We start from the raw sequence: 109,674 nt of genomic DNA on the forward strand, positions 1-109,674 counted from the left end.
TTCAACTTGAGCAATGTTATAGATTTTATCAGAAAGCAGCAGTCCTTTTCAGATCTACTGTCCCCATATATATGTTCTGATATGAGGAATGGAGTGAGATATAGTCAGTTTCCTCCAGCTGACTTCGATAGAAGTTGAAATTTAGAACACACCGGATACTGATGTTCTTCTTTGCGGGGGGTATGACCTAGGCTTGTCCGGTTCCAATTTTGTTCCATCTCTTTGCCTGTAGCATATTTATGGTGGTTTTTATGGAAATACAGGCAAATAGGTAAGACTGAGATGCGCATGCTGAAAATCTTATTTGACTGAAGTGGTTCAACCATTCATCTTATTTGTTAGAATTTGATTTTGTCTTCATTATCATAGATGATGAAAAGTTGAACTTACCGATAGACCTGCATGTCGTCTGTGTAGGATTTATCTAATTATTTGCACTTATGTCTTGCCCCTAACACAAGTCTTTTAACCTGGATCGATCTTATTTTTCTGGTTTCTTCGAGCTTTCACGGGGAACTCGGAACGGTGCACACATCAAAGTTTTTTTAAAAAAAAACAAACCCGAACTTTCGTTACTCATTAGCTGAGATATCCTCAGCAACCAAGTCTGTAATACAAGATGACATAGAAACAGGCGAGTCTATGGGCTACCCTATTTCCTTCTCTTGGCTTAACCTGGAAAGACAAAATTTGAAGAAAACAGATGCTTCAGTTCCCATATCACAGTGTTGCAGTCGGAGAGATCATAATCAGCTGTTAAAATAGTTTTCTTGGCTTAAACAAAATTTGAAGAAAACAGATGCTTCAGTTCCCATATCACAGTGTTGCAGTCGAAGAGATCATAATCAGCTGTTAAAATAGCTTGCTTGACCATTGTTGCATCAGACTCCAAAATTAGCTTTCCAATGCCCAAAGATGCAGCTGCTCTGACTCTATGCACACAAGCTAAAAGTTCAGCCTGGAAGGAGCTAAGCAGATGATTAATTCTCCCTCTAGCAGCTTGTACAACATCCCCATCAGAATCCCGAATGACATAACCCCATCCTCATCCTCCAAGTTAAACAACGGTGTATTTACCCAAGCAAGATTCAACTGGAAATTACAGAAACCTGACCAACATAACGCTCTCACGGCATTATACTCCACTTCATATATCAAGAAAATGTTTGCTTTATTTCACTCGTGACCAGATGTAACTGTAAAGGGAGCCAAAACTGAGAAGAGCAGTAAAGAAAACAACAGTGCCATCACAGTATGGTTCAGTGGTCCCAGTATCAATGATAGTTCGTATAAATGATGTAGTTTCCGATCGAATAAATAAGCTTGGTCTCACGTCTTTTAGGAGTATACTATCGTTCTGAGATCTCTCATTTGGAACCATCAAAGCTGAACTATAGCTAAGTACACGCGGTGTCTGCAGGTTTCGAGGGTCATATTTATTAGTTTCATCAGGTTGTTATATTGGCAATCCTATTGAGTGCTGACATGTTAGTTAAGGTAAAACATTCACAGGCTCCCATACTACATCAAATTTTTAAAGTTTTTACCACCCTTTTCTAGAGTCTAAATTGAATGCATAAAATCCTAGCTTAATATGCCACTATATTATATGCATATTCTATTAAAGATGCGTCTATAATTATGCAAAAAAAATGTAGCTAGTCAAACTTTTATTTTTAGATATTTAATTAAGACACCTGAAACATGACATTTAAGATACTCCCCAGTCAGGAGGGCTATGAAGACAGAAACATCAATATATATCATGTTGGTGACATGAAAACAAACGGTGCGATGAAATGTCATTACCAAGAACACATCTTTCTCCTTACCGCATCAAATGCAAAGTTGAATGGCTCCAATCCAAGCCTTGTATTTGCCGACAAGTACATATCATCATTCACTCTGCATAGGCTACATCCAACACACACACACACTCAAAACACAGGGCTTTCTTCCCCTTTGAGTTTCTGACACAACAGTCCACTCTCACATGCACTTGCCTTCTGGCCAAAGTCCAACACCACCAGAGAAAGAGAGAGAGAGAGAGAGAGAGAGAGAGAGAGGAAGGAAGAAAGAGAGAGAGAAAGAAAAAAAAAACAGCTTTGGCAGAAGGCTAGAAGCAGCTCAAACAAAATTGCCCCCCAAAAAAGGCTGCAAAAGCCCTTAAGAAAGGGGGTTTAGCAGCAAGGGCAGTGGAGGTGTCCCCACCCTGCCAGGACAGAAGAAAAGCCCAGCACAGAAGCTTAGAAGCCATAAACAAACACTCCCTTTAATGACCCCCCTAATTGTACTTTTGCACACCAAATGACAAACCCCCATGCCTAAGTACCTCCAAAGGGACCCCCTCCACTCTCCCTCTCCCTCTCGCTCACCAAACCAAAGTACCAAACCCCAATGCATGCAGCAACAATGCACAAGCACAATACACACCCTCTGCCAAAAGGAATCCTACAAACCCGAAAGGCAAAGTCAAAAGCATGTGGTGCCCAAGGCCAAGATAGGCAGCAGAGAGCATTGCATTGCAAATGCCACTGCGAATTCTGCTACTACTCCAACACAATACTACATACAAGCACAGCCGCGCATGCACTACTGCTGCACTACCACTAGCACTAGCAAGAGAGAGAAGAAAGAAGCCCTAAAATGCACTTAGCATTTGGCTCTATCATGCTAAACCTAATCATGTTTATCCAAGGGAAGCAAAGCAATGCGTGCATGCATGTCCTAAGATCAGATTTAATTACCTCTCATGGCAACAATGCATCTACTCTCCTAAGTAACTGATGCTGCTGCATGAGTTAAACTTAACAACAGGGAGGGTTACTGCAGTCTTGGAAGAATTACACAGGAGAAGAAAAGCTAAAGGAGAGCTAATTAATAGCTAATGCTAATGCATCATCCTCTCTGCATTGTTCTACTCGCTCACTCTCTCATGCATCATGCTGCTGCTGCTGCTGCTGATGGTGTTGTGGTGGGTGGTGGTGGTGATGGTGGTGGTGGTGGTGGTGAGGAGGGGGAGGAGGAGAAGGATCGTGGTGGAGCGGCGGCGGCGGCGGCTGCGATGTCGGCGACGGGGGCGTCTTGGCGAGGTGTTTGTTGTTGTGCATCCACACCTTGAGGACGCGGCGGGAGACGCCGACCTGGGCGCAGAACGCGTCGACGGCGGCGGCGTCGGGCTTGTGGATGCGCCACCCGACGCGGTGCGCGAATTCACGCATCCGCTCCTTCTGCTCCGCCGTGAACTTGGTCCGGAAGCGCTTCTTGCTCGGCCCCGGCGGCGCGGAGGCCGACGCCGCCACCACGGCGGCCGCGTGCGCGTGGGGGTGGGAAGAGGGGAGCGGCGGCGGGCGCAGCTCCTCGCTTGACGACTCGGCCAGCGCGGCGGGCGCAGACGCCGGGGACACGGGGAGGACGGGCGGGCGCTTCTGCATGTGCGGCGGGGCGAGGAGGAGCGGCATGAGCCGGGAGGAGTTGGCGCCGGTGGGCGTCGCGGAGGGGGATAGGGACACCAGGCCGGCGGCGGCGGAGGCGGAGGCGGAGGCGGGGCAGAGCGAGAGCGAGGCCGGCGCGACGACCGCCGGCTCGCGGCGGTGGAAGCTACGGTGGCAGCCGCACGCGGCGCAGGCCAGCGCCGCGGCGCCGTCGCCAGGGGACGACATGAACTCGCCGCAGCCGTCGAGCACGTGCGCGCCCATCCGCGCCGCGTGGTTCTTGAGGCACTCCCTGTACCTCCACGTCGGCGCCTCGCCCGCCGCCCCCTCGCCGCCTCTCGGACCACCACCACCACCACCCACGAGGGCAAGCGTAGACGCCGCGTGAGCACCGGCGACGCCGCCAAGAACGCCATTTCTCGCCGGCTCATGATGGCGCTGGAGATGGTGCTGGCTCTCCCCACCAGGCGCCTCCACCCTTCTTCCCTGCCCATGGTGGTGAGCCGCATGCAGGTAGGATCCACCGGGCGCCGCCGCCGCCGCCGCCGACGGCGACACGAGCGACAGGTTGGGAGGCAGGAGGGGCCTCGAGAAAGCGGCGGAGTCCATCAACGACGACGGCGAGGAAGCCGACGAGCCAAGAACCTGCGGGTGCAGCTGCTGCTGCGCCGCCGCCGTCGTGTACTGATGGTGACCTTGCTCCTCCTCGTCTTCCTCCTCGTCGTCCTCCTCTTCTTCCTCCTCTTCCTCCTCCTCCACATGCGATGATCTCTTGTACTCCATGGCGTCTCTAGCTCTCTAGGGTAAGAGAGCTAGCTTAGCTAGTAGCCTAATATTAGGATGATTCCTCCTTCCTTTGCTAGTTTGGAGGAAGGGTTTGAGTTGGTGATGGTGTTGAGCTCTTATAACTTACAAGTTGTAGGTTTGTGTTGGTAGTGGAATAGAAAGAGGAGTAGGGGGTGAAGGGTTTGGTGTTGGCCTCAAGGAGTCAAGAAGAGGAGGAAGCAAATGAAAAGAGGGGATTATATTGTTTCTTGGTTAGCTAGATAACAAAAGCATGGATTGTGGTGGTGGTAGTAGTAGTATGCATGGCTTGGTTAGTGATACTGCTACTACTAATAACAATATGGCTAACAACAACAATAGTATTAATTATTATGGCATAAAGTGGGGAATGTTTCCTTGAGAGAGAGCTACCTAGCTATCTTATCTATCTATCCATCCATGCATCCTGAGGAAAGAGAGAAGGCCAGGCCAAGCCAAGCAAGAGAAGAACAGAAGAGGAGATGGTGAGAGTGAGAGACCAACAGAGGAGAGAGGTGACAGGAGAGAGAAAGCAGCACGGCTAGATTGGCTTTGGCTTGGCTTGGCTTGGTGTGTGTTGAAGCAGTCTAAACTACTCCAGAGAATGGTGAGGATGATTTGGGGTGGGGGAGAGGTGGAAGAAGAAGCCCATGCCCACCGACAGGGCCATGTTTCACCCCCTCACACACCTGCACTATGGCCTACTTGCCACCATCTCCTCCACCACCACCATCTCCTCCTCCTCCTCAACCTCCACCTCCCTCCATTGGCATTCTCACTGTCACTGGCTTGTTGCCGTGGTTTGGTTCCCTTAATTGCACCACGCCAGCGAGTTTACTCTGCAGTGACCTACTCCCACACAGCAATAAGTGCGGCAGTATATGTTACTACTGCCATTGACTCCAAGTACATCAGTGTCTCCTCCCCACTCTCGTACAAGGCCTCACATCTCTGCTGCATTTAACCACCCCTCGTGTCATATGAACTGCTAACTCCGAATGTACACCAAAACTGTGATGACTAGGATCGATTGCTCAGGTACACTGTGTGGTGTTGTAAGTGGCCACGGTTCTTTTCTTTTTTAGCAACGTAATTTTAATAATTATCCGTTCTATCCGAAAATCAATCAACTTCTAGAGTTTAAACTATGTCCCAAAATAAACCAGCTCATATCTTTTGTCACCATCGATTCACGAATCGAGAAATTTTATCCATTCGATACCCCTTATCTACTCATTCACCTATATAACTTTCATGCTAATTAGGGGTATTTTGGTCTATTGCCTTTTTCCTTGACTTCACCTTAGGAAGCTAGGATTTTAAGGGCCCCTTTGAATCGCAGGAATGGAAAAACGGAGGAATAGGAAAAACGCAGGATTCTGACAAGAATGCAGGTGTAAAACAGAGGATTGGAAAATACATGAAAAACACAGGAATGACCGTTTGATTGGACCACAGGAAAAACGCAGGAATCGGATGAGAGAGATAGACTCAAAGGAACTTTTCCAAGAGGTTGGACCTCTTGCTAACTTTCCTCTAAAATCTCTATAGGATTATCCATTCCATAGGAATTTTAAAGGATAGTATAGGATTCAATCCTTTGTTTCAAAGGGTTTCATAGGAAATTTTTCCATATGATTGAGGGCCCCTTTGAATCGTAGGGTTGAAAAAACGGAGGAATAGGAAAAACACAGGATTTTGGTAGGAATGCAAGTGTAAAAACAGAGGATTGCAAAACACAGGAAAAATATAGGAATGACCGTTTGATTAGACCACAGGAAAAATGCAGGAATTAGATGAGAGAGATAGACTCTGGGAAAGTTTTCCAAGAGGTTAGAGTGGATGTTAAATTTCCTACGTTTTTGCTCTAGAATTGTAGGAATAGAAAAGTTTCCTACATTTTTCCTTTTCTCATTCCTACGAATCAAAGGCATGAATAGTGTAGGATTTCAATTCCTTTGTTTTTCCTCCATTTTCCCTCCAATTCAAAGGGGGCCTGAAATCCTTCAAATTTCCTATACTTTTCCTACAAATCAAAGGAGCCCTAAGTTTTTTTAGGGTGTGTGGAGTATGTGCTTAATGGTAGAGGACTAGAATCTATAATTTGTTTTCGTTAGAGTAATGAAATGCTTGATCGGTTCTTAAACTTGAACGAGGTGTCATCTAAATCCTTAAACTTATAGAATGTGCATTTGAATCTCACCAAAGGACTAAAGTACAGACGACGTAGCTCAGGCATTGACATGGCCATTCATGATTTTGAGATTTTTTTTTATTTAGTCCTCTCTATTACAGTGTGCCCTCAAATCGATTCTCACCACTCCTAAATCGACACCTACTAGGCTCGTCGAAGAGGATCCAAAAAGATGGCAATATGAGTGGTTGTGATAGTCGGTTAGTGAAGGTTCTCAAGTAGATAGATGGTGCCATAAGGATAGGTGATCACATGACTCCAACGTGACCATATCATCGCCCTGATCCTCCGACAATTTGAGTCCCGCCATCTACCTTTCATAGCAACAACAGTGTTGCACCGGGTTTGAGGGATCACTTTTTTCTTATCCGCCATCTATCATGGCTCTAGGAAAGCTGTTGTTCTAATCACGATCTCTTCTACGGGTGTCATGGGAATTGGTTATCGCATGTTCTCACTGCCAAGATAGATGATATCATAGGAAGAGGGTGATCCCGTAATTCTGGTTTGGTGTTATTACGTGATCCTCCAACAATATAAGATCCATCGTCCGTCTTCATTCCGACAATCATGTTACACCGGGCTCATGGGATCGCCCTCTCTCATCACACCATTTATTTTGACTCTAGGAAAGACTAGAAGCGGAATTTTCTCTTTTTCGTGTTCTATTTGTATGAAAGACGAGGGGTTTTCTAGATAAACCACGACGAGGTGTCAGTCGGTTTGAGGCCGTATGCGTTATTCCGTGCAAACACGAGGAGCTTTTTGCAAAAATAGCCAACCACGCTTAACCTCTCTGAGGAGCCAAAAAAATTCAAAAAACAAAGAAAATCACAACGGGTAGGGGTGTTAATAGCTAGTGATGTCATCCTAATCAATGTCTCTTTGCCTCCTCTCCCATGGGCGGGGTGGGAGTTGATTTGGGGGGCATACTTTAGCAAAGAACCCTAAATGCAATGTTCAAGCTATATCTTAAAATAAATCAACTTCTACCTTATCTACCCTCGTTTTGCAAATCGAAAAAAATTATTCATTCAATACATGTTACCTACTTACCTATGAATACTAGTTTATTATTAATGACAGGTATTTTGGTCTGCATTAGGATGTTGGGAGCTGTTTTTTTTAGACAAAGGGAGTAAGAGATAGTAATAGGTAATACAAGAATATTCACAATGTAGGCAGCATGAAGAGATATAGGATGTAATCCTCGTTTTCAATTCTCTTCGAGCTATACTCCGAAAGGTACCGTACGACACAGTTCGGGAAGTATAGGTATGCCATTTCCTTATCATCTAATAGGGTGAAATAATATGATTTTCCATTAGTATTACTGGAAAACTGTTACATATCATATTATTGAGAAGAACGCATAGATTATTTTTAAAATTTTGTTTTGGGAAGAGAAGTACTCCATATATACTACACCCTCGGTCCCAAAACATAATAACTTAAGACTCGTGGTACTCCTTCTGTCCCTTAATATAAGGAATTTTGACATTTTGCTTTTATTGTTTGACCTCAAAAAATTTATGCAAATATAAAAAATAAAAAGTTGTGATTAAAGTACTTTGAATAATAAAGCAAGTCACAAATAAAATAAAAAATAATTCCAACATTTTTTAAATAAGACGAATGATCAAACAGTACCAGCAAAATATCAAAATCTCTTATATTAGGGGATAGAGGGAGTACAATATATTTGAACAGGAAGTATGTCCAGATAATTACATTGTACTAAGAAACATACCATTCAATCCTAAATTTTTATATTTTGGGACGCGTCGGTACTGAAGAAAATAAATAAAGAACTAGTACTACTAATCCATTTTCGTTCGGCATGTAATTTTCGCAATTAAAACAGCTGCATCCGACGTGATGGGCACTACTAGCTCTTCTTCACCTAATAAAAACCTAAAGCCTTGTTTAGTTTCAAACTTTTTCTTCAAACTTCTAACTTTTTCATCACAACAAAACTTTTCTACACACATAAACTTTCAAGTTTTCTATCGTATCGTTTCAATTTCAACCAAACTTTTAATTAACACACGTAAACCTCGCTCGCTGAGCCAGTTTTGAGTTTGAGCCCCGTCCATTCCATGGCAGGAAGACGTTGGCTAGGTCCAGTCATCTAGTCCTCCATCCAGTCCAGCTAAACGTTGGTCTCACAGTGATCGAGTCTTTGGCATGATGCACCAACACATAGGGGTAAAACGGTCACCTGACGCTGGACAGCTTTGGGAATTGAGAACGATGGGACCCTTTTCACAAACACCATCGTCAGGCCACTCTAATTGGTGTGCCATGGTCTGCCACTACCATTGATGCCCTCCTCTCTCCATCCTCACTCACCTCTTCTTCACTTCACCCTGCAGCGGCAATGGCGAAAGGGAAACGCAGTGCAAAAATACTCAATGCAACTGTGCAGTGCAGAGAGTTCTTGTGCCAATGCAATGCACATCAACTGGAACAGCACGCTGCAGCAGAGAAGCCTTTTTCTTTTCTTTTTTTCTGTTTCAGAGATGGCATAGTAGGAGAGAGAGGTGGGGGAAGCGAAGTCTTTACTGCTAAACTGGCGTCACACGTTGGCACACGTACGCGTTGTGCACACCAGCTGTCTTGCAACGCCCCGGGTGGCTGCCAAAAGACGCTGCGCTGGTGTGCGCGCGTGTAGCCGTGTACTGACATGGTGACATGCTAGCTCTACCCTCCACTCCTCCAGCATTTGCTAGGGGATGCAAATGCAATGTCACACACGTACGGTGGATTCATTCAGCGTGCAAAACCAAAAACGGCTGCGAGGTGCTGTGGATCTTTAGTTTATTTGTTCCGCCTTAGGCTGTGTTTAGTTCTTGAAAAAAGTTAAAAGTTTGGAGAAAATTAAAAGTTTACATGTGTAGGAAAGTTTTGGATGTAATGTGATGTGATGAAAAGTTGAAAGTTTGGAGTAGTTAGGGGTAAATTAAACACGACCTTAGTAGAATTTAGAGAGTGATAATTTAGGATGCGCACAAATCCATGCTTACTCACCGCACTCCATTGGATCATAAATATTTCTACCTGTTTAAACCAAGATTGGATCAAAATTTTAAAATTTAGAAATAATTTTATATTAAAATAAATTTATAAAGAATGGGATAGTCCATTTCAAGGAAAATCTACATATATTGTTTTCTAACTAACCGTTTGAGAAATTAATGATGATTGAAATTTTAAATATTTGTTTAAATATTATACTAACTATCAAATATTTTAACTGGATGAAGTAACAATTTTTTAATTACTCTCTCCTTTCATAAATATAAGATACTTTATCACTATTGGTGAAAAATAAGGTAACAACGAAAAAGTACAACTGAGATTTTATATTTTTGGCACATTTACAGGTAAGGGTAAAAAAGAGAGGCACATTGAAGGATTGAGTGCACAATCGAGGTGATGTTTGTTGCGCATTCTTTTCTTGTCGGGATCTTAAATTCCTTTATATTTGTTTATGGATAAATGAAAGAATCAAGATCACTCTGTTATATTTATTGTCCGAGGGAGTAATTTGTATGACGATGTGAATCTATCTGCAACATTAATTAGGAATCGCGTCATACGAGCCACAATTGTTATAACGGAATAGCTAAGGTGGTTGTTGAAGCTACTTTAAAAGTCTTATGTTCCGTTCACCACTTGAATACGTATCGGTTATACATTAAGGATTCAAATGTGCAGCTTCCTACCTAGCTCAATGCCAAAATGCTTTGCTTAGTGATGACATACATGCGTCTAAATATCGCCAATATTTGTTAGGGATGCATACATCTCTAGAGTTCTAGCTACTTTATTATATTGTATATGAACTAGTAGTACAATGATCTCATGCATGAGTCATGTTCACTTGCATGCGTATAGAATCAAAATTAAGACAAAAAATGGTTGCCTATGCATATATCTATCTCCAATACTGTAAAGGTGCAAAATAATATTTTTCCTATATGACGACATGCACCTATCTTTAGCAGTTTTTTTTTTTGGGTTGCATCATATAGGAAAGATGCATGTGTAGAAACCATACTGTTCTAGCTATAGGGTAATTGTGAATTGGTATCACTGGTGGAGAAACCATCTTTGGTCGGTCGCCCGAAATCCACAATAGTCTCGGTTCCACTAAAAACCGGGACTAAAGATGATCTTTAGTCTCGGTTGGTGGCTACAGCGGGCATATTTGATCTTTAGTCTCGGTTGGTGTTACCAACCGGGACTAAAAATGATCTTTAGTCCCGGTTCTAAATCTGTCAGGCCTTGTCAGGCCCCCCGATATCTTTAGTCCCGGTTGGTAACACCAACCGGGACTAAAGATCCTATCTTTAGTCCCAGTTGATATTATCAACCGGGAGTAAAGATCCCTGGGATCTTTAGTCCCAGTTGGTAACACCAACCGGGACTAAAGATGATCTTTACTCCCGGTTGATAATATCAACCGGGAATAAAGCGTATGCACCAGCCCACGCACAAGCGCATGCGTAGCCCATCCTTATCTCTTTTTCTTCTCCTTCCTTATCTTCATCCTCTCCCCTTCCTCTTCTCTCACCCCCTCTCCTCCTCCCCTCCCCCTCTTCCTCTTGCAGAGGCAGCCGACGGCGGCGGGATGGGGGATGGGCGCGGGCTAGCAGCGGCCGGCCGGCGGTGGCGGGATGGAGGCGGCCGGGCGCGGGCTGGCGGCAGCCAGGTGCGGGCTGGGGCTGGCGGCGGCGGGATTGCGGCCGGGCGCGGGCCAGCGGGATGGAGGACGGGCGGCGGCGGCCCGGCGTGGGCCGGCGGGATGGAGGCCGGTCGCCGGCAGCCTCGCCCTCCCCTCCTCCAGATCCGGCCAGAGGGGAAGCGGCGGGATGGAGGACGGCCGGCGGCGGCCCGGCGCGGGCCGGCGGGATGGAGGCCGGTCGCCGGCGGCCTCGCCCTCCCCTCCCCCAGATCCGGCCGGAGGGGAAGCGGCGAGATGGGTGGCCGGCCGGCGGCGGGATGGGAGGCCGGCCGGTGAGTCGATTTTTTTTGATTTTTTTTAATTTGTGGTTTGGATGTTTTGATCTGTGAATGAATCTATGAATCGATATTGTGAATGAATCTGTGATGTTGTGAATGAGTATGTGACTCGATGTTGTCAATGAACCTTTGAATCAATATTGTGAATATATTTGTGATGTTGTGAATGAATATGTGAATGGATATTTGTGAATGAATTTGTGGTGAATCTGTGAATCGTGCTGTGGAGTTGTGATGTGGATTTGGGGTTTGATTTGATGATATGCATACCACTCGATTCGGGAGAAAATAAAAAAGAAAAAAGGACTAGCTGATGGACTGCCGCTACCCTCTCTTTAGTCCCGGTTGATGACACCAACCGGGACTAAATCTTTAGTCCCGGTTGGTGTCATCAACCGGGACTAAAGATCGATCTTTAGTCCCGGTTTTTTCACCCGGGACTAAAGATAGCGATCTTTAGTCCCGGATTGGTAGTCCCGGTTTGAAAACCGGGACTATAGGGGGGTTACGAACCGGGACTAAAAATCACTTCTCCACCAGTGTATGTATAACAGTTATTAATTGGGGTGGTTCTTAGTTTTGCTAATTATAAATATTTGGTGAAACGAAAGAGAGATGAGATAAAACATCGTTACTATGATTAACAAGAACTCAACAACGATGCTTAGCCTTTATAAAATAGAAACTTGGTTGCATGAGGGTTGGATAAAGAAAAGAATAGTAATAAAAACATTTTTTTTCTGAGGCTAATGGTTAGAACCTTTGTTCTCTTAAATGTTGTATGGCATAATCTCTAAATAATTTTGTATAGATCTCTTTTAAGAGCTCATGCAGGACTCTAACATAGAAGTGATAAAAAGGTGGTAAGGCAAACATCATTGCTACGATTAACAACGGCTCATTAACGATATTTGGTCTTTATAAATAGAAACTTTATTACATTTGGTGGATATAAGGAGAAATTCGTAATAACAAATATTTTTGTGGATTCGGTTAGAGTTTGTTGTTTTCATTGGTGTAAGGACATGGTCCTATATATTGACTCCCATCTCCCATGTGAAAAGGTTGTTGTTAACGGGTACGTTGTCTACCAGTAAAAGAATAATTAGTCGTAAATATGAGCACCCGTGTAAAATATAAGATTTGAATCCAAGTGGACTGGTTCCACCATAAGAAACCTATTCAATTAAGGTACACTTACTTCGTGTCCTGTTATTAGTTATATGCTAATTTTGTAGTTGTTGATAGCGTAAAAGGAATTAATCATCAAGAGTATAGCCTGCTACTCCTACTTCTATCTTCATAACCCCCACCCCCACCCACCCACCCACCCCTCCCACCCTCAAAAAAAATCCACTCCACAATAAATAGTCTTTCAAATATACCATCTCAAGACCATGGCAAGACGAGGCATTATTTAACACACCGTACCAGTAATATTTCAATTATACAATGGTCAAAAGTTAAAAAAAAAACAAACCGAAATCAAGCGAACCAGAAGTCAATTCACACGATCATGCTTGGCTTTGACCCCTGCCACATACACCCAATTATTGGCGTCATAATCGCGTTATGATTGAATTTAGCGCGACTTAACACGCATTAAACAAAAGCGTACAGTACGTACTCGCCGGGCTAACACTCGCCCCCAAAATGTGGCGCCTCCGCGGTCCACGTGGCAGGGAACCGCACGTTGGAATCCGTGGCACAGCAGCTGCTGGGGATCCCCTGTGCCGCCGCTGTTCTGCGCGTGTTGGTCAACACGACGCAGGCGTCAGCCAGCTTGTTGGGGGTGGACCGTGCACGTACACGGTACACTTGGACCAGCAAGGTAAGCACACGCCTCACATAATAAAAGTAGATGGAAAATTGAAGTGTACCTAGTAATTAATTATACGAGTACTTACATTTCTATTAATTACTAGGATGATTATCTATTTGATATGGTAGGGATATATTAAATGTTCTTTTAGCAATAAACTTGGTTGATAAACTACAACAAATGGTCTAAATAATGTGGCATACTAAAAGTTTTTCTAAGAAAACATATTTTTAAATACGTAAAGCAAACAATCTAGGTAATAATGCGATAAAGTACGTAGGAACGAATCTACCATATAATAGGGGATAAGGGGACTCGAGCCCCCACTACCGGTGCTAGAAAGATCGGAGCCCCCGCTGAACTCTCTCTAAAATTATTTGCTATACATATATAGGAAAGGGAGGTTTAAGTTTTTATAGTTTATTCAACCCCACCTGCTATTTCTTTCTAGATCCGTCAATAAAAGTAGGTAAAAATTGTTCATAAGTATCGTTACATTTTACATCTATTTTTAGTCATTGATGCTTTCAAAGAAGAAGAACATGACACTATGCGCAGTGAAGTTACACTCTTAGATTCGGTAAATATTAATCTTTTGTTTCATTTTAAATGGCTTAGTTCCTTAAAAAATATTTTTATAGATTCTACGTGCTTTAAATTATTTAGTTAGATATTCATAAGGAGTGACATATATAAGGGTTCGTCCTATAACCTCGAGTATTTTTATATATTTATTTTTAACTTATTCATCACATGTCAGTTAATAGAGACCGAAGATGTAAATTATTTTTATTATTAAAAAGTTTCATTTCAACCTCATAATTAAGCAGATAATGCACGTCATTGCACGTACGATAATATGTGCGCTACAGTTAAGTTAATTTCATAGTCTTCGCGTAGGCCCTAGCAAACCTACAATATGCACCCCAAGTGGGCTGCAAATTTTCCATATAATATTCTGTTGGCTGGGTTCAGGAGCGATAGGCACGTACTTTCCATTCATTCATGCCCCGACTAATTCACACAAAAGCTGGTAAAAAGAATATAGTGACATATTTTAATAATGCAAAACTAACTTGTTATGGTACCAAAACTTTCGTACTCATGCACCCTGATTAGCTGATAATTCGAGAAGAGAGGTCAGACCGTATTCCTGAGATACAGAGATAGCACTGGGAAGCAAGGAAGAAGAGATCATTTATACATTGGTCCTAAGCTTCTTCTTTTTTTTTTTTTTGAGAACATTGGTCCTAAGCTAGGTATAGGTTGGGGATGCACCCTCTTGGTGTCCATTTGCTCCTCATTTTTTTTTACCATGTCTGCTAGAGCTGATGCTAACCGTAGGTCCAAATAGTGGTCATACCGGGAAGGATGGACTGTGCAGTGATGAACTCATAAATGCATGGCTCTATCATTAGGATGTAAACCATGATGTACACAAATTTTATTACATGAGTGTGATTACCATAGAAGTTAAGCAGATCAACATTTATCTTTGGTCTTCACTTTATACACTTACAGTTTTACTCATTCTCTATTCCATAAAAATAGCGGCTCGCCGTTTCGTTAAAAAAAAAGGTGACACACTCTCAAGTGTGTGGTGTGCATCTACAGTAAGTTAACTGCATGTATGTTTATCGTGTAATTGAAAAATATACTACTCTCTCTGTCCCAAAATATAAGTATCTAGGATGGGATAAGACATTTTCTAGTGCTACGAATCTGGACAGACTACATGTCTAGATTCGTAGTACTAGAAAATATCCAATCCGATCCTACGTTCTTATATTTTGGGACGGAGAGAATACTATAAAAGATAATAGTGATGGTGGTGGTTCTGTCATCAGCCCATCACGATTTCTACATGTTTTATAAATTAGTCATGATATATTTTATGATATTATGAAATAGTTTAATATTTGTTTGAATCAAGTAAATAATATATATTCAAACAAGTATGGGTATTTTACCTATAATAAAGTATCAGTATTTTGTTAGTTGGAAAAAAGAAGATAATGAGGCCGGTGAACTTCAAAGTTATCTCGTTCTTTTTCTTCAATTGACCAATCACATCATGTGATCAACTCATCATGTAAAGCGACGGTGTATATCTCGGCCAGTACTCATTTGTCAAACATGCTTCTAGGAAAATTCTCTCCACGTCTAAATCCTTTTCCACTAGTTATTTATACTCCCTTATAAAAGGCAGCATGTCTTTGCATACGGATCCAAAGATGAATAGACGTGAGAGAATCCGATTCTATACGATAAGCAGCTGAGGTAGCCATAGCTCATCCACGAACTCACTTCTTCTTGTAGATCAAACACGTTGCTTTAGTAGTTGGCCCGGCTGAGGCAGCAGAGGAAAATATCACGGCCATCTGTGCACTGGATGCTCTACCCACGTACGCAAACAGAATGTTGATACGGCGGTATGTCTCTCTCTCTCTCTCTCTGTGTATCGACACTGTTGATATCTTCGTTTCTTTGTTTCGGAGGAATCCGGTGGAGATAATTCGTTGTGAAATGACATATATATTTTGAGAGGAAAGATATGCGTAGAAGAAATCATACATGTCATAAGCGAATTGAGAATATATCTTAACTAGTTGGAGTTCCAGCCAATAATAGAATCTAACTACTCGAGTTTAAATCTTAGACTCAACATGATTGTTTATATTTTTTTTCTTAGTATATGACTACACATGGTGTATGGTTTAATTGTATCGATAATTTGAGATTATGGTGTGTGGTTTTATAGTGAAAAAATAAAGAAGATGAACATGATCGAGACTCCTATAAAAATGATTAATACAGATATCATGCTATTTTTCACGTGCAGCTAAAATGTGCAGCCGCCTATGGTGAAACTTGGAGTCGCCTTAGGCTTACGAACTGTCTAGGAAAATTAAGGAATGCTCATGAGCAATTGTCTTTTCGTCGGTGTAAATATCTTATTTCCGTATGTTATAAACCGCGAACAACTGAGGAAACGCTGGTATAAATGAGTGATGTATTCTTATACAAAACTAACAAACAGTTTTCATTAAATGACACATAAGAAACTTAAATTGGGATGGTTTTGTGCATCTCACATGATTTTCGGGACGATATAGAGGCCGCCACCTAGCTACATAAGTTACAAGTGGTTGACTCATGTATAATTAACAGACACTGTTATTTTTATTTAAGATATCATTATCCCAAATACAATAATAGGAGAAACTTACCTTGGGTGAACCTCATTTGGTCTTCTTATTATGGTAACAGAGTACCACATTTGTTAAATCTGAAGGGATCCTTTTGGTGGAAGGATATATGTTTGCAGCCTGATGAACTTGTTTACTGGCATTGCTAGATGTAATGTGGGTGATGGAGTTTCTTGTTCTTTTTGGTATGATGTATGGCAAGATGGACCTCCTTTATCATTTATGATGCCTAGGCTCTTTTCCTTTGTCCTGAGTCCTAATTCTTTTGTCAAGCAATCACTCTCAGCTCCTTTGGAAGACAATTTCTATTTACCTTTATCTCAAGAAGCCTTGCAAGAGTTCCAGGTACTTCAGGCTCAGTTGCAACATTTTAATTTGGAGCAAGAAAAGGACATTTGGACTTTTATTTAGGGAACCTTGAAATATAGTTCTCAGAAATTCTATGCCTTAATTTTTTGCACTTTGCAACCTCCCCAACAATATATATGGCTTTGGAATAGTAAAGTTACTTCAAAAGTGAAAGTTTTTGGTTGGCTGCTCCTGATGAATAGGCTAAATACTAAATTTATGCTTCATCATAAACATTGTACACCTCCAAATTGTGATCTGTGTTGTGTGCTCTGTCCTTCCCAACTTGTAGAAGATTTGCAGCATATGTTCTTCCAATGCCCCTTTTCGATCAGCTACTGGAACTCCATGGGCATTTCATGGAATTCTACATTGTCTTTAAAAAAATATATTATACTCCAAGCTACAGCTTCTTGAGTACTACGTACTTCATGTTAAACCTATGAACGCACACCCTACCCCTCCAGAACACTGAGCCGGTATATTTTTAGATTGATGAAGTCACCATGGACGTCTCGCTGTCGACGGGTACGATGCCTATAACTGAAAGAATAATTAGCCATAAATACGAGCGCTCACGTCGAATCTAGGATTTGAATCCGAGTGAGCCGGTTCCACCACAAGGAACCTAACCAGTTCAACTATCGTTATATGTGTCATTCTGGATATTTATATTACCCATCGTTTCTTTGACCATTATCTTTTGTAATTACATATATATCAATTAAACATAAATTTTGAAGGTCCTACTTAATTAATCTTGACTAGTAATTATCTATTTACCCCCATATGTCGTCTAATAATCATCTTCGTCTCTTAACAATTTGGAAAGCGCCTTTTGTCGAAAAGACACCCTTGAAAAACCATTAGGATCATCACAGCCCAGTCTCATGTTGCATACATAGCCTGAGTGTCTCGCACCCTCACCAACCAACAACCTACTAGCCAGTACATCCTAAGTTTCTTCATCACATTACTAGTACAAGCAGGGTGAAATAATTGAGGCAGGAGAGGAATATTAAGGACAGGCAGCAATTGGCAACAGGGTCTCTCACCCGGCAGTAAAGAAGGTCACCACTTAAACCCCCTCTGGCCATGCTCATGTGTTGTGCATGGCACATGTAGCATTGCATTGCTGAACCTATTTTGGAAGGCAAGCTGCGCCATTGCACCCTCTCCTTTGTTGGAGTGTGGTGTGGTAGTTTAGCTTTCCCCTTTTCAACACTAGACGCGCAGACAAGTAATGCTTGGCTTTGAAGAATAGCTAGGTATCCTAGGTGATTAGTTTGGAAAGGAAGAAAGCAATGCTGATCTATCAGCACCTAAAGATCTTGATAATAAAGGTAATCCAAGTAAGCATGCTCTAGGGGTGCTTGCTAGCTGAAAGCGCTAGTTGTCCATCTTTTATATATGTTATAGCTACATGCTATGCACTTGGATTACTGATGTCAACAATCAAGCGTGTTTATCTCATGTCATGCCGTTTTGTTTGACTAATTAAAGGCATACTTAACTATATACAAGTGTTTTGCTAACTTAGCTAAGGAAACAAAACACTTACCGAATACAACACAATTCGTAGTTTACACTTACACCAATATAATTACTCTACCCATCTTAAAATATAAGGATTCCGTGTTTTGTTCTAAGTCAGACTATTTAAAATTTGATCAAATTTTATACATAAAAGTATTAATATCTATCACATCAAATAAGTAAGCTATAAAAATTATATTTCATAATGATCTAATGATGCTCATTTGATGTCATAAGTATATCATTTTATTTTATAAATTTGGTTAACTCGAGAATAGTTTAACTTAAAACAAACATAAAATCTCTTACATTTTAGAATATATGGTGTATTTTTGTAAGCGTTTGTTTGGCATGTTCGAGATCCTGATTCTAGGTGACAAAAACATGAGAGAACAGAGAAATGCAGTCTGTCTGCTCACTGAAAAGTACAGTACATGGCTACATACACAGGATACACATCTTGCATGCATGTGTACACACGTACTGATACGCTCCAATTAATAACGGTAGAGTTTCAAAAAAAATAACAATAACTGTAGCTCCAGCCTCCCACGACTGTCTGTGGACATGGAGCGTACGATACGAGTACCCCCGTCTCTCTCTCGTACAGCTAGAGTCTCACTTGAATTAATCCGACCAGCTTAACCCGCGCGCGAGCGGCCCAAATATGCCCCGGTCGCGTCGTGACGCGCTCTCCCCTGCAGCCTGCGCCTGCTGCTGTGCCACCGCCGCGCGCGCGGTCCCCCGCCCGGCCTCCTGCGCACCCGCGACGCGACGATCCCGCCGAAGCGTACCCCGCCCATGCCATGACCCACGAGGGCCAATACGCGGACGACGCCGGGCTCACGCAGCAGCGGGCCAGCGGCCTACATTAATCACGTCGCGCGCCGCGATCGCGTACGCGCGCACACATGGGGTCATCGGTCTTGGGGTAAGGGGGTCGGAAAGAGTTTGCGTCGTGTGCGACGAGGAGTGCTTATTTGGTGGTAGGGGCGTCGTATGATGCCATGAAGATATGAGTAGTACGCCTGCCTCCTCCGCCACCGGCCACCACCACCACCAGCGCGCGCCCGTGGTCCAGCCGCGGCGCCCGCGCCCCGACTGTGATGAGGCTGTCGCGTGCGCGTCATCCGTCGTGCGCGCGTTTGACTCGATCGGCCTGCGGGGACGGGAGGAGCGGGACGGACGCGCGTACTTGCTTTTTTCGCGGTACATCATCGAGGACGAACTGCTGGGTTTCCCTCCGGCACCACGCGGCCTTCGGCAATGCGGATCACGAGACGTGTCGGGCCGGCCCCCGGCCGGCCACACCACACTCCTCCTTACTACGATGCTCCGCGCGCGCGCGGCGGGGCGAAATGTGTGCCAAGTGCGCCTCACCAGGCCGGGCTCCGGGACGCGACGGGGACAGCTAGCGTACAAATGGTGATGTGGGTGGAAAACTTGCCCCGCGACCGGGCGCGGGTTCGGCTCTGGCTCTCTCGATCTAGGCCACCACCAACAACATCGGATGCCCCTAATCCTTCATGGCTCAGCGCTCCATCCATCCAACCGGGCGCCGCCGGCCTGTACGTGCTGCAAAAAACCGGAACTCTGAATTTTATTCGACAGCAACGTGGTACGGGATGTAGTACATTTTTTTTCCTTATGACGTGATGGCGGATTACAGGTGTTCGTATACGATAAATCTCACGGAGTTTGCAAAGAATCCAAACGAATGACTGAACGAACGAGACAACACGAGGCCTACTTACTTTTGTAGTACTAGTCCTACTCACTACCACCACATACAGCTAGGCCAACCCCAACACAACACCACTTGGCACTTGCTTTCAAGAAACAAACATCAAGAACAGCAGAAGCAGGAGTATTATACAACAAAAACCACCAATGTATAGCCCAGTAACGCCTTGGAACGGATCAAAGTTCAGTTGGCGCCACCACCGGCTGCCTCCTTCTCCTCCGAGTTGACGTACGAGAGGAACCTCTGGAGCTGGCGGTTGTACGCGCACGGCCGCTCGACGTGCAGCAGATGGCCGGCCTTGGGGATGCCGTGAAGGAAGCACCCGTCGCCCAGCTGCCTGCACACATGCACGCACGATTCGCACAGATATCGTCAGGTTTCAGACTTTCAGTCATCATGCGCCGTGTTGATCTCTGAAAAAAAAGGGAGAAACCGGTGCTGAATGAGAGAGAAGTGGTGCTTACTCTTTCATTTTCTTGGCGAGCTCTATGTCGAAGATCTTGTCCTCCTCGCCCCAGATCAGCATTATTTTCTGCAGCAGGAGTGGAGCAACTTGTCAAAGCAGGTGGCCCAAAATAGATCATTGTCAGCTAATCAACAACTCATGGGCCGTCCATAGTTGAGCTGGTTGTTATGGGCCGTCAAACTTAGGTTGAACTCATTTTTGGGCCCTAAGATGTGATGATGTTGTCATCTATATTTGCATTTCTGATGGTCTACTCTCACAGTCTCACTAGTCAACAGTTTTAGGTTCAGGCGTGCCAGTTTCATATCCGCATATCTACCATGACCAGTAGATATCAAAGGTTTGGTGAATAGATGTTTGCATTTGTCAGTCAACTCTTACTAGTCAATTGTTTTAGATTCAGGTGTGCTAATTTCGTATCTACTGCTATTAGTGTATCACAAGGTTGGTGAACAAAAAATGAGTAGATGTGGGTTGTTTGATTTAACAAAGGTTATTTTCTGTACCTGCTGGAAAGTAGGGATCTTGGCATCCATGTTGCTGGTTATGAGGCCTTGAAGCAGCTCCATCCTCTCCTTCCTGTTGTTGAACATCGCCTACTCATCACCAAACCAAGCCAAAAAAAAAAACATGTTATTAACCAACCAAATTTAAAACATACACAAACTAACACCTGAACACTAGTCCAATCATGAGTACTCCACTGTACTGCTCCATCCAGGCTCCATCCGTTCTAAAATACTTTTAAAATTCAAAATTTATAACATAATATAAATATTTTGTACACTCACTTTCTTATCTCAACCAATAATAACATCTCTAGTTTAATTTCTGCATATACTTAGTCATCTTAATCGAGTGTAACCATTTCTCTGCCAATCTTAATTAGTTCATGCTAAAACTCCCAGAAATCATTATATTTTGGAAGGGATGGAAAAAGGGATGAATACAATTTTAAGATAAGATTTTTTTTCTATCAAGCAAGTAAATTAGAAATATGGCAAATGATAGCAGGGGCATGCTTAAATTTACCTTGAGATAGTCCTTGTAGAACCTGTCCGGGAACCACATCTTCTTGTACATGGAGATGGAAAGCAGCTGCTTGAGGCCCTTGAGCGTCTCCGGCATGAGCAGCTCGGCGGACGAGGTGGCGCCGAGGCGTGTCATGGTGGCGCTGTTCACCGCGTCCGTCATGGCCACCACCGACCCGGACACGGCCAGCGACCGCACCAGGTCGGGCCGCGTCTCCGCCAGCTTGAACGCCACCATGCCGCCGTAGCTGAACCCGACCACGTCGCACCGCGCCACGCCGAGCCGCGCGAGCGCCGCCGCCACGCACCGCGCCTGGAGCTCCGGCGACCGGTCGGCGCTGGCCGTGGCCGACTTGCCGAAGAAGAGCAGGTCGGGGATGTAGAGGTTGTACCGCGACACGAGCACGCCGAAGTTGAACTGCCACGTGACGATTCCCTCGGCGGCGAAGCCGTGGACGAGCACCACGTTGGGCCTCGACTCGGCGGCGCTCTTCTTCCTCTTCGCCGCCCCGGCCTTCTCGCCGTCGCCATCGACGCCGCCGTGCTCGACGACCGGCCTGATCGTGCCGGTCTTCTTGCTGACATGGTGCTTGGGCACCCAGATGTGCATGGTGGTGCCCGGCTCGATCTCGACGTCCACCGGCCGGAGCCCCGCCATCCTCATCAGCCGCTTCAGCAGCGGCTTCTGCGCCTCCACGAAGTTCACCATCGTTTGCCTCTCGCTCGATTGCACAGCAGACAGCACACTACTGCACTTTTTTGTCACTCTCACTTGCACTTGTGCATGCAGCTGCTCCAAGACTTCGAGCTGGGCTTGTATTAATAGAGGAGCAAGGGTCACCGGAAGCTGAGGTGCCTACAGCTAGCTACAGGAGGTGTAACGGCCGGCGATGGAGACGGGCAGGTGGGGTTTGGGTGGCGGAGGGCCCCACCGGCAGCGAGAGAGGATTGCGCGGGAGCAGCAGGCGGGTTCAGCGATCTACCGGAATAAGTCGCGGTAGCTTGGATTGGTGCAACTAACCGACCAGCATACCCTGACCCCGGCCGGCTGCACGACAAAAGTCCATTCTTTCGCGGTTTCACACGCATCGCACGTAGTACGACCATGGCAAATCCTCAACTGGGAGCAGAAAGTACAACGAAACAATCATCTTTTACACTGAACAATAGTACAATCGATGCGTGGATTGATTTGGACAGATTTTGCGTTGGGTTTGAACAAGTTTCAGCGTTTCATGGTTGATAGTACATGGGAGGAAATTGTTTAGGTGGTACAGATTTTTCAGAAGTCTCGCTTGAGCACGTACGGCGCCTGCCAGCCGTACCAGCAGGCGAAGGCGGCGATGGACACGGCCGCGGCGACGCCCACCGTGGCGTGCCATGCGCAGGTGGGCTTGCCACCGCCGCCGGTGGCCTGGGTGGCGAACGCGAGGCCTCGCCTCTCGAGCTCCGCGACGTCGGCCACCGCGGCCCCGCGGCGGACGGCGGCCGCCACGGCCTCGTACTCCTGCCGGCTCCCGCCCTCGAGGAACGCGCCGGCGACGCGGCCGTCGCGGACCCAGTACGCGCCGAACTTGGGGGCGGCGCCGTCGCCGTCGCCGGGCGGCGCGAGGTCCCCGAAGTGCACGGCTTCCCCGGCGTTGTCGCCGTAGAACTGCCACGACAGCGAGAAGACCCTGGAGTAGAAGAATGGCAGGTAGTCGATGTGCCCCACCGATCCGGTGCCCTCCAGCATCGCCGCGACGGCGTGCCGCGCGGTCCGGCGCGCGCAGTCGACGTGCTCCAGCCGGCGGACGTCGCCGCCGAACAGCTTGACGGGGAACGCGGCCACGTCGCCCACGGCGTACACCGAGGCGTCGCTCGCCTGCATCCGTCCGTTCACCTTGATCCCGCCGTTCTCCATGACCAGCTGGCCGTCGAACAGCCCGGTGTTCGCGCGGGCGCCGACGCCGACGACGACCATGTCGGCAGGAAGCCGCCTACCGTTTCCCAAGTTCACTGCAGTCACCTGTTCAAAATCACTCATACATGTTCAGTTCAATACTGGTAGTAGCATTCTGAATTTCAAACAAACTTATATGAAACGGATACAAACCTTTCCAGCTGATATCTGCATGGAAGTAACCGCAGCTTCTTTGACGAAAGTAACTCCTCTTGAAGCGTAATAGCTCTCATAAAACTCAGCAATTTTCGGTGTAAAAAGACGACCCACTGCATTCAGAACACAAAACACACATCATTTATATTCATATCGAGATCCCCACAAAAATAAAATGTATACCGAATTCAATCAGATACTTACTGCAGTGTTTTTTAGGGAAGACCATGGTAACTTTTATGTTGTTTGTGACCAATGCCGCTGCACATTCCATTCCTATGTATCCACCACCGACGACAACGGCATTTCCACCGGGACATGATCTCATTACACCGACTAATTTGTCTGCATCCTCCACATTGCGCAGATAGCAGACGTTCCTCGCATCTGAACCGCTCACTCCAAATTCTTCCAGCTTCACGGCCTACGTCAACAGAGAACCAGATCAAATTTGTCAAGAAATATATCTATTAGATTGAGTGTTCCAGTAAAACTCAAGATACTGGAGAATCCAAGAATGATAAGTTCGTTCAGAAATCAGAACTGAAGATGGACAGGATGAACCAGATTTTTTTTTTATGTTTTTTTTTTTGGGTGCATACCCGAGCACCCGTGGCAACGATAAGAGTTTTATAGCTGATGGTTTCCCCACTGGATGTAAGCAATGTCTTCTGCCGCACATCAGCAGAAATCACCCTCGTTCCAAGAACAAGTACAATGCCTAGTCAAGTGAAAGATCATAGACAGGATTATCAGTGCTGAACATAAACTAGTGAATACGATTGACTTGATTGCTAGATCAAAGAAGAGGCAAAAATATCACATTTACCGATCCATCTATATTCTCAGTCGGTCGCTCGACTTAGTCTGATCGGTTTGATAGTATCAAATGATATGGCTCAATGTAAAATGTAAATCTAGACAGAAACGACATTCTGAACTAAACAATGCAGCATCAAACATTCAGAGGAGCCTACCGTGTTCGTTGTACCATTCTTCGGTAAGTAACTCATCCTTAGAACCAACGCAAGTATGAAATGCCGGTAGACGCGGCGCGTCTGAGGATAAAAGGAGTAAAATTATAAACAGTTTGAAGCAAATAAATGACAAACGACATGCAGAATTGCACATTCAAAGATCATGAAAATGTCGGTACCTTGTGGGAGCAAATAGCCTTTGCTTAATGCAGGACGCTCATAAGGAGCAAACTGTTAATAGTAGAGGGGGGGAAAGAAAGAAAAGTGGAACATGATTTTGATTAGGATTTTGCTGTACAATAAATTAAATCATACGGAGTAGTATGCAAATCAGGAGAAGAAAACGTACGTGCTCGTCGGAGATGATGCAGAGCTCCTGGCTGGATGCGCCGCCGTTGCGGCGGACGAACTCGAGCGCCGCGTAGCCGGCGGCCACGCCGCCGCCCAGGATCACGTACTCGAACGCGCGGCCCATCCGATGAACCGGTGATCACCGTCTCTACCTGCCTCTGCTTCCCTCGCTGCCGGCGGCGGCTCTCCTCCTCCATTGATGGGCTTAAGTATCCGACCAGATCGTGCCATGGTGGCCCCCGCCGATCCGGTTCTTGGCTTGCGCGGAGGAGAAAATGGCGGCAGCGGGAACGATGCCTTGCTCGCCTCCGCTGTTCACTCAGCGGGGCCCGGTCGTCCATGGCGATGCCATGTTATCTTCTTTCCCTCGCCATCAAGAAATGACTGCGCATGGATGGGCCGGCGCATTTGATTCGAGGGAGAAGGGAATCCTTCTCGATCAAGGTAAAGATCGCCATTTTGGTCTCGATGCTCTTGCAAATTGCAATTCTCTCTTAAATTTTGTTCTGGCTGCTGCTGACAGGAGCATCTGCTTGAACTCAGACCTGAAGGTAAAGATCGCCATAGTTGGTCTCCTCCTGCAAGTTGCAATACTCTCTTGTAATTTTTTTTTCTGGCTGCTGCTGACAGGAGCATCTGCTTGAACTCAGAGACCTGTTGATTAGAGATGCTAAGAATTGATTTGCATGAACCCTGAAGGTTTAGTAAACTTAGATGATCCAGAAAATAATACGTAGCAAACACTTGCTCGTTCTTTTCTGATTATGGCCACCAGATTACCGTGGGTGGTAGCAAGCTTTCCAAGTTCTAAACGGTGGGATTTTTGTCAAAGCTTTCTTCAACTTTTCTTATAGAACCTTTTGAAATATTGTCAACTTTCTAATATTTAATCCATTCATTTTTTTCTCTCTCTCGAATAATTGTCATAAACTCAATTTCATTTTTTTTTTGACTGAAAAAGGTAGAGAGGCCAACAGGCAGTAGGAAAAAGAAGAGGTCCTCCAGATTTCATAACAGCATACCATTTCATTAAACAATATATATTATGGGATCTGTGTATTTGTTTACATTTGGTACAAAGATGATACTTTCATACAGATTGTACATGATTTTTTTCTCTGATACAGGTTATACAGGACTTTTCTCTGAGTAACTTTAGTCCATCAGTTATGTAGGCACAGGAGACGATGAATTTGCAAAAGGAATGAGTCGCTCCCAGATTTTTCACCACCTACGGCGTTTCCTGCCGTACCAATAACCAAATGCAGCAATGGACGCAGCTGCAATGACACCAGCCGTTGCATGCCATACATATGTAGGCTTTTCACCAAGAGCAAGCCCACCATCAGGCAAGTCCTTCTGGCTTTCTTGAATGGCAAACATCAGACCTTGCTTTTCAAGTTCAGCAATGTTTATAACCTTAGCTTTACGCCGAACAACATTCGATATCGCCTCGTATTCTTCTCGACTTCCACCTTCAAGAAATGCACCCCTAATCCGGCTTTTATCAACCCAATAGGCACCAAACCTTGGGCTGCTGTTTGTGAAGTCTCCAAAGTGAACCACTTCTCCGGTATTGTTCCCATAGAATTGCCAGGATAATGTGAAGACCCTGGAGTAGAAGAATGGCAGGTAATCGATGTCCTTAGTTTTTGAAGGCTCCAGGATGGCTGCAACAGCATGTCTCGCTGTTCTGCGAGCTGAGTCAACATGCTCAAGCCGTCGTATAACACCATCAAAGAGCTTGATAGGGAAGGCAGCAACATCGCCAACGGCATATACAGAACCATCGCTTGTTAACATTTGTCCGTTTACCTTTATCCCACCTTGCTCCATCAACAGCTGACCTTCAAAAAGACCAGTGCTTGCACGGATGCCAATACCAACCACAACCATATCGGCAGGAAGGTGTTTACCATCTTTCAGGATTACTGAAGTCACCTGTGTATACACAGTAACATTCTTATTTCAACTGTCATTGTAGCTTTAAGTCTTTTATATCAGTAGACGATTCAATTTCATCAAACAGATTTAGACTTAAAAAATGAGCATTTTTTTACAATCCTTGAGGAGAGGGTGTTGTGTTGAGGCACTAGGACTAGGAAGTCCTGAAAATTAAGACAAAAGAGTGTGGTACCTCCCGATGCCTCCTTAAATATCCAAAGAAAACTTCAGAGTTAGAGCCAAAAGAGGTTGGCGTTGATTTTAATTTGGACACATTCAACTCAATACCAAAAGGAAACAATGGGTATTTTTTGAAGCTAAGCTCGTCATACTCATCGCTGTCACATCATGTCATTGAAAAATCAAACAAATTTTCTCAGGATTACCTTGCCTCCAATCAAAGGCAAGATACGAAAACCTAGCCTAACTATACCCATCACATATAGAACAGTTCCAGCCAAATCTAAGTCAATACTGAGGCCTAAGCAACAATAAATACAATAAAAAAGTTGGATAAGCACCTCAAAGTTATATAACGATTTGCATTTGGAAATCAGAGGGAGTACTTGTTATACAAAGTACTTGTTATACTGCAAGGAGTCCAAACTTGTGTTGGGACAGAAACTCACCTTCCCTGTCGAATCTTTTTCAAAGGATGTAAGCACAGTTCCTTTGACAAAGGTAACACCTTTTGAAGTGTAATAGTTCTCATAATATTCTGCAATTTTTGGTGTAAATAGACGGGCCACTGCAGAAAACATGCCATGATCAGATTTAAATGACTATGAGAAATCTTTACATCATATCTCGGGGATTCTGGATAACACAAATACTAGTTCAGAGTTCAGACAGTTTTAAGTGATATAGCATCTACTACTTACTGCAGTGGCTTTCAGGGAAGACCATGGTTACTTTTATCCTATTAGTAACCAATGCTGCTGCGCACTCCATTCCTATATAGCCACCACCAATGACGACAGCATTTCCACCAGGACATGATTTCATCACATTCACTAACTTATCCGCATCATCAAGATTGCGCAAATAACATATGTTCGAAGCATCTGATCCACTGATTCCAAACTCTTCCAGCTTCAAAGCCTACGTATGTACAGAAATACAATATAAGCAGGCAAAATGAATCAAATACAACATGCTAGATTTTTGTTCACAGTGATTGAAAGCAAGACAAGATGGGCTAAAATAAGTGTAAATAGATTCAATACCCGAGCACCGGTCGCAATGATAAGATTCTTATAGCTGATAGTTTCTCCAGTGGCTGTAAGCAATGTCTTCATCCTTACATCAGCGGTTATCACTTTTGTTCCAAGAACAAGTTCAATACCTAGTCAAGTTCACAATTAGTAGGTAGAATACGTATATGCACACTAAAGACATGAAGCAAGCAGATGTAAAATTATCTTCATAACTTGATAAAAGAACAGATAAAAGATCATATAGATAGTTCATTTAGTAAGTTGCTCCTCAAACCAAGACGGCCCAGACCTTTAACAGGTTCGATGTTTACATGGAAACCAAACTGTATCATTCAGCAGTAACTAATACTACATAAGATGAAAGGTAAACCAGTAAAAAAAAATCTTTTTAAAAAACCTACCATTTTCTTTGTACCATTTTGCCGTCAGTAATTCATCATTGGCACCAACGCAGGTATGAAATCCTGGAAGACGAGCGGCACCTGTAAATAGCACAGGGATTAATAACAGTTAGCAAGATTAACAATCTGAGCATCACACATGGGATATCTGTAGACACCTTGGTAAGCAGAAGCGTTCAAGCATAGTTGAACCAGTAGCATGAAGAATCAATACATGCTAAGATATTTTGGAAATGAAAACAAGGTTATTTTTTCATGGGTATACAAGGAATTTTCTCTATTTAGAGACATCTGTCAACTATTTTTTCATCTGCTAGAAGTACTTACCAACTGTAAATTGAAGCAAAGATCATATTGTCTATTTTTTGACACTCAATTCTGCCAGTTCAATTTATTTTTATCATGCAACCTTGCATTGTAAACCTCAAATAGGCTTCTATGGTACACTTTTCTCAGAGTTCACATAGGTCTGTTAAGAAAAGGGAAAAGTGAACAGACTGTTGAAGATAGTGGTCCTATATGGGTAAACCAAAAACATATAGAGCAAACAGGACATGTGTGTTTCCCTGCTGTGGTTTTGAAGATGGATAGAACCATGGAAGACAAATAATCCATAGTTCCAACAGAACATGTAGCATATATCATTGGACTATTCTGCTTATATAATTATGCAGAATTTCAGACTACACACATGGTGTTCCAGCGGAATGCTCAGCTATAAGAAGTGTGTGGATGCACCTTCTGGGAGTAAATAGCCTTTGCTTAGTGCCGGACGTTCATAAGGAGCAACCTGGCAAGCATACAAAAAGAAAATATCACCACATGTGCATGCATCCACAGCAGAATCATAGAGCATTCAGCTGAGCAATAATTCTGAATTATGTTTTGCAAGAAAAGAATCACATCCCTATTCTCTAAAAATAGGTCCACATGAACATAAACATTCTTTTGTTCCCTTGGTCTGTGTCCCAAAATTCAGCTGACACACATCTTCAGGGACGAAACTTCCTTTCAGTTATTTTTGCAGTATTCACGCATTCTTTAGTTCATATCCAAGCAAGGATTGATGATCTTTATATCTATTGTTCATTCACTGTGAATCTGAAGGCCAGAATGATAAAATGTGAAATCGTTTCCTCTCCTCGTAAAAAGATAACTTTTTTTTTATTTGCACAACTCGAGCGGCAACCCAAGCAACTCTTTCCTAGCATATCCAACTAAACAAAAACGGACCAAGCAATCCGAAACATTGCTAGAAGCAACAGTTCTACTACTAGTATCTACTCAGGCGGTCAAAACACAAGTTTTTTCTCTTTTTTTTCGAGGGAGAGGTATTAGACTCAGGGGAAGCAGCAGCAAAAGGAGGCGTCGTAATATACCGTCTCTTCGGAGATGATGCAGAGCTCGCCGCGGGAGTAGCCGCCGCGGCGGGCGAACTCGAGCGCCGCGTAGCCGGCGGCCACGCCGCCGCCGAGGATCACGTGCACGAACGCCCGCCCCATCCCTCCTCCTCCTCCTCCTCCTCCTCCTCTCCCCTCAGATGCGGGCCATACGCTGATACGCAGCTCGCTGACCTCTTTTCGGCTTGCGATTGCGAGCCGTGCAGTTCAGGGGGGGTTGGGTTGGATTGGGGAAGATGACGAATTGACGACGATATGCCTTGCGTTCCCCTGCCTGCCTGCCTGCGGGGCCCAGTCTAGTAGTTTGTTGCTATCCCCTCGCGAGCGATCTCGTGTGGTGTGGAGGGCGGGATTTCTTGGAGTATTTTAGTTTGGGATTTTGTTTTTGTGGATGAAGAATATGTGGAAGGAAGAGTTTTTATTTTTATTTTTTATTTGTTATATTTTCTGTGTTGGGGCGTGGAAGAAGCAAGAAGAAGATTGAAGTAAAACTTGTTTGGATTGGAGATAACGGTTGGTTGAATTTTTTTCCCAATAAAAAGCTCTAAAAACATTTACTTTTTTATATAATAATTAATAAAGCGTGTAACAGGAATGCACAGATCCAGCATCAAATTGAACCACAACGTTTGGTTTATTCGTTTATTCTCAAGATGAGAGATTAGAGAGATTTATTTCATGCATATTGTCTTTTATACTAGTCACCAGCTTACCCACCCGAATTTTCAAAAATAAAGTGTTAAAGGTAAAAAAAACCATCGGTTTACATTAGAGCGAAGCAAGGAGAGAATTTTTTTTTATTTCAGGATTCTACTATCCTAACATCACATTTGAGGTGATTGGCCCAAAGAGTTACGGTTTGGACACACTTGGAGAGTAGCCTAGTTACATTTTATGGCTGATTGCGGAACACGATATCATACCGATGATTCCACAACCCCTAGAAGTATAGAAGGTAGAAAATCTGAAAGTACTTGACTGGGAGCCAACTTGGTGGTCGTAGGTTGCAAAGGTATTGCATCGAGGAGATGCTCGGTTGGATCCTCATTGACCGCCAGAATGATTCCACACATATTGTGAGGTGGAATTATTCTCTCTTATCTCTTTTCGAACGTTTATCGGCTCTCTCCATTTCATATTATTATAAGACGCTTTCATTTTTTCAACCATATTTTGAAAAAGAAAACATAGCAACATTATTTATACCAAATAAACATATTATCAAAATATATCTAGTGTTAGGTTTAATAAAACTAGGAGTTGCTAGATCTCTTTATAATAAGCTTCTTAAAACATGAAAAAGGGTGGAGTATGAATGAGTAGTTTCAAAATTTTAATCCATACAAATAATTGAGATATACAATCATACACACAAAAAAAAGATAAAATATCGATGTAATTGATTATCCATGTGTGTACTTCTAATTAGATGATCGGATTTTTAAAGTTTTGGCCAATTTTTATCTCAAAAGCCAAACCTTTTTTTTAACAGGAAGGAGCAAGGTTATAAATGGCTTTGGTACTCTGGGCTGTGCCGAATCTCTTAGGAAGATGACGGCCCATAACACGGATGCCAGGACGGCCCAATCGCGGTTCGCCGGATCGCTCGACGCGGCTCGCAGTCGAGGGCAAGATCGCCGGCCGCTCCAGAAGATTCTAGAAACCGCCACAGAAGCCTCCACTGCTCTCGCCCGCGCTGTCCAATCTCCGTGTCCTGCCTCCTCCGCTCGTGCCGCCTCCACCCCTCCCACCGCCTAGCCGTCCGCGTCGTCGTGTGGTAACCTTACCCCCGTGGCTCTCCCCAATGCGCTTTTCTGCGCGGGCCGAGACGCCTGCCCCTGCGCGCTGCTCAGCACGTGCGCCATGCTCCCCTCATCTCCCACAGCCGCGCCGCCAGTTCGTGCCTGCGCTCCGGCCGCCCGACTCCCCTCGTGCATACGTACGCCAAAGTGCAGGGACATGACATGATTATGGGATTGATGGCTTTGGGCACGTAGCTGCTGCCTTGAAATTTCCAGCAAGGCTATCAGCATGCAGCAACTCTGTCATCCTCCAGGAAGGAGGTTGCGTTGTTTCAAAGCATATGCCTCAAGTTTGAGGTCTCAAATATATTTACGGTGTCATGCCAAATGCGGAGCGCATCAGACTGTCACCGTTAATCTCCTTTGCGGGCTGGTGAGCTGCAACTGCAAGAGCCGATATGGCAGAGTTGTCTAGCTTGCCAGTAGCCAATCGCAGGCAAATTTAGCACTGTTATTAGTACTATTTTGTTCTCAGCACCTGCGTATGCAAATTAAGCAGTTGATATTGCCCTTCTAGTGAAAATCTGATTGATTTTTTTTTCGTGTAGGGAAATGCCACATGCCCTAGTACAGTTGCAAAATAGTGGTTCTCTTGAATTTTTCATGTATTTGATCAGCAGGTTGCAATTAATAGGTACTGACATCAGTCTACATCCCTGGCGTTGCATTATTTGCACATCTGATAAGTGCAGTCAAGAAATATATGATGCTTTTCCTAAAAAAGAATAACATGATGCAATAATACCAACTTTTCTATAGATCATCCCATAACCTTTTAGTCATTGTGTAATCCATCAGCACTATATTATCCTATAGCAAATATTGCCAACTCAAGCGAAATACGTCGTTGTCTTTTGGAGCTTTAGTAATGTCATCTGGTTGGCATTGTTCACGCAATGCTCTGTATCGTATAAAGCTTGAATTTCATAGATGTTATTTTAACTGATTTTTCTCTACGTATATCTGGTTGGCATTGTTCATGCAATGCTCTGTATCGTATAAAGCTTGAATTTCATAGATGTTATTTTAACTGATTTTTCTCTACGTATATTTTCAGGCTTCAGGATGTCTTTTTTGTCCTATTGAGTTAAAAGATTTCAGTATGCCTTGAACTATCCCAAGTGACACTTTATCATACATCAGAGACCAACCAGCATATTGTTGTGCATATATATGCCGCCAAAAAACTGCTGCCCCTTGAATCCAACCTACAAAACACACGGCAAGAAGTTTAGGATCGCCATTTTGATATGTGTGTATATACTATGGTTCAACTATCTGGTAAGCGCCGTAGGCCTGTATCCCTGTACCTGTACGGTTGTACATATTGACCCATACCACCATATATATGAGGTGCTTCAGATATTGATCGCTTCAATTTACATGCTACAATATATAATTTGCAGGTACTCCAGACTAAAAGCAAAATATTTTCGGTATGAAAACTTATGAACTGAAGCAAAAGCCACGGAAATCCACAGGGCAAGGGGACTTTTGTGCTTCTGCAGTATTCAAGGTAAGTCTTCGACCACCGACCGACCAAGTAACCAGAATAGTGGGCCTCTCTAGTCATCTTTCTTGTCTGCCCATATATGCTGTGTTCAGTTCTCTGATGTTTCAAGGAACTACCGTATTTTGCATAATTTTCTCATGATGTAATATAGCTGGTCTTCACGAGAGTCATTTTTTGCGTTGGCAAGGGAGTACTGAACTACTGACTTATAAATCAATTTCTAGGGAATGTAATCTCGTTTCTTGCATGTCACCTAAATAGTCAAAAAAAAAATATACCTTTTTTTCACAATATAGATTAATATGAATTGTATCACCTTAAAAATATGCAAACCCAAATTTGACTTCTATAAGTTACAACAAAAGAAACAAACTAAACTGAAAAAAGTTATAGTGTATAGTCATAGTTATATTTGTTATAATTTGTAGAAATTAAATTCGAACTTGTATGTTTTTGAAGTGATATATTTTATATTAACAAATATTTAGGTGACATGAGAAAAAAACGAGGGACATCCCCTCCAAAAAAACGAGGGACATCCCCTCAAGATAGAACACCTGACTTTTTAGTTATATGGTAGCAGAGTTCATCAGCATGTTGCATCGTGTCAATCTGGTAGAACAGTCCTTTTTGCTACTGTTACTGTAAAGCTAGCGTTGAGGCTAGCTAGAAAACATTTGCTAAGAGAAAAAAATAATCTCGCATTGAACCATTTGTCTATGCCTATGCCAGATACTACATAGTTCTTTCTTCTGCCATGCGTGATCTTTTTCCCCTTAATTTCCTACTCAACCTAGATAAAACATTTATGAATATGACCACATGTGTAGAACAAACTTATAATCTCTAGCAAGCCAGCATCGTGTTTAACAGAACCATGCACGACAATATGCATGAGCTGGAACAACAGCAGAACATCACCAGGACTTGGAATAGTTGGGAAATACAAAGACAAAACGACGAAAATAAGTAGGAGATTACCATGCATGAGAAGATGGAAAACAGCAGCAAAGAAATTAAAGCCAAACAATTCTACGTAGTCATACTTTGTTAATGCTATTAGCAAACCGCTAATCCTTTCCTTCTTGCACAGATTGCAGCGGCTCGCGGCGTTCGATCACGTGTCCTTCGCATTGCATGCATGCTAGCTTGCTTCGCCTCAGATGGCAGCGGAGGAGCCATGGTGATGGTGCCCGCCGCCGATCATGCCGCTCCACAGTCCCAGCCCGCCCAGCGAGCTAATGGAGCTCTCCGGCGCCGCCGTGCGGCTCGCCTCGCCGCACCACTCGAGCGACAGCAGCCTCTCCGCCGCCACCGGCTTCACCTCGACGGCGTCGTGCTCCGCCCGCACCGCGCCGAACGGCAGCGCCAGGTGATCGCCGAGCCCTGCCGCGAACCGGAGCGCGCTCAGCGCATGGTACTCCGCGACGCCGCCGCCGCCAATGCCCATCATGCCAGCACCCATGAACTGCGCCTCCGAGCCACCAGCGCTCTCCAGCGCCGCCACGGGGGAGCCGCCGCCACCGGAGCCGGCGAAGACGGGGTCGTACTGCTTCCAGTCAAATAGTCCAAGGCTGCAGAGCGGGTCGGCCGCGGTGGCCGCCGCCGGCGGCGGCGGCGCAAGATGATGCTGCATCCCGGAGAAGGACAGGTGGAGTCCGGTCTCCATGTGGCGGCCTTGCAGCGCCGCCGCCACCGCCACCGCGGGCTGGGCGTGGGCGGCGGCCTTCTTGGGCGGCGCGCGCTTGTTCTTGCGGCAGCCGCCGCCGACGGGGACGTTCCGGAGCGAGCCGCCCTTGGTCCAGTAGCGGCGGCACGTCTTGCAGAAGTAGCGCGGCTGCGAGAGGCTGTAGTTATTGTAGTAGCAGAACTTGGTGTGCGTCGACTCGCACCGCGGGCACTTGAGCGGCTGGTCGTGCTGGGGGCGAAGCCGGCGGTCGGCCGCCGCCGCCGCCGCCTGCATCGGCGCCCGCGGGCACGCGATCAGCTCCGCCGACGGCGACGACGACCCCATCCCGTGCTCCTCGGGGACGATGCCCTGAAAGCAAAGCAAAACAAGCACACCACACCATGTCACCTATCCATCAGAGAACGTGATCGGTAATCATCAGCGGTGACAAAGTCTGACAGAGAGAATGGAAGCCTCGGAATGCGCGAAAGGGTTTCGTCGTCGTCGTGGGCTGGTCCCATGCATGAATGCATGGTGGTGGATGATGTCTAGGGTTTCTCACTCTGTGAGCTACAAGACCAGCACAAAGTACAAACTGCAAAGATGGATATAGCTTATGATGGAGGCATCAAGTTTGGATTAAAGCTTAGATCTGGGCTCGATCCTAGGGCAGAGACCGTACTTTTGCACTCGCATCGATCTCACTTGGGTCTGTTGCTCAGCTAGTAGTTTTAGCTACCTGCTGTTCTTCTTTACATCACGTGCTAAAGTTACAACAAATATATGTTATTTTTGCATTGATGATAGGGCCCAAATGTACTTGTCTTGATCTCTTAATCATGTTCCATGAATTTGATATGGTTTATACATGTACACTTGATGCATGGTGAGATACTCCCAACAACAGTAGCATGCATGCGTTTGAGCTTAATTAAATTAGTTCTTCAGCAACAGTGCTTATGTACAGTACTAATAGACCTTGCACGGTAAAGTTAAATCTCTGTTTATAATAAATAGTGATTAACATAGATCTCTTCTTGTACATTCGCGCATGCTACCTTATTATTTCTGTTTAGTTTGTTCCTCGGATTTATAGCTGTTGAATAGATCGATGCAGTCATGCATGAAGCTAGCTTAGCCATGTTCTAAAGTTAAAGTAAAATTTAACAGATCATATATGATCAAACCGTACTTGTTTGAATCTCTTTTAGCCAATGTTGTTGCTTTTGCTTGCAGAGTGCCAGAATCTTTCAGGTCAGACACTTTCCACAGTTTCTCGAAATGGATATCAATGTCAGTTGGCACATATACTCTAGATTTTCCACTATTATTTTGCTAGTTTTTTTTTCATCTGGAGTTTTATGCATGCAATAGATTTGTTATGGATGTATCTATGGACGCATTTATATTCAAGAGTATTATTTGCATATTACATAGATTGATCATGAAGTGTTCCAAATTAAATTAAGCAACAAAATTGAATTGACAGCCAACAGTGTTTTAAGTTTTAACTCAAGGGAAAAGATGCCAGATTGGTTGTATCATCTTTGTGGAACAAAAGAAAAGGAATGGAAACACAAAACAAGGCCGTCGAGTAAATATAATTCGTTAAAACAACGGATATAAAACAGTCAAACAACACGTGTGGAACGAATGAACAAAGTTAGCTACCCTGATCGAAACAGCCATTTTTTACAAGATGTTTAATTCCATATACCGTGCCCTTCATATATACAGAAAATAACACCAGAAATCTGTTAATTTTTCACAAGTTTTGTATTATGATCGATTTATCAAAATTCAAATGGAATATTGGGGTATGCTTAAAGATCAGCCTAGTTAATCATCTGTATCAAATGAGCTAGGAGTTAGCGCTGCAGATCTAAATCTTGATCGGTTCCTTTTTTTTTCTTAATTCCTGTTCTGCGCATCGATCTAACACAGTAGCATTTGATCAATTAATTAAAAGTTTTTCTCCTACGGAATAGCTATAGGCATGCATGGTCATGGATATGGATTTACGTCGTTGCAAATTAACCAGCAACATACCAACGCATCCGAGCAAGTAAAAATCCTAACAAGATCAGAAAGCAAATGCAATTAAACCTTTCTTTTTAAGGACATGGAGAGGCAGCCAATAAATACATATGCACAAGAATTTTGCAGCTAGCTATTCTAGCACATGCACGCGAGATTGCATCAGATGCAAAATTAAGTGTTTGCGAGATCATCGTGGTATATATGCATGCGTACCTTGAGCCAGTCGGAGTCCATGCAGATATGCATCGGGGGAGCTCCTGCCATCATCGATTACTCGCTGATCTTAATCAGTTTCTTTGTCTTGCTGTTCTTCCAAATTAATGAAAGTACGTGTTAAGCCAGAAAACCTAGCTATTTGCCGATAGACACTCCTGATGAAAGTACTACTTTTGCTAGCTAACTAACACTGCTCCATGAAGTACTAGGATTGTCGACGAATCAAAGGATACAGACAGAACGTGATTGATCAGGACAGGAATTAAGAGGTCTGAACTGATCGATAGATCTAGCTAAGTAGCTAGGAATAAGAACAAACAAGGACGATGAGAAGAAGAAAGGGATCAAGATCAGAAGCTAGATAGCCATGGATCGATCGAACTGCTGGATAATGGAGTAGGAGTGGAGGTAGGAGGGGAAGAGAAGAGGAGCTAACTAGCTAATCAGTCGATGTGGTGTGGGGGTTGTTGGTGATCGACTCGGTGGTGGTGGTGGGAGATGTGAACGAGGGAGATGTGAATAAGAAGGGGAGGGAAAGCTGCATGGCCAAAGGCGGAAGAGAGAGATGGAGAGAGAGACCACCAGTTCACTGCTCGTCCGTCCTCGCAGCGTGCCGGGCGCTTGGCCTATACATATCGACTGCTGGTGGTGGTGTCACGGCAGCTGGGCTGGCCCACACTGTCGGGCATACGCATCCCCCACCGTATGAGAAGACGAAGAAATCTGCGTGGGGACGCGGCGCGGTTGAGGCTGATCGGCCACGGCCCCTGCCTAGCTAACGCGCGCGCGCGACGTAGCTTAGCTCGTCGGCTTCCCAGTCCGCGAGACGGGTGTGAGGCCCACGCGCGCGGCTGGCTCGCGCGGCTCTCGCACCCCGAGGCGGCCGGCCGGCCGTTGGCCTACGTATGCATCCAGTGGTGGTGAGTGGTGTGACTGGTGTTGCAACCGCGCGCGAGGTAGGGAGTAGTATACGCGTGCGTGACCGATGCTTTGGCTGGCTGGCTGGCTGGCCGACCGACCGGCCGGCCGCGGCTGCGTGCCGGGCGGTGGTCCAAGTTTATGGCTGCTGGGTGCTAGCTGGAGCAGCGCCGGCGCGCGCGCGTTTCCCAGGTGAAAAATACGGAGAGCGGCGCAGTAAATTCTGCCGATTTCAACGGTGGAGTGGTCCGTTCGTTCCGCGGCGGGGCCTCTCGGTTAAAAATCGCACGGTTTGTTGAATTGTTGATCGATTGAGCAAATTTTTCAAGTTATAATGCGTCAGATAATGTACTGACTGTCATTATCTAAAAAAAAGATAATGTACTGACGATGAGCGGGGAGTAGATGGCATGCGCCGCATCTGGCGTGCAGTGTGGGATGGCTAATGTCAATCGGCTGCTCGACCGAGCCGAGCCGATACTTTGGTCAAACTTTTGCATGTATGTACACACTGTATGGTAGTCTCACCTCGTAATCTTTATTTACGATGCTATATAGAGTACTGTATACCTTAGTTAAGAGGCCAACGTGGCAGGTATACATGCGTGGCCATGACGACACCAGAGCCACGTGGAATATTTTGGTCCTCGTGATAAAGGAGAGATGAGAAAACCGAAAGCTCACTCCAATTGGGCCCCATGTAATGTTCTTCTTGACCCAATCGATCGACCGGGCCCCTCTCCTCTTCCTCCTTTTTTTTTTTTACTTCGTCGTATTATTTTCCCCAACCTGCTCAAAATACACGACGAAAAAACTGGTCGAAAAGGTACTGTGTTGACAAAGACGGTGCTCCAAAGATAGGCACTGTTATCACTCTCTTTCCTAGCCATTCCTTTCATTTGTTTTTAACCAAATAGCTACTTGTGCTAAAACAACCAAACATTTAGAAAACAATTTACAAAAGTGAGGAGAAAAAAAGGCGCTAAAGGCCGCTGTTCAGTTTATCACCAACGTGGGGTCGTCAAAATAAACAACAAAATTATCCAGTATTCCAATGTGAAAGTGTTCCGCCTCAAGATTCTAGTACTCCACTAGTAAGTTTTTTCCCCATACTGCTGATGCTCAATACTACTAGTACGAGATTTCATGCTAGTACTCCATTTGCCATCACTATCAGATGTATCAGTAAAAAAATGAATTTTTAACTTTAAATTTGAAGTTAATTTTAGATTTTCTTATTGTATTTTATTTTTTTAGCTTTACTTTTAGATCATTAATAACACATATATAAATGTTTTATTTATAGATTATTTTTCATTTGCAAATATATCATTTCAGTTTTTTCTTCAATATGTCAAGTGTGCACTATCCATCTCAACTAGTACCAGATATTACAGAGCATGAGAAAAGGAAAGTGTGCCCTATCCATTTCAGGGAGCTTGCTCAGCAACACTGTAGTAATCGTACAGCACTGTAATTTGTTTTTACTGTAAAAGTACGGCAATACGGATTCCTAGTCTACGTACACAACCGGTGTGGATTATTTTTTGGGGTCGTTCAAAAGCATGTTTTTGGGGGGTCGAAAGGCATGTGATTGCAAAGAAGAGACAAGGATAGCAGAGCCGAAGCATCTCTCCCTGTCTTTGCTCCCCCCTGCTCCCTTTCTTTCCAGATTCAAAAACCATTGTTTCCTTTGCTTTTCCGAGCTCGCCATCCGCAAGCAAGGTATCTATTCCCCCCAATTCCAAATCTCTCGCTCTCGTCCTCTGTGCATGTAGACATCAGGCTTGGTGTCGCGTACTGTGTCAGTCGATCGATCAGTCGGTCAGTTGCCACACTGCTGCCACGCATCCAACCCCACATGAAACTGTGTCTGATCGGTTGCAACCTGTGCGCGGCGTGGCGTGCAGGTTTCTGTTGTAAGTTGTAACCAAGGCCATGAAGAGTTCGTGGTGATTGCGGTTACAGTGCTATTAAGAAATGGAGAAAACCGCTGCGTTTCAGCAGGCTGCGTTGCCATATCGTCGCGTAATTTCTCGGAGGAATTCCGCCGCCGAATGAAGTCACAGATGCGCCTAAAACTAAAACAGTCGGCAAAACTGCACGGCGGCGAGAGATCTCTCCCGTCTCTATCGGAATTATTTGGGGACGACCTTTGCATGAAAAGAAAATAGTGCTAGTGATGCGACATAACACTCTCAAGAAACGACAGAAGTTAACGCGTAAACGACGTAAGGGTTGAGCAATAAGGCCAGTCACAATGGGGGTTTCACTGGTGTGTCATGCACATTTAATAGGGGTAAGACTGAATAAAAAATGATTATTTGCATGAAATGGGGATGAGAGAGAAGGAAAGAGTTTCATCCTGGTGAAACTCGTCAGCGTCGTTTCCAAGTCCTCGGTAACAGAGTGAAACCCCCGTTGAGGCCGATTCGTTTCATTCACCGGATCTCTTGCGTCCGCCTCCGCCGTGCGACCTCCGCATTCTCCCGCGCCGCGCCGGATTTTGGGTACAAATGATCCCAGCAACTTGTATCAATTAAATGCTTTGCTTAGTCTTGGAAACGTCAAAGTGAAACCCCTCCACTGTGGGGATTGTTTCATAAAAGATTTCATTTGAGAGAAGATGGTATAATATTTTGGGTAGCCGTGCAATGACACTAGCCATTGTGACTGGCCTAACAATGGAGGACTGTACTATATTTTCCCGGCCCTTCCCGTTCGATGCTGTTAAAAGTGAACACGAGAGATGATTAAACAGCAAATGTTTGACACGCTCACGCTCAGATATACTACTACTGTATGACTGTCACAACGAGCAGAGCAGAAACCGTGAGCGGTCAAGCGCGACCTGGCACGGCAGGGGCAGCAGCGGCAAGCCATACGCCCATACCCACCCGGCTCACCAATAACCCAACACTCCTGCGCTCCTATTGCTGGACGCGCCCGGTGCGCGTGTTCCCGAGCAGACACCGTGGCCTACTACACGGCCCGCGCGGCGCAGTAGGTGAGAGCGAGGCGAGAGGCGCGCGTGAGCGTGACACGATATCTGTACGTGTCTGCCCGTACCCAAGCATCGGCGTGCTACTGTGTCGGCAGGCGCCACCCGCGCGCGTGGGCGGAGGGGCGCGCGAATGCGCGATCCGTGCGTGCTTGCCGTGCCCGGTGGATTTCGAAGAAAACGCGCCGCGCGGGTAGCGATCACCGAGTGCGGCGCGGCCATCGCGTGAAAACACCGAGCGAGCCACCGCTGGGCGCGCCGGCTCGGGCGCTGGGGCCGCGTGTGGCCAGCCAGAGACCGACTCGCGTACGTGCTGGGCCCCGACATTGTACGTGCTCGACGTGTCCCTCCAGGGTCCAGAGCTCCAGAAGCCAAACCAAGTTTTGTACCCGCGACAGGTCTGGTGTGCCGGTAGAAATCGGCTAGACCAGCCGCACCCCCGACGTCGTCGTGGAGGGGCCATGCTGGTCGGGTCGGGAGTCGCCGCCTGGTACGTCGTTTCCATCGTGAGATCGCTCGCTCGCTCGCCCGGTAAGCCTGACGACGACGCGCCGCAGCGGCCGGGTCGTGATCAAACGGGCCAGCCGGGCGCGGCGCACACGTGTGCTACGCGATCGAGAGAATTAAATTCCTTCGGATTTTTGGGTCCCACCGCGCGCTCCTGCAGCTATCGAACGATCTCCCACCCGTACGTGCGCGGTTGATGGATCGACCGAGCACCATCAGGTTGGTTCGGTTGCGAGGTCGCTCGCTCGATCGGCAGGTCGCTTCACATCTTTGACCCAGAGCACCCGTTTGTCGACCGAGTTCATCCGATATTTTACACATGTCACGCTTATGATTGCACGAACCATCAAACTCGAGGTGCGTAAAAATAAAGCCCGTTTCAGTAAAACTACCAATATACATAACTCACGTCTCAACATCGAGCTTATGCTTTAGGAGAGAAAAACCGGGCACGCGTTTACGTCACCTAACCCTGTGTTTTTAACCGGAAAAGACAGAGCATTGTTATATCAAAACATGTTGCACGGGAAATAATCAGCCGCCGCGGGTCAGGTTATTGGCGTCTCGATTAGTAAATCATTGCAAGTTTGCAACTTCTCAAGATGTTGAAAGAATCAGGTTTAACAGTTGATGGATAACGCGATTTTAAAGAGTGGAAATATTTGTGGTTTTTGTCACTGTCCCAATCCGATCGCAATCGGTGCCTGCTATCCGCTCCCAGTCACCGTCTCCGACAAAGCGTGTACTTTGTGCTGAATTCAAGTGCTAACTTGCTAGTAGTATAGATTTCTTTCTCCATGAATCTGGATATTAATAGCTACTCCATTTGTTTGTTTGTTTTTTCTTTCTTGTTCTATTTCAAACGTGCGATTCTTTAATGATCCATGTAAATTCTCGCGTTTCAATCATTCTGCAGTGTGCAACTGACTATGAACTTTGTGAACAGCGAGATATGGTTATGTGAGCAGCTCCATCTCCAATAGATCAGCAGTATCCTTATGTCAGCAACGTTTTGACACCATATATATAAGCTCCAATTATTGCATCCTACAGTATACCTGAGCTAACGGGGAAAATAAAACATCGTACTCTGATGGAGTTATGTCGTCCTCAGTGCCTAGACAGGATGGACAAGAAGATTTTGCGTGAGATCTTCGCTGATGGGAACTCACTGCGGAATACATTCATCCGGTAGCGTTCATAGCCATACATAACCCAGGAAATGCTTCTAGCAAACTGCTACGAACTCATGTCCAGAAGGCAGAAGCTATCAAATACTAGTAGATGATAGATCACGGAAGAGATAAAACTGCATTAATATAGTTTTATAGCCGATACTACTCCGATCTATTTATGGAAAATACTCGTATGTACTTTCTCTATCCCAGAATAAGTTATTATTGGCTTCTTCGGTTTGTCCCAAAGTAAATTCATTTTTAAGTAATTCATTGCAGCAGAGTTTATGAAACTAGGGAATAAATGTATTGAAAGTAGATACAGTGGAAAATAATAGCATTTAGATTTTATAAGGAGTGGGTAATATAATCTTTTGTTTTATATTGGTATATGGGATTTAAAATAAAATTATCATGGAACGAAGAGGGCATATATGTTCATCCTATTGTTCGGCCGTAAAGCAAAGTTATCATAGACTAATTAGTCCGTGTCCGTAAATAACACAGCCTATGATTAAGAGGGCCGGACCAAGAATTGCAAGTAGATGGATATATCTAGTGGCCCAAAATACATTTTGGCCCAAATATGTAGTCGTCATGGTCACGGGAATGACGGGCACCGCCATGCTTTGTTTCTCCCCGGCGCGCGACGACGAGCAGCCAGAAGACGCGGCGCGGCGCTCCACACGCCGGACGCGAGTAGCGCTGTCGAATCCGACGTCCACTCCAGCGACGCGGGGTTGCGGGGTGTCCTTGTCCACTAGTCGCTTGCCTTGCCGCGGTCGCGCGTACCATGCCCGTGCCCCACGTATCGGCTGATTCCCGGCGGTCGTGCTGCCCATGCCGCTTGCGCGCGGCTTGCCATGTTGTTATGCGCTGATTCTCCCCTATTATGCCGTTCTGCTGGATCCGAGCGCCAACCGCCGAAACTGCTCGAACGTCGCGCGCCCACGCGGTCCGCGAGCGTCGCGGAGGTCCTGCCATGTTTGCACGAAAGGACCATGTTCCGATCGTTAGCAGTGGACAATGGTAGTGAGTCTAGCAACCTAAAAGAGTTCCAGAATAAGCCCCCGCAGCCAATAGTCCGCGCTGCAATGAGGCTTATTGTAATAGCCATGGGCCTAGAGCCCACCACGAGTAAGGCCTATCATGAATCCTGATCCCCCCTCTCCTCTGCCAAAATGGATAATGAGCGTCGTGACAAGCTACCGGGTTAGGTTTAAGGTTTCACGGAGGATGGGAGCTGTTGTGAAGAGAGAGGTTGAGAATAAGGGTTAGAGGGATAGCATGGAAGGTAGCGGACAAGGACGGGTGGTGAGGCAACGGCGGCACCATCAAAGGCCAGAGCCACGATGTCGGCACCACGCGCGGTGTTGGTGGCTGGGGGCAAGGGGGGCGGAGAGGAAGTTGACCGAGCGAGCCATGCGGGCATGTAGATGCCTTTCGACGCTATCGATGCCGAGGTGACAACATGCTAAGGATGGGGCTAACATGCTAAGGGTCAAGAAAAGAGCTAACATAGTGGTTGGATCAATCTCGTAGGAGGAAACTCATCAGAAGGAGGAGGGGGCTTGCTATTGGGAGGTCATTGCCATTGCGGTCAACATGGTTGAGCTCGTGAAGCATCAGCAACGCTCAACTCTCCCGCGTGCAACAGAGTGAAAATCATATCTGGCACGTACGCGCTAGCAGCGCTGCTAGCGCACGCAAGTGTGTGCATGTTAGGCCTGGTGGGTCATCGTAAAAAATGGTCTCGACTAGTGTTAATTACTGATTTCGCGTAATCTATTTCAGATAACCACGGACAAGCATGCGCTCCCTCTTGTAGATCTTTTTTCTTAAAATGTTGCTGCAATTTTTTTCTAAAATTTTAAAACTATATTGAAAATTTGAGACTTTCGAGTCAAATTTAAAACTTTTCAGCTAGAAATTTTAAAATTCTACTTTAATTCTAAAAGCTTTCAATACATTTTTAAAAACTTTTTACTCAAATTTTAAAACTTTTGTATCAAAATTCAAAAAAATTAACTCAAACTTCAAAAACTTTTAACTCAAAATTCAAAACATTCAACTCAAAATTTTAAAGTTTCAATTTCAATTTTAAAAGACTTATATCTTAAAATTTAAAACTTTCAACTCAAAATTTTAAAACTTTGAACTCAAATTTCGAAATCATTCAACTAAAGAAGGGGACATGCGCATGGGTTGGGCTGGCAATATAAGGTGGGCCACATGTTGGCTTTTTTTGATGTTCTGCATACCGCATGGGACTTAACATCCGCCTGATAACGCTCCCACCCCACCCCACCCCCCCCCCCCCCCCCCCCCGCGGGAGCTCTAGGGTTGGTTTGATTTGTGAACTAAATAGGCCTTACCAAATTTTGTTGGTGCCAAATTTTGGCATGACTAATTTTGGTAAGGCAAAGTTGTGTTTAGATTGAAGCCAAAATAGTCTAAGTTCACTATTGAAATGGCATATTTTCTTAGGCATGTCAAAATTTGGCTTCAAACCAAATAGACACTAAACACTATTAAAATTGACAAATATTGGTAAACCTAATTTAGGCCTCCAACCAAACCAGCCCCTAGTTTTTATGCATACCGCATGGGACTTAACATCCGCTGACATGCCTTCCTAAACCTTCAGAACTGTGTAGAATCCTAGGCCTCTGCACGCCATGCAGGGCAACCCATGCCAGAGACCTAAATCCCCAACCTCGTAATCTCCCGATCGACCACAAGGGACTCATCTTGTGCTGCACACATTGACGCATTAGTTCCCAATGCAATTATGGTTCATGGTGCGTAGAAAACACTGCTGAAATGGTGTCCATGGTGGCTTGCCAGCCGTATGATGTCCACCATCCTGACTCGCGTGAGGCCACAACTTTCCATGTACTTTATTTGTTTTAAAAATATAGTAACCTAGAATCGTATTAGACATATTCTATTACTACGCTATTATGATATGTCTAACTTAATCCTAAATTGCTATATTTTGAAACATATGATGTAATAATTTTTTCGTCGTTATATATTCCTCTTCTCGACACATTTCCTCCAGCTTCGTTGCCATTGTCCGACGTCCTACGAGTTCTGTTGGAGGACTCGTTGACAAGATCCATGAAGCGGTCGAGCGGCGGTTCCAGCCTCATGAGGCACACCAATCAACACACTGACAACCAGAATTAAATTTAAAAATATACCGTTTATTTATTTTTTTTCTCATTAATATTCGGTATGTAAATTTTTTTATACAAATAAACTATCATCGCTGATTGAAAGTGCGAAAGTAAAACAATATCGCTGATTCATTCAGCGAAAGTGATGATAGCGTGACGATAGGCCACGGTCTCGCAGGCTGTTGGAGCGATACCGCACTGTCTCGCATGACCAGGACGCGAGACCGGCGTGACAGCAAAGACAAGAAGCGATCTCGCTTGAGCAGCGTGCGAGATGGCCTGACATGGCTCATGATTAGCGTATATATAACGATTAATTAATTACTAATGATGTTAATTAAATAAATATTAATTAATTAATTAACTGCTAATGACACTAATTAATTTATTACTCACGAGAATACAGTGGTTAGGGAAGCGAAGGAGTGGTCTTGCGCACTCACGTCGCGAGACTGAGCGGTCTCGCACACCTGCTGCGCGAGATCAAGTAATTCGCTCGATCTCACACTTTCGTTCCGCGACAGTGGAATATTTGTACAAATTTTTTATAGACGTGTATATTTGTATAAAACCAATAAAAAAGAGGTATATTTTAATTTTTTTCCCTGACAACCAGGCATCGCCGCCTTCTACAGTTCTACTCCATCTTCGCCGCAAGGTGGTTCTGTCTGCTTGAGATGCCACGTATACGCCTCGAACACCAATCCGAACACAGTTCTTTCCTTTATCGTGTGGAAAGCTACTCTGCTGCTCGCCAAAGAAGCACATTGCTACTATTTTGGTGGCAATCTGGCAAATGAACTCATGGTTTGAATAAGGAAAACGATTCTAAACTTCTGAGAGACATCCTCTTATTATTTACATGTTATTCAATTGGCTATAAAAAAAACTTAAGAAATAGATTAGTATGTGATAAAGCACTATACAGTCAAATTTAACTACTACAAATTATAAACGAAACAAATTTTACTATGGGCTTATTCACTTTGCTACCATTTTCAACCTTACCAAGTTTTGGCATCGCCAAATTTTGGTAAGTGTAACAGCCCTAAAATTTGACAACTTTTTAAAACCGATTTAGTTTGCTTTGGTTCTCTAAAAATATAACCGTCGAGTTAGTAGTTTATTTAAAATATTATTTTTCATGTTTATTTTCGATGTTTCTTTTCTCGTTTAATTTTGTCGCAAAGTGCATATCATCCCTCAAATAGTTCCTTTGATCCGATTCAATTATATCCCGAATGTCGGACTATCTAAATTCCGCACCAATTCAAATCCTATCTATTTTAATCTTCCCCATATTTTCTTTTTCTCTATTTCTACCTTAATTTTCTTTTTCCATTTTTTTCCTTTCTCTGTTTTTCTCCCTTTCTTCCCTTCCTCTGTTTTTCTTTTCTTTCTTCTTCCTCTATTCGGCTAGGCCGAGCCAACGCCTGTGCCTCCCCGTGTTGCCTCGCGCCAATCCCGAGTCGCACTCGTGTGCGCCCGCACCCAGCTCGTGCCAGCCCGCGCATGCCACACGCTCGCACGTGCATGCACGAGGCCGATCGACGAACGAATACCCAAACGACACCTCCAGCTTCCCGCCTCCGTATCTCATTCGTCTCTCAACTAGAAGGCTCAAGACCGGAGGCAAAAGAAGCGCAGTTTCGACCTCTTTCACCTCCTCAAATCCGCCCCTACTCCCATTAAATCAAGTCGTCGTCACCGGAGGAAAATTCCCCGAAACACTAATACTGGCGCCATTGATTGAGCTCCAAAATTCGTCGCATACATCGCCAATCCTCTGAAATTGAAGGTAAAATCGGATTCTCCATGCCGAGTACTCCCTTTCCCCTCTCTTTACCCATCCAACTCATCGCCGGAACGTCGCCGGCACCGCCTCCCGGCGTCACCGCTCTGTTCGGCCGCCACCAGCCGCATGGCGCGCCGCCGCTCCAGGGCGCCCTAGCTTTGGCCGTCGCCACCCTGGGACTCCTCTCGCCTCACTGAACCTTACTAGGCCGCCGCCAGCACCGGAGTTCACCGGAGTCGCCGCCACCATGGCCGCCTCCGCCTCCTGTTACTGCCCGCCGCCGCCAGCCTCGCCGCCGACCACACAAACGGAATCGCCTCGACCCCTAGATCACAAAACCGGTGCCCCCTTGTCCAAAACCGGCCTCCTCTGCCACCAGCAATGTGGGATTCCGGCCAATTCCTGTGCAGAACGAGAAGAACAGGAAATCCACTTTTCCTATTGAAAAATAAATCAGAAAATACCCTTTTTCTTTTCCTATCAAGTTGACCATCCGTTTGACCTCAAAATCGAAATCCGAGACCTATTCCAAACTCCTAGAATTATTCCGAATCCATCCAGTCAGTTTCGTTGCAATCCGAGCACCCGTTGTCGCGACCCTAATTTTAGCCATAGGGTTCGTCGTTCCCCGAAATTCCAAAAATCCCTAAAATTATTTCTATAAATCCTTTTCACTCGCTGTTGCACTTTGTGATACTATTTGTTTTGGTTATCTCTGTTTTTCTTGTATTTATTGTGGTAATGATTGTTGCATAAATAGAAAACGCTGACGTTGGTCCGGTAATCGGAGTGAGAGAAATCTCCGCGCCAGGAGGAGACGATTTGTACGACTACATCGAGCCCGAAAGTTGCAAGACATGCACCCTCCCTTGAACAATTTAATCCTAGTAGATAGAGAGTTATTTTAGTAGCGTACTTGTCCTTTGGAGTATGATAGACTACACGAATTCTTTTAAGTTAATTATATTGCTATTATTGCATTATATTTTCTGTTGTTGTTATAAACATCTTAATGAGCCATAGAGTCTAACTAACTTAGGATAAAATTTGAGAAACACTTGAACAAACTGTTAATTATTTAACATGCTATTGATTTAATATGGATATTATTACTGCATATGAAAACATGCTTATGGAACTATTTATGGCTATATGCTAAGAACTGTTGACACCGCTTGTGAGCGGGTGGTATACATGATAGAGTTCATGTGTTTGGTTTTATGGACCTGTTTATGGTCGTGATGGATATATGAATATATTTATGGTTATTTCTTATTTAAAATTGATATAATAATCAACCCCCTTGTGTCAATAAGAATGACATAGTTTCGCCCATCCACATGATCGAGTTATCGAATCTGGCCGTATATTGCTCTAATTGATTAAACTTCTGCAGGCCTTTCGGTGTACTGGCCATTAGCTTTCAAGTGTGTCAAGCAAAGTGACATGGTTCATGTTTATATGATTTATATATGTGGGCTCGATGGGCCTCGAGAGTTCAGAACTGCCCTATGGGCCCATGAAGTTCTGGGCTGCCCATCGAGTAACGAACAATGGTAAGTGGATGCGGAGGTAGGTTGGCACACACCTCGGACCGGATCACTCCGAGCAACATCCCAAGCATCCTTTAACTTACTAGGCAGAAGGGAGAGATATATGGAGCAATATTACACCTTGTTACTTTTCAACCCGACCAACTATGGGTATCGTGTGGGTAAAGCTGGGCAGACGCTGCAGAGTCGTTGAGTATTCGAATACGCCGTGCTCCCGGTTAATGGAGATGTGTCTATGGGTGACTCCAGATTATGGGCACAAGTTAAACTAAATGGCTATTAATTAATATGGTGAACTTATTTATTATCTAATGTTCTATTCATGTTATTTATAAGTAACATTTATATTTTTATGCTTATTATTATTGTTTAAATTAAATGTTCAATAGTGTTGTTTATATCATATGTTTATTAAGTTAGGTTCTATGAAATAACTGTTAAGGTTAGGGTTTAAACCTTCCAGCTCTCAATACTGCATGTTTTATATTGCAATTATTGCATTTGCTATTATAAGCATGTCTTGCTGAGTACCTTTTGTACGCATAAATGGGTTCAGATCATGAGGAGGAGGATGCTTGTGAAGATCCTGTTGACCCGTTAGAGTGGGACAGCTATGATTTCCAGGTCATCCTACGCTCAGGCAGTTCTGTGGTGGAGTCTAGCAGTTTATCTGTTTGTAGAAATAAGGCTTTATAGGCCATATATGTAATGGTTTGTATTTATGTTGTGTTGTGAAGTAAGTGACTTAAGTATTGTATAATCGAAGTTTATGTTTTTATATCATTTCATGCGTAACTGAACATCCTGGGCAGTTACGTATTCGTGGGACACCATGACTTTATCGAGTGTCCCCATAGTAAGGTTGCCAAAATTTTGGCAAGATTTCATATGTACTTACTAAAATTTGGCAACAAACTAAATGTAGCCACTTTTTTGGTAACTTTGCCAAAAAAAAGGTTAAAAATGGTAGCAAAGTGAACAAGCCCTATAATATACATTAATTTGTTTATTTTATTGTAACTTGTAGAAATCAAAATTTAACTTGTATGTTTGCGTAGTGATATATAACATAGTAATTTATCTTGTTGAATGTTTTTAATATTTTTTCATAATTATTTAAATGACATGTAAAAAACTCGAGAGTTTATAATTCATTTCCCTTTTACGTTTGAATTGAGGCAGGAAAACGTTTTCAGAAGGGTAAATGGGTAGGAAAAAGTACGAATTACCCCCTAAACTATCGCGGTCGTCCGAATTACCCCCTGAACCACAAAACTGGAGATTCTTCACCCCTAACTATGCAAACCGGCCGAATTACCCCCCTCAACCCAATCTGCGGTGGTTTTGGTCTACATGGCGTACGCGTGGCAGTCCAGTCAGCAATTTATTTATTAAAAAAATGTGGGACCCACTTGTCATACTCCTATTGCACATTTTCTCTCTCTCTTCTCTCACTCTGTCTCACGCGCACAGCGGCAGGCGGGGGTGGCGAGCGGTGGCGGCGGCGGCAAGGCGAGGCGGCGGCAGCAGCGGGAGCTCGCGCTGCTCGAGCAAGGCGAGGCGACGGCGGTGGAGGAGGAGGCGAGCGACGGCAGGGTGCGGCTGAGGAGACGAGCGGCGACGGGGTGCGGCGGAGGAGGCGAGCGGCGGGGAGGACGGTGGTGAGCGTCGGGGATGAGGCGGCGAGCGGTGGCGGGGTGCGGCGAAGGAGGGGGAGGGGGAGGGGGAGCTTGCGCTGCTCGAGCGAAGCGAGGCGGCGGCAGGCGTCCTCCAGCGCGCGCTCCGCCGCCGCGGCCTCCTCGCGCGCCTGTTCCCGCGCCGCGTCCGTGGCGGCCTTCTCCTCCAGCGCGCGCCTCACCTCTTCCCGCTGCTCCTCCTCCTCCCCTCCTGCTGCCGCGGCCGCGGCGCCGCCGTCGGACGCTACGACGACGACGACGGCGGTGGGGCCGATGGAGAGCTGCAGCTTCGTCGTCGTCATCGTCATCGCGTGTTGCTCGTGGGAGGAGGAGCTGGTGGTCGTGGTGGTCGTGGAGTTGGACGAGAACGCGGCGGCCAACGACGCCGTGGTGGATGCCGGGAGGAGCTGCAGCTCAGGCGGCGGCGGCGGCGGCGGATAATGATGATGATGCCGCAGCGTCACGGGACGGATGACCGGCAGAATCGTCACCACGGGCACGACCTCGCCGCGCACCCGTCCAGAGTTACACGCATCCTGGTGCTCTATGAAGCTCTCCACCCTGCAACCACACGCACACAACCACCCCCAAACCAAACCACCGCCATTAGCGCACACTAACCATACCACTTAACCACCATCTCATCACCAAACACAACAAAAACATGGCGATTGATCCGATCGACTGATCGATCATCTGTACATGTAGATCGATCGAACACGACACACACTGACCGATCGATGAGAGCATGAGACAACCAGATGAAACCCATGGGACAACCTCGCCTCGTCCCCTCTCCGCCGCCTCGCCTCCGCCGCCGCCTCGCCTCGCCGCCGCCGCCGCACCCCACCGCCGCTCGCCGCCCCCCGCCTGCCGCTGTGCGCGTGAGACGGAGAGTGAGAGAAGAGAGAGAGGGGAAGAGTGAGAGAGAGAAGAGAGAGAAAGGAGAAAAGTGCAATAGGTGTATGACAGATGGGGCCCACCTATTTTTTAATAAATAAATTGCTGACTGGACTGTCACGCGTACGCCATGTAGACCAAAACCACCGTTAATTGGGTCGAGGAGAGTAATTCGTCCGGTTTACATAGTTGGGGGTGAAGAATGTCCGGTTTTATGGTTCATGGGGGTAATTCGGACGACTGCGATAGTTCGAGGGTAATTCGTACTTTTTTTCAAATGGGTAATGGAAAAAATCCAAAATGAACGTATAATAGTTTTTTCGTAGGCACCAGCGCACCAGGTCCTTGGTCCTTCCAAATTTCTCAGGCAAGCTGAAGCGAGGTGCAGGTCGCCAGGTCCTAGACTTCCTAGACTTTAGTCTAGCCAGTTTGTCTGGGCAGTAGCGACAACCAATCTAAAGAAGTGCAACGCCAGTGTACGAACAAGCCACCTACTCCTACCTCCCAATCCCAATCCAGCAGACGTCTTCCAAGCAAAAAATATTGCCCATTCCATTCATAAAAGGGAGAGACGGGTAAGGGCAGCCACAATACGAATATAAGGGCCCCTTTGAATCGCAGAATTGAGAAAACGTAGGAATAGGAAAAACGTAGGATTTTGATAGGAATGTAAGTGTAAAACAAAGGATTGCAAAACACAGGAAAAATACAGGAATGACCGTTTGATTGAACCACAGAAAAAACACAGGAATTGGATGAGAGAGATAGACTCAAAGGAAAGTTAGCAAGAGGTTGAAGCTCTTGCTAAATTTCCTCCAAAATCTCTATAGGATTGTCCATTCCATAGGAATTTCAAAGGATTGGATAGGATTCAATCCTTTGTTTCAAAGGGCTTCATAGAAAATTTTCCTATAGGATTGAAAACCTCTAAAATTCCTATGTTTTTCCTCCAAATCAAAGGGGCCCTAAGGGTGGGACTTAAGGAGCTGTTTGGGATGTCCCTCCCATTCAAATACCACCAAAGCCTCTAAAGTGAACCTTATACATTGTGAGAGTAGTTCTTAGAGCATCCCTAGTAGCTCATCCATATTTGACCTCCAAATGCCTATATGGATGGTCATTCAAAAAAAATTCCCACTCTAACAGATCATCTATATTACATCATCCATATCCCACCCTCCTATACTAAAATATATTTTAAACTATTAAATTTTAATTGTGTTATTAATCGCAATAATATTTTGAAATGAGTAAATTTTAACGGATATATTTTTAATGGATAATTTTTTAATTGATGTATTTGAATTGAGTGAAGCTTTTTTTTTTGATAAATTCGTAGCAACATCAATAGAATGAATATAAAAGCACAGCAAAAATCTAATCGCTACATGAGTGGACTTTTTAATCCACAGGAGCTAGCTAGCGAACGGACTTATCCTCTCGCTTAAAAAAAAAAAAGAAAAACGCGAGTGGACTGGAGATGGAGAGGCGATGGCGATGTGGGCGAGCTAGCGAGCAAGGCGGTGCGGGCGGCGCCAAGCGGAGGAGCAGCGGCACGGGCTGCTGGGCAGCGCGACGGAGGCGGCGGCCGCTCGGGCTGCTGGGCGGCGCAACGGGGCAGGGCGGCGCCGAGCGGAGGAGCAGCGGCATGGGCTGCTAGTACTACTACTACTACTTCTTTGCAGGGGCGGCGGTGGCTGTGCGGCCGGGAAGGCGAGGGGCGGCGGCGGCCGGGCGGGTGAGGGGCTCGGCGGCGGCCAGGCGGGCGAGGGGCGCCGCGGCGGCCGGGCGGACGAGGGGCGGCGGCGGACGACCGGCGAGGGGCGGCGGCGGCGGACCACCGGTGCGTCCTCTCTTCCCTCTACCTTCACCCTTGATGCTCGATCCGGATGGGGGCGGGAGAAGCGGATGGGAGTGGCAGTTACGGGATGGCGTGAGGAGAGAGAACCGGATGGGGGCGGGAGAAGCGGATGGAACCGCAGCCAGTAGATGCTCCCAAAACTAGTCCAAAATGCAGATCCAGTTTTTCTCAAACGGTTCGTGAACGGTGAATCATCGGAGGACGTGGTCCGGCTGACTGTCCGAGCTCCTGCTGGCTGCTGCAATCCTGCACTGCAGGTTGTGCTCTGAGCCTCCGATACGATATGTGGTACAGTAGTGTACTGTACCACTATGCGCCCGTAGTCGGTACTGCCCTCGTAGTACTCCAGAACGCTTGTCGCCGGGGTGCTCATCACCTGTATAGCGTCCAAACTCGCAGCCCTCCCTCTGCCGCTTTCCTCTCCTGCGTGAGGGTGACAACACGGGCATGGATTACGATGCGACACCTGGGTCGACCTGGCAGGAATCTCTCGAGTGCGGACAGCGGCGGCCGAGCAAAGCAGCGGCAACGCGGCGTGACGCGACCGAATCGTGCCCAGCTACAGCACCGCGCATCATGCCACTGCCGCTCCGGTCGCCCTAATGGAAGCACTTTAGGTCCGCCTCAGTCCTCAGTTCAAGTACTTCAGGCCTCACTTCAGGACAGGTACCATCCGGAGGAATTCTTGCCGATTCACAAATCGAATTATTTGTTCTTCGATTTTTACTTATTTTTGTAAGAATATACTTACCTTGTAAGAGCTCAATGAAATTCTCTGCAAACTAATTCGAGTTGAAGTGCGTGGTTCCTTCTTCTTCTTTTTTCTTTTTTTTGAAAACGACACTTGATCACAGGAGACTGCAACGTCATCTAAAACTCCTCGTTGGTTCTAGCAGTAGGACTAGAGTGCATCTCAACGATCGACCATCATAACGAGTTCCACGTAGCTATTCGTACATACGCTAGACCTAATAATACTGCCCACGAGTTCACCTACCCTGTTCAATCGAGAGCCAGAGCATTCACCGAAAACAAATCATGGTAAGAGCAAAACCTTATGATGAACAGGCCCCCAAGATGTCACCTCAGGGAATTTGAAGGAGGGGCCTGGAGGAGGAGGAGGAGGCAGCAACATGCCAATGGCGACGGCAAGCTGCTGCTGCCATCCATCGGCATGCCCAAGAAAGGCGACCAGTCTAGTGGCCCTGGCGCTCATTCCTCGTTGCCCCCACAATCTGCTAAAGCGAAGGTGGGAAAGCAATCAAAGGAAGCCAAAGCGATGTGATGTCGCTGGCCGGGCCTTCTCCCTGCTGCGACGGTTGCTTTGATCCAATGCAACGTCCAAAAGCAAAAGCACGGAAGAAAACAGTGAGTGAGAGAGAGAACAGGCAGGAAGGCAGGCTGCGGCTGCATACCGAGACGTTATTCCAAGCTCGCATTGAACTGCTCCAAAGAGATCCCAAAGCACTCGCCTTTCTCGCGCCCCAATGCGTTCAAAGATCTCCGCGAGAAAAAAAAAACAGAATGAAAAGATGGGCAACACCATCATAGCAATGCCTAGCTTGCCAATACGAAAAGGAATTTGTGCAATTCAAATCCGGGTCCTCTTACCTCCTCCATCATAAAAGGACCACCCCTGCCTCTGAGCTCAAGGAGACACTTCCATTCCATCACACAAGCCATTTCCTAGTCAAGAAGAGGCAGAGAAGAGTGAAGAGCAGTGAGCAGTAGCTTTGCAACAAGAGCTAAAAACCAGCAGAAGAGTGACACAAGAGAAGTGGAAGATGGCGTCTTTACCTCAGCCCATGGGTTACTACCCAACCTCCAACTCCATCATGCACGCGCAGCCGGCCACCACGTCCAGGGGCTCGTTCGGCCCGGTGTTCACCGTGCTCGCCGTGATCACCTTCCTCGCCGTCGCCGCCTGCGTCGTCGGCCGGCTCTGCGGCCGGCGGCTCTCCAAGAAGAGGGCGGCCTCCGCCGAGGACCAGTTCTACGGCATCAATGCCGTCGGCGGCGACCTGGAGAAGGGGTTCGAGATCAAGTACCCGGTGATGAAGCCGATGGCGAGCTCCCGCGCCATGATCCACGACATCGACGACGGCTTCGAGATCAAGTTCACCCCAGGGAAACCTGCAGCATGGAAGAACGACAGCAAGGGAGACGGCAAAGGGCATCAGCAGCAACATCAACAACACCAACACCAACACCATCCACAGCAGCATGGCATGCCCCAACACCATCCGCAGCACGGCATGCCCATGCCCCCAGGTTTCAGGTACCCTGCAAATGTGGTCAGGCAAGGGCAGATAAGAGGTGGAACATTCATTTCTGCGAAGCCCAGTACGTGATTCATCATCAAGGTAGCTTAGGTTCATAACAAACTTGGATGTATCTCATATAGGATACAACCTCTTGTCGCAATAGTGTTCTTCATCTTCACTCTAGTTTTGGGGTGGACTGGGCAAAGATTTGTACTAGTTCCAAGCACTACTACCATATTGTATTTTGTACATTAAACCCATTGAGCAGTGAAGAATATCTCATTCTCAAGTATGACATTGAAGGGATCAATCATCAACAGGGTCCTGCGGTGCTTCATCGGCCTTCCGTTTGATGGTGATGACTGGACAGTCGGCATGCTTAACACAGAACTCGCTCACTGTGCCCACGAAAACCCTGCAACGCGATTAACAGCACCAGTCATTAGTACAAGTAAAACAGGACTAACCATGGCGCAATTCAAGACAACACGTTACAGAATATCAATGAGCAATATACATTTTTCGATATGCAGGTGTACGTTGTTCTCATTCACATATAAGTTTCTGTAGTAATTCTTCTACCAAAAAAAAAAACAGAAGTACAATGTACTTGTTAAAAAAATGATCTAACAATTCTTCGTAGATTAAACAGAAAATCATGAAGATGCAAACAAATAGCTTGTGTGATAGTAGAAGTCTATATAAGTAGATATTTTTCTTCCAATTCAGTCTCATATAGCATTGCATAGATAAAATGTACTACAATACTACATCCCATTCATTTCCTGAATTGGGAAAAAAGCAACAACTTGGTAAGATTTTATTCAAACTACATGATTTATATTGGTCACAGAAAATTATCATGTTCTCTATGAATTACAGGATTAGTTCTGCACAGATAACTGCTCCAGCTGTCCTAAAATTTAGCTATTTCATAGTACAACTGTACAAGACTACAACACAAGCTGGAGATATTATTAGTTCTACCCGTATAGGCCACTGAATCATAAAGTCTTTCTATTAGAAGTGCGACATTCTAAAGAAAATATCAAATGAGTGTTTATCATTAGGGTTACTCCATAGGCTTTTTTCCACAGTAGGCACGCTCTACTGCTGCTTGATTTACAAGGCAACATCTTGTCTAGAGCGCACGAATACCAAAGTCTTTTTTTCATAATTACAAAGGCACAAGCACACACGCATGCTCACAAAAATAAAAATAAGTATGCACGCTGCATGCACAATCAACTTGCAAACTTGAGAAACTGACTTTTGGGACGATATCAGAACCACTATGACCAAAAGGAGAAATGACAGCGCCATACATAGTACAGTAGTTCGCTAAATCTGTTGTGTTTCGGTTCTGGTTGATTAGTCTAGATGTTTAACATTTGGACTGGTTTAGGTTCCTTGTAAACTACTTTCATCTTAATGCAATGATCTGCAAATCTTTTGTGTATTCTTGAAAACGGGGGTGTTTGAAACAAAAGGATTTTTTGGATGAATTTTGAAGGTATTAGAAACATTTTGATTTGGCACTCCGGTATAAAAGGGTGAGCTCCTATAAATCCATTAGATTTCTTATGGATTGGCTTAAAAACAAAAGGCCAATCTATCATGAGGTTGGCCCTCATGATCCTTTTCCTTTGTATCTTTCACCCCAAAATTGTGTATTTTTTTCTAGTGAGGCATAAACAAGTAAACAACCTATGAGTTTCATATGTTTTTCCCCAATATTTTCATTTTTTTTCTTCACCCGTTCCATATGGGCCTATGCTTCCACTACATGCTGCATGGGAGTAGCAAAAAAAAAAAACTTTTAAGTTTGTTTGGTCCATTCAGTTCTCAAAATGATAAAGTCAGCAGAAAGCTAATTATACTCATGCTGATGATTATAGCTTTAGGAATAGCAGGTTTATATCATAAAAAGGAAGTCGAGATAAAGACGTAATGTTTGGACATATCCATTTTGTAGTTGGGAATACATGCCAACCTGGCAAGTATGTTATATCTGGTACAGAATTAAATTGCAACCCAGCTTATCAGAACGAGACAGTGTAAATAGTTCACAAAGTTAATCTAGTACGTGTCATACTTGATTTATCTCCACTAATCATGTTACAGCCAGCTCCAAAGAACCAGTGTTATTGTGCTTAAGGTATTTTTATAAATCCTTTAGGTAACCAACATGGATTTCAACAGAAATTTGAGTTCGGAAAATTGTTGCTTGTCTTTTTTCCTAGCATAGTAACACAATAGCTGTTTAAGATGTCACAAGTTCAATATGGAAGGGGCAAGATATTGTACATATGAAGTGTAAATCTTATCCAAAAAAAAAAAAAAAAAACAAGCAAGATGCTATGACACGACTAACAGTAGGTACGCCTTCAGAGTACAATACCATTTCCCTCACATAATGGACAGAAAATGAAATAGAAAAAAGACTGTATCCTAACAACCATCACTTGTTAGAAATATCAAACAGCATGAAATCAATTGTTCAAACACCCCCAGTCATCCTGTATTACTTGCTCAATTCAGCACAATTTTTAGAAATAAACACATAGTATTATATCTTAGTTTGGACAATGCACACCTAGTGATGGATCATCTTATCAAAGTACTCCCTTCAATTCCAAGTATAAGCTGTTTTAGCCTTTCTAACTCTTTCCCGATTCCTAAATATAAGTCAACTTTAGAACTTCTATGCAACTTTACCACTTAACTTCCATGTTTGCCCTACCAAATTAACGGTATCATCCTCACAAATAAATGTCTCATCATTTCCAACTTAGTATAGATGAAGGGTAACAAAGTCATGTGAGTTTCTTGTGCACAAGTCTAAAACGATTTATATTTGAAACTGGAGGTCGTATGTGCGCAACCATCATAACACACAATGAAGAATACTTATATGTGCATAACTTTTAAAATAAAATGCTGACAAGTTCAATCACAGTCATTTTGACATAAATTACCTCTGAAATGGTCCAAGGCCCCTACTTCCCACAACTAGAAGATCTGGTTGAACTCTCTTCACCTCGCTGCAGATGACTTCCTTTGGATCCCCTTGTTTAATCCATGCTTCACATTTTATCTGCAAATAATTAGACAAACGCCAGAACATTAAACAAAAAAGATCAGTACTATTGGCTATTGGAGTCTGCAATAGTCAAGAAAACACACTTAATTTTCTGTGTGCTGACCAATTTCAATTAACCATCCTCAGGAAAAGGACTGAAAAGAAATATGGAGGTTTGATTACCTCCAGTTGATGGCATTGATTCACAAAGTGCTCGAGCAAGTGAAGCCCTCTTATCTTGTCTCTCTGTTTCATTCTCTGAAAGTCTGGTGGAGATGCATAGATGCTATCCATATCATCAAATCCTTTTGATTAAACAAAAAAAAGGGTGATTAGATAGAAAAAATAATTATCCAAAAATACAACTGTTTAAGTGGGCACATTGCATGGGAACTAAAGTCACTCAATGATAAGGGCTAAACACCAACATCAACTGAGCCAAAAGCATGACAAAACATCTAAAGGCAGGAATGCAGGACTTCTGTAGATTTGTTTACTTCAATAGACTTTGTAAAAATAAGAGATAATTGTATTATGGTTTGTAATATAAAATACAGCACATACTGATGAAGTTTGTGGGTAGATCTTTTATAGACAAAGAAACTATCTCACTCCAGCAAAGAAACAAAAAAATAGGTAAGATAATACAAAAAGGAAGATTTTAAGATAAGTGCTGCCTAAGCTTTGGACACCCTGTACTGAAATTCAGGTATCAGCTTAAGTGTATCGTGGTCCAAAAAACATGAGAAAGCAGTATTCAGGTCAAATTCATTTGGAGCAATGAAACTGTGTCATCTGAATGGAAATAAAAGGAAGCAGAAAAACAAAATTGACAAGTTTCTATACAAGGCACTGGGCCATCAACCTCAAAACTGGATAATAGAATAACTTGGGAAATAGGTCATAGAGAGTTTGATCTTCCCACAGCAGAAGCATTTCCTTGAACACCAGAAATGAATAAGTAGTAGTGTAGTACTAGACAGTGGCTCAAAAGAGAAAACAACAGATTTAGCTGGCAAACTTAAAGAAAACCAAGTGAGTCAGAAATATACTATTTGTGGCAAGTGGATGATCTAAAGGATTCAAAAACGATATTGACTTCAAATTCTGTGATTTATCAGAGCTCTATTCCATCAAAGTATGGAAGATATGCATAGGCAAAATCACATCAACACAATAGGATCGATGACTGATGATGGGAACTATATGTGTAACATTATTAAGCATTCTCCTAGTAGAGCAGTAATAATACAAATTAAGTCGAAGAAGCATAAGGCCAGTTATGATAAGATGACAAAAAGAGCTTCTACATTCAGTCAAATTTTGTCACATCTGTACAATTCAAAAGAGCACCGAGGAAAAAACAACAACAGTGTGTATGCAGAATGACCAACCACATTCGCTAGTCCTAAACCCAACAGAGAGGACAAATCAATCATATTTTCTTTTACACCTCGCAGTACCCCTGCACATATTTGATAAGATCATATGAACTTTGCATATATTCAACTTACTGGTAAACACTAAAATACCCCCGCCTCTGCCCTGGCGAAAGGCCCTTAGAATCCAGAAACAGTCAAAGCTACTTTAAAATAAATGGTCAAAACTAATTTAAATACTAAATCATCATGGTCATTTGACTTGGGGAAATAATCCTTTGGAGTTCATGAAACACTCAATAAGTCCGGCAAAAGATTCTGCACCTGTCATTAGTGATAGAGCTTATTCAGATACCGTGCCAACTACCAAACCATAGGCCAATAGCCACCTACTAACACGTATGACCTTAAAAACAGCATAGCATCGATTTATCCTGAAATAGTACCAGCCCCCCCCCCCCCCCCCCCGCAGAGGACCTTGTCCACAACCCACGCGGCCACGCTCGTCAGAGGAACCTAACACTCCACAGCCACACAGGTCGCAGCAGTTTTAATGAATTTGTACACAGTAAATCGATCAGAACCACCTTAGTGTTGCGAACTCCTAGGATACGCTTGGAGACGATCTACCACCAAAATCACGAGATTGCAAAGAGCTAGAACCGAGGCATTCCATCGAGCACCTCGAAGACGCAGCAACAGCAAAGCAAAAGCAGCCCACCACCCCACGGTCGGTGGTGTGTGGGGGGATTCCCGCGAGAACAATGGGAGAGAGGGCGGCGCGTACCGTCCTCGTCGGGGACCTGGACGTGGAGGAAGAGGAGGTGGAAGCCGGCGGCGTTGGAGCGGACGAGCTTGGAGAGCATCCAGTCGAAGGCGGCGCGGCAGCTGATGGAGGGGTGCGGGTAGCCCTTGATCGAGGACTCGTTCACCGCGACCATCACCCGCGTCGGCTCCGACGACCCCGCCATTGCGCTCCGCTTTGCTCCCGCTGCTTTGGCTTCCTCGGCAAGAAGAAGAAGAAGAAGGGGCAGGAGTTTTGGGGGAAATTTTTGAGGGCTGGACTGGACAAAAGGCAATCTGCTCACTTTTCTTTCTTTATACACGTGTGTTGCCTTGTTTTGCTATGTACACCCAGGGGCTCGCCCAAGCAAAAAAATAATAATAATCCAAAATACTATAGGGATTACACCCTTCAAATTCATCCTAAAATATAAGGGATTTATTAAAACCCCGAGGCAGTACTTTATTCCTCATCTACCATATTTTATATTACTACCCCTATTCTAAAATATAAAAAGATAACTAATTTTTTTCAGATATTTCATAATAGCATGCTTACTCCGTTTCATAATGTAAATTTTTTTAGCATTGTTCATATTCATATAGATGTTAATGAATCTAGACATAAATCTTACATTATGAAACGGAAGGAGTAACTATTTTTTTCTAGATATTTCATAATACAATGTGTGCATGCATGTATGCAATTAACTAACACCTTCTTTTAACTAAATTATTGTTTTTAAATCTTTCATCCTCAAGCTATCTAATTCTATTGGATGGGTGTATTGTATTTATTATTGGAGTGAAGTGCACCAGCGGTCCCTAAACTTGTGCATGTGTGTCACTTAGGTCCATGAACTCTCAAATTGCATTTTTTATGTCCCTCAACTTGTCTCGGGTGTCATATAGGTCCAAACGAGCTCTAACCCGCTTCGTGAGATGACGTGGCATGCCACGCTAACGCTTATGTGTCCGTGGGATCCACATGTCACTCTCATAAAAAAATAAAATTTTAAAAGAGGGGAGATTGAGGAGAAAAGGAAGTTTTTAATTTCGAAAAATAAATGAAAAAGATAGGAGAAAAATATGTTCTTAATTTTTTTTCTATATGTGACTGACATATGGGTTGTACTGATACGTAGGCGCCACCACGGCATGCCACGTCAGCACACGGAGCGGTTTAGAGCCTGTTTGGACTTATATGACACCCGAAACAAGTTGAGGGACCTAAAAATACATTTTGAGAGTTCAGGGACCTAGGTGATACACCAACACAAGTTTATGGACCGCCCATGCACATTACTCTTATTATTGTGAATTGGTGATCCAAACGATAATACGATAATGAATGTTTCTTAATTTTGAGTTATGAGTGGTCGTGGCTTATATTTTCGAATAGAGGGATAGTTTATTCCACATCCATCACCTTTTGTACTAGTGCTTTATATTCTTCAAGCCATCACTATTTATACCGTGCTTTGTGCTTTTACTACTTTCTTAAATTTTAGTTAAAAGGCACATAATACCTTGTATTCTAGACATAGGGAGTAATAACATCTAAAGAAAATTATCAGCACCGTATATATCCAACGGGTTGGTTGTGTACTACTGAACATATATGCTTTGTTCGGACAACCTAGCGTAGCACGGCTACGTTGCAACCAGCCAGCAAGCAACAGCTTCCAGCAGCTATGCGTTTGTGTATCCGAACCGTTACACTATACAGCACAGCTTAAAATTGCAGTAAAAATCTCATGCCCGTAATCATCCTTTACTTAGAAATGATTTGAACAGTCAAACTCTTAAAACTTTGGCCATCAATAAAAAGGGTCATCTCTTTATTCCTCGTATACAACTCTTGTGACATATAGTTGTATAACTTGTATTGGGTACACTGCAACGTGCATGAATCATTTTGCGTACGTTCAGTCATCGATCTGCTAGCAGGAGTAGCAGTACGTATCAGACTTGGATGTGGAGACTCGGGAGGTGACGACGTGGCGAGAGGCGAGTCGGTCGCTGACGCGGCCAGGCGGGCCCGCGTGGACACGTCAGTCGTGATCCACAGGAAGGCTTTGCTCCCTTGGTGGAGCATCGTCTGATCGTCTCATGCTTACCCGTGGAGGGATGAACCTATTTTTGTTTGCTTGTACGAGTTGTGCCTAGTCTATGTAAGGGCCAAGGCCAAGTTCGAATTGATGATTTATTATTATTTATTTTTCCAAGAAATTAAAAGAACTAGAGAAGAGTAACAAGAGCTCTCTAACCATGCTTTCCAAGCACCTTCCTGCAAAATTTTCACACAAATCAAATACAATCCAGGATGTAAAGTTGTTGGTGTGTCACATCGGATATTATATAAACTGTTGCATAGAGTGTTCGGAAACTAATAAAAAATCAATTACAATTACAGTATCCGTCAATAAACCGCGAGACGAATTTATTAAGCATCATTAATCCGTCATTAGCATTGTTTACTTTAGCATCACATTGTCAAAATCATGAAGTAATTAGGCTTAAAAGATTTATCTCACAAAGTAGTTGCAATCTATATAATTAGTTATATTTTAGCCTGTATTTAATATTTTGATGCAGGTGTTCAAACGATCGATGTGATATGGTTTAAAATTTTGAGGTGGGATCTAAACAGGCCCTAATGGTGTCGGTCGAACTGTGTCGGTCCTGTGCAAAGCAAACAAAGAATAAATTAAACCTCGAGCAAAACCGGACCGACCCAATGAGTTTATCTTTCGGAATCGCTAAATTATTGGCGATAGTTTTCTACTCCCCCGTCTTAAAATATAAGCATTTTTTTTACTCTAACATGGTTTTTGAGATGCTACTTTGACTAATAATATCTATAAAAGTAAGATATTTTAAATAAAAAGAGTTATAGTTTGTTTAATGATAAATCTAGCAACATCAATTTTACATTTTTGATCTTTTTTATTTTGTTGTTATTAATAGTTAAAGTTACAAATATTTGACTTGGCGCTATGCTAAAAATGCTTATATTTTGGGACGGAGGAAGTAGTGTGGAACCATTTTTTTTCTTTTCACCGTTAGATTTTGTTTAGAACATTCACCACTGGATTTTGCTCCAAGATTCATCTAGCAGCACGCGAACGGGAGATTGGATATCACAATATTTCCTTTGCGTCACTGATGCACTACTGCTGCGCCAGCAACTTGCTTTGGATGGTTAGATCCTAGTTATATCATCTATGTAAATTATAATCCCTCCGTCCCAAATTATAACAACTTCTTTATCAACATTATCTTTCCAACCAATCATAACTCTTCACCATTTACTTTTCTCACCTACCTCCACTAATCATCTAATCACAATCCTCCACCACTCACTTTTACCTACTTTCTTAATAACCATATCCAACTCTAAAACTTCTTATATTCTGGAACAGAGTAAGTACTCTTTACTGGGCCCGTTCAGCTACCAGGGCTGCAGTTACGCAACAGCCGACATGCGCAGCCACAGTTACAGCTGTAGCCGTTGCAGCTGGCTTACCGAACACTCCCACTATATGTAAGTTATACTCCTTATTACTGCTGCTGAGTACTCCGTACTATACTGTATGTTGTATAGATATATTTTTATTTTTTCCCTTTCAAATTCTCATTTCTTATCGGTGACTCCGCGCTAGAGCCCAGTAGGTTAGTTCAATATTTCGCCTGCTAAGGGCCCAGCAGATTATTTCCTCCGCCTGATGTTTCTTTCTAGTTGGGCCACAAAATAGTACAGCAGGTGTGTGGATACACGGAACTAATCCATCCGTTTATAAATATTCAACTTTTAGAGCAGATTAGTGAAGCTTTTGAAATTTTCACTATCATATTTAAATTAAAATAAGTTTATAAAATTTTGATAGTACTCCCTCCGTTTAATGTTATAAGTCGTTTAACTTTTTCTCCTAATCAAACTCCTTTAAGTTTGACAAAGTTTTTAGAAAAATATACTAACATTTTCATGCAAACAAACATATTATCAAAATATATTCAATATTAATTTTAATAAAACTAATTTGTGATACAAATGGTGCTAATTTTTTCTATAAACTTGACCAAACTAAAAAGCTTCGATTAAGAGAAAAATTAAATAATTTATAATATGTAATGGAGGTAGTACTTTTTTAAGACAAATCCACACATAACATTTTTAATGCTAACAAACTATAAGAATTTGAGAATTGATTGATTTTCAAAGTTCTAAAATAATTTGTCTAATCTCTTCCTAAATTTTAAAATCTGTCATAGGTGATGGGTAATTAACACGGTTCAAGATGATATTCTATCAATCTCTACTATTATAAAAATTGAAGATGTTTTAGCTGGTACTTACGTCATCCGTGTACGAGTCGGTTTTTAAATTCGTTTTTAGAAATACATATCCGTATTTTGAGTCGGTTTTTACGTTCGTTCGCTTTTGGAAATACAAAATTCGTCCTATAAAAAATCTCAGTAAAAAAACTCACATGCTAACTTGAAACGATCCTAACTGCAACTCATGATTTTCTTAAAAAATATATATATATCCAAGCGAATTCTCATAGTAAATTTCATCTTAACTAAACTGTATATTACAATAATAAAATAAAAAAACCTTCACCTGTTGCAACGCACGGCCATCTTTTTCAAAAGTAATGAAAAAAAAGAAAATAGCGAAATAAAAATATGTGGATTAGATTATGGAGTTGGAGTAATAATACGATTACGAACAGCTATCAGTCGTGGGCCCGCTAGTGGAAAGGGACACGGCCTTTTCTTCAAGGAGGCCGACCCGACCCGACCCGAGCGCGACGCGACGGACACCCAACCCAGCCTAGGTAAACCCCCCCCCCCCCCCCCCCCAACCCAAACCCTAACAACAAGGCAAGGCGGCGCCGATTGCTCCCTCCGGCTACCAAGCAGCAGCGAGCTCAGTGAACCCCTACCGCTGCCGCACCCTACCACCAATGGCGGCGCCTCCGGCCACGGCCTCCGCGCCCTCCCTGCGCCCGTCCGCGGCCAGCCCACGCGCCGCCGCCGCTCGGTCGGTCGCCGTCCCCTCAGGGCCTCGCACCGTCGGCCCGAGGCGAGACGGGGGCCGCTTCCTCGGCGTCCGTGCTGCCAAGGTGAGCGCGAGTGGATTGCTCCTGCTGCTTTAGCTTCGCCGGCGGGGCCTTGTTACCTACCTATCGTTTGGGAGGAGTGTACTGATTGGTATATCTGGCTTTTGTGCTTTCCCGTGAAGCCTTCGCCATAGTTTTAGTCCCGTTGTATTGCAAGACTGAATCCGTCATACACCATCAACAGCTTCGTCTGTCGATGGTTGTTTTATCCGCGCGAAAATTGAGTTGTTTTGTGTTGTCTTCCGTGTGCAGGCTGTCAGTGGCGTGCAGAGTGGTACCGTGGTGGATGATGGAGGTGAGTCAGGTTGCCTTTTCGCTAGCTGATTCGAATCGCTCTAGTTTTGCAGTCGCAGCGCGGAATACGTGCTCAGGGTTCTGCTACGGATTTGCGATTAGGCAATTGTGCTCCACAGTTAAGAAGATGATGAATACTGTTTCACCATTTTTGGATTCTTCGTGCAGTGCAAAGACCATGGAAGCTCAGCGATGCTCGGCTCGTTCTTGAGGATGGTTCAGTTTGGAAGGCCAAGTCTTTTGGTGCTTCAGGAACACAAGTTGGTGAAGTGGTATTTAATACATCTTTGACAGGGTAAATCAACTAACCGTTTGAGTGATGGCATTTGTTTCCTGTTGTGGTTGAGATGTGCTTATTGTTCTTCCTGATAGAGAAACAACTAACCTCATCAAATAGTTGAGACGCGCGTACTGCTTATTGACAACAGGAAACAACTAACCTCATCAAATGGGCTGCAGGTATCAAGAGATTTTGACTGATCCAAGCTATGCTGGTCAATTTGTCCTCATGACCAACCCACATATTGGAAACACTGGTGTTAATCCTGGTCCGTATCTTTTCTATTAGTCAATAATCATGATATGATGCCATTTCCACAATAGCTTGTAAGTTTTAACAAATTAGAATGCTCATGCAGATGATGAAGAATCGAACCGATGTTTCCTTGCTGGTCTGATCATAAGGAATCTAAGCATATGGTAAACCATTTTTTCCTAGTATTGGTTGACATAATTGGAACTTTAAGAGAACCACCTAATGTTGTTAAATTGGTATTCTTTCTCTGTAGTACATCCAACTGGCGATGCACAGAAACACTTGAAGAGTATCTGATGAAGAGAAACATTATGGGAATATGTAAGTATTGTCACCTGATACATTGCTCTCTATGTCCGACAAACAACAAAAGCAACAATAAACACCATCAATTTGCTTTATATGCAGATGATGTGGACACACGCGCCATAACACGGAGATTACGAGAAGATGGTAGTCTAATTGGTGTCTTAAGTACTGATCAATCTCGGACCGATGATGAGTTGTTGGAAATGGCAAAAAATTGGAAAATTGTTGGTATGCTATGCTCTCTTCAAGCAGTAATGTCCTTGAATAATTGTCTGTCTCCTTTAATAAATATAATTGCACTTTGCATGGTAGATTGTAACATGTTTCTCTTTACGCCAGGTTTAGCACATATTTCTATTTACACCAGGTGCATCGAAATAAGTTTCGCTTAACACCAGGATACATCATCAAACATATAGAAATTTCATGAAATCTAAATGAAACTTCATGAAACATGGTCTAAATTAAAAAAAAAACGTTTTGATAAGATTTGACAAGATTTCCCTTCAGTTATATGAAGCAACCTAGTGCAAAATGAAACTTATTCGATCTACTCTGGTTTAAAGTGAAAGTGTGTGCTGAACTCAGTGCAAAGTGATAATTCTACCTGGTGAACAGTGCAATTTACTCTTAAGTCTTAAAAAATAATTAATTACCTTGCAAACATGATAGTACTAGGCTTAATGAAATTAACGTGGACTATTTATTATTTAACCGCGTACTGGTTCAGGAATATTATTATGTTTTGCTGGTCAAGCAGATTGTTAACTCGATTGAAGTTTCATATGTTTATGACATGGACACATGGTTATGATGCTTGCTATCCTTCACTGATCTATTAGAGTAACTATCTGGAGTATTTTTCATGTCCACTTTATGATGAATATTGTGTCACCAGCATTGACATGTAATGATATCATTTAGAATAGTGTATTGGCAAAATTGATTGCCTCCATCCATATTTAGACACTATTCAAGTTACTGGTTATAAAACAAGATCTGGTATTTCATGTTATGCAGGTGTTGATTTGATTAGTGGTGTCACATGCGATGCTCCATATGAATGGTCAGACAAGACTGATTCAGAGTGGGAATTCAAGAAGGGTCAATCGACTGAAAGTTTTCATGTCAGTGTTGGTTTGGTCCCTTTCTCTTTTTTGAAACACTTCAGATGAATCTCATATCTAAACATTAGCTTCCTTTTATTTAGGTGGTCGCATACGATTTTGGAATCAAGCACAATATTTTGAGACGTTTGACGTCATATGGATGCAAGATAACTGTTGTTCCAGCCAATTGGCCTGCTTCTGAGGTACTTAACTTGAAGCCTGATGGTGTGTTTTTTAGCAATGGTCCTGGAGATCCAGCTGCAGTTCCATATGCTGTGAAGACAGTACAAGAAATAATAGGGAAGGTTCCTGTGTTTGGCATCTGTATGGGCCACCAATTGATTGGGCAAGCTCTTGGTGGGAAGACATTTAAAATGAAGTTTGGTCATCATGGAGGAAATCATCCTGTTTGTGACCTTCGAAGTGGACGTGTCGACATAAGTGCACAAGTTTGTTCCTGACCTGACTTCTTACTGTTTTGATACTGAATGCGATTCATGTTTTTTGACTCTCGAGGGAAATAGCCTTCCGTTTGAATTTCAGTACAATAAACTGTTTTGTCTAACTAGAGGTATAGAAACTTGTTGTAGGATTGCTGTTTTAAGTTTTTAAGTCTAGAAACCATTGATATCCATTATAGTTCTTTTCTGTTACGTATTGATTTATAGATCTATCCTATGTTATTTCCTGAAAGGCTTTCCGTATTACTGGTGTTGGGAGAGGTGCTGGACTTCTCGCTGTGACACTTCCTGATGAAAACTTGGAGCTTCTGAGAGTAATGAATTTGAACCTTTAGGCTGTTAGGTATATCCAATTTAATCAACTACTCCCTCCGTTTCACAATGTAAGTCATCCTAGCATTTCCCATATTCATATTGATGTTAATGAATCTAGTCACATATATTTATCTAGATTCATTAACATCAATATGAATGTGGGAAATGCTAGAATGACTTACATTGTGAAACGGAGGAAGTAGCAAGTCTATCCTTCTAGACTAAAATCATATACACCAAATCAGCTGAGAGTCAGGTAGTATTGTTTGTAACTCTGTATTATTAGAAGTTGTTTTTCCACCAAGAGAAATGTGTGCATCCTTGCTATTTTCCTTTTATTTAATTCATATTTCTGAGTCTTAGCTATTTTCCCCTTTGTTTTACTTGTCATACTTGCATTTACTACTGTGCAATCTGCAATTGTCTTACCGTATTTTTCTCTGCAGAACCATAATTATGCTGTTGACCCAGAGTCACTTCCAGAAGGGGTGAAAGTAACACATATCAATCTCAACGATAATAGCTGTGCCGGCCTTCAGTACCCTAAGATGAAACTTTTGTCTCTTCAGTACCATCCAGAGTCCTCACCCGGGCCGCATGATTCTGACTTGGGTACATTTCCTTGAACAATATAGTACTTCTAGAGAAAAGTGTTGTACCAACACAACTTGTGTTATCACTGTTAAGTGTTGATTTTACTAATCCTGTTTCTTGTGCTTTACAGCTTTTGGTGAATTTATAGAGATGATGAAGAACAACAGATTGTGAGGCGCAAATATAAGATACAAGGGTTTGGTTCTTGAACCGGGAGGTGAGAGGTTCTATTTCAGATTTCTGATGAGAGCCACAAGAGTCAAAATAATCTGTTGTACCTGTAGCTTTTCTTTCCTTATTATAAGCTCCGACAAGCTTGAATGCGAGGGTCAAGGACTCGAGAATAAGTTGCTTTGTGACTGAATCAGCCTATGCAAAAATATTTTACTCCTCAGTCCTCAGGCTTCCTGTATTTCCATCCTTTACATTCCTATGCCTTGTAAAAGCTGCGATGCATATGGGCTTGGAGTGCAACAGGGATGCCCTCATGCCCCCATCTTATCAATTCCACTAAAACAATCTACAGACGCCACAAATCCCTGTCGCCCAAGTAGAAACCAATTAGTGGTCTTTGGCATTTGCACTATTGAGGGTGTGTTTAGTTCACACCAAAATTAAAAGTTTGATTGAAATTGGAATAATGTGATGAAAAAATTGGAAGTTTATGTGTATAGGAAAGTCTTGATGTGATAGAAAAATTAAAAGTTTGAAGAAATAATTTGGAACTAAACTCGGCCTGAATATAAAAAAGGGGTCAGGAGATCACTATGGCAAATCATTGGAATATTTTTTTTCTCCCAGGCTAGTAAGCTAGGTTGCTGATTTGCCATAGATATGCTTAACGTTGTTGTCGACTTTTTATTTCCTGATAGAAAAACTTTCGTGCTATCCGATGGGGACAACTTCTGTGAAGATCTTTTGATGTGCGTGCATGAGAGCTTTTTTCGTTTATCCAAAATGCACCGCTAGATGCTTGCTCTGACCCAGTTGACGGTGCAGAGAGGAGGAGAAAAAGGGTTAGGATTTTCCATCGCTGATGGCCGGTGGTCCGGGCCATTGGTTGGTCCTAGGGATTTGGGGGAGAATCTGTTCTGAATAAACATGTAGGGTCCATGTGTCTATCTACCACGATTTTCGGCTATCTTTGGCTATTTGCATCTAGTCGGGTAATAGCAAAGGAATCTGCATTTTTGATGGCCTGAGATCATAGGCCCATCACATCCAACGTAAAGAAATGTCAGCGGAGTTCATGGGAATCTGCCCTTTCGGAGAATGCAAACAAATATTTTCGGAATTTTGTTTAGTGTGGGAGCGCTCAGAATTATTTGATGGAACTGAGTTTACATGCTCATTCATATTGGAATATTACGGGAGTTATTTATAAAATTTAAAATGGAGTAAAGTGAATTCATAGCGGAAAGATTTCCAAGACAGTTTTAGGAAGGGCAAACAAACATTTTCCTGGTTAAAAAAAAAGCTTCTATATACTTTTAGAGGACACACATCAGAGCGGGTGTCTTTCTATTGAGGTACAGTTCGAAAAGAGTAACAAATACAACAGACCAGACGCAAAAAATGGTAAGCTGTTATAGATTACACATTTTTGTTGAGCATTGAGCTGTCCTGGGAAAATTTTGCCCTGTCTCCACCTGCATACAGCCTACTATTGTGGAGCAAACAATTAATGAATACGATCATTCTGGAAAAAGCTCAGTTGCACATGTTCATGAATGCATATATATTCATATCCAACTCATCAATGGCATATATTCGGATTGATATGATCGCATCGCAAATAATGAATGAGTACCATAAATTACTTATTTTATGGGTTGTTAAATTTTGTATCTAAAATGTGTTTGCACTTCTAATTAGGCACGTGAATTAATGAGATTGGTATATAAATAAGGAAAAAAGTGATAGTTTTAATAAGTTTCTTCTCTTTGATGTTATACTTTTTCTGGTGATATGAGAATTTAGAAGTTTTCTGGAAGGCAAACCCTATTGAGAAATTGATAGTTCCAGATGCAAACGAGCTATATAACTACCATCCCTTAAGGGGGCTATTCGGTGATATGACCTGTTTGTGCACATGTTCTCTAAACATAGTATTACAACTAATGGGGTGTTTGGGAGAGAGGGGCTAAACTTTATATAGGGAGCTGTAGATGGTAAAATGGACTAGCAGTATATGGTACTTTCTCCGGCTCCTAGTGTCAAATATACTTGATCAGAGGGAGTAATCACCGACTGTAACAACTAAAATTGAGAGCCCAAGATATCTTTTTTCTCTTTTCCTTTTTCCAGTTTGACATTTAACTTGTTTTATAACTCTTGACAATTTGACTAAAATATTGGATGTTGTTTTGTTTTGGCTCAGATTTTTTTATAACATTCTAGAATGTATGATGTGAATGTGTTATTGTTGTAGTATAAAAATGATAAACACAATATCAATGTTAAACATGTGATTCATGAATTACTTTTAATTGAAAACAAAAGATGCATAAAGGACTGCTAAGGGGAAAAATGTGTAGATAACCATGTTACATCAGATGAGAGAAGAGTTGAGGTAGACTTTGGAACCTATTGTCTTCTCTTTGGTGGGGTGTTCTTTCTTTTTTCCCCGAACACGCAAAACCTTTGCGCATCGTCTATTCGGGCTGTTCTTTGATTGATGCTTTTTTAAGGTCTCATGTATTTAATTATCATATCTTTCAATTTAGATGTACTTCTTTTTATAGCTTTTGTGTATTAGAAGATTATCTTTATTTGTTCAACAAATGTGCACATGCCTAATTACCTTTTCCTTAAAATCCACAATGACGTAATGCATGTCTAGTGAGCAGGCGATGACTCTTATGATTTATATCCGTTCTTCGTACGCTCTTCACTTTTCTTAGCAAAAACCCAAACGTTGAGACAACATATTAATTTGACTATAATTTATGGTACATGACTCGTCATTTTTGGCCAATATATCTTACGGAGTCTACATGATAGTTTATTACCTTAATATGCATGAACATGATCTCATGTATCACAGAAAATGTTAAGTCTAATTCACCTATGTGACAAGACTATATACAATTCATACATACAAAAGCATGCAAAAGAGGCTTTCTATTACGCCCACTGTATGACATGTTAGCTACTCTTAAACCAAATTCTACTTTTAGTATATATACACAATATAAAATTGTTAGTCCGATCTATTTTTGTGACAATATTTTTACATAATTCGTACATGAAAAATACGCAAAGAGACATTTTGTTACGCCTAGATATGTCGTGTTACATGCTTTTTAACCAAACCCCGTGTCCAATATACACAGTCATATTCTACCAATGCGATAAAACTTTACACGATTCGTGCAAATACAAAATACGAGAAAAGATACCTCTATATTATACCTAACACATGTCACGGTTAAACTGGAGTACGTTTTCAGCCAAACTCCCCGAGGACTACCTTTTTAGCCAAACTCTGCGTTCAAAATACGCATAGAAATACGTGCAAAATACTACAGCTGCCACCCCCTGCATTTGGCGTACATGATCAAAGCTTGTAGGAGTAGCAGTAGTAGTCCTATATAAAACCGGGAGAGGGAGGCCGATGGTGATGGCCCCACCGTTTTAACCTTGATTCATCTCCTAGTTTCCACTGATCTCCAGCGCTTTTTGGATCGACGGCGACGCCGCCCTCTCCATCTCCAGAGAGAGCCCTCTTCTCCGTTTCTTCCTACTAGGCTACTACTACTCCTCCTCGGCTCAACCCTCCCGTCCCCTCACCCCCACGCGCGCCGCCTTCTCCCCAGAACGCGCCGCGGCGAAGCGCCGCCGAAGCAGCCCCCACTCCTCCGCGCGCGGCGGCGGCGGCGCAGTCTCCAGACGCTTCCTCCTCCGGGGATCTCGGTATGGCTGACTACTGGGTTTTTTTTTTCCTTTTTCGCGATTCCTCCCCCTGATTAATCTGCTGCGATTCCGTACAATTCTGCCGCGCCCTGTTGCATATAGATTACTCGCGCGGGGGGGTTTGGTTGGTTGGGAGGTGGTTTTGTTAATCTGTTTGAGAGTTGAGTTGCTAGTGGATGATTCGTGTGCGGTTTTAGCATTGGCGGGGGCGCCTCTGCTCTCGCTCTCTCTCTCTCGCGCGGCGGCGGAGGAAGCCTCGCTTCCTCGCGGGGCGCGGTGGAGTGTGACGGCCTCGACCACTGCTTCCGGAAATCAGTCGCAGCCTTCTCCCCTGTGTGCGCGGCGTGCTCGCGCGCACGGCCGGTGACGGCGAGGGGAGCAGGTTTGTAGGAGCACGCGGGCCGGGGCGGCGTTCATGTAAGGTTGGAATCGAACTGAATGTGTTCGGTTTTTCTCGTAGTCATCACTCCGCCGCCTCCGCGCCACGTTAGGTCGGTTCCATGGGTTTCAGTTGTGTAGTGCGATCCATGTGGTACACGGAAGAGCCAATCCCTTGTAGATGCAGGATCCATACCCTGTTTGTTGTCTGGTTTTCCTCCCATGATTGAATTTAGTGGGAACAAGTAGGATCGTTAAGAAATTCTACTACTACCTCGACAGATGGTGTTGCATTCGTACACGTTTTTACTGTGTTCTACTATGGTGGTGACTGGACTTCAGTTTAGAATGTTGTTATATTCTTGATAGTTAAGGTTAATGATTGTAAGTCACTGTGTTTTCTTGAATTCAGCCTTTGAATGGACCGAAGTGATTCCATGGCTGATTCGCCAAGGAGGCGTAATGGCCTTCTGCGGGACCAGGTCCAGTTGGTGAAAAGGAAGGACACAAATCGCTACGAAATCGTCCGCTTTCCTGATCCATTGTCATTTGAGAAAGGCTTCTTTGTTATGATCCGTGCCTGCCAGCTTCTGGTGCAGCACAATGAAGGGATGATTTTTGTTGGCGTTGCTGGACCCTCTGGGGCCGGGAAGACTGTGTTTACTGAGAAGGTGCTCAATTTCATGCCCGGTGTTGCTGTGATATCAATGGATAACTACAATGATGCAAGTCGCATAGTTGATGGCAATTTTGATGGTAACCCCTAAGTTCCAAGCACTTCGCATACTATCTTATCATCCCGTAATTTGGACAGAACTTCCTTTACATTTGAAAGATTTCCTTAATAAGCACAGAACAATACTTTGCATACATCTGAATGCATTATCTTATAGTTACTTCTTGCATCTGCATATGTATGCCCTGATAATAGTATGATTGTTGTACGTGCCTTATGATATAATCGAAGTATTAGTGAGTTTGATTGCTTGGAGCTGCATTCAATTGGGAGCGGCAGTGGTGCTAACTAACTACTTAACTGAGTTAGTGATGTCTGATCTTTGTGACATTTGAACAGATCCACGCCTAACAGACTACGACACACTGTTGGAAAATATTCATGGTCTGAAGGAGGGAAGATCAGTTCAGGTTCCAATATATGATTTCAAGATGAGCTGCCGGACTGGATACAGGTAGTTTGTCCTTAAATAATAATTCCCAGTTTGTCACTTTTTAGTATTGTAAATATATGGTCATATGTCTTTATGTTATCTTTTCTTATGGCAAACAGAACAGTTGATGTCCCTAGCTCTAGGATTGTTATCATTGAAGGCATCTATGCATTGAGTGAAAAGTTACGATCTGTATTGGACCTACGTGTTTCTGTCACTGGTGGTGTTCATTTTGACCTGGTGAAGAGGGTCCTGAGGGACATACAGAGAGCTGGCCAGGAGCCTGAGGAAATAATTCATCAGATATCTGAAACGGTTGCTTCACCTTTTTGAACTTGACCCTATATATGCCTTTCCCCTATCTTTTGTTTCCACAAAAGATCTTAATACAAACCAAACATTCATTTCGCAATTTATATTTTGTATGTATAGTATCTTTTTCATCCATCTGTGTTGTTTAACAAGATGAACGATGGCATTTTTCAGGTTTATCCGATGTATAAGGCTTTCATTGAGCCAGACTTGCAGACAGCACATATAAAAATAATCAACAAGTTCAACCCATTCTCAGGGTTCCAAAATCCTATGTACATTCTAAAGGTAAGCACTCCTTATTTATGTTCCTTTTAGTGTCCATGTTTTGGCAAGATGGCTGATCATTGATCTCTTCACCAATAGCATAATTTTAATACTAATAAATACTTGTCTTGTGGTTTATCTAGATGGCCTAACTTTTGGAAATGTACTCTTGCAGTCTCCACGAACTATAACACCTACTGACATCAAAGTTGCTCTTGGTGAAGATCATACAGAAAGCATTGAAGAAACTTATGATATATATTTGCTTCCTCCAGGCGAAGATCCAGAATCATGCCAATCTTATTTGAGAATGAGGAATAGGGAAGGGAAATATAATCTGATGTTTGAGGTATGCAATTTATTGCAATGGCTACATAAGTGCATATGTGTGATGGATATAGTTGGTTGTTTTGTTACAAGAATTACCTCTCTGGCCCATTATTTTATATCCACTTTGTTAGTTGTTCCCTAGTGCCATGCTCATAGGTTCCAGAAATATGCATCTTATTCCTACTAGAATATTTTCACAACAGTTGCACCTGTAGCTCATAAAACAAAAAAAATTAATTGCATAACGAGCATAGTAAGGGAAAGATCAGCTGAGTCTTAATTGTATTTGCATTCACTAGCAGCTTTGTAACTGCCGTGTTTTTGGCAATTTTGTCTGCTGACTTATGGTGTTCTCTACCACAGCAGTTAGCTACTTAGCTTAGATATATACTCCTTTGCTATACCTTATTATCATATCGTATTTGCAATAATTTTGAAATTTGTGTTCACTAACTTGTGTTATTGATAATTTGAAGGAGTGGGTGACCGATAATCCTTTTATCATATCACCAAGGATTACGTTTGAAGTCAGTGTTCGTCTTCTTGGAGGTTTGATGGCATTGGGATATACTATAGCAGCTATACTGAAGAGAAAGAGTCGTGTGTTTTCTGATGGCAAGGCAACTGTTAAAATTGATTGGTTGGAGCAACTTAACCGAAATTATATACAGGTAAGAACACTCTTGCTATTTGATTGCAGTTCTCTTTCAACATGATCTTTCTCTGTGCACATCTTGACTGATACTCTAGTTATTATTATTTGTATCTATCCACTTGTTAACAAGATGCATAAAATATTATGTTGCTTTTTCTTAGGTGCAAGGAAGAGATAGAAATCATGTCAAATTTGTAGCGGAGAAGTTAGGTCTGGATGGCTCTTATATTCCACGCACATATATTGAACAAATTCAGCTGGAGAAACTGATAAACGATGTTATGGTATGTATTTGATAATTATATATATACACACTTCTCACCTTATTACTAGAGCACTAGTTGTATTTCTTAGTTTTGGGGTGGTTTCAAATAAGTTTACATGCAGGCATTACCAGAAGATCTCAAGACAAAGCTCAGCATTGATGATGAGCTGGTTTCAAGTCCAAAAGAGGCCCTTTCTCGGGTTTCTGCTGATAAGAGAAACAAACACCTGAAAAGGTTTCTTCATGTCATCTCTGCTCAAAATTTATTTTTTGTGAAATGCTATACTTTGTTGAAACCATGGAAACTGAATCAAGCTCGCTGATGTTACCTTGTGGATTCTGTGCAGTGGTCTATCTCATTCATATTCAACTCATGGAGATAAAAATATTGTGAAATTGAGTAAATTGACAGAAACCAACAGAAGGTTTGGAAGTGGGCGAGCCCCTGAACCTCCTGCAATTAATCAGGTGGTCATTCTAGAATACTTGTATTAGTTATAGCTACCATACTAATTAAAACATTTTTTTCTTGTGAAAAACTTGACATAGATAACACTGACTCAAAATTCCTCCTTGTTTGCTGCTGCTTGTAGGGTGCTATCACTCAGCTATCCGAACAGATTTCAACGTTGAATGAGAGGATGGACGAGTTCACCTCTCGAGTTGAAGAACTCAACTGTAAATTTGCAATAAAGAAATCATCGACCAGTCAGCAAAATTTAGCTCTTCCAAATGAAACTTGCAATGGTTCTGCACCTACAAATCTCTTTGTTTCTCATTTGGGCAATGGTACCCTGATACCTCATTCGTCATCATCGAACCAACTTTTGAAGGAGTCCCCCATTGTGGATGAGGTATTTGCCTTACTGTTATTATAATCTTATACATGAGGTGTTGTCCCCCCACTTTTCCACTTGGATTTGTGGGTTTGTTGAAATTAAGTCATACTTAAGGTAAAATTGCATCATCTGATAATATAATCTTCGCTAGTCTGTGTTACAGCCATGTGTTTAGTTGCATTCTCCCAAACCATTTCACCTTAATCATTGACTAAAACTATGGCTTGGTCATCTGCAGAAAGGCCAACAGTATTTTTTTTCAAAAGAATTTCTGATGCCAGAACCAGATTCGGTCATCAAACTTGAAATCTCACCAATAGATTGGTTATGATGGGTCCATTTTTTTGCTATTATTTTCGAGACACTTTTCAGATTTTGTTTGAAATTTAGATGTAGAATTGGAAACTTTGTACAAGTCACTGTATTAATTTAGTCAGTATTCAAATAAGTGAATTTAGACTGAAGTGAAAATTTAGTGGGCCATCAGCTACTGGTACTATTGTTTGAGAGGAGAAACAATAGATAGAGAATAGAATCATGGTAGTAGTCAGTTAGACTCACATGAAAATAGATAAACAGGGAAGTGTATGGAACTTAAGTTTATCTTCCAATCATATAGGAAGAAAATCAGCTTCTGTAGTTTATGCAGTGAAATAATGTATCCATAAAAAACAGTGGAGTTGTAACAGTTGATCTTGGCATGTTGCATCGGGCCTAGATTGCTAACTATACATACTTCTATGCTCCAAATTTTTTGGCTTCACAAAAATGTTGTGATGTGATTTGAACCATTTTTATTTGCTGACAGAAAGGCTGTGAAAGCTTTTTTTTCAGTGGCATGTTTTTTAAGATATTGTACTGTATAATGTCTCGAAGATTTTATATTCCCGATGTATTTAATTTATGTTACTTATGTCAAAATCATATTCCAAAAAAAAAACTCTGTGTTCTGATGAATTTGTTTTTTTCCTGTTAAAATCATATTTCAAAACAAAGAACACTTCATACATGATTGCTGACTACTACCTATTTTTCTAGATATGACTCATCTTTCTGTATGAATCTTGACATTTATTTTGGTGGACTTTCTGTTTCCTTCGCAGATTAATGCCATATCAAGAGGTCAGCGCCAAGTGATACATCAGCTTGACAATCTGACCAGCTTGCTTCATGAGCATTTGGCCTTGACCCGCCAAGGAAATGCAGTCCGCAGAAACGGGATCCTGGAAATGGACATGTCCATCTGCCCACTCATTGCCCTGACAATTGGCGGTTTCGGCTATTTGGTGTTCAAGAGCCTCAACCGGAGCTAACCGAAGCGAATCAGGCAGCGACATGCTGCTTTAAAAAGCTCACCACCAAGTTCAACCAAGAACCAGAGAAAGCCAAGAAGTCTCAAAACGGATCTTCATTCTTCAGTACTCAGTCCAGACACCAAACCGATGTTCTCCTGCGAGCTATAGACGGTCCTCACTCAGATCATTGGTCTCATGGGGACCATATCTGATAGATTTTACAATTTCAAGATAGATAAACTCATATACCAGCACAAGCAACAGAGCAGTCTTGATACTCGGGCCAAGTTACTTGGAAGCTTAAAAACTGTGTACTAAAGAGCGTAGAGTTATACAATATCGTCTGTAATGGATACTGGAAAGCCCCCAGTATCAATAAATTTTGGAGACGCTAGTAATCCCGATATAATGTCGAACAAGTCGTGGGAAAAGAGCATAGTCATTTTACTGGAATTGCTGTTGTCTTCTTTGTCACCTGTGTGTGGGAATGCCTAGTGATATTTAGCAAGTCAGCTCTGCTGTCAGCGTACAGTTGGATCTTGATTTTGCACCTCGTCATGCTATCGTCTGAACTTTGACGTCACGCCGTTGGTCCAACCTCACATGGTCACACGTGAATCAGCGATTATTATCGTTCTCGTCTGCCTCAGGATATTTGGCAATTGTGAACTACCACGGGTAACAATATAATTATATTTTTGTAATATTTTTAACAAAGTATGATCAAAATATCACTCAAAAAATAAATTACTCCCCTGTTTTAAATTACGTGTTTTAGGTTTGTCCTAAGTCAAATATGCATATCTTTGACCATTAGTTTATAAAAATCCGTGTAGTTCAACAACACGTGAATTATAATTCATAAAAGTATTTCTCATGGTCAATCTGAAAATATAATATAAATCTAATAATGCTAAGCTAAATGAGTTTGTAGAAATTGATGGTCAAATATTCAAATGGTTGACTTATGAAAAATCTAGAACGAGATAAGTAATTTGAAACTGAGTGAATAGAAGTTAGAATATAAGAAACACAAATTTTCCATATTCTCATCAACTAGCTACTACTCCCTCCGTTTCACGTTATAAGACGTTTTGACTTTGGTTAAAGACAAATTGTTTAAGTTTGACTAAGCTTATAGATAAATATAGTAATATTTATAACACTAAATTAGTTTGAGCAAAACAATAATTAAATATATTTTGATAATAAATTTGTCTTGTGTTGAAAATGTTACTACTTTTTTCTACAAACTTGGTCAACTTAAAGCAGTTTAACTTTGACTAAATCAAAACGTCTTATAACCTGAAACGAAGGGAGTACTCACTAGGTGATTCAAATAATCCTCCCCAAATAGGCCTTGGTGTGATATTTAAAATAAATTTACTCTCTCACACATGACACATGCACCAAAAAGAATTAAGAGAAAAACTGTATCTTCAGCAAGAACCCAAGCATGGCCCGTTAATACTTTGGGCTTTTGATGGCCCGTTAATACTGTACCTACAAGGGCTTGGACTGAGGCCTTTATTAGACTCTGCGCCGCCGCCTCCTCTTTTCTATTTTACCTCTCGTCTCTCTCCTCGCGGTCGCTTCTCGTCTCGTCCCAATCTACTCCTCCTCCTCGCGCTCCCCTCCCACCCTAGGGTTCGCCATGGACAAGGGCGACGTCGCCGTGGCCGTGCCCCCCTCCATCGCCGGCGCCTCCTCCTCCGGGGCCAAGAAGGGCAAGCGCTTCGAGATCAAGAAGTGGAACGCTGTCTCCCTCTGGGCCTGGGGTAAGCGTCCGCGTCCGCGTCCGCCGATGGCGCCCGCGTCTCGCTTGTTGGCTTTCTCGTGTGCGATCTGATGCGATTCCGTCGCGGTTTTCTTCTTCTTCTTCTTCTCGTGCAGACATCGTCGTGGACAACTGCGCCATCTGCCGCAACCACATCATGGACCTCTGTGAGCACGCGCGCCGCTGGCCTTCCGCTCGCCCCCGCTCCGATCTGCTGTTCCTTTAGATTCTAGGGTTTCTTCTTAGCTTGTTGGTATGGCTTGTGATGACGCGGGTGCGCGTGCGTGTGTTGTGTAGGCATCGAGTGCCAGGCGAACCAGGCGAGCGCCACCAGCGAGGAGTGCACCGTCGCTTGGGGTAACATTGCTTCTTCTTAATCTCCCGTTAATTCTAATTCTGTGCCGATGCAGCAGTAGATGTAAGTGCTGATTCAGCCATGAATTGCATGGTTTCAGTTAGCTGAAGCCGGTCTTGCCCTGTTTATTCTGAATTTAGTTTTGACTTTGATTTCATAGTTCGATTGAGTCAAATTAATCCATGTGTCAACCTGTTACTGTGCTCTCAGTACACGTCGCCTTGTGTTGTTTGTCATTGGTTTGCTCATTTGATAATGATTTATCAGAATCTGGGGATCGTGCTTTCCCAAGACTGGTTATATGCTGCTAGGAATGTTTTTCTCTCGAATTTCATAAAATCCTAACATCTGTTTTGCTATACGCTATTTTGAATCCTTCGTTCTGGAATTGAGGAATGCTTCTAGTTTTCATGCTCTGGAGTATTGGTGAATTGAGTTGTAGTTTAATGGATCCTGCATTATCTGCCGCCTCTATGTCATTTATTGGTACCAGAGCATGATTTTTAATATCGTGTATAATATCATTTGTTGCTGATCATGTGATTTGCAATACCATGTTATTATTAGTGATTCTGATAATTGCAAGTTCTTGTGATCTGGAGTAGTTTTGACTGGACATGTATCAAATGAGTGCAATGTGATTATCTTTTCTATTCTTTTATATGTACTGGTTATATTCATAGTTGGAAATTTGTACTATAATTATGCATGGTTTGCTATATTGGTTTGTCTCTTGGTTTTTTATCTAAGTCTATAATTATATAATATGTCGCAGTTAGCTTTGGACGTGACATGGCCCTTGTAGAATATGTTGAATTTATCTTTCATAAAGAAGTATGTAGTTATGATAGGATAATTGAATGGCTACTGGCTAGGAGTACCTTCTTCTGGATTAACCATCTACTGTTCAATTATAATTATACCTTGAACTATGCACACATGAAACTCAAATATGATAATACAGTTCATGTCTGGGTTTCCTAGTTCCTATGATTTGTCAAAGAGAATCACTGGAATGTGGGTTGGGGAGGGTGGGTGAGTGTTCATGTTAGCTGTGTCAATTGATGGAAGTGAATTCTTGCATCTGGAACTAGTTGAAGTTAGTGGTGTATATTTTCATCAAAGGCTTTTAGCTACAATTGCTTTATATATTTGTATGAGATTCTTGTGTGTGGATCTTCCTTGGCTACCCGGCATGTTAATATGTTCTTCTTCTGCCCACAGTTTAATCTACTTTGACTGATCTTATGTTTACAGCATGTTGTTGTTTAGGGATATGTACACTTGCACCTTCTGTGTGCCCTCTGGATTATATGTTCAAGTATTGTTTTGAATTAAACAATACTGACTTGCACAGTCAAATGCTATGTTCAATATATTTATAATACTGAAGTTTCTCTCCTGGGGGAGTATTATGGAACTTTGTTTTCTTTCCGTGTAACTGGATTCTTCTCGTCTTTTTGTGTTGCTTTTAGTGGATATTGCATTTTCGCAGTGAATTAAATCGAGCTGTGAAGTCAACTATCCATGTACTGATGAACAATCTATCTTTGTTGTGTCAGGAGTTTGCAACCATGCATTCCACTTCCACTGCATCAGCCGTTGGCTCAAGACCCGTCAAGTGTGCCCTCTAGGTTGGTTGCCCTGGAAAATGCCACTTAATTGGTGTGGTTGTTACCTCTGCTCGTTCACCGTGCCTTACTTTTCTATTTTATCTATGCAGACAACAGCGAGTGGGAGTTCCAGAAGTATGGTCACTAGACAATTCTCTTTCGGGAGCAAAAGCGGCTTCAAGTTTCTCGTATCAAGTATTAGCACTAAGTGATAACTAATGATTACGATGGGTAGGCTGCATTGTTAATGTTTCAGAAGCTTGTATTTTCGGTAGAAACATATCATGCTGGTAGCTCAGCGAATCTCCTCAAACTTATTTTCGCTGAAATCAAGCAGCAGTTCGTATTTACTAAGTTTTTTTCTGCTCATGATGTTCCAGCGGTATAACTTTTTGCACAGATCTTTTGGGTACTACTGCTACTGTTTTTTCCAACTCATATGCGTCTAAGCCTCTTATCCAACTTCAGCTTCACATATCAAATCATCCAATTGATGGCTCACACTTTCGTAGCTGGTAGCTTTTGCAAACAGAAATCTTACAATCAAAATTGAACCGTAATATGCCTGTACAATTTATTATGCATGATATCTGCTGCAATATCAACCAACCAAGCTGTTCAGTCTCACACTGTCTACAATATAAAGTTATAAAAGCTCAGCTGCGTATAGCATGGAAGCAGCGCTTTACTTCCCAAGCACGGTGAAGAGCCATGAGCAGGGAACAAGTGGTAGCGAATCATACTTTGCAACTTTACAACAATTAATCAGAACATTTGACATTTCTAGATTCTCAAAACAAATCCTATTTTCAATTACCCCTCTCACCAAATCTGAAAAAAGAAAAACAGCCCAATTTGATACACCTTAGCGTCATGCTTGCATCAAGCTTCTCCTCGCAAAGCAGTGTGTGCCTCATGCTGCAACTGTACCTCTCTTCGTGACAGTATATGGGTTGGTCTCGAGCAGATTCTCCAGGGATTTTGCCTTCCTGCTTCTCCCCCGACCAGCCTCCTTGAGTAGCTCTGCAAGCCTCCGCTTTTCGTCATCGACGTCTGGGTTAGCTGTGCCCAGCTTCTCTTCGCGCATCCCAACTACATGTTCCAAGATCTCAATGGCCTCATCCAGCCTGGATAACATAGGAAAGCAGGTACACCAACATGTTATTCTAAGAAACAAATCAAAAACCTTTTCGCATTGAGCAAACAAGCTGATGTGAAATACATTTTTTTTCCCTTTAGATACTCATTAGTAGTTTTTAAGAAGTATCTCAGAAAGATTGCTATGCCTCTTCAGAATTCTGATCTAGCCAATTAAACTAGGGTGTTAGTTCTTATCAAGAAGCCAGCTGTATTGGTAGGTCAAAACTTGCATCATAATTATAAAGAATATTATAAAGCTGACAATCCACATGACATACAAAGTAGCATGAAGTTTCCACACGGACAATTGAAAGCAAATGGGCAGGATAAAGCAAGAGGATAAAGTATTTGCAACTCTTCTTTTACAGAGCAGCTGGCTACATGCAATTAAAGATTGTCTTAATATGGTCCTACTTCAATTAAATTGATCCCACTTTATAACAACCAATATCAGCTCAATTCAATTGAAGCTGCAAAAGGCTGCACAAAGAGACCAATCATGTCCAAGCTGGAAGATGCAAATTGCGAACGACAAACATAAAAGAATTGGCACTCATAAGAGTCTACACACCGCTACTGTCTCCAGGGCATAAAGAGCACCAATATACTGTGTGAATGGTCACATGGAGCAGTTATCAGTGCCATAGTTGAGAACAAACCATATTGATTTCCATGTTCACATTGTGATAAATCATCGAGGATATTAAGATAAACTGTACCAGGGACCCTTTGCTTTTGTAAATTTTAATTGGAAAAAAAATATTATCTAGATGGCTGGTGATAATTAGATGTCTAACAGAACAAAAGTCAGATGAAAAGCTAGCAGTTAATTTGCCGAAGTCCAAGATATACTGCGAGATGAGGAAGATGTCCATATTCACAGCTTTGCTACCGATGTAAGAGTCTATTAACCGTAAAAAATAAAAAACTGATCAAGAATCAATACGGAGCTTACCTTCCCATGGCATCATAAGTTCCAGCAAGATTGCTGTACACTCCTAAAGTATCTGGATGATAAGGTCCATATTCTTGCTCCAGAACAGCTCTAGCTTCCTCAAACAGTTCTGCAGCTTCATTTATCGAGTATCTTTGAACACATGCCAACCCCATCTGGTTCAGGGCAACACCAAAGAAGGCCGTCTTTTTCTCACCACAAGTGCGGAGCTTTGCAATCGCACTCTTGAATGAGTCATAAGCTTCTCCATAGTTCCCCAAAATATAGTGCAAGACGCCCATCTGAGCCTCAATTCCAGCAATTGTGCTCTGTTGACCGGCAGAATTGTTGTACATTTTTAAGGCCTTCTGGAGTAACTTGAGTGCTTGCTCATGCTCATTCATGGTTTCATAAATGGCTGAAACATCAGTTAAACCGGTAGCAATTTCTTCCAATGAAGTTCCTGGAATAGGTTTCTGATAAATTTTAAGGGCATTTTCACAGTATGATTTTGACTCCCTCAGCTTCCCTGTCTTGTTGTATAGATCCGCAAGCCGCACAAAAACAGAGGCCACCGTTGCATGATTCTCCCCTTTGCTAGTCTTGAATACAGTAAGAGCTTTCTGATAAGAAAACACGGCCTCATCATACCGGCCCAAGGAGAGATAAATGTCACCAATGCTGCAATCTACTGATGCTACCTCAGTTTCCTGGCCATTGGCCACCATGGCCATGCTAGCCATCACCAGATGCTCTAAGGCAGCTTCATGATCACCCTTTGTGTCACAGATAAGACCCATCAGCCTCCTATCAGCTGTTTCTTCTAATGAGGCTGGCTCACCATTCTCCCTGTGGATATCAAGAGCCTTCTGGCACAATCTTTGTGCTTCATCAAGTTGTAATGCCTGCACATGAGCTTCAGCCAAGTACCGACAAGTCTCTCCAACTCTTGGATCCTGCTCCCCCAATGTCTGCTTCTGAATTTCAAGCCCTGCGGCATACCATTGCAGTGATAGCGCAGTCTGGCCTAGCATCCCATAGGTGTCCCCCAATTGCATGCACCCAGAGAACTTCGCAAGAGCATGCTCCTGACCTTCTTCAATTACAGGGATCTCAAGGGAGCGCTGTAGTACAGGTACAGCCTCGTCATACTTTCCCAAGTTGCAGTAGATTGCTGCCACAACATGCAAACTCATTACCAAGTTCAAGCTCGGTTTTCCACCAGCACATTTCTCGAATGACTTGGTGGCACGAAGAGCATATTTCAGTGCCCGACGAGGATTATCGGAGGCAATCAAATCTCTCGCATGCTTAAGAAGAAATGGACCAAGGTCTGGATTATTAAGCCCAGCATCTTCAGTCCCATTGTGTGGATTAGGACTAGCTTTCCGTCGACGGCCAACTCGGCTTCCGGGTTTGCTGACCTCGGCCTCACCTTCCTCGGTGGATGCCTTGCCATTAGGACCAACAGAAGACTCAGATTCAAGCTGTGATTTCGCAGCCTTTTTCGACGACTTCTTCGATGAATTCGAAGACATCGCCTTGACGGGAGTCCCATTCTCAGCTGCGGTTACCGCATTAGCGGCATTACCACTCCCTTCCCCTTCCTCCTCCTCAATTACCTTCATGGCCTCCATCTCCCCAGCAACAAGGTGGCGAAGCTCCGAGTCGATCCTCGATTCCTCCCCGTCGGAGCCGAAGCTCTCCCGCGAGGGGGATCCACCCTCGCTTGAGCTCTCCATCTCGCACACATTGTTGTAGAGCTGCTCAATCGATGGCTCCCCGGCGCCGGAACCCTCCACATGCATCTCCAGCGCCTCGCTGTGCATGCTTTTCGAAGCCACCGGCGATCTTGGGGCGGACGAATTGTCCTTGTTCTGCGAGGAGTTCACCTCGTTTTGTGCCTCCTCTGTGACAACTCCATCCACGATAATTCCAGGCATTTTGCGGGAGAATTGTACCAAGATCTTTCAGCTCAAGCCCCCCAATTTCTCCTGGAAACAAACCGCTACTACTATCAGCGAAGCACAAACGCATCGAAAGAAAGAAATCCCGAAGAAACATGGCGGGTCAAATTGGAGGGAAAGAAACCAATCCCCGGATGGATCTCCAATCTACAGCGTGTCCCATCAAGAAATGGCGCGGGAAAGGGAGGGACCACGGATGGAACAACGCGTACCTTCAAGCTCGATCCGAGCCGGAGATGCCGGCCGCGCTCGCGCGCGAGGAGGAGGCCTGCGGCTCAATGGCTCCGGCTTTTCCTCTCGACGCCACGCGCTCTCCTCTCCTCTCGTCTTCCTCTTCCTCTCGATTTGCAGCCGCGAGGAGAGAGAGAGAGGGGGGAGGGGAGGGGAGGAGGACGAAGCGTAATTAAGAGCTCCGTATTTATTTACGTGTCGCGTGCCTCGTGACTGTCACTCGACTGGGGCGGGCCGTGAAAATGTACTAGTAGTTCCATTATTAAGCGTTTCTTAATCCATTCGTGGCTAATCAGCATCCTTAATGATTGTATATTAGTGCAAATGACCGCCGCTAAGCCACAAGGGTAACATGGTCATTTTCTCTTAAAGCTATGTTTAAGCGCAAAGTATAGAACAAAAAAATTCAAAGCTACTGGCAAATAAATAACGAGCACTGCTATGCACACGATAAAATCTTTTACAATCAACGTATTTTCGTGGTCCAATTGTACGCACGCAAGATAGGATTGTAATAAAATCGTATCAATTTTATCGTACGCATAACAATTTTCAATAAATGATACTACAGAATTGCATAATGTGTTTAAACGATATGGCATATGCATAACACATTGACAGGCATAATAATCCGATGGGCACCAACGAACCGAACGATCGACCGATGTGTCAACAAAAATAACGGTCTTATTCAGTTTGAGCGACGTGTGTTTTTCTCTCTTGGGGTTGCAGGTTAATTTGGTTTCGCGGTTTTGCTGGGTTGGGTTGGTGAGCTGAAGCCGTCACCGCCGAGCTCGCGAAAACGCTTGTCGTTGAAATTGGACGTCGCATCTGCTGGCAACATATATCCACCACCGCATTTCGAGCTCGATCGATCGATCGATCGCTGGTTGGTTTGTTCCGTCTAACGAAAAGTAGGGAACGGATGAACCACAGGCAGAGAGACAGACAAGGAAAGAATGCGAACCCACTCGGTATCATACTACTATCATTCCCATCAGTGATTAATTTGTTCTAAGTACGTCCATAATGTGGCTTAATCCCTACAGGGTTTGCAATCTCGGTACAAGAAATTGAGAATTTTGGACCCCCCCCTAGCACGAAACAACGAAACTATTTCATCAGAAAACTTGATTTTTATTTTTCATTTTTTTGTTAATTTAGAAAAAATATTTTAATTAGGTAAAAAAAAGTGCCAAAATGAAATATATTTTTTTTCGTTTTGGAGTACCCCCTCTTTTTTTTAAAAAAAAAAATCGGCTTCCTGTAGATTTGTGCTCTCCGAGATTGTAAACCCTTGACCGACATGCTGCTTCATTTTGCAGCACAGCTCTTATACTTAAAACAAATACCTTTGCCATGATTGCAAGATCTTTTCATCGATATGTTATTGCCCTTTTCTTTCTCATCTCTGTCTCTACATCTGTTATTCCTCTTAAAAAGAGGAGAAGAGGCTTTTGTCTCTGCTGTTTCTCGGTTGTTAGCCGGAGAGAAGAAGGGGCACAGCAGTAGGCCAGAGTGGACGATTGGTTGGCAAGACAGCGATGGAACGGCAGAAACGAAGGTTGCCATGTTGCAATTAACAAACAAACAAAAGGCATCATCCGCAACGCAAATTGTGGATTTTTGTAGGGAGGAGGAGGAGGAGAACGTTTCAGGGTAGGCAAGACTTGCTCATCACCGGCAGGCCGGCGAGCTATAGCTTATCTTTTCCTATTGGATGGGTTCACCTGAACCACCTCGAGAACGTCTCGTTTCTCCAGTCACGATAGAGTTCGTGGTGGCTGGTCAATTCTTCGATTAGTGCGTTTTTTTAATTTTAATGGGGGTGTGATTAAGCTATTGACATGTTGCTGGAGACAGACAGTGTTAAGTAAGGCGAGAGAGATGTAGTAGTAGTATATGATCTGTGGCCGTGCTGTACCGGCAGCAGTAGCAGTAGTATCGGCGCGCGATAGTTTCGCATGCGCAGCTGGGATCGTGACACGGTCGGTTGTCGCGATGCCGTGACAGCCGCGTCGCTTCATTTGTTTTCTCGTCATCCACCGTACATCGGCAACGAATAGAAAACACATATACTATTGGTCACGACCGTTAAACTGGGTAAAGCTCGGTTGGCATGTTATAATTTCGAATCTGGATCATCTGTAGTGATTGCAACTGAGCGGTAGTAGCGGGTACCATTGAATGTAAATCGGACAGTCTAGATTGTACACTGTTCTAGCCATAGCGATGTACTTCCTCCGTTTCACAATGTAAGTCATTCTAGCATTTCACACGTTCATATATATGTCTACATTTGTTAATATCGATATGAATTTAGAAAATGCTAAAATGACTTACATTGTGAAATAGAGGGAGTAATAATAGCGAAATACTATAGCATGGGAGCACTGATCACAGGTTTACGGTAGCGTTGAATCTGAACCATTAACCATAAAACATACGGCTATAATTATATACCGTCGTTAACTTGCAGTTACACGTATAACTGCACCTAATCTGAATTCCATCCACTCCTGTATGCAAAAGGAGGTAAAGATCTCACACTCGAGCAACTTTGATCGTACTTTAGCTGATTAACAGCAGACAGGAACGAACGGGATCAGCTCAAACATCTTGGCTGAAAAACCAGGTTGGTCCTTACCTGACGAAGGAATCCTCTCTGTTCCAAAGCAACAGCGCTTAGCTTCCGTCTTCCGCTACGCGTGCGCACCAGCGGACACACACATTCTACTCCCGGTGGAGGCGGCCGCGGGAAGCTGGGCCACGCACGGGCGCCCGCGCGTGAAACGAGGCCGGATCACGGGATACTTGCCGCCCGCGACCGTTTAAGTTGGGCCGCGCCGCCGCCGTCTCGTCTCGTCCGGCCCAAACAGCCGAGCGGCCCACATGGCGACACACGGTGCGCTCGCAGGAGCATATGCGTGGGATTCGCGGCCCGGGCCGGTGAACCCGGTGAAAATTTCTAATTCCCCCAATATATTTTTTTTCTCTCTCCCATTTCCCATTTACTGCGGGGAATCGCGCACGCTGCCTGCCTGCCCACCTCCTCCTCCCCCCATCTCCCTCCCCTCACGTCGCAGGCCGAGCCAGGCCACGCCGCAAACCCTTCTTCCTCCGTCGCCACCGCCCACCGCCCACCGCCACCTCCACCTCCTCTCGCCGCCGCCGCCGCCGCCCGACTTCCCCGCTCGACGCCGTACGCTGCTGGGCCCCACCCACCGTCGACCCCCCCTCGGTGCGCGAGCGCTCCGGTCGGCCTGCGCCCGCCAACGGCGTCCGTGGACTGCTGCACCCGCCGCCGCCTCCCCCGCTGCTTACGCGGGCGCCTCGCCGCGGAGGGTGAATGAGTAAATCTCTCGCTTCTCCTCCTCTCCCTCTCTCTCTCTCTCTCTCTCTCTCTCTCTCGCAGGATCGGTTACGTTCCGCGCTGTTTTGGGGGGTTTGGGTCGCTGGGCGCACTAATACGTTTAGGGATCTTAGTTTCATCGACCAAACGCCCGAGGAAGCGGTGGTTGCTGTGGTGAGGGTCGTACGGGCGCTTGAATTCCCAGTGTATTTTTTTCCTCTGCCGCGAGAACCTGCCTGCACATTGAAACAAGCCGTTAGGGTTTTGATGAGTTGGGTAGAGTTAATGCTGCCGACCCGCCCTGCAACAATGCCCACGTATTCGCACCGATTTTACACGTTTAACCAACTCCTCATATTTCCGATGTGATTTTGCTTCATCTGTTTTTGTGAAAATTAGGGGACTGGGATTTCATGCCATATAGTTCAAACCCAAGCATTGTTTCCTCTGTTAAGTTCATATTGTGGTGCTATGGTTCTCATTGTTAAACTTTCCAGAGGAATGTGCCATATCTTTGTACTAGTCTAACTATTAGTGCATTATCATTTGATTGCATGTATTCCTGATTCCTGAATACCTTTACTGTAATATGTTTTTTTTATTACGTACTGTAAACAATTGCAGTGCTATTTGTTATTATGGTGTCTATCCACTTTACCTTCTACTGTCCGGTAGAGCAAGTTTTGTTCAGGGCAAACTCTTAATAGTTTATGGATCCTAAGAAATTAGGATGAGAAACAAAACCAAATAAATGTATCGATGCATATATAGTACAGTGGGCAATCCACATATTCATATTACCCATATTATCTTTAATGATAAGGGGAAATTCCTTATTTTCCATTGGAAAATCTCTTGGTCTCTTATATGCCATCAGCCAACCCTTGTTTCACTGACATGTGGAGTGATGGCATCAAGGGGATTCGGGAATTTTGCAGTGGAATGCAATATTTCTTTTAATTACTGCACCGTCTTTGACATTTTGTTTAAATTACAGGTCTGGTTTGATCTATTCCAGTTTGTTTTGTTTGTTGTCCCACACTTCTGTTGTACAATGTACATACTATAAACAACACCTTTTTTTTTTCTTCTAGGTGTTGAATAAGTCACTAGTGTTTATGGACTTCAAACCAGCAGGAGATTGTTCTTTCAGTGCTCACGCTAGTCCTGCCTTATTTCATAGTGGATTGGCAGATCATAACATACCAAAGAAATGCTGATGGACCCTCCTGTTATGCAAGTAGATTGCCAATTACAGAATGATTTGGAGAAAACAACACCTATTACCTACAATATGACACATGCCTTGTCACATGATGATCATGGGTGGCAAGGTTCTGATGCTCATCCTGCAAGTGAGACAGTTAGCTGCAAGCCTGTTGAAGTTAACAATTGTTCTCGAACAAGCATATATGAGAACCTGGATGGTTCTTCTGAAAAGTCTCATGCTAACTTGTCAGATTTACCTCAGAAGATGCATGCCGAGCCCCCAAAAGAGATGAATGGTTCTGATGCATACTTCAATGATGTTAGATTTCAATTGAGTCTAAGCACTGAAAATGATGCCCCTCAAAGCACGTCTGTTGACGTCAATCAACAGAGTGTTAGTAATCAGGATGCACCTCATTCTCGGGAAGAGACGCATCCACCTGCCAATATAGTGACTGTACTTAGGCCATGCCAGTCCAATGGAGATGCTCAGCCTTCTCAAGACAAGGACATTACTGAAGAACAAGTCAAAGGGAACAAGGAAGTTGGATCTGATATGGTAAGTAATAAAGCTGGAACTGATACATTAGAATGTCATGCAGTCCAGAAAGAATTGCAGTGCACACTTCAAGATCTGTCAGAAATAGCTTGCAGCATTGATCCAGTACGTAAAATATCTTCTCCACAGGAAGAGAATGAGACATCTGTCTCACCTAAGAACAACATGGATCAGCTTGTTCTTAACAACAGTTGTAATGGCAATACTCATTATAGAAGTGGTCATCCCAATACAGGAAATGTTGGTGCAGAAGATCAGACTGTTGCACTTTGGGTAAAGGTACGATTTGCTTATTTTTAACTATATGAATCTGGCTGAATATTTAACATATTGGATTGTTGAGACCTTTACATACGCCGTGGAGATAAATTTTTTGCTACATCTAGTCATAGATTTTCTTGTGAATTTAATAAGAACACAATGTGTGGGTGCCGTAAAGTTTCTAGATTTTTTAAAGAACTAGATTGGATTGCCTGGACCCTCAGGAGTAGCAATAGGCATAACATAGAATTTTTGCTACACTTTCAATTTGTGAAATCTATTTTTTTAAAAATTTTCAAGAGCCACTGTTATGTTATTAAGTTGTGTCTCAGTCATGGCCAATCAAGTAGTTTACCAGGAAGAATGACTTGAGGGCCACGAGCCCAAGTCTTGATTTGGTTGCTGCAAAAGATGTAGTGAAGCAAGGCAGCAACAATGACCCATCTGTGACCGTTATTACGAAGTTCAAGGGAGATGGCGGAGCTGTTAGGTTTCCTCCCCCATATATAGCCAGCCGCCAGCCGCTAGGCAGAGGATAAGCTCGAGAGGTGATGACTCAGGGTCCTCTCCTCTCATCCATTAATTTATTTTTTTCATTTCCTGTTCTCTTCCCTCTCTATTTTGCTCTCGTGCTCAGCAGCTAGTAGTAGTACAAGCAACAACTGTACCTCTCCCGTGCGTTTATTTTTCTATCTTTTCCTTATATGCTCCCTCTTTTTCCTGGGCTCCTCTGTTATCTCTGTTTTATTGCCATGCTCATAGATTAAGGGCATCAGCAGCAGCGAACCACAGTAGAACAACCCAAGTAGGAAGGAATGTGGCAGTAGTCTAAAAGACTGCTCTTCAACTTATTGGAACTAGTCAGCAAGTCGGTTGAAAGACCACCTGACTCGACCTGGCTTTACAACTTGACAACCTTGTTAAGAACATAATTAGTTCAAAGCTAAGTTATGGTGTCCAAACCCAAGCACCGTTTGTCCCAATATCATCAATTATATTAGGAGATGTTTAATAATTGGATTGGATGATTTGATTGATCCAAGGGTCATTGTTAACTTGGTGATGTTACATACTCCCTCCGTTTCAGGTTATAAGACGTTTTGACTTTGGTCAAATCAAACTGCTTTAAGTTTGACCAAGTTTATAGAAAAAAGTAGTAGCATTTTCAGCCCAAGACAAATTTATTATGAAAATATATTTAATTATTGATTTGATGACACTAATTTAGTATTATAAATATTACTATATTTGTCCATAAATTTAGTCAAACTTGAAACAATTTGACTTTGACCAAAGTCAAAACGTCTTATAACCTGAAACGGAGGGAGTAACATACACGCTAGGTTTGTACTCAACTTTGTATTAGAAAAGGATACAGTCCTAGTTTTAGTTGCCGTCAATATCAATTGTTTAATGTCTAAATATAACACCTGAGTGTCCAAGTCCTGTAATCTTCTGAAACTTAAAAAATTTTCTGGAAAATACACAAGCATTTGTTTTATACACGATTTTAGCTGAATTAGCAGACCTGGGTATAACTGTGCTAGTTTGAAGAGATAGGATATCACTCGAGGGTTGTTTAGTTGTAGTTATTGCTCCTAGAGAAAAAGGCTGTCCAATGCTTGAGATTCGATCTAGCTGTAATTTTCTTATTTCAAGGGTCGTTCCTACTAGGTAGTTTGTCTTCCAAGTCGAGGCATTTCTTGGTATTACATAATTTTCGTAGCTTGATCTCTCTCTGTCCCATAAACATATATGCATTTTATGTATGACTTGGACTAAGTTCTCTGATGTATTGTTGTCTTTGATTTTTATTACTGAAAGAAAAATACTTCAACTTTCCTCTATTTATTACTTCATTCCATTCATTTATATCACTGTTCTGAGGTCAACAACCAGTTTTCTGCAATTTAAATAACTGTATATGAGTTGCATATAAGCATAAAAACTTGAATATCATTTATTTCTAGAAAAAAGGGGATTTTCTGATCAGTGAGCTGTTCAGAAGATTGGCTATGGACCCTTATATCAGCCATTCACCAGTTCCTACCTTTTCTACTCCTTTGCGTGCTGATTTCTCACAACTGTTCAGTGATCCTTCTCTGAACTATCATTTTTCCCTTTTGTTTGAAAATAGTGGAGAGGAAAATGGCAAACTGGAATTCAATGCTTTAGAGTGGACTGTCCTTTATCTACTCTAAAGGCAAAACCAACACATGGCAGGAAGAGCTATATCATTGTTTTCTTCCCCCGTACAAGAACTTATTCTTGGGTAGACATGCTACTTGTCCGTCCAATTGAGGAATATCCTCTGCCACTGGTTAATGGAACTCATCGCAAATGGCGAAAGCTAGTGAAGGATCTGAGTATTCCTCGACGATTCATCATGCAGAAACTTGCTATTTCCATGCTAAATTTTAGTGACGAGCTTCATACAGAGGTCTGCTATTTCTTCTATGAATCATTGGTATTCCTGTAGCACCGATGACTTCGTCTTGACAGTCTTTCTGATGTTTAATAGGCTGTAGTTGAGAATGCTCGGATGGCCACAACTTGGAAGGAGTTTGCTCGGGAAGCATCTTGCTGTAGAGATTATACTGATCTTGGGAAGATGCTTGTCAAACTTCAAAATGTAAATCTAAGCACTCTATTCCTTAAAGATATATCATGGAACCTCCTTTCAATTTTCTTGTAGCAAGTTTTATATCTGTTTTGTTCTTCTTACGATGCTCTATTTCTTGGTCGCTCACTGTTTTATGAATGATATCCTTTCTGGCTGCTATTTATCCCTTTTATCACTGATGCACATTCTGGATAGAACAAAGTTAATTTGTGTACCTTTTTTTATTTTATCTATTTGTAGGACATATCATGAACTGTTACTACCATGATACTAGTGTACATAACTATGCCAGAAAATTGAGACGTACATTTTGACACAACGCCTAATAGGAATTATTTTGCAGCATTAATATGAAAAGCTAAATCATTGTTATAAGCAGTTGGTTGGGAGGTTGCTCAATCCCAAAGGATACACTGGATGATAATTATCCTGGCAAATTTCAATTTTGTTTATGGTTGACATGATATTGTGAAAAAAGGGAAATTGGTTTTATGGCTCGAGGTTGTATATCTTATTGATGAGAATGAGGTCAAATGTTATACAAATATTTCTGCGCAGTATTATGTTCATTAGATCATCCGCTTCATCAAATTTACGCCATCTAGCGATATTACAGAAATAAGATAAATGTATGATTCTGCAATAGCCTCTTCCAGTTGTTTCTTGGCAATAGTTTACCTTAGCTGTTTAATTTCAGATGATTCTTCCAGACTACACAAGTTGTCATTGGCTGCAAAATTCTTTTCACTTGTGGAGCCAAAAGTGCAATAATGCTCATGATGCCGAGACCGTTGAAATTCTTACCGAGGTAATATGGATTTCTGTTATTGTCTAGGTTTCACCATTTTTTTATAAGAACCTTGATTTAGTTTGTATGAGTTGTTTCTGCTGGTTAGCGGAGTGAGTAGTTAATATGTTTTTGGATGATCTGGTCCTTTTCTATCATGTATAGTTTTTAGTCGTGAGACTAAGTTCAAGCTAGCACATCTCAAATAAAGTGGCTGCCATGTCCATTCTCTTTTTCAGCATGAACTGAAATGTTGTGGTATTTTTTTTAATGTAAAAATAGATAATGTTGACTTAATTATTGAGTGTCACATTAATAATCTTTTGCAATCCTTGCATGGGCTGTATAAATGTTGACCACAGTAGGTCATAATATTTTCTCATGATTTGCACCGGCTAGCTCACTTTCTTGTCTCATCATACAGTCCGCTTGTGTGGCTTATGTTCACCTGAAATGTGTTAATTTATAGTTTTTGTGATCCTAGCTGAATTTGTGTTTCCATGGGATCATTTGTTTGGTTTGCTACAAAATGGGGTTATCCTTTTTTACCCTGTTCTTTATTTAGCGGACGGAATAGTATGCAGATGGCATGAAATAGATTCCTAATTTGGGTATGTGTCTTTCTTGTCTAAGATGAAAGTGTATTTTTGTGCACATCGAACTTGAAGATTTCAAACCACTGTCTTGAAATCATATGGATATTGGTCTGTTTGATTACTAAGCTAGTGACCCAGTTGTAGTCACTTGGGAAGTTGTTCCAAAGCATTGTCTCTTGGACATTGTGGCACTCTTTGTTAAAGCAAGTGGATCACCAGTGCCAAATAGGAGAGATAAGTTGTTCAGTTTATTGTAGAAATTTGACCTTGTTATGTAGTTTGACTTTCTTGAAGCTAACTATGTGTCTGTCTGCTACTGATGAAATAATATATGGAATAATGGAAATGATCTGCACTACACGTGCTTTACTATTTGATTATTCCCTTGTTACACTTGATGTGCTACTGTTTCTCACACTATTTAAAGCTTGGCCAACCTTGCTAAAGACCCTTTCCACACAGGAACTTAGGCAAGCTATTCTTTGGGACAAGGTTCATGAATTGTGGAATGCACCAATGCAGCCTGAATTAGTCCCCGAGTGGAAAACTTGGAAACAGGAAGTCATGAAACAGTTCTTTTCATCTCATCCAGTTGGCAATGCTGGCAACTTTGAACAACACAATTGTTATGATGATCCAGGTATGGATCAACAAGCTCGTATAAAACATTCCAAACTCGAAGTCCGCAGAGGAGAAGCTCATTTTTCACAAGAGGATGATGCTAACCTCAACACATTAAGTGAAGACCCAAACAAAAGTAACCTCCCCAGTATCTCCATCATTCATGAAGCTGTAGGACCATTAGAGTCAAGAGATCAGAATAAAACTGCTGCCTTCCCCAGTACTTCTGGTGTCCAGGACACTGGAGAACCAAATAGTGCTTTACACAATGTCAGACATGAATTGGATTCATTCAAGAGTTCTCGGCAGTGTTCTGCATATATAGAAGCAAAAGGAAGGCAATGTGGTAGGTGGGCAAACGATGGTGATATTTACTGTTGTGTGCATCAAAGTATGCATTTTGCTGACCATTCGTCTAGGGAAGATAAGTCACTTACTGTTGAAACTCCACTGTGTGGGGGGATGACTAATCTTGGTAGAAAGTGCAAGCATCGAGCCCAGCATGGTTTTATCTTTTGTAAAAAGCACCGCTTCCAAACAAATCCAGATGCAATGAGCTCAGATAGTTTGTTAAGTTCGTCTGAGGGCCGTAAGTGGGAAGAGTCACAGAAAAGCGTGGAGAAGATGTCTTCCTCAAATGCAACTTGTAGTGTAGGCTCAGAGCAGGCAAATAATTTCCAGGTTGCTGTGCACATGAAAGTGACACCAACCATGGCTGTTGAGACAACTAGTGATAAAGTTAACGTGTCAGAGAACGCTGATCTCTGCTACCCCATGTCAACTTCCATGGAAAACTCTAACTTAGATGCTTCTATTTGCATTGGAATTCGCTCTCATGACAATATTGCTGAATGCCAGGATTATGCCGTACGACACACACTTTACTGTGAGAGGCACATACCGAAGTTCCTTAAACGTGCCAGAAATGGAAAAAGTCGACTCATCTCTAAAGATGTCTTTATCAATCTTTTGAAGTGTTGCACGTCAAGGAAAGAAAAACTGTGCTTACATCAGGCATGTGAGTTTCTTTATTGGTTCTTGAGAAACAATCTTTCTCACCAACGCCCGGGTCTTGGTAGTGACCATATGCCCCAGATATTAGCTGAAGTGTCAAAAAATCCTGATGTTGGAGAATTTTTGTTAAAACTGATCTCTAGTGAGAGAGAAAAGCTTTCACATGTTTGGGGCTTTGGTACAGATAGCTCTAATCAAATGCATTCTGAGAACCAAGATGGATCAGTGATGGTGTTACGTGAAGATGGGACACATCCTTCACCTGGTCTGAAGTGCAAAATATGTTCTCAGGAGTTCTCTGATGATCAAGGACTTGGATTACACTGGACAGAGGTTCACAAAAAAGAAGTGCGGTGGCTTTTCAGAGGCTATTCTTGTGCTGTATGCATGGACTCATTTACCAACAGAAGAGTTCTCGAAAGGCACGTGCAGGAAAAACATGGCGCTCAGTATCTCCAATATTCGACACTCTTACGTTGTATATCGTGCAACAGCAACTTTTTGAACACAGATCTTTTATGGCAGCACATTGTTTCAGATCATTCTCGAGATTTCAGCCTTCTGGATCATGTCCCTCGACGACCTAGGGGTCAATCTATCAAAAGAACAGAAAGGGCAAGTGATGAGCTCCTTTATGATAACCATAACCTTGGTAAGGATGATGGTTTACAGAAGTTCACCTGCAGATTATGTGGGATGATGTTTGATCTTTTGCCAGATCTTGGCCACCACCATCAAGTTGCTCATACAAACTCAGGTACAGTCAGTGATATCCCTTCAGGACGTGAAAAGTATCAGTTTAACCGTGGTCGGCACTATTATTCAGCCTTCAAGAAAAGTTTAAGACCATCCGGCTCATTGAAGAAGAGGACTAGTTCTGGAGTTGAGAAACATTTTAAGGCTCAAAGCTTGGATCTATCTATGGATACATCACACATTGTGGAATCTGAGACCACCACCCTTGGTAGGTTACTGGATTTCCAATGCTCAGACGTGGCATTGACTTTATTTTCAAAGATTCAAAAGACAAGACCCCACCCAAGCAACCTTGATATTCTGTCTATTGCCCGTTCTGTTTGCTGTAAGACAAGCCTTCGTGCTGCATTGAAAGCTAAATATGGAATCTTGCCTGATAACATATTTGTGAAAGCTGCAAAGCTTTGTAGTGATGTTGGCATCCAAATTGATTGGCATCAAGAAGAATTCTTTTGCCCTAAAGGTTGCAAGTCCAGGTCTAGTTCTAATTCCTTGCTCCCTTTACAGCCTACCCAAGTTGATTTTGTGATGAGTCCTCCAATTGGTGATGAGATATGGGGCATGGATGAATACCACTATGTTCTTGATTCAGAGCACTTTGGTTGGAATCTTAAGAATGAGATGGTTATTGTTTGTGAAGATGTTAGCTTTGGCAGGGAGAAAGTTCCAGTTGTCTGTGCCATTGATGTAGATGCAAAAGAATTTCCATATATGAAACCTGGAGAAATTTTGCAAAGTGAAAATTCTCTGCCCTGGCAAGGTTTCCACTACGTCACAAAGCGTTTGATGGATTCATCTCTTGTTGATTCAGAGGTATTTTCTGGATTTTGCTTTTATGATGAACAGAAACTTGCATATTAATTGAACGAAAGGAACCAAGACTATTTTTCTTTGGTTTTTATATATTGCAACTTTTTTGTCTCCTGCAACTTAGTCTTCTAATAAGTTGCTTACCTGCAGAACACTATGGTTGGGTGTGCTTGTTCTCATGCCCATTGCAGTCCTGAGGAATGTGATCATGTGAGCCTCTTTGATAGTATCTATGAGAACCTAGTGGATCTCCATGGTGTACCTATGCGTGGTAGATTTGCATATGATGAAAATAGCAAAGTTATTTTGCAGGTAATAATTGTTACTGGCGTATATTTTTACCTACACATGTTTTTTTGACAAGTACTCTAGCATGTATGGCTTTAGGAACATTGGAAATATGAACAGAAATGTGCACTAGTACCACCATCAATTTCTGTTCAAGAATGTGGGTTTTGACCAACGCAAGGGAAGTCTTACATTTGTTTTCTCCAAAATGACCAAACTATCCTAATAAATAATCTCTTGTCCACTTTTCTCCACAAATGGGATGAGGATGGGAGATATTAAATAAGAGCAAAATGTGAAGCTGTGCTTTGGAAAAAAATGACATGTCCTCCGTATCGTGAACCAATAAAGTAGTCAAAAGTGGCCAGTATTTGTGAATGGAGTTGTGCTGGCTGTTCTTGGTTGTGATATCCAAAGCGATTTCGAATTTTGAAGCTTGGCTTTTAAGAATAATTTTAGGTAGATTTTTTAGTTGTCTTCTTAACAGTCATGAACATAGAGCTGGGCAATGAAAGAGATGAAATAACCCTTAAAAGTTAATCCTAAATCGAAATCTAAAATTTAAAATCACCTTTGGATTAATCCAAAGCACAAGCAAGCGCAGCCCCATTGATCTGATCATTGATACCTTGATATCTGTGACTAGCTGGTAATGCAACCTTTTTTTTCTTTATGATGCAAGCACACTACATTTTTCTCAAGAAGTTTGCCATCTTATTTTGAAATTTAGCTTAAACTGCGATTAAATAAATACCTATCATTGTGTGTTGCCATCTCCCTGAGCTCAATATCATGTCCACTTATATGTTCTTATTAAGGATGTCCTTATCCACTATGGTGTTCGTGTATAGCATACTCTAACCTGTTTTAATTACTAATGCAATCTCTGAGTCCCATAGCTGTATCAAAAGCCTTCTGTTGCTATTCACCCTTAAACTTACTTCTGGAGAGCTGCAGAAACAATAGTAGATTGGTTCTTTAACCATAATTTACAGGCTCCACATCCATGGTGACATTATCGCATACAACGGTTTCATCTAAAAAACAAACCTCTTTATTTTGTCGTGATTTGACCTTTACATCCATGGTGGCATTATCTCGTTCATCTTTTATGGTGACATAACTAATTCCAATAGCTATCTGCCAATGTCAAAAGGGATGTGCGTGGGATTTGGGCTCATTGATATTGAGTTGTTCTTCAGGTCTGCAGATAATGTCTGACTGAGTATTTGTACACCTTTTGCTTGAGCTCATTTCAAAGATATCCATCATCTAGGCATTCATTTCTCATCATTTTATTGTATAATTTGATGTCTATGTGTTGTTAAATTTGCAGGAAGGATATCCTATATATGAGTGCAATTCATCATGCACTTGTGATGCCTCCTGTCAGAATAAAGTACTGCAGAGAGGACTGCTGGTAAAGTTGGAAGTCTTCAGAACTGAGAATAAGGTGAAATATTCTCCACTTGTTTTTTTGGTTTCCTGAGCGTTGCACCTTACCTTTGACGTCAAGATAAAACCTGCTTACAAGTGATATTTTTGTTTTGTCAAATGCTGCAGGGTTGGGCTGTTAGAGCCGCAGAACCTATTCCACAGGGCACATTTGTATGTGAGTACATTGGAGAGGTTTTGAAGATGAAGGATGATGGGGCCATAAGACATGTAGAAAGGTTTGATGATTCTCTTGTTATTTCTTTTATTTAGGCTAGAAATCTATTGGAATTTCTCCGGTGCATTCCATGTAAGCTTCATTGAATTTTCTTGGTCATTATGATGCCCAGTCTTGCCTAAATGCCCAATCTCTGCCTAAACTATATTTTCATCTTGCACACATTCTGGTTTCACGCTGTTCTTGTTCTATAGTCTGAACATTTGGAGTATTATTATTATGCTCAGAAACTGATAAGAAAATTATTGGATCTCAGGGAGGCAAAAAGTGGTAGCAGCTACTTGTTTGAAATCACTTCTCAGATTGACAGGGAAAGAGTTCAGACTACAGGGACTACTGCATACGTGATTGATGCCACAAGATATGGCAACGTATCCCGTTTTATTAATCATAGGTAACTGGACTATTTTATGTCTGTCCCAAAATATATTAACTTAGAAGTTAATATATTTTGGGATGGAAGGAGTACTTGGGAACATCTTACTACGGGATAAATTTGTTCTGGAACCAATGCTTTTGCCCCTTCATTGCAGCTGTTCCCCAAATCTCAGTACGCGTTTAGTTTCGGTGGAGAGCAAAGACTGTCAGCTTGCGCACATTGGTTTGTTTGCAAACCAGGATGTAAGAATTTTTTGACCACCTCATCCTACATCGTTATACGTACCTTGCTAATTGTTGTTTCACTGTTGTCCAGATCTTGATGGGAGAAGAATTGGCCTATGACTATGGACAAAAATTGCTACCTGGTGATGGATGCCCCTGCCATTGTGGTGCTAAGAATTGCCGAGGACGTGTGTATTGAGTTTGCAGTGGGGCAGAAAATGGTAACGGAGCAGTCCAATCCTTAGCATATCTCCAGAAGTTCCTACAATGGCGTCACTTAGCAAGGGATAGCAATGTTTTTTTCTAGAGCAACAATGCAGTGCTAGGATCTAATTCCCCATGCATCATTAGGAATCATCATATAGGTCTCTCAACAGTTATTAGGCACACCATACGATTGATTTTAGTGTGGCACACTTATGCTTAACTGATCATTTGTTAGGAGCAACCTGAAATGAAAGCAGTTCAGGCTGCATTGTTCGTAGGCCAGAAGTGAAGTGTCGTTGTAACATACCTTCATTCAATTTTTACTGCTCATAAGCGCCATCGTCGAAGTTGAACCAAAATAGTTCTGTTTGTGTTGCAGTGCATGTTTAATGTGTTGTAGGAATTTGTTAATGCATTTTATTATGGAAACAAAAAAGATAGAAACAAAGGAAAGCTGACTTTACTACTGGAAGTCGAAGTAGTTGTCGAAAACATTACGACGAACCGATGGAAACAAAAAAGTCGGAAGTAGTCAGTTTGTTTTCTCGTTAAAATGTGATGGTATGAACTGGGCTGATAACGTGAATTTGATCAATCAGAAAGTGGTCGTAAACACCTTGTGGCATTTCTTTGTTCAACATGTTTTTAAACTAATTAAGTGCTTCGTTGACGGCCACAACCAAATTTTAAAGGCAAAATTGGTTCTATGGCATCGAAAGTTTTCGATTTTGATTCTATAGCATTAAAAGTTTATGGTTCACTTTAATAGCACTGAAAACTACATCCGTTACTATTTTTAGCATTCCGTCAGCAGTTCCGTCGGCTCACCCCATCCTACCTCTATCTTCTTCCTCCTGCGCTCTCCCTCCTATGGTTGACGCTCTCCCTCCTATGGTTGACCACTCTTCAAGGCATCAGGCGAGCTCGACCATGACAGTATAGCGCTGAGCGAGTTGGAGCCTTGGATGGTGGCAGCTGGTTCTGGCATGCTAGAGGCGGCGGCTCTTGGGTCGGTAGACAACGGATCCAGGGCAAGGAGGAGCGGGTCGGCACTCAGGCGAGCCCGCAACGAGCGCGAGGGTGGTGCTTCGGGGCGAATTTGAGGGCCGATGGATGAGCTTGATCGAGGGCAGCATGTCGGAGAGAGCTCAAGGGCGCCGACAATAATCTGGAGGGCTTTGCTTCCGTGCGGACCCGACAATGCCGGCGACGAGCTGGACAATGACACTTCGGGCGTTCATGGATTGGATGAGCTTGAGGATGACGCATCTAGGGGAGACCGAGGGCAGTGCACGCGGACGAACTCGGAAGCGGCACGGCCGCGGAGGAAATGGACCTGGTTGAGCACGCAAGATTTGAACAAGCTCTAGCATGGCCATGGCGGCGCGGTAGACGAGATCGATCGACGATGGCGCTGTCCGGGCAAAGCTAGAACGTGGATAGATCACACCTAGCAAGCGCGGATGAACACAGCGGTTTGCGGATGAGCTCGTGAGGGCTCACGTATTACATGACGAGCTCGTGGAGCCAGCATACTGTGTTCGCACCATGGCTGACCGGCCTGAGCTCCTGTATGACTGCTGTTTCGAGATGAGAAGGAAGTGGAAGAGGGCCACCATTGGTGTTTGATCTAATTTTTTGTTGAAAAATAATAATAAGAAAAGAAAACTAACTGGAGTTTGGATGGAATGCTAAACAGAAATAACGGAGGTAACTTCAGTGCTATCAAAATGAGCCTTGAACTTTTGATGCTATAAAACCAAAATCGACAACTTCCGATGCTCTAGAACTAATTTTGTCAATTTTAAATTTTAAAGTTAATTTTAAAATTTATGATAATCTATTTGTGTTAAATGAAACATGATATTCAAATTGATAAGACTCTTTTTTAGTTATCCTGAGGGGGTGTTTAGGTGTCACATCGGATATTATATAGTGTGTCGCATGGGGTGTTCGGGCACTAATAAAAAACTAATAACAAAATCTGTCCGTAAACCACGAGACGAATTTATTAAGCCTAATTAGGCCCCGTTCGTTAGTCCTGAAAAGTTTGGATTAAATTTTGGATTAAAGTGGCACGCTTTTCAAACTAATAAACGGTGCGTTTTGTGCGAAAACTTTCTACATGAAAGTTATTCTAAAATATCAGATTAATCCATTTTTCAATTTCGTAATAACTAAAACTCAATTAATCACACGTTATTAACACCTCGTTTTGCGTGAAACAGGAGATTCAAACACCACCTTAATCTGTCATTAGCAAATCTGTAGCACCACATTGTCAAATCATGGAGCAATTAGGCTTAAAAGATTCGTCTTGTAAATTAATCGCAATCTGTGCAATTAGTTATTTTTTAGCTTATATTTAATACTTCTTATAGGTGTTCAAACATTCGATATGACAGGATGTAAAGTTTTGGGATGGAATCTAAACATGGCCTAAAATATATCCAATAATAAATTCAGAATTACATTGATGTCTAACTTGACTGTCAGTTTTGTATTTTGTTAACTTAATTAACTTGAAATTTGAAATAAGAATTAGAAATTGATAGTTAACGTAGGATCTTCTTTAAATCCCAACCACTACAGTTTGGAGAATAAACAATGCATTCAATATATAATTATCAAGTTTTTTACTGATGTGTATTCTTTTTAATCATTCCAAAAATAAACAATGCACTCAACATACAGCGCCTGTTTGGCAGGGTTTCAGCTTCTAAATTTAATTTATGAAGTTGGGTCTAAATTTGAGTCATGGAGCATACTAAATCAAAACTCTACATTTCTAATTTATTTTATAATACTTTTATGTGGAGCTGTTTGATTGTGATTTAGCTATAAGAGCCCTACCAAATAGGCTTATCATTAAGTACTTAAATACGGGTTATCTACTCATGCCTCATAATATAAAAAGATTTTAGTTATATACTGGAATAGCCAGATTCTCTTATATCCGTTTGTTTTTCTCGGTTATAAACTGTAGCTTAAAAAATGCCACCCTTTGATTACTCCTAATCAGTTCAACACGTCTCTGGCTCTCTCCGCAATCCGAGAGGCGGCCAATATATCCGGTCGATCGGCAAATACCACCGAGAGCGTAGGTAGGCCGCTCTCAGCCTCTCATGACTCGTGAGAGATCACCCGGTCGCGGTGCCAGCTGGACGCTGGGGGTGGACGAGGAGTTGACCTTGACGTACGTGGGAGCCGTCACGGCGCGTGGTACCAACCTGCCCGGAGACCAGCTAGGCCGCCGACACCGCCGTGGCAGCAGCCTGGATACTCCGCACGCCGATTGTTTCCAACTTAATCATGCATGCATGTACGCATGCTAAAAATTAGGGGCTAATTTAGTTGCCGCGTTCGCTACTTTATATAGGAACACACATATCAACTTAATTTAAATTTGTGATACCGCACAAAAATACATGCAAATATTTTTTTTAGAATTACACATTATAACGCAGACCCTCGTAACACACGCGCACTCACCCCTATAAACACACACGCAAACCCTACCCTTATGAGCATCTTCGAAGACTCACAACGCACGCGCACTCACCACTATGAGCATCTTCGAAGACTGGGCCTGCAAATCCTGGAGAACTCACCACTATGAGCTTCGAAGAGCATCTTCGAAGACTGGGCCGGCAAATCCTGGAGAACTCACCACTATGAGCATCTTCGAAGATTGGGCCGGCAAATCCTGGAGAATTGACAAGTCACCACAGGCGCTTCGCTATCGATGGGTACGTCGCCTACCACTGAAAACACAGCGCCGTTAAATCCTGAAAAATTCGCTCCCATGGGGAGTCGAACCCAGGACCTCATGTGCTATTGAGGCTCTTGTAACCATTAGGCTACATGTCCTTTCACAAATACATGCAAATATTAGAAAATGATAAAAATTTATTTGGAGACAAATTGTATGGGTGGATTTACATTTTCTCAACGAATGATACAAAATATATTGGAGTCAAAATGCCTCGAAAGACTAACAGTTCTTTTTCTACAAAACAATGCCGATAAATGCAGCCAATTGTTTGATCCAATCAAAATAAAATATGTTATTTTATAAGTTAATTACTCCACTGTTATTTACAGTAACTTTTACCCTCTCTTGATCAACCGTTCATATTACTCCACCTCTTATTATTTCTAAGTATCGCAAACACCACGAAAGCTCGGCTCGTGTGATTTAAAACTGTTTTGCGTTTAGTACAATCCATATATCCTTCACCTTCAGCTATTATGCTACAACTACAGGCAAGGGTATCCTGGCGGGCAAAACTTTTGGCTGAGGACAAAAGAAGGCACAGAGAATATGATGGCCTCCAGAAGGAACAAAGCGGCCGTCTTCGATCTGCTCTCAGATACTCATTGACCACCTTTCTCGTTCGCAACTACCAAAAGTCACCCACACATGTGCTCCATGCGCCTATCTCCCCCCGACCCTACCAACAACATCTATACAACCAATGAATTATAGCCAGAAGAGAAAAAAAATGCGCACACTCTCATCAAGGGTCAATATCACCATTTAACTAGGCTAATCTCATATGACTCATTTAAAGATACACTTAATAGTACAGTGATAAGGGTGTATAGTTTTAATTGTGAGGTCTTGTGTTCGATCGTAAACCGTGTACACTACACCAGCTGGTTTATTATAAAAAAGATTAATCTATAATGCGAAAGACCGGATAATTCACTTTTAATCTCGATAAAATTGATTCTCCGATAGGAGGAGGAAGAAGATGACGATGAAGAAGAAAAGGATAGCTTTGAAAATCTGTAGCCAAGAATGCAAGAGACATAGCTAGGCAGCCAGGATAAGCGAATGAATTGAAGCACCTCTTTACTCTTTAGATCGAAGGTGCAGCAGGGAATCCCATTCAACGCTAGGCATATCTGCTAGAGTATGAATCTGTTTCTTTTGCGAGCTAGGAATCTTCTCAAAGTTAGCACATATGTATATATATAGAGAGAGAGATGGGGCACAAAGCTTGTATATCTCCATGGAAAATATAGAATATTACTATTTTCCGCCGTGAGGAATATTACTGATTTGAGGCTAGCTGCATATGCGCTCGACAACGATGCCAACTAGTCACCCACACGTGTAGTCACGACAGCATCACCAGTTACATTATCCGGCACTTGATCACGTGATAAGATCGACAACTGTTTCGTATAACTTAGATTTTTGCATTAGATTTGCTGTTAGATACTTCTTTACAAAATTTTCCATGCCTCTGGAATAAAACACATTCATGCATGTCCTTTAGTTCACTTCAATTGCGAGGCAATATAATTCATTTATGTTTTCAAAGAAGAAATGTTTCTTAGGGGAGATTTGGTTTGCCCTTTTCTAAGATTTATCTAGCTATAGGATCAAAGATGAGAGCTACTCATCTCGCTAGCAACCTAGCACATCATGGAGAACCAAGACAACAACCAAAAACGCCTCGAGGCACCTCGTCGCACTCTACTTTTGACTGATGTTACCGGAGGCAGGTTCCTCGCCACCAGCGGCACCTGCCTCATAGCGGTGGTGAAAAAATAAATCCTAGATAGCCTTATCATCAATAGTGTCTAGAGATGGATCTAGACCCCTGGTATCCAAACCATGGCCTGGGGCCTGAGGTTCAGAAACCCACAAATCCAGTAGTCATTTTTTTCACTATGGTGAACCGAGATGACGAAAAATCAGTATAGGTCGGTCCAGATCTTGTCTTTAAAATGAGTCTCCTTGGTAGTGTCTTTCCGATCCATCAATACGGTTCTGATCATTCATTTGACCACGTCATCTATTTGGGGCATCGGCGGTGATGCCTCCACATGAAGAGCATTGGTACACAACCATGCGACTACAAGAAAGTAGCATGTAGAGTGGTGATTAGTGATGGTGGAGGTATAGCTTTCCCTAATATCCGACCTCCATATTTGTTTTAGATAAATAAAGTTTTTATTGAACTCAGCCAATTACGTCAAGATGATAAAAAGCACTGAGCGCACTTTCGACCTCTGCATAATTAGGATGCACCCAGCCAAAACACACACACTAAAAATAAAGATTGTATATGGTAGCTTGATGGATATGTAATCGGTGATTGGTCTTTATTGGTTGTTTCATTGATCTAGTCATTTGCTACTATTGACATTTGTTAGTTAGTTTCGGCAATGACGTCAACTTGAACGGCGTTCTATTTCTAAAAACATTTCCGTGAAGAATGATATTTGAGATTTGGGGAGAAATCTCTTGATCTTGGATTTTGCAATAAATATAATGTTCTTATTGGAGGCGTTACCATGAAGACTAAAATCTCACCACATTTTTATATAGCCATCGAGTTCGTATGTGTTCTTACAGTGACTCCGATTGTAGGGTTATACTTTACTATATTTCGGTCAATATTAACATATATTTGTTTGCTCTTTTATTGTTTTCTTAGTGGTATATGAACTATAAAATGCCTAGCACTCATCCTTGCTCCTTCCATTACAAAATAAACTAATTAACCTAGTACTAAATATGATACATTGTTTAGGATACGTCACATTTCGTACTAGGTTGTTTATTTTAGGACAGATGTTATAGTTGATATAGAGGTGGAAGGTAGTCACTCCACTTCGCTTATCTAAAAGCTACCACATTCATATTCGCGATAAATATGGACTAATCCCATCTTTTTTTATAATAATAATAATAATAATAATAATAATAATAATAATAATAATAATAATAATAATAATAATAATAATAATAATAATAATAATAATAATAATAATAATAAGTGCAAGAACA

At 42.9% G+C, this 109,674-nt stretch overlaps 14 protein-coding genes across 21 annotated transcripts in view; 6 read left to right on the forward strand and 8 right to left on the reverse strand.

Annotated features, from left to right (window-relative positions):
• The window catches only part of LOC4330465 (uncharacterized), a 5,164-nt gene extending 4,769 nt beyond the window's left edge, over nucleotides 1-395 (forward strand). The window contains exon 8 of the mRNA XM_015771336.3: nucleotides 1-395. This exon is cut by the window's left edge and continues 495 nt beyond it. Coding sequence (XP_015626822.1) covers nucleotides 1-10 — 10 coding nt within the window. The 3' untranslated portion in view covers nucleotides 11-395.
• Nucleotides 396-1,741: 1,346 nt separating this feature from the next.
• Nucleotides 1,742-4,984, reverse strand: LOC4330466 (zinc-finger homeodomain protein 7). The gene has a single exon (NM_001417115.1). The coding sequence runs from the start codon at nucleotides 4,215-4,217 to the stop codon at nucleotides 2,934-2,936; it is 1,284 nt and encodes a 427-aa protein (NP_001404044.1). The 5' UTR covers nucleotides 4,218-4,984; the 3' UTR covers nucleotides 1,742-2,933.
• A 14,974-nt stretch (nucleotides 4,985-19,958) lies between these two features.
• LOC4330467 (putative aminoacrylate hydrolase RutD) lies at nucleotides 19,959-22,410 on the reverse strand. The gene is made up of 4 exons (NM_001416845.1): nucleotides 21,618-22,410; nucleotides 21,092-21,181; nucleotides 20,584-20,651; nucleotides 19,959-20,456 (listed from the first exon to the last, which is right to left on the reverse strand). The coding sequence occupies exons 1-4, from the start codon at nucleotides 22,323-22,325 to the stop codon at nucleotides 20,303-20,305; spliced, it is 1,020 nt and encodes a 339-aa protein (NP_001403774.1). The 5' UTR covers nucleotides 22,326-22,410; the 3' UTR covers nucleotides 19,959-20,302.
• A 340-nt stretch (nucleotides 22,411-22,750) lies between these two features.
• Nucleotides 22,751-25,496, reverse strand: LOC4330468 (monodehydroascorbate reductase (NADH)). The gene is made up of 7 exons (NM_001417116.1): nucleotides 25,041-25,496; nucleotides 24,871-24,922; nucleotides 24,692-24,772; nucleotides 24,317-24,435; nucleotides 23,919-24,138; nucleotides 23,712-23,827; nucleotides 22,751-23,624 (listed from the first exon to the last, which is right to left on the reverse strand). The coding sequence occupies exons 1-7, from the start codon at nucleotides 25,164-25,166 to the stop codon at nucleotides 22,899-22,901; spliced, it is 1,440 nt and encodes a 479-aa protein (NP_001404045.1). The 5' UTR covers nucleotides 25,167-25,496; the 3' UTR covers nucleotides 22,751-22,898.
• Nucleotides 25,497-26,048: 552 nt separating this feature from the next.
• On the reverse strand, nucleotides 26,049-30,280 carry LOC4330469 (monodehydroascorbate reductase (NADH)). The gene is made up of 7 exons (NM_001416844.1): nucleotides 29,984-30,280; nucleotides 29,343-29,394; nucleotides 28,605-28,685; nucleotides 28,213-28,331; nucleotides 27,868-28,087; nucleotides 27,616-27,734; nucleotides 26,049-26,983 (listed from the first exon to the last, which is right to left on the reverse strand). The coding sequence occupies exons 1-7, from the start codon at nucleotides 30,104-30,106 to the stop codon at nucleotides 26,267-26,269; spliced, it is 1,431 nt and encodes a 476-aa protein (NP_001403773.1). The 5' UTR covers nucleotides 30,107-30,280; the 3' UTR covers nucleotides 26,049-26,266.
• Nucleotides 30,281-34,146: 3,866 nt separating this feature from the next.
• LOC4330470 (dof zinc finger protein DOF3.1) lies at nucleotides 34,147-37,849 on the reverse strand. Its single transcript, XM_015767794.3, has 2 exons — nucleotides 37,242-37,849; nucleotides 34,147-35,357 (listed from the first exon to the last, which is right to left on the reverse strand). Exons 1-2 carry the CDS (start codon nucleotides 37,293-37,295, stop codon nucleotides 34,479-34,481), a joined length of 933 nt encoding a protein of 310 aa, XP_015623280.1. The 5' UTR covers nucleotides 37,296-37,849; the 3' UTR covers nucleotides 34,147-34,478.
• A 12,184-nt stretch (nucleotides 37,850-50,033) lies between these two features.
• On the reverse strand, nucleotides 50,034-51,823 carry LOC136355287 (uncharacterized). Its single transcript, XM_066307675.1, has 3 exons — nucleotides 51,786-51,823; nucleotides 50,988-51,612; nucleotides 50,034-50,045 (listed from the first exon to the last, which is right to left on the reverse strand). The coding sequence occupies exons 1-3, from the start codon at nucleotides 51,821-51,823 to the stop codon at nucleotides 50,034-50,036; spliced, it is 675 nt and encodes a 224-aa protein (XP_066163772.1).
• Nucleotides 51,824-55,464: 3,641 nt separating this feature from the next.
• LOC4330473 (uncharacterized) lies at nucleotides 55,465-56,368 on the forward strand. Its single transcript, XM_026022847.2, has one exon. It carries the CDS (start codon nucleotides 55,597-55,599, stop codon nucleotides 56,161-56,163), a length of 567 nt encoding a protein of 188 aa, XP_025878632.1. The 5' UTR covers nucleotides 55,465-55,596; the 3' UTR covers nucleotides 56,164-56,368.
• Nucleotides 56,141-61,607, reverse strand: LOC4330472 (universal stress protein A-like protein). The gene is made up of 4 exons (XM_015770199.3): nucleotides 61,325-61,607; nucleotides 59,342-59,463; nucleotides 59,055-59,173; nucleotides 56,141-56,491 (listed from the first exon to the last, which is right to left on the reverse strand). The coding sequence occupies exons 1-4, from the start codon at nucleotides 61,506-61,508 to the stop codon at nucleotides 56,383-56,385; spliced, it is 534 nt and encodes a 177-aa protein (XP_015625685.1). The 5' UTR covers nucleotides 61,509-61,607; the 3' UTR covers nucleotides 56,141-56,382.
• A 4,587-nt stretch (nucleotides 61,608-66,194) lies between these two features.
• On the forward strand, nucleotides 66,195-70,597 carry LOC4330474 (carbamoyl-phosphate synthase small chain, chloroplastic-like). Of its 6 annotated transcripts, none has more exons than NR_174986.1 (12): nucleotides 66,195-66,452; nucleotides 66,702-66,744; nucleotides 66,912-67,038; nucleotides 67,203-67,291; nucleotides 67,382-67,442; nucleotides 67,532-67,599; nucleotides 67,687-67,815; nucleotides 68,608-68,714; nucleotides 68,798-69,145; nucleotides 69,391-69,500; nucleotides 69,919-70,084; nucleotides 70,197-70,597. NR_174986.1 is itself a non-coding variant. In NM_001401940.1 (12 exons), the coding sequence occupies exons 1-12, from the start codon at nucleotides 66,294-66,296 to the stop codon at nucleotides 70,238-70,240; spliced, it is 1,422 nt and encodes a 473-aa protein (NP_001388869.1). In that variant the 5' UTR covers nucleotides 66,195-66,293; the 3' UTR covers nucleotides 70,241-70,597. The 6 variants fall into 6 exon arrangements, 4 of the variants coding, with proteins under 4 accessions (NP_001388869.1, XP_015625686.1, NP_001388870.1 ...); XR_003240510.2 differs by having other exon boundaries at nucleotides 66,702-66,753; nucleotides 70,197-70,460; NM_001401940.1 differs by having other exon boundaries at nucleotides 69,391-69,471.
• A 3,090-nt stretch (nucleotides 70,598-73,687) lies between these two features.
• LOC4330475 (inorganic pyrophosphatase TTM1) lies at nucleotides 73,688-79,944 on the forward strand. Its single transcript, XM_015772143.3, has 12 exons — nucleotides 73,688-73,981; nucleotides 74,772-75,115; nucleotides 75,435-75,549; nucleotides 75,648-75,843; nucleotides 76,015-76,128; nucleotides 76,283-76,456; nucleotides 76,914-77,108; nucleotides 77,254-77,376; nucleotides 77,480-77,592; nucleotides 77,705-77,825; nucleotides 77,951-78,211; nucleotides 79,300-79,944. The coding sequence occupies exons 2-12, from the start codon at nucleotides 74,779-74,781 to the stop codon at nucleotides 79,507-79,509; spliced, it is 1,959 nt and encodes a 652-aa protein (XP_015627629.1). The 5' UTR covers nucleotides 73,688-73,981; nucleotides 74,772-74,778; the 3' UTR covers nucleotides 79,510-79,944.
• Nucleotides 79,945-81,082: 1,138 nt separating this feature from the next.
• On the forward strand, nucleotides 81,083-83,603 carry LOC4330476 (uncharacterized). The gene is made up of 5 exons (XM_015770295.3): nucleotides 81,083-81,269; nucleotides 81,385-81,435; nucleotides 81,566-81,625; nucleotides 83,186-83,257; nucleotides 83,347-83,603. The coding sequence occupies exons 1-5, from the start codon at nucleotides 81,146-81,148 to the stop codon at nucleotides 83,382-83,384; spliced, it is 345 nt and encodes a 114-aa protein (XP_015625781.1). The 5' UTR covers nucleotides 81,083-81,145; the 3' UTR covers nucleotides 83,385-83,603.
• A 182-nt stretch (nucleotides 83,604-83,785) lies between these two features.
• Nucleotides 83,786-87,638, reverse strand: LOC4330477 (protein KINESIN LIGHT CHAIN-RELATED 2). Its single transcript, XM_015770294.2, has 3 exons — nucleotides 87,490-87,638; nucleotides 85,332-87,304; nucleotides 83,786-84,363 (listed from the first exon to the last, which is right to left on the reverse strand). Exons 2-3 carry the CDS (start codon nucleotides 87,251-87,253, stop codon nucleotides 84,150-84,152), a joined length of 2,136 nt encoding a protein of 711 aa, XP_015625780.1. The 5' UTR covers nucleotides 87,254-87,304; nucleotides 87,490-87,638; the 3' UTR covers nucleotides 83,786-84,149.
• Nucleotides 87,639-90,551: 2,913 nt separating this feature from the next.
• Nucleotides 90,552-103,225, forward strand: LOC4330479 (histone-lysine N-methyltransferase SUVR5). 3 transcript variants are annotated; one of them, XR_010739735.1, is made up of 13 exons: nucleotides 90,552-90,861; nucleotides 91,955-92,907; nucleotides 95,027-95,329; nucleotides 95,411-95,521; nucleotides 96,210-96,320; nucleotides 97,358-100,099; nucleotides 100,247-100,408; nucleotides 101,541-101,586; nucleotides 101,721-101,837; nucleotides 101,948-102,057; nucleotides 102,313-102,450; nucleotides 102,590-102,677; nucleotides 102,751-103,225. XR_010739735.1 is itself a non-coding variant. In XM_015770350.3 (13 exons), the coding sequence occupies exons 2-13, from the start codon at nucleotides 92,074-92,076 to the stop codon at nucleotides 102,856-102,858; spliced, it is 4,695 nt and encodes a 1,564-aa protein (XP_015625836.1). In that variant the 5' UTR covers nucleotides 90,552-90,861; nucleotides 91,955-92,073; the 3' UTR covers nucleotides 102,859-103,225. The 3 variants fall into 3 exon arrangements, 2 of the variants coding, with proteins under 2 accessions (XP_015625836.1, XP_015625835.1); XM_015770350.3 differs by lacking the exon at nucleotides 101,541-101,586 and having other exon boundaries at nucleotides 91,955-92,628; nucleotides 92,758-92,907; XM_015770349.3 differs by lacking the exon at nucleotides 101,541-101,586.
• Nucleotides 103,226-109,674: the final 6,449 nt, after the last annotated feature.

The sequence above is a fragment of the Oryza sativa genome, chromosome 2, assembly GCF_034140825.1.
Source record: "Oryza sativa Japonica Group chromosome 2, ASM3414082v1".
Lineage (NCBI taxonomy): Eukaryota > Viridiplantae > Streptophyta > Magnoliopsida > Poales > Poaceae > Oryza > Oryza sativa.

Excerpts from the sequence above, each read along its gene's own strand:
- LOC4330466 (NM_001417115.1), bottom strand. The coding sequence starts at position 4,217 with ATGGAGTACAAGAGATCATCGCATGTGGAGGAGGAGGAAGAGGAGGAA.
- LOC4330467 (NM_001416845.1), bottom strand. The coding sequence starts at position 22,325 with ATGGTGAACTTCGTGGAGGCGCAGAAGCCGCTGCTGAAGCGGCTGATG. Across the intron at positions 20,652-21,091 it reads AGATCCCTACTTTCCAGCAG|AAAATAATGCTGATCTGGGG; the intron begins GTACAGAAAATA and ends CTCCTGCTGCAG. Across the intron at positions 20,457-20,583 it reads CTCGCCAAGAAAATGAAAGA|GCAGCTGGGCGACGGGTGCT; the intron begins GTAAGCACCACT and ends GCATGTGTGCAG.
- LOC4330468 (NM_001417116.1), bottom strand. The coding sequence starts at position 25,166 with ATGGGCCGCGCGTTCGAGTACGTGATCCTGGGCGGCGGCGTGGCCGCC. Across the intron at positions 24,436-24,691 it reads AGAATGGTACAACGAACACG|GCATTGTACTTGTTCTTGGA; the intron begins GTAGGCTCCTCT and ends TCACTTGACTAG. Across the intron at positions 23,625-23,711 it reads TGCAGATATCAGCTGGAAAG|GTGACTGCAGTGAACTTGGG; the intron begins GTTTGTATCCGT and ends GATTTTGAACAG.
- LOC4330469 (NM_001416844.1), bottom strand. The coding sequence starts at position 30,106 with ATGGGGCGGGCGTTCGTGCACGTGATCCTCGGCGGCGGCGTGGCCGCC. Across the intron at positions 28,332-28,604 it reads AAAATGGTACAAAGAAAATG|GTATTGAACTTGTTCTTGGA; the intron begins GTAGGTTTTTTA and ends GAACTTGACTAG. Across the intron at positions 27,735-27,867 it reads CTTCCCTGAAAGCCACTGCA|TGGCCCGTCTATTTACACCA; the intron begins GTAAGTAGTAGA and ends TGTTTTCTGCAG.
- LOC4330470 (XM_015767794.3), bottom strand. The coding sequence starts at position 37,295 with ATGATGGCAGGAGCTCCCCCGATGCATATCTGCATGGACTCCGACTGG. Across the intron at positions 35,358-37,241 it reads TGGACTCCGACTGGCTCAAG|GGCATCGTCCCCGAGGAGCA; the intron begins GTACGCATGCAT and ends CTTTGCTTTCAG.
- LOC136355287 (XM_066307675.1), bottom strand. The coding sequence starts at position 51,823 with ATGGGTTTCATCTGGTTGTCTCATGCTCTCATCGATCG. Across the intron at positions 51,613-51,785 it reads TCTCATGCTCTCATCGATCG|GGTGGAGAGCTTCATAGAGC; the intron begins GTCAGTGTGTGT and ends GTGTGGTTGCAG.
- LOC4330473 (XM_026022847.2), top strand. The coding sequence starts at position 55,597 with ATGGCGTCTTTACCTCAGCCCATGGGTTACTACCCAACCTCCAACTCC.
- LOC4330472 (XM_015770199.3), bottom strand. The coding sequence starts at position 61,508 with ATGGCGGGGTCGTCGGAGCCGACGCGGGTGATGGTCGCGGTGAACGAG. Across the intron at positions 59,174-59,341 it reads ATCAATGCCATCAACTGGAG|ATAAAATGTGAAGCATGGAT; the intron begins GTAATCAAACCT and ends AATTATTTGCAG. Across the intron at positions 56,492-59,054 it reads GGCCTTGGACCATTTCAGAG|GGTTTTCGTGGGCACAGTGA; the intron begins GTAATTTATGTC and ends ATCGCGTTGCAG.
- LOC4330474 (XM_015770200.3), top strand. The coding sequence starts at position 66,294 with ATGGCGGCGCCTCCGGCCACGGCCTCCGCGCCCTCCCTGCGCCCGTCC. Across the intron at positions 67,443-67,531 it reads ATAAGGAATCTAAGCATATG|TACATCCAACTGGCGATGCA; the intron begins GTAAACCATTTT and ends CTTTCTCTGTAG. Across the intron at positions 67,600-67,686 it reads GAGAAACATTATGGGAATAT|ATGATGTGGACACACGCGCC; the intron begins GTAAGTATTGTC and ends CTTTATATGCAG.
- LOC4330475 (XM_015772143.3), top strand. The coding sequence starts at position 74,779 with ATGGACCGAAGTGATTCCATGGCTGATTCGCCAAGGAGGCGTAATGGC. Across the intron at positions 77,826-77,950 it reads AACCTCCTGCAATTAATCAG|GGTGCTATCACTCAGCTATC; the intron begins GTGGTCATTCTA and ends TGCTGCTTGTAG. Across the intron at positions 78,212-79,299 it reads AGTCCCCCATTGTGGATGAG|ATTAATGCCATATCAAGAGG; the intron begins GTATTTGCCTTA and ends TTTCCTTCGCAG.
- LOC4330476 (XM_015770295.3), top strand. The coding sequence starts at position 81,146 with ATGGACAAGGGCGACGTCGCCGTGGCCGTGCCCCCCTCCATCGCCGGC. Across the intron at positions 81,626-83,185 it reads GGAGTGCACCGTCGCTTGGG|GAGTTTGCAACCATGCATTC; the intron begins GTAACATTGCTT and ends TTGTTGTGTCAG. Across the intron at positions 83,258-83,346 it reads CCGTCAAGTGTGCCCTCTAG|ACAACAGCGAGTGGGAGTTC; the intron begins GTTGGTTGCCCT and ends TTATCTATGCAG.
- LOC4330477 (XM_015770294.2), bottom strand. The coding sequence starts at position 87,253 with ATGCCTGGAATTATCGTGGATGGAGTTGTCACAGAGGAGGCACAAAAC. Across the intron at positions 84,364-85,331 it reads ACTTATGATGCCATGGGAAG|GCTGGATGAGGCCATTGAGA; the intron begins GTAAGCTCCGTA and ends TATGTTATCCAG.
- LOC4330479 (XM_015770349.3), top strand. The coding sequence starts at position 92,074 with ATGCTGATGGACCCTCCTGTTATGCAAGTAGATTGCCAATTACAGAAT. Across the intron at positions 100,409-101,720 it reads ATAGCAAAGTTATTTTGCAG|GAAGGATATCCTATATATGA; the intron begins GTAATAATTGTT and ends TTAAATTTGCAG. Across the intron at positions 102,451-102,589 it reads TCCCGTTTTATTAATCATAG|CTGTTCCCCAAATCTCAGTA; the intron begins GTAACTGGACTA and ends CCTTCATTGCAG.